Here is a 121,896-nt window from a genome sequence, read left to right on the forward strand (position 1 = left end):
CAATTTAACATGGACTCTTTTCAGAGAAATGCATCTTCTGAGCTGATGCTTTTTCCTAGGCATGGAGACTCAGTTGGTGTCTCTCTCCACTACTTTGTTGACTTCCTCTCTTTCCTGATCCCCACCAAGTGACTCTTGTGCCAGACTCCCAATGACTTCAATAGGGATAACACTATGCTTGAGAGGCTGAAAAGGAAACCCAGAGTCAGTGGACAAGATGTAGGGTTGATTGAAGGGATTTACACACAGGGTGGTCTAGTGTGGGTAGGCTAGAGAGGAGAACTGCAGCCACTTGTAAAAAGCATGCAATTGATATAGCATTTTTACTCATCACCCTTCCTTTATCAGCCTCCTCCTGGCAACCTTCATTCAATGCAAAACAAAAGGCCTCCATCTCCAGTACAGCCCCTGTTCCACAGAATGGGCCAGGGATTCAAATGTTCCTCATAGATAAGACATGAGGGTCCTTACCTCAGACCATAGGGTCATTCTCAGGGTATGCTTAAGTTATTGCTGTCAGATGTGTCTATCACATAGTGACTAATCTGATTGATAAGTCTTTGGAGAAAAATCTGGGCATGCCCACCTCAGCTTCCCTATTTCATAGTTTCCCTTGTAGGAGCTAGCTTCTTATCAGGAGAGGGCATTCTCTGCTGTTTCTCTGGGAACAAGCATTTCTGTGCCTTATGGAGCAATCTGCTTCAGTCCAGCATTGCCTGCGACTGGAAGATACATTTTTGAATTCTTTTTTTCTTTTTTTGAGATGGAGTTTCACTCTTATCACCCAGGCTGGAGTGCAGTAGTGTGATCTCAGCTCACTCCAACCTCCACCTCATGGGTTCAAGCAATTCTCCTGCCTCAGCCTCCGGAGTAGCTGGGATTACAGGCACCTGCCACCACACCTGGCTATCTTTTTTGTATCTTTAGTAGAGACAGGGTTTTACCATGTTGGCCAGGCTGGTCTTGAACTCTTGACCTCAGGTGATCTGCCCGCCTTGGCCTTCCAAAGTGCTGGAATTACAGATACAAACCACCATGCCCGGCCTTCCCAATTTTTATATAGTAAATGTAAGAGTCAGTTGGATGGTATTCTTTACCCTAGCATCTATTAGTGGTAATGGTGAAACTTTGATTCTCATCTTCTTATTTGCCTTTTTTCTGTGGGAGTATTGAGGTGTTATTTATTTGGCTCCCTCAGAACATCACCGTTTTGTTACGTTGGCCAGGATCACTGAGAAATATGTTATAAAGAACAAAACCCCATGTGGAGTGATTAAAGCCTGGACTTCAGGCTTAGACTTTCATGTGAGCAGGGCATGTTGACCTGGCGCTGGGGCTACTTAATCTATAGTCGCAGTAGACGTAATGCCTAAGGCCCATGACACTTTCGGCGGCCCACAAAAATCTTTTCATTTCTTTAAATTCTGAAGAAAAGAAATACACATAATCCAGCTTGGATGTGTTATTTATACCAATGCTGTTGTAAAATGTAACTTTTCATATTTTTTAATAGCACCTCAGAATTTTTCATGAAAGGAGCTTTGAAAGGCAAAAGTGCACAGACCCACGAATGTCATAATTGCATCCCTGCTTGGTCTGGGGAGGCTTTTATTCTTCTGGTCAGCCATTTACCGTGGTGCAGTTGGCTTTTCACTGCTCTGACCTCAGTAAAGTAGTTCACGTGGATGTTGGTCTGATGGACGCATGCACCTTATGGTCACTCTGTTCTGTCCACGGGTGAGTAGTCGCTGCTAATGAAGGCTGAATTACAAACGTGAGAAGCTCCTAGCAAACAGCACATGTACAGCATCGCTCTGAAGCAGAGCCAAAGGACATCAGCAAGGGTGCAGTCTCAGGGCACAGGTTGCTACAGCTTTCCCTTAGGGCACACTTGGCAAACATTTCCAGAGCCAAGGGCCTCAATAGGTGCTAGTGTGACATGAGATGGAAAGAAGATTCTTTACAGGGGAAGTTCTTTCTGCATAGAGACCTTTTAGATGTCAGGACACAATGTATCTGCTGCTTTTACAGGACAGGATAGCTGACAGCTTTGTTCCTACCAAACACTAATATGATTCCACATTTGAAATTGGGATGTCCCAAATTCTACGCTGAGGTGCAAGAGGCACTGTGGAACAATAACCTTGAATTCATGTGGCTGATCTGTGGGATCAAATATGAAAATACCGGAAGAACCAATAGATAAACTGCAAAGTGACATATGGGAATGAAGAGTAGAGCCAAGCTGCTGGTCAAACTTGCACCACCCTGATTGAGGGAACATCCTTGAAACAATTACAGAATTCAAAGTGGTAAAAAGATAGTAGCTGGAGAAATCTACATAGGCTCTCCAGGCCTCTCAGGGAGGAGGCATTAACATTCCTCAATGCAATTTCAGTTCAGGATTTTGTTGAGGGTCATTTTCTAGGTGAAACAAAGGTGGGGAACTTGGTGAACACTTTCTCTCAATTCTAGTTTCTTAAACCTAAGCAGTTCCATAAAAAAAGACAGAGAAGGAACTTCTGAAGCACAGGACTAAAAATGATTGGTTACCAGATACTCAGGAGGCCGTAATACCTTGTAGAGCTCACACATAAAGCTTTAGTCTCAGAAATATGAGGCTCAAAAGGCGAATAGAAATTATGATGTTTTACTGGTTTGAAAGTAAAATATTTAGACAGGCACAGGGCTCATGCCTGTAATCCTAACACGGGGAGGATTGCTTGAACCCAGGAGTCCAAGACCAGCCTGGGCAACATAGGGAGGCCTCATCTTTACCAAAAATACAAAAATTAGCCAGGCATGGTGGTGCATGCTGTATGTAGTTGTAGCTATTCAGGAGACTGAATTGGGAGGATTGCTTTAGTCCAGGAGGTCTAGGCTACAGTGACCTGTGTTCTTGCCACTGCCACTCCAGCCTGGGTGACACAGCAAGACCTTAACTCAAAAGAAGAAAGAAAATAAAAGGAAAGAAAGAAGAAGAAGGGAGGGAGAGAGGTAGGGAAGAAGGAAAAAAGGAAAGGAGGGAGAAAGAGGATGGAGGGAGGGAAGGACAGAGAGAGAGAAAAGAAGAGAAAAAAGAAAGAAGAAAGGAAGGAAGGGAGAAAGAAGAAGGGAGGGAGAGAGAAAAGAGAAAGAGAAAGAAGGAAGGAAGGAGGGAAGGAAGGAAAGGAAGGAGGGAAGGAAGGAAGGAAGAAAGGAAGGAAGAAAGAAAGGATAGGTCTTAAACAAGACTTGTGACTGGAACTGTCAACATTGCATTCAAATCTCTGCAAAAAGACTTAAGTTGGCCGGGCACGGTGGCTCATGCTTGTAATCCCAGCACTTTGGGAGGCTGAGGTGGGCAGATCACCTGAGGTCAGCAGTTCGTCAGCAGTTCGAAACCAACCTGGCCAACATGGTGAAACCCCTTCTCTAAAATAAAAAAAAAAAAGACTTTAGTCACAAACTCTCTCCCTCTGAAAGGGAGAAAATATGTATAGGTGGGCTTTCTTTTCCAGATATGGCAAATTTATAGTACCCAAATTAAGCTCTTGCTGAGAAATTTCTTCTCTTCACGCTCACAATTGTAGATACTGTACAATTTGGCATCTTTTGACAGACAATTTGGTGAAGATAAAACCCAGATATGTGTATATATATTTTCTGTATCCACCATCCTACACTTGATACTACTGAGTTTCTTCTGCCTTGGCTTTTGGCAATACTAATACAGGGTGGTAGGAATGTAACTTTTCCTGGAATAATTGCCATCAGCAGAGGATTGGCTTGTTTTCTGCATTTGTTGGGCATGGAGCCAGGGCTGCTGATAATCTTATATGTCCTGTATCTCCTTGGACACTTCGATAAATGAGGAGCACAAGAGACCTGTCATTGACCTAATGCAGCTTTTCATGCCCTAATGGTATTACAGTCATTCAAATGAGAACAAGTCTGGGAAGGTTGCAGGAATTCCAACTCTTTCAATTTCTGGAGAATCCTTCTGACTGAACCTGAGCAGAATAAGAAATTAGGAAAATCATATTTGGATCGTAATTTAACTTAAGATTTATTTGACTCTGGTAACTCACAAGATCAAGTGAATTTGATTTTAGACTCTAACTCGTTTATATCTTAATACACTAAGGGATCTATCCCCTCTAAGAAATTTTGAAACTTAACAATATATTGAAAAATGCACAAAACAAGTATATATCTTAGGAAATTATTATAAAGTGATCATTTGAGTTTAAGAAATAGAGCATGGCCCCCTCCTTGTCATGCCTCTTGCCCCACAAAGATAACCACTAACCCAGTAAACACTTGAATGGTTTTTAGCACTGAAATATGTATCCCTAAACACAATGGTTCACTTTTACCTTTATATGAACTTTATAAATGAAATTATACAGTATTATTTTTAGGTATGGGGAAATCATTTTCTCAACATGATGTTTGTAAAAGTCGTATCTGTGTAGCTCTAGTTTATTTTCACCATCAGCTAAGTCCCTGGTCCTGGTTCACTGACAGTTTGGCTAAGCACAAACCAGATGGTGTCTCTTGGGCTGCTTGGGCTGTTCAGCCTTAGTGCCAATGGTGCAGAACAGAAAATGAACGTGGTTGTCTCACTTAAAAAGGGTTCCTGGAGATTTAAACTTAAGCCACATGGGTTAATTTTGGGGGGGATCAGCATGTTCATAGATCATGAGGAATCCTATAGTTTGGGCTTTTGTCCCCTCCAAACCTCATGTTGAAATTGACCCCCAGTGTTGGAGGTGGAGCATAACTGGAGGTGTTTTGGTCCTGGGGCAGATTCCTTTTGAAGGGATTAATGCCTTCCCAGTGTGGTGAGGGAAGGGGGGAATGTGTGAGTGAGTTTTCAATCTAATAGTTCCCAGGAAAGCTGATTGTTAAAAGCAGCCTGGCATCTCACACACCTTCTTGCCTGCTCTTCTCTGCCATGAGTGGAGGCAGTCTGAGGTCCTCAGCAGAAGCAGATGCTCATGCCAGCTTCTTATAGAGCCTGCAGAAGGATGAGCCAAATACATTTCTTTTCTTTATAAATTACCTTGGTATTCCATTATAGAAACACAATCAGACTATGACAAGAATAATGACAATTCGTTGTGAACACTGCTTGCCAAGTCTCACTACATTGGCACACAGAGGCTAAACTTGAAGATATAATGGGTCTCTCTGTTTTATAAAAATTACTTTCTCTCTATTGCATCTGACCCTTCTGGACAAAAGGTCTGAGTGTATGTAGAGGATAATTTGGAAACAGGTAAAGATTTAGCTATAGGAATAGCTGCAACCCGAAAACATGAAGCGTTTTTACTCAGTTTATGCATAATCTGAGACCCTGGGAGGTATAGGAAGAGAGAGACGTTAAAGATCTTTCCCCTTTAGATCTGCCCCTAGTGCCTTCCTTATGAAGGAAAGGTCTATTGGAGAAGAAAATGGCCTGTTGCAGACATTTCAAACCATAGCAGGCAGCTTTCATTTTAATAGGTCTGGCATTTCCAGCCTAAGCGCTCTAACCACAATTTGACCACCATTCTCCCTAACCATATTGAGAAGTCTGTTGGAAACAGCAGGAGATGGCTCAGTTCCTGCCTCCTTGTCAATGCCTCCAGATGTCTTCTGTACTCCCCACACTGAAGCAGTTTTTCCGTGGAGTGGGTAAATGCTATCAGCTGTGGTATGGATAACCTGGACAAATTTCACTGACTTCTCTCAGGCAGTGCCTTCCAAACTAAGGACTAGATTCAATTATAAAATTAAACTGGAAAGCCTAAGATTTACAAGCCAATGGGAAGCCACATTAGAGACACTGTCAACCTGTGTCCCTCCATCCCCATATAATGTACCTATCACTTGGAGTAGCCCAACAGTTTGAACAATACTTTCTTTCAGAGGACACCATGAGAATTCATGGGATTGCACAGTTTGTGTGGAAGCCATGCATAACCTTGCCTTCCTCCTGAAAGCCAAGTGGGTTGCACCTAAAGAATGATTTAGAAAAATGTCACCAATAGATCATGTATTCCTCAGATGACTGCAAAGATCCCTTCACAATGAAGCTACTCTTGACTACTTGAAACTACTCCCCAGAGCAATTTATGCATACACTGAGGGTAATTTTTACTCAGTTTATGCATAATCTGAGGGTAACTATTTCTACAATGAGAGTCCTCCAATTTGAAAGGGTGATGCAAAATTTGCCCTTAAATTTAGCTAAAGTGATCAATGAAACTTCCTCAGCACTGGAAGGCAGGTGCTGATAGTTTGTGGGAATTGTTCAACTGATTGTGTACAGAAATCTGGGAGGAATGGTTGAAATCAATACTGCAGGCTGTTCTCATCCTATTGCTTGGAGTCCTGTTAACGGTAGACTTCATTATATTCTGTAGGAAACAAATTGAATATATTTGGTCCTAGCCTCTGTTGATCAGATTAGTCACAAAGGTTGATAGATCAGTAGACATAATGGGAAAATTTATTACCATCCAAGACGTTGTAAAAATGAGGAGTGAATAAGATTGGCAGTTTTCCATGGGTCTCTTATGCCTGTGTTTTTGTTTTTGTTTTTTGCAAAAAGAGGGTCTTGCTGCCTTTTTTTTATATAGACTTATCCTTTCAGGGATATTTGTATAGCAAATAGCTTGGAAGATGGAAATGTTTTTGGATCAGAGGATGGGCTTGTTTACTATTCAGCAAAATAAGCATAGTGATCTTCCTCCAGGCTAAAGTGAAGGTAAGCTTACTGCCCAGTGTAAAAGATCTGGGTTCCTAAAGCTTGGAGTTCCTCAGCCATGACATGAAACTACTGCATGTGCAGCACATACATTAGTTTCATCCCTTCAATGCTGCCCGGTGGGCAAGAGGAACTGATGTAAACACTATACTCTTGCTGCTTGCTGTGCCATGAATAATAAAGTCCTGTGACTTGAAATAAAGTGGCTGACCTGGGAGGCTAATGGGTTTTGTTAACACCACAAAACAATGGCAGCCTAAATTACTAGATTACAAGCAGTGTAAAATCTCACATTCTTCACAGTTCTTGACAGGGAAGATTTTTATTTTTTATTTTTATTGTCTTTTTAAATTTTTTTATTTCTTCTTTAAAAATTGGGATACATGTACAGAACAGGCAGGTTTGTCACAAAGGTTTACGTGTGCCATGGTAATTTGCTGCACCTATAGACTCGTCCTCTAAGTTCCCTCCCCTCACCCCCATCCCCCAACAGACCCTGGTATGTGTTGTTGCCCTCTCTGTGTCCATGTGTTCTCAATGTTCAACTCCCACTTATGAGTGACAACATGCGGTGTTCGGTTTTCTGTTCCTGTGTTAGTTTGCTGAGGTTGATGACTTCCAGCTTCATCCATGTCCCTGCAAAGGACATGATCTCATTCCTTTTTATAAATGCATAGTATTCCTTGTGTATAAGTACCACATTTTCTTTATCCAGTCTATCATTGATAGGCATTTGGGTTGGTTTCATGTCTTTGCTATTGTAAATAGTGCTGCAATAAACACACATGTGCATGTGTCTTTATAGTAGAATGATTTATATTTCTTTTGGTATATACCAGTAATGGGAATGCTGGGTCAAATAGTATTTCTGGTTCTAGATCCTTGAGAAATCACCACACTGTCTTCCACTGTAGTTGAACTAATTTACATTTCCACCAACAGTATAGAAGTATTCATATTTCTCCACAGCCTCACCAGCATCTATTATTTCCTGACATTTTAATAATCATCATTCTGACTGGAATGAGATTATATCTCATTGTGGTTTTGATTTGCATTTCTCTGATGATCACTGATGTTGAGTCTTTTTTCATATATTTGTTGGTTGTGTAAATGCCTTCTTTTGAAAAGTGTCTGTTCATATCCTTTGCCCACTTTTTGATGGGGTCGTTTGTTTTTTTCTTATAAATACGTTTAAATTCCTTGTAAATTCTAGATATTAAACCTTTGTCACATGGGTAGATTGCAAAAATTTTCTGCTGTTCTGTAGATTGTCTGTTCACTCTGATGATAATTTCTTTTGCTAAGCAAAAGCTCTTTAGTTTAATTAGATCCCATTTGTCAATTTTGGCTTTTGTTGCCATTGGTTTTGGTGTTTTAGTCATGAAGTCTTTCCCTATGCCTATGTCCTGAATGGTATTGTCTAGGTTTTCTTCTAGGATGTTTTTGGTTTTGGGTTTTACATTTAAGTCTTAAATCCATCTTGAGTTAATTTTTGTATAAGGTATAAGGTATAAGGTATAAGGAAGGAGTCCAGTTTCTGTTTTTTTGTTTTTTTTTTGCGTATGGCTAGCCAGTTTTCCCAGCACCATTTACTGAATAAGAGATCCTTTCCCCATTGTTTTTTTTTTGTCAGGTTTGTTGAAGATCAGATGGCTGTAGATGTGTGATGTTATTTCTGAGGTCTCTGTTCTGCTCCATTTTTCAATATGTCTGTTTTGGTACCAATACCATGCTGTTTTGGTTACTGTAGCCTTGTAGTTTGAAGTCAGGTAGCATGATACCTCCAGCTTTTTTTTTTTTCTTTTTTTTTTTTTGCTTAGGATTGTCTTGGCTATACAGGGTCTTCTTTGATTCCATATAAAATTTAAAAGTTTTACACTGTTGGTGGGAGTGTAAACTAGTTCAACCACTGTGGAAAACAGTGTGGCAATTCCTCAAGGACCTAGAAATAGAAATTCCATTTGACCCAGCAATCCCATTACTGGGCATATATCCAAAGGATTATAAATCTTTCTACTATAAGGACACATGCACACGAATGTTCATTGCAGCACTGTTTACAATAGCAAAGACCTGGAACCAACCCAAATGCCCATCGACGATAGACTGGACAGGAAAAATGTGGCACATCTACACCATGGAATATTATGCAGCCATTAAAAACGAGGAGTTCGCATCCTTTGTAGGGACATGGATGAACCTGGAAACCATCATTCTCAGCAAACTGACACAAGAACACAAAATCAAACACCACATGTTCTCACTCATAGGCGGGTGTTGAACAAGGAGAACACATGGACACAGGGAGGGGAGCACTATACACGGGGGTCTGTTGGGGGGGAGGGGGGGACAGCAGAGGGGTGGGGAGTTGGGCAGGGATAGCATGGGGAGAAATGCCAGATATAGGTGAAGGGGAGGGAGGCAGCAAATCACACTGCCACGTATGCACCTATGCAACAACCTTGCATGTTTTTCACATGTACCCCAAAACCTAAAATGCAATAAAAAATTTAAAAAAAATTAAAAAAAAAAATTTAAAAGTTTTTTTCTAATTCTGTGAAGAATGTCAATGGTAGTTTGATGGGAATAGCATTGAATCTATAAATTACTTTGGGCAGTATGGCCATTTTTATGATATTGATTCTTCCTATCCATGAGGATGGAATGTTTTTCCTCTTGTTTGTGTCTTCTCTTATTTCCTTGAGCAGTGATATGTAGTTCTCCTTGAAGAGGTCCTTCACATCCCTTGTTAGCTGTATTCTTAGATATTTAATTCTTTTGTAGCAATTCTGAATGGGAACTCATTCATGATTTGGCTCTCTGCTTGCCTATTGGTGTAAAGGAATGCTTGTGATTTTTGCACTTTGATTTTGTATCCTGAGACTGTTGAAGTTGCTTATCAGTTCAAGTTTTTGGGCTGAAATTATGGGGTTCTCTAAATCTAAAATCACGTTATCTGCAAACAGAGAAAACTTGATTTTCTTCCTATTTGAATATCCTTTATTTCTTTCCCTTACTTAATTGCCCTGGCCAGAACTTACAATACTATGTTGAATAGGAGTGGTGATAGAGGGTATCCTTATCTTGTGCTGGTTTTCAAAGGGAATGCTGACAGCATTTGCCCATTCAATATGATATTGGCTGTGGGTTTGTCGTAAATAGCTCTTATTATTTTGAGATATGTTCTATCAATACCTAGTTTATTGAGAATTTTTAACATGAAGGGATATTGAATTTTATCAAAGGGCTTTTCTGCATCTATTGAGGTAATAATGTGGTTTTTGTAATTGGTTCTGTTTATGTAATGGATTACATTTATTGATTCGTGTATGTTGAACCAGTCTTGCATTCCACAGATGAAGCCGACGTGATGTGGTAGATAAGTTTTTTGATGTGCTGCTGTATTCAGTTCACCAATATTGAGGATTTTCACATCAATGTTCATCAGGGACATTGGCCTGAAGTTTTCTTTTTTTGTTGTGTGTTTTTTCCCCAGTTTTGATATTAGGATGATGCTGACTTCATAAAATGAATTAGAGAGGAGTCCCTCCTTTTAAATTGTTTGGAATAGTTTCAGATGGAATGGTACCAGTTCCTTTTTGTATTTCTAGTAGAATTCAGCTGTCAATCTGTCTGGTCCTGTGCTTTTTTTTTTTTTTTTTTTTTTTTTTTTGGTTGGTAGCCCAACCAAATTACTGCCTCAATTTCAGAGGTTGTTATTGGTCTATTCAGAGATTCAGCTTCTTCCTGGTTTAGTCTTGGTAGGGTGTATGCATCTAGGAATTTATCCATTTCTTCTGGATTTTCTAGTGTATTTGCCTAGAGGTGTTTATAGTATTCTCTGATGATAGTTTGTATTTCTGTGGGATCAGTGGTGCTATCCCTTTTATCATTTTTTATTGTGTCTATTTGATTCTTCTCTCTCTTCTTCTTTATTAGTCTAGCTAGCGAGTGGTCTATCAATGTTGTTAATTTTTTCAAAAAACCAGCTTCTGGATTCGTTGATATTTTTTTCGAGGGATTTTTGTGTCTCTCTTTCAATTCTTTTTGGATCTTAGTTATTTCTTGTCTTCTGCTTGCTTTTGGATTAGTTTACTCTTGCCTCTCTAGATCTTTTAATTGTGATGTTAGGGTGTTGATTTGAGATCTTTCTAGCTTTCTGACATGGGCATTTAGTGCTGTAAACTTCCCTCTTAACACTGCTTTAGCTATATCCCAGAGATTCTGGTACATTGTCTCTTTGTTCTCATTGGTGTCAAAGAACTTGATTTATGCTTTAATTTCATTATTTATCCAGGAGTCATTAAGGAGCAGGTTGTTCAATTTTCATCAAATTGTGTGGTTTTGAATGAGTTTCTTAATCATGAGTTCTAATTTCATTGCACTGTCGTTTGAGAGACTGTTATGATTTCAGTTCTTTTGCATTTGCTAAGGAGTGTTTTACTTCCAATTATGTGGTTGATTTTAGAATAAGTGCCATGTGGCACTGAGAAGAATGTATATTCTGCTGATTTGGGGTAGAGAGGTCTATAGATGTGTACTAGGTCCTCTTGATCGAGAGCTGAGTTCAAGTCCTGAATATCCTTGTTACTTTTCTGTCTCGTTGTCCTGTCTAATACTGACAGTGGGATGTTAAAGTCTCCCAGTATTATTGTGTGGTAGTCTAAATCTCTTCGTAGGTCTCAAGAACGTGTTTTATGGATCTGGGTGCTCCTGTATTGAATACATATATATTTAGAATAGTTAGCTCTTCTTGTTGAATTGTTCCCTTTGTTCCCTTTACCATTATGTAATGCCCTTCTTTGTCTTTTTTGATCTTTGTTGGTTTAAAGTCTGTTTTGTCAAAGACTAAGATTGCAGCCCCAACTTTCTTTCTTTCTTTTTCTTTTTTCTTTCTTTCTTTCTTTCTTTTTCTTTTTTTTTTTTTTTTTTGCTTTCCATTTGCTTGGTAAGTTTTTCTCCATCCCTTTATTTTGAGCCTTTGTGTGTATTTGCAGATAAGATGGGTCACCTGAATACAGCACACTGATGGGTCTCAACTCTTTATCAAATCTGCCAGTCTGTGTCTTTTGATTGGGGCATTTAGCCCATTTACATTTTAGTATTGTTATGTGTGAATTTGATCCTGTCATCATGATGCTATTTGGTTATTGTGAACACTAGTTGATGCAGTTTCCTCCTAGTGTCATTGGTCTTTATATTTTGGTGTGTTTTTGCATTGGCTGATACTGTTTTTTCCTTTCTGTATTTAGTGCTTCTTTCAGGAGCTCTTGTAAGGCAGGCCTAGTGGTAATGAAATCCTTCAGCATTTGCTTGTCTGGAAAGAATTTTATTTCTCCTTCACTTATGAAACTTAGTTTTGCTAGATATGAAATTCTGGGTTGAAAATTATTTTCTTTAAGAATGTTTAATATTGGTCCCCAATCTCTTCTGGCTTGTAGAGTTTCTGCTGAAAGGTCTGCTGTTAGTCTGATGGGCTTCCCTTTGTAGGTTACCTGGCCTTTGTCCCTGGCTGCCTTTAACAGTTTCTCCTTCATTTCGACCTTGTGGAATCTGATGATTATATGTCTTGGGGTTGATCTTCTCATGGAATGTCTTAATGGTGTTTTCTGTGTTTCCTGAATTTGCATGTTGGCCTGTCTTGCTAGGCTGGTGCACTTCTCCTGGATGATATCCTGAAGTGTGTTTTCCAGCTTGTTTCCATTCTCCCCGTCTCCTTCTGGTACTCCAATCAATCATAGGTTCTGTCTTTTTATGAAGTTCCATATTTCTTGGGGACTTTGTCCCCATTCCTTTTCATTCTTTTTACTGTATTCTTGTCTGTATGTCTTGTTTCAGTAAGATGGTCTTCAGACTCTGATATCCATTCTTCCACTTGGCCAATTCAGCTGTTGATACTTGTGTACGCTTCACAAAGTTCTTGTGCTATGTTTTTCAGCTCCATCAGTTTGTTTATGTTCCTCTCTAAACTGGTTACTCAAGTTAGCAATTCCTCTAACCTATTTTCAGGGTTCTTAGATTCTTTGTATTGGGTTAGAACATGCCTCTTTAGCTCATCGTAGTGTTTTTGTTTGTTTTTCCCCCATCTTCTGAAGCCTACTTCTGTCAATTCATTCATCTGATCCTCTGTCCAGTTCTGCACCCTGGATGGAGGGACATTGCAGTCATTTGGAGAAGAGGCACTCTGGCCTTTGGTTTTTCAGCATTTTTTTCACTGATTCTTTCTCATCTTCATGAATTTGTCTAGTCTTAGTCTTTGAGGTTGCTGACCCTTGGATGGGATTTTTGTGGGGGCCTTTTATCTGTTGTTGTTATTGACACTGTTGTTGTCACTTTCTGTTGTCACTTTTTGTTGGTTTTTTTTTTCAATAGTCAGGTCCTTCTTCTGTAGGGCGGCTGCAGTTTGCTGGGGATTCACTTCAGGCTCTTTCCTATCTGATTCACTCCTGTGCCTGAGGATGTCACTCAAGGAGGTTGGAGAGCATCAAAGATGGGTGCCTGCTCCTTCTTCTGGGACCTCTGACTTGGAGAGGCACCAACCCGAAGCCAGTAGGATCACTCCTGTATAGGGTGTCTGACAACTCCTTGTTGGAGGGTCTCACCCAGTTGGGTGGCATGGGGAGCAGGACCCATTTAATGAGGCACTTTGTCCCTTGGTGGAGACGGTGTGTTTTGCTGTTGGGAATTCCACTCCTCTGGGCTGCCCGGATTCCTCAGAACTACCAGGAGGAGAGGCTAAGTCTGCTAGTCTGCAGAGACTGCAGCCACCCCTCCTCCCAGCGGCTCAGGCCTAGGGAGATCTGGAATTCTGTCCCTGAGCCTTTGGCTTGAGTTATTGGAGATCCTGCAGGGAAGCCCTGCCACTGAGGAAGGATGGGTCAGGGTTAGACCTGAAGACGTACTCTGGCTGCAGACTGCCACAGCTGGTGTGTTGGGCTGTGGGGACAAGTCTTGGGAACAAGCCATCCAACCTCCCTGGCTTCAGCAGTGGAAAACAGCAGCCTGGAGCTATGAAAATGGGTGCTGCCCTTCCCTGGCCCAGAGAGTTTAGCGTGTTAGGTGGTTGCTAGTCCCAGTGCTGGCTGCTGCCCCTCCCCCAAGGAGCTCAAATGTCTTAGGCAGCTGGTGCTGGTCGACCCTCCCTTTGGGAGTTTGCTAGGCTTAAGCAGATTCCAGCTGAGAGGCTGCGGAGAGTCTGTGTGCTGCTCCTGGGTTGGGACACTAGGCCCTGGTAGCATGGGTTTTCGAGTGGGATCTTCCAATCTGTGGGTTGCACAGTTCTGTGGAAAAAGCAGTTTCCCTGGCTGGATAGTGCACTCACTGTCTCCTTGGCTGGGGGAAGGGGTTCCCCATCCCTGTGTGGCTCTCAAGTGGGCCGCCACACCACACTGCTCTCCCTTCTCTCCGTGGGTCACGCCAGCCTTCTAGTCAATTTTGATGAGAGAACCTGGATACCTTGGTTGCCGCTGAAGGCTTTACATGCTTATTATGGCCTTTCTATTCCTCCAGGAGCCTCCAAATGCCTCTGCTTCTATTTGGCCATCTTGACCCTGCCTCCTCAACATATACCAGGTTTTTATTTTTAATTAGCTTGCTTGGGAGTCATTGGGCTTCTTCAATGTTTGGATTGATATCCTTCATTAGATTTGCAAAATTCTCAGCTATTACATTAGCAAATTTTGCTGCTGGCCATTTATTTAATCTATGACCTCTGTTAAATATATTAGGTTTTCAAATTATATCCTCAATTCCTCTTGTCATTGCTTCTGTCTCTTTCATCCTGGACAGTTTCTCCTGACATCTTCAGAGGTGCTAACTATGAGTTACATCTATCTGCTGATACAACACTGAGTTACTAATTTTACATACTATGTTTTTCAGTTCTAGGTTTTTTCTTTTCATTTTTTTCTTTTGCTTTAAATCTGTGATGTTCTTTTTAAAGAGTCCAGTTTTCTGCTGAAATGTTAAATTTTGACTTCAATCTTTATGAGCTTAACAAAATACTTGATACATTTATTTTCAGAAATGTCACTATCTGAAATACCTATGGGTCTATATCTGTTGTTTGTATTGGTTCTCATTCATATTGATAGGTCTTTCTGTGTTTCCTTATTATTTTTGAATGAGTCCTAAACTTGTTTGAAAAATATGTATAGAAAAATTTAGGGCCTAGAACATTACCTTCCTCCAGAGAGCATTGTTTCTTTCTGTTAGGTGCCTATGGGCACTAGCAGTCTTGAATCACCTTAATCCAATTTCAGGGATTAAAATCGTCTTGTCCATGTAGAGGGAAGACATTGAAGGGGCTCACGTATTTTTGGCTTACTCGTTCTTACTGCTAGATTTCAGCTTTCCTGGATATCAAGTCTAAGTGTGCAGCACTCTATTTTACCATGGTCCTCAATCTTGGTAGGCCTGTTTCTTCAACTTTTATTTCCCCTTTCCTGAAGAAACTGTTTGAGGATTGCTTTCTCTCTCTGCCATCTCTTCCTCATAGTAAATGTTGCTGGAGCAAAAGTGGTCCCAGCAAAAACAAGCAATGGGAAAATGATTCCCTATTTAATAAATGGTGTTAGGAAAACTGGCTAGCCATATGCAGAAAACTGAAACTGGACCCCTTCCTTATACATTATACAAAAATTAACTCAAGATGGATTAAAGACTTACATATACAGCCGCAAATCATAAAAACTCTATAATAAAACCTAGACAATACCATTCAGGGCATAGGCATGGGCAAAGACTTCATGATAAAAACGCCAAAAGCAATTGCAACAAAAGCCAAAATTGACAAATGGGATCTAATTAGACTAAAGGATTTCTGCACCTCAAAAAAAACTCTCCTCAGAGTGAACAGGCAACCTGCAGAATGGGAGGAAATTTTTGCAATCTATCCATCTGATAAAGGTCTAATATCCAGAATTTACAAGGAACTTAAACATATTTACAAGGAAAAAAAACCCATCAAAAGTGGGCAAAGGATATGAACAGATATTTCTCAAAAGAAGACATTTATATGGCCAAGAAACATATGAAAAAAGTTCAACATCACTGATCATTAGAGAAATGCAAATCAAAACCACAATGATATTCCATCTCATTCCAGTCAGAATGGTGATTATTATAAAGTCAAGAAATAACAGATGCTGGTGAGGCTGTGGAGAAACAGGAACACCTTTACACTGTTGGTGGGAATGTAAATTAGTTGAACCATTGTGGAAGACAGTGTAGTGATTACTCAAGGATCTAGACCTGGAAATACCATTTGACCCGGCATTCCCATTACTGGGTATATACCCAAATGAATATAAATCATTCTACTATAAAGAAACATGCACATGTATGTTTATTGCAGCACTATTTACAGTAGCAAAGACATGGAACCAATCCAAATGCCCATCAATGATAGACTGAATAAAGAAAATGTGGTACATATACACCATGGAATACTATGCATTTATAAAAAGGAATGAGATCATGTTCTTTGCAGGGACATGGATGAAGCTGGAAGTCATCATCCTTAGCAAACTAACACAGGAAAAGAAAACCAAACACCTCATGTTCTCGCTCATAAGTGGGAATTAAACAATGTGAACACATGGACACAGGGAGGGAACCAACACACACAGGGCCATTGGGGGTGGGGGGCAAGTGGAAGGAGAGCATTAGGACAAATAGCTAATGCATGTGGGGCTTAAAACCTAGATTACATGTTGATAGGTGCAGCAAAACACCATGGCACACATATACCTGTGTAACAAACCTACACGTTCTGCACTTGTATCCCATAACTTAAAATAATAATAATAAAATTTAAAAAGTAAAACAAAAAGACAACTGAAAAAAAGAATGTGATCTCAGAGTCCATGCTCTCCTCTCCGGATTTTCATTTTGTCCTGAATTCTTGGTTCGTTGTTTTCTCACTTTCTTTATAGCTTGTAGATGCAACTAGAAACATGGTTTAATGTTTCATCTAGAAATCATTGTCTCCAATGGGAGATTTGTTCTGAATTAACTAGTCTGCCATTACCAGAACTGAAGATGTATTTATCTTTGCAGTATAGTTTTTATTTTATTGCAGTATAATTTACATAGAGTAGAACACATACATCTTAAACGAACATTATATGAGTTTTTTTTCCCCCAAATGTGTATTCGCATGTTACCATCACTGAAAGACAGATGATGTTTCAGTCTTCCTGGAAAGTTACTACATTTCCCCTCTAGTCAAACCTCCTACTTCATTCCACCCCCCAGCAATGTCCTTTAATTTCAATAATCATATTTTTTTTTTTTTTTTTTTTTTTTGAGACAGAGTTTCGCTCTTGTTACCCAGACTGGAGTGCAATGGCACGATCTCGGCTCACCGCAACCTCCGCCTCCTGGGTTCAGGCAATTCTCCTGCCTCAGCCTCCTGAGTAGCTGAGACTACAGGCACGCGCCACCGTGCCCAGCTAATTTTTTGTATTTTTAGTAGAGACGGTGTTTCACCATGTTGACCGGGATGGTCTCGATCTATTGACCTCGTGATCCACCCGCCTCGGCATCCCAAAGTGCTGGGATTACAGACTTGAGCCACCGCACCTGGCCCAATATGTTGCTGACTTTAAACTTCATATAAAAGAAAGCATATACTCTTGCTCAAAGTAAGTTTTTGAGATTCATCTACATTTTGCACATATCTGTAACTTATTCCTTTTATTGCTCTACTGTATTATGTTATATAAATATACTGTAGTTAATTTCCTCTTGATGAAAATTTGAGTTGTTTTCAGTCTTGGTTAATATGAATATGTCTTTTATGAACATGCCCAGGATTCCTTTGAATTTTAATTTCTTGTGGGTAATGAGAGGACATTCATATTTAAATTTAGGATATAGTTGTGTTATTGGAGTTTCTTATACCAAGCTACACACCAGGCTTCATCTTCCAACTTGGTCTTCATTTGTCATATATTTTGTTATTTCAAAATGTATTTATTTACCAAATTTTTATAAAGCACTTAGTATGTACTAGACACTATTCCAAATACTTTTAAGTACTGACTTATGTAATCATTCTGACAGCCTATTGAGATAGTTATTATATTGTTAACATATTACAAATTAAGAAATGGAGGCAAAGAAAGGTTAATTAACTTTCTGAGGTCACAATAGGAGAAGTAGGAGAGTTAAGATTCAAACCAAGGGGCTCTTACTCCAAAGGCAATGCTGCCTCTCTAGAGATGTTCATATGTGTGCAGGGATGCCTTCAACATAATCTCATATAACCCTAGAATAAATAACCAGGCCCCTTTAACATGATGCAAATGGTCTTTGTAGTAAACCACTGGACAAGAATTAGGTACATATAAAATGTGCTCATTTGAGTAGCAAGGTTGGTAAACTGAAGAGACTCTCCACAAGTCAAACACGGGCAAAGCGTGCTTACCTATTGACCCCATTAGGTTCCTCACGAATGTTTCCTCACTTGTTCAGGGGGAGAGCGTTCATTCTCTCCATGTATGAGTTGCCAAATTTATGTGATAAATATGCAAGAGGATGAAGAGTGCAGTCCCTTCAGTGTTCTTGTGCAGTCTGCCTTCCCTTGCCATACACAAGAAAAGTCTGATCTTGGTTTCATGGACCTCACTGTAATGCATATTCATCTTCGTTGGTCTTTGCAAAACACTGCCAAAGCCCACTACTGCTTTTTGTGATATTACAGAGAGAGGCCAGGTGGGGGAGCTCCTCAAAGCACTCTACATAGAAAGTGTGACCAAGCCAAGCTGGGAGGCAGTTACCAAAAAAAAAAAAAAACACCACATGTTCTCACTCATAGGCGGGTGTTGAACAAGGAGAACACATGGACACAGGGAGGGGAGCACTATACATGGGGGTCTGTTGTGGGGGAGTGGGGGGGGACAGCGGGGGGGTGGGGAATTGGGGAGGGATAGCATGGGGAGAAATGCCAGATATGGGTGAAGGGGAGGAAGGCAGCAAATCACACTGCCACGTATGCACCTAAGCATCAACCTTGCATGTTTTTCACATGTACCCCAAAACCTAAAATGCAATAAAAAAAAAAAAAAAAAATTGAAGCCAGAATGTAACTGGAAGGAAAAATAGAGGCTTGAGAATTGTTCGTTGTTCATGGACCAAGTGAGAAAGACAAGGAGAGAATATAAACACTAAACTAATGCTGAAGTTGGTGGACAAATAAAGGCTTCACTCGACTTTTTATTGATTTGACATTCTGGCATGTAGATAAAGGAAAGAGCAGAACCAAGTTCAGAATCGAGAGAAAATCGATTGCTTGAAAAACCGGGTATTTTCCTTGCTCTGAGTCCCGGCTAATGAGTTTAACACAATGACAGCACAGTCCTCGCCTGCCTGCTAACTGCTGTAATCCCCACACCGCTGTGTGTCCTTTAGCACCTGGCACACGGGAAGTGCTCAAGAGATGTGTGTAAATGAAGGAGTCATATCTTGACTTGCAACGCAGAGCAGTAAGCTGCAGTTATAGCGGTAAGCTGGTGTTTGAAAAACTGTGGGGTGGGCTTGCTTATTTTAGAAAAGGGGATAAAATCAGGGGATCATAAGTTCAGGGGTTGCCTTTAAAAGGAAATTAAACAAAATGCAGAGCATATTCTCATACACCCTTCCAATGGGTCTATAATATAACTATTATCCTGTTTTCATAGTTGAGAAAACAGGCTCAGAGGGATTAAGAAGCTTGCCCAAATTCACACGGCTCATAACTAGAGCAACTGGTTCTTCTAAAGACCTTGCCCTGCCTGCCTACAACTTTCTCCCAACTGGTCCTGATTATCCTGGGACATACAGCATGTCAGCTGCTAGATGCTCATCAATGCAAATGCCGAGGCTTTAAGGTGGCCATATAGTTTTCATTATCTTCATTTCCCTACTGGTAAAACGTCAATTAATTCATGGGTTGGATTAGGGTTGCAGTAATATACAACAAAATATATTTGCTGTTACTATTCTTCTTATCATTGCAGCAATCACATCTTCAGGTAAGATTTCACAGCTCCAGAGGCTTGATTTCTTAAATCAGGAGCCATGGATGCCAGTGTGGGATACGTTTTATTTCTAAAACCCAAAATATCTGCTGTCTTCCCAGGATATATCAAATTGTTGAGTAACTTTGTTATAAAGCCTGGGGGGATAAAATTACTCAGAATATTTGTGATGAATAAATTTCTTAAGAAGTTACAGCTATCTTTCATACCATGGAGCAAAAAGTACATCATTTGTTTTATATTTAACATTGGCCATGAATTCTGATTGTAGAAATGGACATATTTCCTAACACGAGAAGGGGACTGATGGATTTCCTTTATATAGCTACATGTCTACAGTAGGCAGTCAGTATAGTACTATTGGAAGCTGGACATTTCACTAGACAAGTACACAGTAAAATTTCAGTGCCTAGCATGCAACAGATTCTAATTTAAATAAGTTAAATAACAAAGTAATAGTAATCATTACAACGTAACTAATATTTGCTGAGCTCTTACGGTGCAGGCAAATGGAGTGCTTCATATGAAGTATTGCATTTAAACCTCCCAACATGTGAAGTCGATACTTTTATCATGGAAACTTTACAGATAAGGAAGTGGAGGTGCAGGGAGGTTACCAGATCATCCAAGGTTACACATCTGTGGTAGAGGCAATGTTTGAACTTAGTTTATGTTTTACCACACTGGATAAGATATTTGAAATTAAAGCAAGGTTGAATATGTAGTATCCTTTTCACATATTATTTTATCCTATGAAGCTTAACAAGGAAAATATGAAGCCCAGCTCATTTACTGTCTTCTATACACAGTTGGAAGAATAAATTCTGCCGCCTGCTCACCTGGCTGCAGCAGGAATGAGGGGGAGGGGACTCAGTCAGACGCTGAATTACCCAGACAGCCGACAGGTTCACACTTTCCAGGTTTCTATTATTGCCTGCAAGTATGAAGACATGAATAGATACCAGCCAGTGCATGACTAGTGCTTATCTTGCTTCCTCCAGGATAGAAGCAGCAGAGCTAGCTGGGACTAGCCAGAGGCTGAGTGGCGTACCGGTCACCAGAGTGACTCCTGCAGCCCCAGCAGACATGTGCTGAGGCTCCCTTTGCTCATACTCTGTGGGATCAGAGGGAACTGGGAAATGGAGGCATGAAGAGTACTAAGTTGATTGGGTAAATTGCTGGAGAAAGGTGAACTATATATTAGTATTGCTCATGTTATATATAAAATATTAAATTTATAAGTCTAACAAGAACATATTTAAAATACAACTTTTTCCCCTAAAATTTATAATTGGAATTAAAAGTAGATTTTAAATGCATGTGCATAAGGCAGTACTTATGTTATTAAAGAAACTATAATCTCAGAATCCTAAACAGCGTCCTCATAGACCCCAATTATATTAACCAATTGGCCACATTCCAGGGTAAATGATACATTTTACCTCTTAGAAGAAATGATCATTATTAATTCGTACACATGTGTAAGAATGCTGATCAATTGCTATGCTGGGCCTGATGCAGTGGCTCACAGCCTGTAATCCCAGCACTTTGGGAGGCTGAGCTGGGGGGATCACCTTGGGTCAAGAGTTTGAGACTAGTCTGGCCAACATGGTGAAACCCCATCTCTACTAAAAAATACAAAAATTAGCCAGGCATGGTGGCACGCCTCTGTAATCCCAGCTACTCGGGAGGCTAAGGCAGAAGAATCACTTGAACCCAGGAGGCAGAGGTTGCAGTGAGCCAAGATGCACCACTGTACTCCAGCCTGGGTGACAGAATGAGACTCCATCTCAAAAAAAAAAAAAAAAAAAATTGCTATTGCTGGAAGTACCAGAAAGATTATTGTGGCATCATCATTTCACTTCTAATGTGGTCCCATGCTTTGGATCTTCAAAATGATGTCACTGGAGGGTTTCTCTTTCAATAGTCTTTTAAATGTGTGATTAGTTAAATGAAATAGTTAGAACAAATCCTTCATCATCAAGATTTGGGTGAGACACATCAGCTTTGGCCCAGTGACATACTCAACTATTTATAACCCACACAGCACACAAATGTATGCTGTAGATCACAGGGTGTGGCTACATCAGGACAGTGGTTAAACTATGCAATTATCAATGTTTCAACTCTAACATCTGAATAATAGCCTGAGAGGCACTGCAGGGCCAAAAACCTGGGTCGGAATCTCAGTACTTCCACTACAAGATGTATAATCTTGCGGAAATTCCTTACCTTCTTTAATTCTCTTTCTTCATCTGTTGTACAAAAGGGATAATGATACCCACTTCATAATTTCTCTCTTTCTTTTATATGTATATTTTATTGCACTTTAGGTTCTGGGGTACATGCAGAACATGCAGGATTGTTGCATAGGTACATACATGGCAATGTGGTACTGTAACTGGGATTTTTCTTGAGTGCTGGTGAAGCAAAAAGCTCCCCTGAGGGAATGCTGTGGGTTCTTGGTCTCCAATCTCTTAAAGAATAAACAATGGGACCACTGCAAGTGTGCCATACGCTCATAAAAGTAAATATTGGACACAAGAAGTGTTGCAGAAAGGTGATTTTATTTAGGTAGAGAAAAAAGAAGAAGAGGAGAAGAAGAGGAAAGACTTCCATGAAGAGTGTGAAAGGAGATTCCAGAGGGGAAATCCAGCCAGGTGTGTGGATATGGACTTTTATCCTGGGAGGACCCCCCACCTTCTCCAAGACCCTGGGCCAGTGAAAGGAATTCCTTAGAACTTCCACTAGAGTGATTGACTTTCAGTTTCTTCCCATGACCACGAAAACATAAACTGTTAAATCTTCTGGATGGAGACCGATGGGAGTGGGGCATGGCAATGGGACAGATGGGAAATTCTTGCCCTTAAAACTATGCCCCCTCATGGACCTAGAAAGAGAACACATTCCCTCAGTTTGCTGCCTCCATCCCCCCATCACCTATATCCGGCATTTCTCCCCATGTTATCCCTCCCCAACCTCCCTACCCCATGCTGTCCCTCCCCATTCCCCCCCAACAGACCACAGTGTGTGATGCTCTCTTTCCTGTGTCCACGCGTTCTCATTGTTCAACACTTGCCTAGGAGTGAGAACATGTGTTTGATTTTCTGTTCTTGTGTCAGTTTGCTGAGAATGATGGTTTCCAGATTTATCCATGTCCCTACAAAGGACATGAACTCATTGCTTTTTATGGCTGCATAGTATTCCATGCCACATTTTCCTTGTTGAGTCTATCATTGATGGGCTTTTGGATTGGTTCCAGGTCTTTGCTCTTGTAAACAGTGCTGCAGTGAGCATACGTGTGCATGTGTCTTTATAATAGAATGATTTATAATCCTTTGGATATACCCAGTAATGAGATTGCTGGGTCAAATGGAATTTCTATTTCTAGGTCCTTGAGGAATGGCCACACTGTCTTCCACAATGGTTGAACTAGTTTACACTCCCACCAACAGTGTAAAAGTGTTCCTATTTCTCCACATGCTCTCCAGCATCTGTTGTCTCCAGATTTTTTAATGATTGTCATTCTAACTGGCATGAGATGGTATCTCAATGTGGTTTTGATTTGCATTTCTCTAATGACTAGTGATGATGAACATTTTTTCATATGTTTATTGGTATCATAAATAACTCCTTTTGAGAAATATCTGTTTATGCTTCCCCCATTTTGAATGGGTTGGTTGGTTTGTTTCTTGTAAATCTGTTTTAGTTCATTGTAGATTCTGTATATTAGCCCTTTGTCAGATGGGTAGATTGCAAAAGTTTTTTCCCATTCTGTTGGTTGCCAATTCACTCTAATGATTGTTTGTTTTGCTGTACAGAAGCTCTGGAGTTTAATTAGATCCCATTTGTCTATTTTGGCTTTTGTTGCCGATGCTTTTGGTGTTTTAGCCATGAAGTCCTTGCCTATGCCTATGTCTTGAATGGTTTTGCCTAGGTTTCTTCTAGGATTTTTATGGTGTTAGGTCTTAGATTTAAGTCTTTAATCCATCTGGAGTTAATTTTAGTGTAAGGTGTCAGGAAGGGATCCAGTTTCTGCTTTCTGCACATGGCTAGCCAGTTTTCTGAACACCATTTATTAAACAGGGAATCCTTTCCCCATTGCTTGTTTTGGTCATATTTGTCAAAAATAAGATGGTTGCAGATGTGTGGCAGCACACATCTGTTCTGTTCCATTGGTGTATGTCTCTGTTTTGGTACCAGTACCATGCTGTTTTGATTACTGTAGCCTTGTAGTATAGTTTGAAGTTGGGCAGCATGATGCCTCTAGCTTTGTTCTTTTTGCTTAGAATTGTCTTGGCTATAAGGGCTCTCTTTTAGTTCCATATGAAGTTTAAGGTGTTTTTTTTTTCCAGTTCTGTGAAGAGGGTCATAGGTAGCTTGATGGGAATAGTGTTGAATCTATAAACTAATTTGGGCAGTACGGCCATTTTCACAATATTGATTCTTTCTAACCATGAGCATGGAATGTTTTTCCATCTGTTTGTGTCCTCTCTTATTTTGTTGAGCAGTGTTTTGTAGTTCTCCTTGAAGAGGTCCTTTACATACTTTGTTAGTTGTATTCCTCAGTATTTTATTCTCTTTGTAGCAATTGTGAATGGCAGTTTGTTCTTTATTTGGCTCTCGTTAAGTCTGTTATTGGTGTATAGGAATGCTTGTGATTTCTGCACATTGATTTTGTATCCTGAGATTTTGCTGAAGTTGCTTATCAGTTTAAGGAGACTTTGGGCTGAGATGATGGGGTCTTCTAGATATATAATCATGTCGTCTGCAAATAGAGACAATTTGCCTTCCTCCTTTCCTATTTCAATACCCTTTATTTCTTTTTCTTGCCTGAGTGGTCTGGCTACAACTTCCAAGACTATATTGAATAGGAGTGGTAAGAGAGGGCATCCTTGTCTAGTGCCAGATTTCAAACGGAATGCTTTCAGTTTTTGCCCATTCAGTATGATATTGGCTGTGGGTTTGTCATACATAGCTTTCGTTATTTTGTGATACGTTTTGTCGATACCTAATTTATTGAGAGTTTTTGGCATAAAGGGCTGTTGAATTTTGTCGAAGGCCTTCTCTGCATCTAGTGAGATAATCATGTGTTTTTTGTCTTTGGTTCTGTTTATGTGATGGATTACGTTTATAGACTTGCCTATGTTGAACCAGCCTTGCATCCCTGGGATGAAGCCTACTTGATCGTGATGGATAAGCTTTTTGATGTGCTGTTGCAATTGGTTTGCCAGGATTTTATTGAAGATTTTTGCAGCTGTGTTCATCATGGATACTGACCTGAAATTTTCTTTTTTTGTTGAGTCTCTGCCAGGTTTTGGTTGCAGGATGATGTTGGTCTCAAAAAATGGTTTGGCAAGGATTCCCTCTTTTTGGATTATTTGGAATAGTTTCAGAAGGAGTGGTACCAGCTCCTCTTTGTAGGTCTGGTAGGATTCGGCTGTGAACCCATCTGGACCTGGACTTTTTTTGGGTGATAGCCTATTAATTGCTGCTTCAACTTCAGTGCTTGTTATTGGTCTATTCAGGATTTCGATTTCTTCCTGGTTTAGGCTTCGGAAAGTACAAGTGTCCAGGAATTTGTCCATTGCTTCCAGGTTTACTGGTTTATGTGCATAGAGTTGTTTATAGTAATCTCTGCTGGTAGTTTGTATTTCTGTGGAATTGGTGGAGATTTCCCCTTTATCATTTTTTATTGCATCTATTTGATTCTTCTCTCTTTTCTTTTTTATTAACTTGGCTAGTGGTCTGTCTATTTTGTTGATCTTTTGAAAAAAACAGCTCCTGGATTTCTTGATATTTTGAAGGGTTTTTTTGTGTCTCTGTCTCTTTCAGTTCTGCTCTGATCTTAGTTATTTCCTGTCTTCTGCTAGCTTTTGAGTTTTTTTTTGATCTTGCTCCTCTAGCTCTTTCAATTTTGATGATAGGGTGTCAATTTTAGATCTTTCCTTGCTTCTCATATGGGCATTTATTGCTATAAGTTTTCCTCTAGACACTGCTTTAAATGTGTCCCAGAGATTCTGGTATGTTGTATATTTGTTCTCATTGGTTTTGAAGAACATCTTTATTTCTGACTTCATTTCATTGTTTATCCAGTCAACATTCAAGAACCAGTTGTTCAGTTTCCATGAAGTTGTGGAGTTCTGAGTTAGTTTCCTCATCCTGAATTCTAATTTGATTGCATTGTGGTCTGAGAGACTGTTTGTTATGGTCTGAGAGACTGTTTGTTATGATTTCCATTCTTTTGCATTTGCTGAGGAGTGACTTCCAATTATGTGGTCAATTTTAGAGTAGGTGTGATGTGGTGCTGAGAATGTATCATCTGTGGATTTTGGGTAGAGACTTCTGTAGATGTCTACTAGGTTTACTTGGTCCAGATCTGAGTTCAAGTCCTGGATATCCTTGTTAAATTTCTGTCTTTTTGATCTGTCTAATATTGACAGTGGAGTGTTAAAGTCTCCCACCATTATTGTGTGGGAGTCTAAGTCTCTTTGTAGGTCGTTAAGAACTTGCTTTATGTATCTGGGTGCTCCTGTATTGGGTGCATATATATTTAGGATCTTTAGCTCCTCTTGCTGCATTGATCCTCTAACCATTATGTAATGCCCTTCTTTGTCTCTTTTGATCTTTGTTGGTTTAAAGTCTATTTTATCAGAGACTAGGATTGCAGCTCCTGATTGATTGATTTATTTATTTACTTATTTATTTATTTATTTATTTTTCTCTCCATTTGCTTGGTAAATCCTCCTCCATCCCTTTATTTTGAGCCTATGTGTGTCCTTGCATGTGAGATGGGTTTCCTGGATACAGCACACCAATAGGTTTTGACTTTTTATCCAATTTGCCAGTCTGTGTCTTTTAATTGGGGCATTTGGCCCATTTACATTTCAGGTTAATATTGTTATGTGTGAATTTAGTCCTACCATTTTGATGCTAGCTGGCTGTTTAGCCCATTAGTTGACTCAGTTTCTTCTTTGTGTGATGGTCTTTACTATTTGGTACATTTTTGGAGTGGCTGGTGCTAGTTGCTCCTTTCTGTGTTTAGTGCTTCTTTCTAGAGCTCTTGTAAGGCAGGGCTGGTGGTGACAAAATCTCTCATTAATTGCTTGTTCATAAAGGATTTTATTTCTCCTTTGCTTATGAAGCTTAGTTTGTCTGGATATGAAATTCTAGGTTGAAAATTCTTTTCTTTAAGGATGTTAAATATTAGCCCCCTCTCTCTTCTGGCTTGTAGGGTTTCTGCCAAGAGACCTGCTGTAAGTCTGATGGGCTTCCCTTTGAGGGTAACCCAACCTTTCTCCCTGGCTGCCCTTATGATTTTTTCCTTCACTTCAACCCTGGTGAATCTGAGGATTATGTGCCTTGGGGTTACTCTTCTTGAGGAATGTCTTTGTGGTGTTCTCTGTATTTCCTGGACTTGAACATTGGCCTGCGTTGTTAGGTTGGGGAAGTTCTCCTGGATAATATCCTGAAAGAGTGTTTTCCAGCTTGGATTCATTCTCTCTGTCACATTCAGGTATACTTATCTAATGTAGATTAGGTCTTTTCATATAATCCCATATTTCTTGGAGGCTTTGTTCATTTCTTTTCACTTTTTTCTCTAATCTGGCCTTCTCATTTTATTTCATTGAGTTGATCATCAATCTCTGATATCCTTTCTTCTGCTTGGTATATTTGGCTATTGAAACTTAAGCATGCTTTGTGACGTTCTCATGTTGTGTTTTTCAGCTCCATCAGGTCATTTTTATTCTCTAAGCTGTTTATTCTTGTTGGCATCTCATGTAACCTTTTTTCAATGTTCTTAGTTTCATTGCATTGGGTTAGGACATGTTCTTTTAGCTGAGAGAAGTTTGTTATTACTCACCTTCTGAAACCTGTTTCTGTCAGTTCATCAGACTCATTCTCCAACCATGTTCATTCCCTTGCTGGTGAGGAGTTGTGATCGCTTGGAGGAGGGGAGACATTCTGGTTTTGGTTGTTTTCATCCTTTCTGTGCTGGTTTCTTCCCATCTTTGTGGATTTATCTACCTGCGGTCTTTGTAGTTGGTGACTTTCAGATGGGGTCTCTGAGTGAATGTCCTTTTTATTGATGATGAAGTTATTTCTTTCCATTTTTTCATTTTCCTTCTACCAGTCAGGCCCCTCTGCTGTAGGACTGCTGAGGTCCACTCCAGACCCTGCATGCCTGGGTATCTCCTGCAGCAGCTGCAGAACAGCAAGGGTTGCTGCCAGTTTCTTCTTTTGTTATCTTCATTCCAGAAGGATACTCACCAGATGTCAGCCTGAGCTCTCTTTTAGGAGGTGTCTCTGGGGATATATCGAGGTCAGGGAGCTGCTTGAGGAGACAGTCTGTCCCTTAGAGGAGCTCAAGTCCTGAGCTGTAAGCTCCATTGTTTCATTCAGCGCTGCTGGGCAGGTACGTTTAAGTCTGCTGCAGCAGAACTCATAAGTGTCTTTTTTCCCAGGTGCTCTGTCCTGGGAAGGTGGGGCTTTATTTATAAGTTCCTGACATGCTGCTGCCTTTTGTCAGAGATGCCCTGCCCAGCAAGGAGGCAGTCTAGTCACAGTCTGACAGCAGAGGTGTTGCTGAGCTGCCATGGGCTCTGCCCAGCTGCTGTGTGAACTTCCTTTTGGTTTTGTTCATAGAGGTATAGTTAGGACTGCCTCGGTAATGGCAGTCTGCCTCAGTAATGGTGGACTGCCTTGGTAATGTCAGTCTGCTTCAGTAATTGTGGACTGCCTTGGTAATGGCGGACTGCCTCGGTAGTGGTGGACTGCCTCAGTAATGGTGGATGCCCTTCCCCCACAACAGAGCTGGACCATCCTGGGTCCAGCTGAGCTTGCTGTGAAACTCTCAATCAGAGCGTTTCAGGTTGCTGGACTTTGTGGGGGTGGGACCCACAGAGCCGGGTTATCTGGCTCCCTGTTTCAGCCACCTTTTTTTTCAGTTGAATGGGTGGCTCTGTCTCTCAGGTGTTCCAGGCACCACTTGAAACGGCTGCCCAGATTTGTGTGAGTTTTTGTGCAGAGACCTATTGTGCCAGCTGAAACTGCCATGTTGGAAACTCGTGGCACTTTTCAAAGTAGGAATCTCCTGGTCTATGGGCAGTAATAACTTGTTTGGAAATGTGGTGATCACTCACCCTCTGCGTTGTTCTCACTGAGGACTGCACTCCAGAGCTGTTCCTATTTGGTCATCCCATAATTTCTCTTTATAAGTACTCCAGAAAATATAAATATATCAGGATGTTTTTTCTGTACAAGTGAGAGAAACCCTGAATTCAAATTGATTTGATTAATAACAGCAAAAATGACTTTATTACTTCTTATTACTGTCAAATCTATATTATTGTCAGATCAACTACTTCAGGTGCAACTAAATAGATCCAGGTGCTCAAATGAAGATACTGTGATGCTGCCTTTCCAAATCTTGGCTGTGCTTTCATTTTTATTGGCTTAATTCCTAGGCGAGCTATTTCTCTACTGTCAATTATACCTCCTAGCATCTTTAAACTTAGATCTTGCAATCAGCCTCTCCTGCAGAGGATGAGTACCTTTTCCAAAACTCCAGCAGAAGTCCTGGAAATATCTTTCTTGGCTAGTTTTGGTCAAGTGTCCTTCTCTGGAGCCAGGAGATCAAGTATATGGACTGAAGCTGGGCAAGATATGATCCTTTAAAGAAATGCTGGGTTTACAAGGAAACAAAAAACCAAATTCCTAACATTTCATTCTAATAAACTATATAGAAAATTGCTTGGCATATAATAAGAATTTAATACATTAATATTAATAATTTTAAGAAATCTATTTTTTAAACTCTTATATATGCAGAACTACCAGCTTTCAGCTAAGTTTTCCTTGGCTGAAAGGAATATATGAATAGAAGTGGTTTAACTTAAAGCAATCTCTAGTTAGGGCAGATCTCAATATGTGATGTTTGATATAAGTCAGTTTTTAGGATAAATGCTGTTCTGTGTTTTGGAGAAAGCTAGTGATATTCTCCAAAGAGCCTGGATGCAATCTAAGTTAATGGCCCTTTTTGTGGCTAAATACCTTTTTTATGGATTATCATAATGCCAGCAGAAATTACTTTTTTGTTCCATGATACTGGAAGTATGGCTAGAGACAAAACACAGGGATTTCCCCCCACGTAGGATAGTCCAACAAAACAGACTAGCTCTCACCCAGGCTTTCCCCAGCCAACACTATAAATAATAATTATTATGATAATTATAATATCTAAGAGAGCTTATCGTTTGTCAATAATTATGGACGCCTCATAGAAACCTGAGACATCACTGCCAATAGTTCTGCTGTGAATATATTAATCGTCTGTGATGGAAGCATTATGTCATAATATCTAAGTCTGCATCAGGAGTTATGAAAATGTGTTTTGCCTTTATAAAATATCTATTTCCATTAGTGCAACTTTGGAGTAAGTGAAAATAAACAGAATCTACTGAATGGGGATAAGGCTAAATTTAGTTTTTCATTCCCTTTAAGGAATTCAACTTGAAGTATAAACATTGATGTTTTCATTTCAGATTATATGTATTTTGAACATCTAAGAGCTTCATTTGCCTTTATTTTTTTTCTCATGAGATTTCACAAAACAGAAAAAATGAGGATTATGTTTTCAGTAGTGTTTTAAATGCAGTAGTGAATATATTACCAGTGATAACTTGCATAATTTTAACTCTTTCTTTTTATCAGCTATTATTGGCCTTCAAATTTATGGGTAAATGACACTTCTGAGTTTGTATTTACTATATACAAATAATCCTCAACAACCCTGTTCCAGGGCTAGGAACATGTGTGCCATTATGTTGAACATTAGCAATGTTGCTGTTGGAAATGTGTTACTGAGGTTTTGTTTTTGGAAATATTAAGAATAAAAACAATCAATTAGAGCCTTTAGATGTCTACCAGAGAATTAAAAATTACATTTTTTTTTTTTAAAGGGCTGGGCACAATGGCTCACACCTATAGTCCCAGCTACTCCAGAGGCTGAGGTGGGAGGATTCCTTGAGCCTGGGAGGTAGAGGCTGCAGTGAGCTGTGATCATGACACTGCACTTCAGCCTGGGTGGCAGAGCAAGACCCAGTCTCAAGAAAACAAAACAAACAAACAAACAAAAAATGAAAAAAGATCATTGCAGGTGGGTCACCATATTTCCCTTCTGTTACAATTTAGCAACTGGAAAGCACTAGAAACAGGCAATTTTTATTATATTCTATTGATATTTTCAGTCTAATAGCTTGGATCAATGCTGTAGCTAAGTCAAAACAGTTTAGCCCCATATTCTCTAGAAGTGAAATTCCCTCTTTTATGAGAGGGAATTTATGGCTAATCTGGGTTATATTTGAAAGTCATTTTCCTATTCAACTTTTGAGTGACATGAAACTAAGTCCCTAAAACACAGCAACAATTCATGTAGTATCCTGGGACACTGAAGGAGAAGAGTGAGCAAGAGACTCAAAAGGAGGAATGTTGGGAGCCCCAGGGTTCGGCCGTACAGTCACTCCTCTGATACCTGCATAAGGGTGAGAAAAAGAGACAGTGTCTAGAAAAGTGACAGCAGGAGGAAGCCAGGGAGCCTTTGTTCTTCAGAAGTTTCTGTAAGGATCATCCCCCTAACACTGATGTCCTGATTCCCACTCCATTATTTTATTACATACAGAGTTGAAGGTCATCAGTGAACTTCTTCTGGCCAGACTCAATATCGTTTTCTTTATCCTCATCTTTTATTAGATTGGTGAAAAACTAATTACGATTTTTGCCGTTAAAAGCAATGGCAAAAACCACAATTAATTTTACACCAACTTAATAGTTATTAATAATTTGACCCTACCTTGAACACTCAGTGTTTTGTAATGTACTAATTCTCAACTACCCTACTTGGCTCTCTGTTGTTTATTTGTTTGTTTGTTTTTGGAGATGGAGTCTTGCTGTGTCACCCAGGCTGGAGTGCAGTGATGCAATCTCAGCTCCCTGCAACCTCTATCTCCCAAGTTCAAGCAATGCTCTTGCCTCAGCCACCCAAGTAGCTGGGATTACAGGTGTGCACCACCTCAGCTAATTTTTGTATTTTTAGTAGAGACAAGGTTTCACCATGTTGGTCAGGCTGGTCTCCAACGCTTGACCTCGTGATCCGCCTACCTTGGCCTCCCGAAGTGCTGGGATTGCAGGTGTGAGCCACAGCACCCGACCAGCTTTCTTTCTGTTGTTTTTGTGGAAGCTGCTCAAGCTTTGAGGAATCCAACAGTATTCGCCCCTCTTTCTTTTTTTTCTTTTTCTTTTCTTTTCTTTTCTTTTTTTGAGACAGAGTCTCACTCTGTTGCCAGGTGCCAGGCTGGAGTGCAGTGGCATGATCTTGGCTCACTGCAACCTCTGCCTCCTGGGTTCAAGCAATTCTCCTGCCTCAGCCTCTCGAGTAGCTGGGACTACAGGTGCAGGCCGCCACACCCAGCTAATTTTTGTATTTTTAGTAGAGACGGGGTTTCACCATGTTGGCCAGGATGGTCTCCATCTCTTGACCTCATGATCTGCCCACCTGGGCCTCCCAAAATGCTGGAATTACAGGTGTGAGCCACCGCGCCCGGCCTGTGTTAGCCCCTTTCTATATTCCCACTTAGTGAGTGCACACAAAGTGCCATCTCATTTCATCGTCATACCATGTATGCAGCTTACCCCAGTAATTTAGGTTTCTGATTACATATAATCTTGTATGATCTCTTCGGTGTGGGGGGAGGGGTATGTGTATGTGTCTGTGAATCTGTGTGACTCTGTCTTAATCTCTGTATGTATGAGTTGTATTTGCTCAGATTGTAAGTGCTTAAAAATAGAAAATTCTAGAGGCAACTTGAGCATGTATTTTAGTGAGAACTATGTTCAAATAGTGCTGTTCTTCATAATTAACTTTTACAGGTCTCTAAAGTTCTCTGAGACCCACTTTCCTCATCTTTAAAATATGAATAATAATACTCACCCCTCAAGATGAAATAAATTCATAAATAAATATATGCATATAGCATACAGTATACCTTCAATAAATGATTTTTCTTGTTTTAACTTTTCTCACATCACCCATTCTAGTAATACAACGTTAAGTTCAGTTTTAACATTCTGATAATACAATGTTAAGTTCAGTTTCAACACTGATTGACTAAAACTAACAAGATTAGGAAAGTTGAGATGTACTGAGCTAGTCAACTACATCTGGCTACCACAGTCTCTCAACATGGCATATTATAAAAACATTTATCTGAATAAGTCACTTCAATGACTAATCAATATTTTATTTTCCTAAGGAAATGAAAATGCCAGGAAAATAGATGCACAATACTTTTAGTGTCATTATGTGTCTTTTAAATATTAACAGAATTGTTCATAGTATTATTTGGAAGGGTTTATAATATGAAAAATACAGCATCTAATTTCCACTTGACAAATTCATATGCTATGAGTTATTTTATTTGGGCTTAATTTTTATTTAGTAATTAACAGACTCAGAGATGGTAAAATTTACTGAGGGAAAGTGTACCAACAGAACATACAAATGGGAATCAAGTAATTCATAAAAATAAAACCTGATGTCTTGACATAAAATCCTAAACATCATACTGTAGTTTTTTTGTACTAGTAAAGCTAGAAAGATTTAAACTTAATGCACCAATGATTACAGCCTTAGTGAAATGAAACTGTTTCTTAACCCCGAAGAATCCAGGCTCCCGATTAGCTCATGAGAAGACAATTATTTATAATAGCACTTACTGGTAGAGAGAAAGGAGTGAAACCTTAGATGGGCACTTAGACGTGACTAAGGCAGTTTTTATTTCTGATCCCGAAGCACTGAAGTGGAAGTCTGCAGTGACTCAGAGCACTGTGATGGCCCAGCTGTCCAGGGGCATACCTCTCTAGTGTGGAGTCAGGCATCACCGGAGGGAGGACTCACCGCAGAAGAATCGGCACATGTATTGACTCACCTGACACCGTCTTACCAGTAGTGAAAAAGAGGAACATTTCGTTAATCTTCTACTTGAAGTTAATTTTCACTGATTCCCAAAGCACATATGAAATAGCACACTGGGCCTAATTAATGCCTGCCTAGCTAATACTCTGCCTCTGGAAATGATAACCAGGGGCCATTTTCGTAAGAAGCTTGGTAATTCCTTTCTAATATATTGATCTAGTTATTATTATTTTTTCTGAAAGCCCTTCATTCACTGGTGAAAGAAGCAGCCTGCTTTATTTGACATATTTATTTTACAGCCTTATCTTCTTGTGTTGGAATATGTCAGGTGAATCTGTCCAAAATCATTTAAGATACTCGGCATAAAATGGATACACCGAGGGAGAGAACACTTACTAGTATGACCAGTCATGGGTGTGCTCCTTATTCCAAGAACGGCCACTTCTATTTTCTTATGTTTGTTATTTTTTGTTAATTTGGAACTCAGATGAGTTAGGAAGCAATATCACTGTCGAGAGGCCCCAAACCCAGTCGTAGAAATATGTAACGAAGCTCCCTATATAACATGATATTTTGTATTTTGGCATAACATTTTTGGCTTAAATGCCAAAATATTGCTGCTCTATGTTATTTTCTTAATAATTTATTCTATTTCTCTTTTAAAATGTAACTTGCCTAAGGATATCTATATACAGATACATTTCATCCATGAATAAAACAGATCGGAGTCAACAAAGATTATAGGCCTAAAAGTATATTGTTTTGCTTGGTTTTGGACAGTGTTGATGAAATGCACATGTTCACTTGATAATTCTTCTGGATTTGTCTTTTCTGAGTCTTCCCTCCCAGGATTACATGCTTTCTCTTTGTGCTCCCGTAATACCTGTTTTTACCTGCTTCATATCTACCTATTTCTGTCCCTTCCTCTGCTAGACTTTGAGTTCCTTGTGGCCAGGACCATTCTACTTGTCTTTATCTCTTCAAAATCTAGCATAGCATTTGACACATACCAAGTTATTAAAAAGTGTTCATTCGATGAGGGAACAGTGTCAGATTATTAATCTATGATGTTTCAGTGTGATGACTTGTAAGAAAAATGTTTTTTTTCCCCTAAAACAGTAAAAACAACGCAGTTGGCTAATCTGATGTGTAGTCATTAAGGTATAAGTTATGGACTGTTTGCTGATTTAGCTCATGGTCTACAAATAGTATAGTGCCATTTTAAAACTTTAAATGATAGACAACTTTACTCAATTTATGAGTATCATTTATGTTAACAATGGGAACCCCATACACTGTCTTCAAATTGTTCTTGATAATTACATATATCAAATGGAAAGAATATGCATATATATTTCAATATCTGAATTTTGAAATTTGGAACATAGAGGTGGAGTGTCATTTTATATTGAGAATGGAAAGTCAGGAGCCTTGCGACACATGATGCAATTGCTTCCATGGAATATTTTCAGACCAATAGGAGTTTGTGAAGAACTTTTATGGACTGTATAAATATTTTGAGCTGTAGGCATCATTACCAGCTGATATTTTCTTTCCTCAGGACCAGCTGTTCAGGAGCACCACGGACGAGAGCCAGGCACATTTGAGACTTGGATCTAACTAAAGACCGCCGCAGATTCTTCTACAGCAATGTCGGTGTTAGAAGAAAATCGGCCATTTGCTCAACAATTATCCAATGTCTACTTTACAATACTTTCGCTGTTCTGTTTTAAACTTTTTGTGAAAATCAGCCTGGCCATCCTCAGTCATTTCTACATCGTGAAAGGCAACCGCAAGGAAGCGGCAAGGATAGCAGCTGAATTTTATGGAGTATCCCAAGGACAAGGTATGTTTATGATAATCCTCTCTTGTTTCAAGTGGAGTTTAACTCTCATTTGATCCACAATTACATGTTTCCTTTTTAGACTGCTTCAAGGTAAATATTTTATAAACTTTTATTAAGAAAAATACTCGTAACTCACTTCATGGCTTATAAAAAGGAAAATTACTTTCTTATGTAAATGTTCATTTAAAATCAAGGTATCATTGCAAAAGAGATTAAGGGAGACATACTATATATATAATAGGAATAATAGGAATATATATATATTCTTCTTAAGAAACAATTTAAAAAGTTAAACATTTTATTTGCCAAGTCATAGTATTAGAGATTAGTTTTAGAAGTAAGTGATCGCACTTCAATCATCCTTTAATGTATACCTGGATTGCATAATTTTAAAACAAGTATTTAGTTATATGTAAAATAATCGCTATTAAACAGAGGGGTTTCAAGATTTTGTTTCTCACAACTTTAATAAGATAACCATTTGACTCTAAAGTAAAGCACACAAATAAGAAGTTTCACAGCATGTGTTTTTCTGATGGAATTGTTATTGCTCAACTCAGTTTGTGGAAAATTGATTATAAAAGGATGGAAACATAATTAGTAAATTTTATATGTGTGCAGCCAAGTGCATTCATGTTCCTTAGAAGAAATTGTGGTATGAGACCAAATGAGAAACAATATTACCCATAGACTTCAAAAGGTTGTAAAACCATTTAGGTTCTATTGGATCAATCTTCTAAAAAATAAAAATGATTCATATGGTGGGCTTTAAAGTGTAATTTTTAATTCTCATAGTTTTCAGATTCATTTCTGATTTGAAAATCAACAGGCATGCATGAACATTTATAGCCCAAATACCCACAAAACAACTTAAATTGTCAGAATCAAAATTTGCTTTCCACACAATTTAAACATGTAAACTTGAAAGAAAAATCACTTAGAGTAGAAAGCTTGCCTTCTTAAATTCCATTTTCCTACATTTTTCAATGTGGGATGTGACTCATTTTAAAATCTAGGTTACTCTATTGGTACATGGAAAGTTAAGTGAAGGCGGAAATTTTTTTTTAATGTGTGAGGTAGATAATGAGTACATTTTTCCTGAGGAAGATTGCAATTTTGCAACATGAGGGATTGATGTTCTCACTCAAAATGAGGAAAATATAAATGCTCGTAAGAATCTCTCATAGGGAAGATAAAATCTCAATTAAATAGGCAGCATTTAATCTTTTACCTACCACCTCTGCCTTAGAACAGAGACAACTATATTTTATGCATTTATTTATTTTCCTGGAGTCTGGGGCTCACACTGTTGCCCCAGCTGGAGTGTAGTGGCTCAATCATGGCTCGCTACAACCTTGAACCCCTGGGCTCCAGGGATCATCCTGCTTTAGCCTCCTAAGTGGCTAGGACTACAGGTGCATGCAACCGTGCCTGGCTAATTTTATTCTTTGTAGAGACGGAGTCTCAGCATTGTCAGCTTACAGTGGTCTCAAACTTCTGGACTCAAGTGATCCTCCTGCCTCAGCCTCCCAAAGCTCTGGAATTACAGTTCGGAGCCTTCATGCCGGGCCTGAACTGTTACAAAATGTGACATATACACTATGTGATTCATCTGTACATAAAAAAATTTAGTTGCCCATATTCGTAGATATATGACTAAATGGCTTACATGATCATAAGATGGTAACATTTACCCTCATAGACAGCCTGTGGCACATTACTTCATAATCAAATCTTGTCTATGTATTATGGGAAATGCTGTACATTCTTCTAAACAGAAGAAACTTTTTTGTGGGTCGACAAGGGTTTTAGAGGAGGCCATGGAAGCTCCTTTTTGTACATATTTTCCAGTAAAAAGAAACACTCATCCCCTCATTAGACTGATCTTAGTGTGCTTATGTTGGGAAATCATGAAAATATATGAAATAGTTTCCATGTTCCCATAGACTTTTAGGATTCTATTTTAAAATAAATTAGAACTCTAGGACTTTTTGTCTCAAGAAGGAAAGAAAAAAGGAAATTAGTATCCATTAATAGGAAACACTTTTCCTGGAAATATAAGATGGAAGCAAAGTTTTTAAAAATTTTGTTTTGTGTAACTTTTAATGTTAGATCTATTTAATGAAATTTCCCCTCTAATGTCATGTATTAATCTGTATATGAAACAATAGAATATAGTAGTATAATTTTTATTCGATGTAAGCATAATTTGTTTCCAATTTTATTTTAACATTAAGAGAACAAATTAGGTACCTTATAAAACTCTTTCTTAATCTACTTCTAAGCGTTCATTCTTTCTTGCCCAGGAAAATGATTACTTTCTCCATTTTAACATAGCTTTTTCTTTTATTTACTATAAGTCAACTATTTTTTTATTTTGTGTATATCTTTATAATTCACTAATTAGGCTTAATTATCTCTGTTTAATCCAATGATTTCCTCTTTCCTGGGAGAGATTATCACCTTCATTCCACTTTGAATTGTGTTTCCATTCCTACTTTCAAGGCTTAGCCAGACAGCTCCCCAACATTTCTGATATGGAGTTGCCAAATTCCATGAAATAAGAGATGGTGTGTATATTTTCATGTCTTTCATAATCACAGAAGACCCTGTTGACAACATTCTGGATGCCCTCCCCATAAGCAGTAGTACTTTGGTATGAAATAAAAGGAACTGTTAATTTTTTAGATACTATTGTAAATCAGCTGATTGTATTAGACAAATGTATGGTGTTTTTCTGTTTGTTTGTTTGTTTTTAAAGCTCTTTCCTGTCAGGCTTGAGACCAAGCTATGATTACCCATGAAAATGCTGAAAATCTAAATGGTATCTAAAATAGCTTAGGATATTTCCCTCTTGATTCTTTTGCTATTTCATTAAACTTTACAAATCTATCTTTTCATCTCTAAGACTTTTATCACCCTCATCATTGTACTTCAGGGGCCTATTCTTTGCTTTGCTTTTTTGTATAACTACCTCCTGTATCGTTCTTGCTGCTAAGTGTCCTAATTACAATCTTTATATATCAGAGGCCTAGTCTAATCTCGAAGCTAACTCTAGATTTTGAAACTGACAGGGAGACTACCAGGCCTTGAAGGCCCTACTGAAATATTAACAGTGTACAAAGAGAATGAGGTTGTGGAGAAATGGATTAATTTGGTGAAATCATACCAAAGGCCTAGAAGAAGCCATGAACTGCTTTACTCCCAAAGAAACTTCAAGAGGCAGCTCTTCTCTTCTGTTAAGGACAATACTTTTCAAGTTCTATCTTAGGCTCTGAAGAAGTTTAGCAGTTTTTGTTACAAATAGGACAAGTTCTAAGCATTGGTTTTCTGAGCACCCTTGATATCAAGACACTGAGGATACAGTATACATAAAAGGCAAAATGTGTGGTTCTCATCCTTAAGTTTATGTTCTAATTGAGGAGATAGGATATCTACAGATGTCACTTTCCAGAACACTCACTGTCAAATGACTCTAAAAAATGAATGGGTCATTTTCCAATTTGTACTTTTAGAAATATCTTCAAAGAGAAGGCAGGTCTTGAGATGATTCCAGGAAATGAGAGAGGCATGGATTTATGGGTACACACTGATAATTGGAAGACAGTAGATTTGGCTGGAGTGGAGAGTTCATGCAGTAGAAAAATAAGTTGGGCTTAGATATGAAAGAATTTGAATTTCATGCTAAACAATTCAGACTTAACTTTGAAGGTAATGGGCGTCATTGAAAGTTTTTGTTATGAAAGAAGGTGGGAAAATAAAAAAGTTACGTATTAAACCATAATTTAAAGTAGATTTATATAGTAATATTCTTTGGAGTTGGACAAGACAGATTTGAAATAAATTGATCAGTTAGGACCTTGCCATGAGGAGATGAGGACTTAGTTTTCTCCTGGTAGTATGGACAGAAAACAAAGAATGACAACAAAGAAAAGGAAAAGAAGAAAGAAAGAACTGATGATACCTGTAAATAGCATTCAAATAGCCTTTAAATTGACAGAAAGAGCAAATATTACCTTAGAGTAACATTTTAACATATTACTTTCTTCATTTTAACATAGCTTTTTCTCCCACAGTTAGATATTAACATGTCTATCAGAAGATTCATTAGCCACACAGGTCAAGTGTGCAGCCTCCAGCCAAGGCCACTCCTTGAAAGTATGACTCTTAGAGCTTGATGAGTCTGGTAGGTTACATTCCTATCTCTACTGGGAAATATCAATGTAGATCAGGAAGTAATAGAATTGGAATCTGAATTTTAGTCTTGCATTTGATTTATTTAATGTATTCTTTTTGTTCAAATGTATATTTTTAAGCACCAAGCCTTCCAGTTATGACTTAGCTCCCATCTTGATCTGCCCACAGAAAGAAAATGTGCCAGCTTGCCCTCAGGACTGTTTTAGTCCATCCGACATTTATAGGTCTTGTTGCAAATTAACATATTTGCATCTTGATATCAATCATCAGTATTTTGTGTTTGTTGAATTGTAAGGCCACTTCTGAGATGTAAATTTGCTCCAGCTCTGCTGACAGATTTCTGAGCCTGAAAGACCATGGACAAAATTTTGGATTGTGGAAAGTTTATCAAGATAATATGTCTCTGTGAGGCTGCTTGAGAAACAATCTGATGACACTCAAGCTCTTCAGTTGTACCTTTCACGGTTGAGATTACATGTAGAATACAGAATGTATGTAGAATCATCGTATAGAATATTTATGCTTGTGATTTCATATTACATGTAGAATACAGAATGTATGTAGAATCATCGTATAGAATGTTTATGCTTGTGATTTCACAAGTTTTGTTTCAGGGTTGCCATTAAACATGCAATTATTTTTTGTCCAATTTATGGTAGACACTTGGACATAGGACATAGTATAAATGTGTGACCTAAAGCTGAATGGCAGGAGAACTTGGCATTTTGGAGACTAGTGTATGTAATCTGGATAGGAAAAGCAGCTAGAATTTGATGTAATATCTTTTTATTTTTTCTCCATTAATAAAGTCCATCCTAGGTTTAAAACCAACTTCAGGAATTTAGCTTTACAGCCAATGCTAGCAGTACAAGCGGTAGTATTCTTTATTCCTGTTTCCGAGGAGCAACTTGTTTCATGTGACCTTTGGTGTTGCTGGTTACCTGTGCATGAAATTAGTTATCTTAGGGGCATTCTGAGAATCTCAGCAAAGAATCTGTAGCAAATCTGTAGGATGACTTCTTTAATATCTTGATTATATGAAGGTAAATATTCTGACTATGTAGAAGTTTTTTTTTTTGAAAAAAAAAAGGAAGAAAGAAAGAGAGAAAGAAAAAAAAGAATGGAGAGGAAGAAAAAGGAAGAGAAAGAGGGAGAGAGAACGGATGTATTGCTTTATTGCCCAGGCTAGAATGCAGTCTAAAAATAGGTATTGAAAACCTCTTTTATGCCAGTAATTGTGCTTAACAATGGAGACAGGAAGGAATAAGGGAAGAAAATAACAAACAAGCAGTCAACCAATATTTCATTTAAACCTATGAAATGCTATGCAATTACTGAGGAGTGATTTACTTCCAATTATGTAGTCACTTTTGGAATAGGTGTGATGTGGTACTGATAAGAATGTATGTTTTGTGTATTTGAAGTGGAGAGTTCTATAAATGTTTATTAAGTTTACTTGTTCCAGGTCTGAGTTCAAGTCCTGGATATCCTTGTTAATTTTCTATCTATCTCCTTGATCTGTCTAATATTGACAATGTGATGTTACAGTCTCCCACTATTATTGTGTGGGAGTCTAAGCCTCTTTATAAGTCATTGAGAACTTGTCTTATGTATCTGGGTGCTCCTGTATTGGGTGCATATATATTTAGGATCGTTAGCTCTTCTTGTTGAATTGATCCTTTTACCATTATGTAATGTCCTTCTTTGCCTCTTTTGATCTTTGTTGCTTTCAAGTCTATTTTATCGGAGGTGAGAATTGCGACTCCTGCTTTTTATTTATTTATTTATTTTTGCTCTCCATTTGGTTGGTAAATCTTCCTCCATCCCTTTGTTTTGAATCTTTGTGTATCGTTGCATGTGAGATGAGTCTAGATGCAGCATACCGATGGGTTTTGGCTTTTTATCCAGTTTATGTAGACGTTTTTTGACATTTTTCTATATGTAGGTGGAAGAACTCCACAGAAGAAAACTGGAATTGATAGAACTGCTCTTGTCTGACAAAAGACATGACATTATACTCAAAAGTGCTACTAATTTTTTTTTTCAAAGAGGTTTTAATTTTGTCCAAGTTCTACTTTTTCAGAAATGCCTAACACTTTTGTGGAAGAAACCATTATAATCCTATGAAATCTGGGAACAAAGTTCCAAGTTTAGAAAAGACTGTCAAATTGTAACGTATTAATACATTTCCTCTCCCTGTGTTTCTTATTCATTTTGTGTTGCTATAAAGGAATAGCTGAGGCTGGGGAAAGAAGACAAGTTTATTTAGCTCATGATTCTGGTGGCTGCTGAGAGCCTCAGGCTGTTTCTACTCATGACTAAAGGGAAGGGGAGCCAGCATGTGCAGAGATCACATGTGTGTGCTTTTCAACAATGAGAACTCTCAGAAACTAATAAGAGTGAGAACTCACTCAGCACCAAGGGGAGGAGGGCAAGCATTAATCTATCCATGAGGGATCCCACCCATGAACCAAACATCTTTCATTAGATTATATACCTCCAACACTGAGGATCAAATTTCCACATGAGGTTTGGAAGGGATAAATATCCAAACCATAGTATTTTATAACTTTATATTTGGAGAACTGCATAAATTATTGAAGTTAAAAAACTTGATGTAGCTGGTGATAGTTTAGGAGGGATCAGTTTTCCTAGTAATATTCTTACATCTTTTGTTCATCTCTTCCTTCCTTTAATCATTCAGTTACTTGCTCATTTATTACTTACAACATAATGTACTTGCCCAACATGGATCTATCAGGTCAAAGGCATTGTCCTAGGCACAAAGGATGAAATATAGAAACTATCCACTGTTTTTCCCAACAGTGTACATAGTCGAGTGGAAGAAAGATAGATAAGCTAGTAATTTTAAAACATGAAAAATGCTATTTTACAAGATTAAAGAAGGTGCTATGGGAAGGTGCTATACAGAGAAATGTATATAGAGTTAAGAATAGTTCTGCCTAGAATTTGCCAGTTACGCAGAAGCTGTACTAACAATATACACATTCTCTCACAACTAAGCATGGATCCTTATTCACAATGCTCAGAAACTTCCCAATTCCCCACCTTCACTTCCTACCAACTTTTTTACTTCCCAACTTGTTATTTCTGACTCATATATCTTTTATCTTGGGCTCAGAGTTTTGTTGTTAAAAGAATTTATTTTTAGGAAGGAGGCAAGCATGCTATTTGAAAAATGAAAAGTATTTTGATGAAAAAATTTCAAAATTGATTTTGTGTACTTTGATAGGGTACATTGATATTGTCAACTTAAATTTTTGTTTTTTACATAGTAAATATAGTAAAAGAACACAACTAGGTTGTAACTTTCTGCTTCTCAATTTACTATCTCTTTTAGAAGATGGTGAATTATTAAAATAAACTATTTTTCTTATTCATTGCCATAACTGCTGTAGGTTTGAATGTAACTCAGTTGAATAAATACTGGGATATCTACTCTCTTCCTGGCACAATGTTGTGTACTACATGCACATATACAAACATACGTATACTGTATATAGTATGTAATAAGTTTAATAGGTAATACATAACTAATATATAATAAATATTAAATGCATACTATAGGACCAGGCGCAGTGGCTCATGCTTGTAATCTCAGCACTTTAGGAGGCTGAGGTGGGGGATCACAAGGTCAAGAGATCGAGACCATCCTAGCCAACACGGTGAAACCCTGTCTCTGCTAAAAATACAAAAATTAGCTGGCGGTGGTGGTGCACGCTTGTAATCCCAGCTATTCAGGAGGCTAAGACAGGACAATCACTTGAACCCAGGAGGCAGAGGTTGCAGTGAGCCAAGATTGTGCCACTGCATTCCAGCCTGGCAACAGAGCAAGACTCTGTCTCAAAATAAAATAAAATAAAATAAAAATGCATACTATATGATGTATATAATTTGTCTATTATATATATGTATATGTTTACTATGTGTGATATATGAGTAAAAGCAGAAGACTTGGATGAGCAGAGCCAAATGTTGCAGAAGTTAGACAACCTAAACAGCAAGCAGGTAGAAAATCAGATAGTGCTTAAAAAAAAAAAAAAGTCAAGTTTTGCAATTGATGTTCTCTTCTAAGTCAGAAAGGGAAGAGATTGAGGTCAGCTGACACTGTAAGGCACTTCATAAATAAAGCAGAACTTAAGGCAGAAATTCAAAGACAGAACATATTTGGTTATGTAGATGTGGAGATGAAACCAAGCTAAATATAAAGAAAAAAAAAGAGGCAAAGTTTAGAATTTGGAACCGAACAAGCCTGTTTCATCTGGAGCAAAGGTGGAAGTATAAATGGTAGGGATGAGGAAACATAGTTGAGTGGTTGATGCCAATGGGAAAAATGAAGACACATCTAGAATCATACATCTTCAAGTCAAAAGTTCTATTAAGAACTTTCTAATGCCTTTACAGGATTCAGCATATGAAAAAGAGTCGCTAGTTAATGATGGGGATAATTACCACCATAAGTATTTTACAAAATCCTTGGTATAATTATTTAATATGTCATTATGTGTGTTTCATGAAGTACATCTCAGAGAAGATGGAAAAGCTCCCCAACACTGACTCAGCACTGCACATCCTCAGAGTGGCTCCATGGTAATTCTGCAGATCTGGGCAACAATTTTAGCAATTAAGCCCATTTTTTAAACCACAGAGAAGAGAAGAACAATTATCCCCAGTGACAGATAAACCATGTCGTTAAAAGCAGGTGAAGTATTTGGAACACCTCTTCCTCCAAAGCCACCCTCAAATAATTTTTTAAAAAAAGAAAAAGAAAGAAAGCGTTTGCTTATGAGTGATGTAGAACTTTTAGCATTTCTTTATTACCAGTGGCATAGGGAACAAGTCATTTATTCTTTCCAGCTCCCTCAGCAATGCTACAAAGCAGACCATTGGCTTTTTAGACTGGAAATGTCCAGATATCATGGCAGGGAGGGAGAGGCTTAAGGCATATCATAAATTGTTAAATTAATACTGAAGGATTCTTTCAGGTGGTCTGTGTTTAAACAAGTCCACTCTGTGAAATTTAGGTTAAGGGTGAACATATATTAGATGAGTATTTTCTCCATCCTCATTCTACAATTCCTCATTTGTTACCATGGAAGAGGATTTAAAAAATCTGTCTTATAGATTTAAGACAGATTAATATCCTATATTTAAGGCAGATTTAAGATTTTTCTAGAAGGCCCTCAGGGGCTGGGAAGCTAGGATGGTGTGAGGGGACAAGGTTCCCATGGGTTCCCTTCCCCTTTTTGAACAGAACAACTCTACTTTCATAAATCTTCATAAGTTGGACTTTAAAATAATAATAATTTTTTTCTTCAAAGAAAGGGATAAAATAATATTTAAAACTAGACTGTCCCAGTTTATGGAAAACACTATTTGTTGCACATATCTTTACAGAACCTAACCATCTGATAATATGAGTCATAACTGAATATCATTTCAAAATTCTTTCCTAGGGATTAGATGAGAAGCAAACATCTGGGGCCTGTCAGGCATGTGCATAACTATGTGAAATGGCAGGAAGTCATCCTCTCTCTATCAAGGCAGCTAAAATTTCCATGCCACCATTACCCACTGAGTAAAATAGAAACCTTTAGAAATACATATACTCTTTCCAGAAGGCTTATGGTCTTAAACTACGGGTAGAGTACAAACAAACTGAAATTTAACACCAAAATGCCATTCATGTTTTTAAATAGAAGCACTGGCTTACCTCAACTGTCCAGTGTGCAGCGTGATTTAAATGAAAGCTGACAATGATAAAATTTAAGTTAAGACTCATCCACTGGAAATCTGCTCTTCACCGTGGTAACACTGAAAAGTCCCTTGTTAGTGAATTCAATCAGGTAAAGCTGCCAAAGTGAGAAAGGAAGCCATCCTTCTTCTAAAGTGGTCTCAATGCACTACAAGAGCAGTTAAATAATGACCACTGAAGCAATGGTGACTCTGGTAGTGACTTGACTCCTCAGTAACAACCAAACACATATTTGATTAACCACTAAGGAGATTTATGTGCACCTAATTCTTTTCCAAATTCTACTTCATTTTCCAAATTCCACTTCATTCAGTAGAGAAATGATGTTTCTATTATCCATCAAGCGAAAGTAATAGTTCATTTTTAGAATGAAATGATGTACCTAATAAAATCTTGAATTTGGAAGTTTTGTGTCTTACTTCCATCTTGACCTGTGATCCAGAATCATGAATTTGGAAAAGGAAAACGTGCTAGTTCTTTAGAGCTCAAATACACAGGTTACAGATCTGTTGCATCTGGGAAAGAATACATACTTCATGGTAACTCCAAGAACTAAAAGAAAAGGAGCTAAGTGAAAATGTGAGCATCTCTCTCCTCTCTCTCCCACCACCCATAGTTATGATGAAAATGTTCAAGTCATTTAGGAAAGGAATTAAGTTTTCTGGCTACTTAACGATTACTCAAATAAACCAACAAAACAAGACTGGCTCTGGTTGGAGAAAAAAAAAATCTTTACTGAACATTGAGTCCCAAAACAATAGTTGCATATCTAATTGATGTGACATTCTAAGAATGTGAAAATAAATCTGTTTAAGTAAGCTTAGTATTTGGAGTTTCCTGAAACTGATAATAGTTTTTTGGAAAAGAATTTTTATTTATGAAACTAATTGAATTCAGTGATTGAGATTTTGTAAGTTTAAAGCTCCATTTTAGAAAGGACATACAAAACAACTAAAAACATGGTTCCATAGCATCATAATGAATATTTTATTACTTTTGAAAGATAATGTTTTTAAGTAGAAGAAATAAAAGTATGTAGTTTATAATTTACCTAAAGCTCATGAGACAAACGTGATTCTTGCCAAATACTTGACTAGAGACTGAATTTTAACGGGATTACAAAGAAAGTAGATCGGTTAAAACTGCTTTTATTATGGAGAAAAAAATTACAACTTACTAGACAAAAGTCACGTGGTCCTTGAAATAACTCAATGGCATACAGGAAAAACGCTGCCTTGGATATTGAAGAAAGTCACTAAGTGACTGTAGAATGAATAAAAGACTTTAGAAAAAAAGAGAGAAAATGGTGGTTAAAAACCCATTGCATATAGCACCATGTTTGACCCAGACATAGATTGTTCTATTGTGGTTGTAGCACTTTCTAGCTGTGTGATCTCAGGAAAGTTGCTCAACGTCTATAGATGTCAGTTTAATGGAGGTATTGAGACTACTTGAGAGGATTAGTGGCAATCTTATAGGAGTTATAATTTATTATCTTAATCACTTCCGCAGTGATTAATCACTTCCGCAGTGATTAATCACTTTTCTGGGATTAAAGTCAACACTCTATAGATGTTAGCATACTTTTTAAAAAATCCAAAAACAGGATAGAATCACCCATAATTTAGTAACACAGAACACCATCAATAAGAAAAGACAGTAATACACCATTCTAATAAATTAACTGTGTTTGCCAAACGATTGTTACAAGCACATAATATAATGCCAAGACCTGTCTACTAAGCAGGTGTTCTACCCCAGAATCATATAAGCTCTTTAGGTAGATTGTTTCAGAGGTCGGCTTTATATGTCAATATAACAACTAATGGAAGCTCTAAAGAGCTTAGTAAGAGGTCAGTTTTTTCACGTAGTAACTGGAAGAAGCAGATTCCAACCCAGATTCCTCTTCCATCCCATGGTCTTTCTCACTGAGTAAACACAGGGTGAGTGAAAAAATCAAAGCCTCCTGTGTGTGAGGTCTTTGTGCCATTCATAGGCCTTGTTGACTGGCCCTTTCTATACAAAAGGAAAGAGACTGGAGAATCATAACTATTTAAAAAGATACAAACTACAAAGTTGCCAAAAGTAAGCCATTTATTTTATGCCTTTAAGACTCAAGGCATGCTTTATGCAGATATTCCTTCTGATACAAAGGAAAGCAAGACATTCTGAGCTGCTCCATAGGATTGGAGCAAAGCAATGCAGAGTTTGGCTCGTGTGACCAGGACCTAGGCAGAATGTTAAGGCTGGGAAAGCTAGTTCAGAGCTGGCAGTTTTAAAATCACTTGTAGAAGTTTCTTCTACAATCTTATTCCATCCAAGAATCTTTTCTTGACAGAAGTTCTTTAGATAGAAATGTGTTCCTGGGCGCATTTGGTGGAATACCTGGTCATGGCTGTCCTGTGGGAAACCCTGGCTTGCTCAGAAAGAACTCTGTGATGCGTTACATAACAGCATGTAGCAATAGCAAATTCTTGGTTCTCCCTTATAGTCAGTGCCACAGAAAGAGTCAAAGCTGCTTAACCTCCAGCACAGAACAAAGCACCAGAGAGTCGTCCTCTGCCAAACCATCCTTCTTAAAAGCCTCTTGTCCTTTTATTTTCTTTTCTCATAATCCCCAGCAGCTGAAAGGGAAAGACAAAATATAATGACAACATTGACAACAAAAAACTGAGTCAGCTAGTTCAGGGATTTGGCTTTCTTCCTTTGTTTTCTCTGCTTCTTTCTGCCAGCTAGTCTCTTCAGGTAGTGACCAAAACATAGTTTTTCTTTTCTTTTTTTCTTGGAGTGCAGTGGTGTGATCTTGGCTCACTGCAACCTCTGCCTCATGGACTCAAGCAATCCTCCCGCCTCAGCCTCCTATGTAGCTGGGACTACAGGTGCAAGTCACCAGGTCCAGTTAATTTTTGTAGAGACGAGGTTTCACCATGTTTCCCAGGCTGGTCTCAAACTCCTGAGGTCAAGCAGTCCACCTGCTTCAGCCTCCCTAAGTGCTAGGATTACAGGCATGAGCCACCATGCCTGGCAAAAGATAGTTTTTCATTAGATGTATCAAATAAAGATGTAGATTTATCTCATAGAATCATTAAAAGACCTCAAACTTGAATTCATACTTTTGATTATCGGGAGCCTTATGCACAAGTTTACAAAGGCCATCCAAGAACTGAGCCTTCCAGGAACACTTACTCCTTTACCAGGCCACTGCAAAGCCTGTCTGAAGGTAACTAAGCCTCCAATGAGAACACAATAAAACACAAATAATGACTTTTGTATTGTTCTTCACTATGAGACCATTATACCATAAATGTTAGCAATAGGAAACAAAATTATAATCAAAACAATGGGAAGATTAATGCTCTCAGTTGCAAAATCTGAGATGCTAGCTTTCTCCTACGTTATGTATGGGCAGGTGTGACTCTAAACCTCAAGTCAAAAATGAGGTTTTACTACACAAAGTTTGGCAGGAGTATGATGAAGGACAAAGAACTTTCTCAAAATGGAATATCTTATGGTGAACTACAAACTTGAAAGTAGCATTTTTGACTAACACAGCCATATATGACAGCTCCTAAAATGTTTAGGACATGGCTCAGTCTTGCTAGTCTCTGATAGACTCTTAAGGAATAATGCTGATAATACAATACCGACCATTTGTTCTCTGAGATTATAGAAATCCTATTCTGTGTGATAATACCAGAATAGTTGTATTCTAACAGAATTGCTATTTTTCTTTCTTTTTGAAAATAATTTCAACCTTTATTTTAGATTCAGGGGATACAGTTTTGTTACCTGGGTATGTTGTATGATGCTGAGGTTTGGGCTACAATTGATCTCATCACCCAGGTACTGAGCATAGTACCCAGTACTTAGTTTTTCAACCCTTACCCCCATCTCTGCCTCCCTCTCTAGTAGTCCCCAGTGTCTACTGGTGCCATCTTTATGTCCATGAGTATCCATTGTTTTGCTCCCACTAATAAGTGACAGCATGCAGTATTTAGTTTTCTGTTGCTGCATTATGTTGCTTAGGATAATGGCTTGCAGCTGCATCCATGTTGCTGCAAAGGACATGATTTTGTTCTTTTTTACGGCTGTGTAGTATTCCATGGTGTGTATACACCATATACTCTTTATCCAGTCCACTGTTGATGGGCATCTAGGTTGAATCCACATATTTACTCTTGTGAATAGTGCTGTGATGAATATACAAGTGCATGTGACTTTTTGGTAGAACAATTTCTTTTGGGTATATACCCAGTAATGGGATTGCTAGGTCGAATGGCAGTTCAACTCTTAATTCTCTGAGAAATCTCCAAACTGCTTTCCACAGAAGCTGGATTAATTTACATTCCCACCAACATTGTATGAGCATTCCCTTTTCTCCACAGCTTCCCCAGCATCTGTTGTTTATTTGGCTTTTTTTTTTTTTGAGATAGAGTCTCATTCTGTTGCCCAGGCTGGAGTGCAGTGCCATGATCTTGACTTACTGAAACCTTCCCCTCCCAGATTCAAGCAATTCTCCTGCCTCAGCCTTCTGAGTAGCTGGGAGTATAGGCATGCACCACTATGGCTGGCTAATTTTTGTATTTTTGGTAGAGATGGGGGTTTCACCATGTTAGTCAGGCTGGTCTGGAACTCCTGACCTTGTGATCCACTTGCCTTGGCCTCCCAGAGTTCTGGGATTACTCGCCCAACTCTCATTGTGGTTTTGATTTGCGTTTCTCTGATGTTTAGTGATGTGAAGCCTTTTATCATATGTTTGTTGGTCACTTGTATGTCTTCTTTTGAGAAGTGTCTGTTCCTGTCTTTTGCCTGTTTTCTAATGGGGTTGTTTTTTGTTTGTTTAATTAAGCTCCTTATAGATTCTGGACATTAGACCTTTTTGTTAGATGAAAAGTTTTGAATATCTTCTTCCATTATGTAGGTCATCTGTTTGCTCTGTTGATAGTTTCTTTTGCTGTGCAAAACTTTAATTAGGTTCCATTTTTCAATTTTTTTTTTTTTTGCAATTGCTTTTGAGGGCCCAGTCATAAATTCTTTCAAAAGGCTGATGTCCAGAATGGTGTTTCCCTGGTTTTATTCTACGATTCTTATAGTTTGAGGATCTACATTTAAATCTTCAATCTATTTTGAATTAATTTTTGTATGTGGTATAAGGAAGGGGTCCAGTTTCATTTTTCTGCATATAGCTAGGCAGCTATCCCATAACCATTTTTTGAATAGGGAGTAATTGCTTATTTTTGTCAACTTTGTTGAAGATCAGAGGGCCATAGGTCTGCAGCATTATTTCTGCACTCTATTCTGTTCCGTTGGCCTATGTATTTGTTTTTGCACCAGTATCATCCTGTTTTGGTTGCTGTAGCCTTAGAGTATAGTTTAAGTCTGGTAATGTGATGCTTCTGTCTTTGTTCTTTTTGCTTAGGATTGCTGTGGCTATTCAGGATCTTTTCTGATTCCATAGTTCCATATGACCTTTATAGTAAGTTGTTCTAGTTCTGTGAAAAATGATGTTGCCAGATTGGTAGAAATAACACTGAATCTGTAAACTTCTTTGGGCAGTATGGTCATTTTAATAGTATTGATTTTTCCAATCCATGAGCATGGGGTTTTTCTGTTTGGATCATCTATGATGACTTTCAGCAGTATTTTGTAGTTCTCCTTATGGAGATCTTTCACCTCCTTGGTTAGATACATTCCTAGGTATTTTGTTGTTGTTGCAGCTATTGTAAATGGGATTGTGTTCTTGATTGGGCTCTCAGCTTGACTGTTACTGGTGTATAGAAATGCTACTGATTTTTGTACATTATTTTTATGTGCTGAAACTTTACTGAAGCTGTTTTATCAGTTCCAGGAGACTTTTGGTAGAGTTTTTAGGATTTTCTAAGTAAAGAAGCACATCATCAGCAAACTATCTCTCTTTAGAGACAGTTCAATGACTTCTACTTGGATGCCTTTTTCTTTCTCTTGCCTGATTGCTCTGGCAAGGACTTTCAATATTATAGGAATGGGAGTAATGAGAGTGGGCATCATTGTCTTGTTCCAGTTCTTAATGGGAATGCTTCCAGTTTTTGCCTGTTCAGTATGAACTATTTTTCAAAATAGCTAAATCCTATGTTCTTTAAAAGCTATGTTTAAAACTTGGTAAACTACCACTCAAAAGTATACCAGAATGTGTGCACAGTTGTGCTTTATAAATTGTGTATAAAAGATCTTTTAGTAGATCACTGAATTTTGTCCTTTGGAAATAAACAGTCTATTCATTTTATAAATGTACTTATTTTATAGACTACATTTTTTAAAAATTGAGGTACATCTGTGAGTTGTTTTTTTCAGCATATATTATGTGGTTAATATTGAAGACAGGAGATAATGAGAAATGGGAAAAAAATAAACATCTTCTTCAATATAAGGCAAATCTCATGTTTCTCAAAGTTTTGTAATTGGACTCAATACAAGTGGATAGCCAGTCTCTTTTGACGTTTTCTTATCCTAGGCTTTGACCTGAACATGACCTACCTCACACTTTAATGTAATGATAATACATTATATTTTTGTTGTAATTCACAAACTTTTCACACATTCCATAATCCCCATAACTGTGCTCTGCATAAGGTACTATGTTATGCTTCCTTTGTAGAGAAGGAGAAAAAGCTTTAAACTGCAGTGGCGTTTGCTCAAAGTTACTGATCTTAGAGAAAATGTAAAAATGTGAGCCCTGGTCTTCTGACATTGCTTCTGACATCATGCGTTCTTACCATTTGTGAGATTTTGTTTCTTTATATTATGAAACAAGCGGTGTCCTTTGTCCAGAGCTAATCTCTGTAATGGGTTGCAGTCTGTCTTTCAGGATCTTTGTACCAACCCCAGCAAGACATGGAATATCTTAATGTCTTCTGTACAGCTTTTCCTCCTCTTCATGACAGCCTAAACAAACTCAGTACTGACCATCTCATCAAGCCAATATCATTACTAGCTTGTATGCTATATGAAGATGGCTTCATTTCATCTTCAGAATTTAGAAAAATGTCAGCACATGGCAGGTTCTTAATGAATATTCATAGAAGGAAGAAAAAAAACGAAGAAAGAAAAGAGGAAGGGAGAAAGTGAGGGGATTCAAACTTAAGTGAATAGAATTTGTTACCATTTTCAGTGCAGGGCAGTACCTGTTCTAATTGTCCCTAGTTGAATGTTGGGGTGCATGTGCACTGAATAAGCGTTAATGGATATTGATTCTAGGAGTTAATTCTCAAAGAACAAGTGAAGACAGAAAATCAATAGTGTCCAAAGTTGAATCTATAAGTAATGCCTTTCATTCCTTCTTCTTAATCAGATGTACTTTCCCTTTCCCCAATTTCTTTTAACCTCATAAAATTGGCATTAGAATACCACCCCTGCATGTTCTGCCAAATAAAAATATTTTATATATTTCTCTTTTTGAGACAAGGTCTTGCTCTGTCATGCAGGCTGGAGTGCAGTGTTGTGATCATAGCCCACTGTAGCCTCAAGCTCCTGGGCTCAATTGATCTTCCTGCCTCAGCCTCCTGAGTAGCTTTTTTTACTTTTTATTTTTTGAGACAGAGTTTTGGTGTGTCGCCCAGGCTGCAGTGCAGTGGCACAGGTGTGTACCACCATGCCCGGCTAATTTCTGTATTTTTTGTGGAGATGGGGTCTAGCCAGGTTGCTTGCCCAGGGTGATCTCGAACTTCTAGGTTTAAGTGATCCTTCCGCCTCCACCTCCCAAAATGCTGAGATTACAGGCATGAGTGAGCATGCCAGTCCTATGTATTTCTTTTTAACTAGAATCAGTTAATAGCTGTTAATGTATTAAACTATCTTTTTTATGTCTTATTAACTCGAAGATCCTGTTCCTTTAAGTAAAGAACACTGCTTGTTCAACTTTTGAGTCTCCATTTTTAATTGAATACATTTTGTCTTAATATTTTAAACTTTCTGAGTCAATCTTCAAACAATTTATTTTTATTTTTATTTTTATTTTTAATGAGACAGACTCTCACTGTGTCTCCCAGGCTGGAGTGCAGTGGCATGATCTCCGCTCACTGCAACCTTCACCTCCTGGGTTCAAGCGATTCTCCTGCCTCAGCCTCTTGAGTAGCTGGGATTACAGGCACATGCCACCACACCTGGCTAATTTTTGTATTTTTAGTAGAGATAGGGTTTCATCATGTTGGCCAGGCTGGGCTCGATCTCCTGACCTCAAGTGACCCGCCAGCGCCGGCCTCCCAAAGTTCTGGGATTACAGGCGTGAGCCACCACACCCGGTCCAAACATGATTACACATTGTTTCTTTGTATATTTAAGACTGAATGCTCAATATGTGTGTGGCAAACAGAAAACACCACAGACACCAGAGACAGGAACGATAACTGACAAAATTACGCTCTTTTTACTCTCAAGAAAACCAGAAAATTATCAAGTGTTAGATGGTGTCACAGGAAGGGCTATGGCTGATATAAAACTGAGAGTCAATACCTGCTGAAAACAGCTACTCTGGATTTTAGATCTTCACCCATCCAGATACTCTGCATTTATGCCTGTGTCCTAAATCCTTTAGTATCTGTTTTAGTTCACATAGGTAAGAATGATTAAACAAACAAAAAATAGGCCGGGCGTGGCGGCTCACGCATGTACTCTCAGCACTTGGGGAGGCCAAGGAGGGCAGATAACGAGGTCAGGAGTTCAAGACCAGCCTGGCCAACATGATGAAACCCCGTCTTTACCAAAAATACAAAAATTTGCTGGGCATGGTGGTGCGTGCCTGTAAGCCCAACTACTCGGGAGGCTGAGGCAGGAGAATTGCTTGAACCTGGGAGGCAGAGGTTGCAGTGAGCCAAGTTTCCGCCACTGCACTGCAGCCTGGGCAACAGACTGAGTCTCGATCTTAAAAAGAAAGAAAGAAAGAAACCTTGCTTTTGCACGCGTGCACGCAGCTGGCTTATTCATTCGTAGGTTGTTAGAGGATTCTGAAGGGACGGATGATCTGCCTCCAGCGATGGGAAATCTATTTTCCTGCAGTCACTGTAAAGCAAGGAAAAGAGAAGGAAGAAGTCCCCATAGTGAGTGAGGCCTCCTGTTTGGAGATAGTTGGACAAAAGCGGAGTATCTGCAGGACACCCACTGTGCTGCCAGCATGGACAGGATGCCACATTGGCATGTGAAACTGGAGTTGAGGTCAGCACATCTGGGAGTCCTGACTTTCTGTGCTTTCTGCTCTTAAGACATACGTCTGCAAATATGTTCTATTTTCATTAAAAGTATTAACATAAAACACCCTAACTGCTGTCAGAGTCTAAACCTCCCAGGAGCACATGGTTACTGGTGATAAAACTCTCTGTGGCTAGAGCCAAGGGGAGGAGAAGGATTATGTGTAAAACGGTTCTTACATTCAGTCCTTGTCACGGTGCAGATCAGTTGTTCTCGGCAGCTGTTGTCCTCAGACTGGAGAACACAGATTGTTGATTTCATTCCTTGTATGGATTTGTGATCCTTTTAAAATTTCAAGCTGGCAGTAGGTAGATAAAACAGTGTGTGAACAAAGCAGGTAAGGAGGATGAAAGGACCAGAAAAGTGGCATTTTATCATAGTAAATGCCCAGTTCTTACGTACATGCCAGGAGCTGTTCTAAACAAGTACCATTATAGACTCATTTAATCTTTACAAAAACCTTATGATGTAGGTGCTGGTGATGAGAGATCTGTTTTTGTCTCCCTTATTTTATATTCACTGCTTTAGATTTGTTCGCATGTGGTGTTAACTAGCAATCGAGTACATTGGAACGAGTCCAAGTTCGAAGCAGACAATCTCGGTTCCTCTTGTTTTGCTGAGAGCCCTGTGAGCCGCTTTGAGAATGCCACCTCCCCTCTCTCAACCTGTTTCTTTATGTGCAAAATGAAGGAGTTAGACAGGATCGCTTGTTTCTGAATCTTTTCTAAAGCCATTGGCCCTTTCTTTTGTGGTGATCTGGAAGGTCATTTTGTAAAACTGGGAGTGGAAGCTACCCTATGGGAGACAGAGCACACATTTTGCCAGCACGCTCCGAGGTAGCTTTATTGAACTCCTCAGGCTCTTTGAGGCCATTTGTAAATGACTAAAGAATATGATTTCTACGTCCACTTTTAGCTCTGAATGCTAAATAATGCTCTGTGCATTTATTTTGACTTTTAGTGAATCATTTTCTTGCCAGAGAAGCTTTTAGCACAGAGCCCAAGTTACCTTTTGTGAATTTATCGTGCCCATGACCTCAGCCACCCTATTCCAGAACATGAAGAATGTACTCAACTGAACTCAGAACAACTGCACTGAGTCACCAAATAATGTGTAATGATCATTATTTTAGAACACTCCCTGTAGCCTTGCAGCCCATATTTCACTTACTCACTTTCATATATATATACATACATATATATAAATTGCACTTTAGGTTCTGGGTACATGTGCAGAACATGCAGGATTGTTGCATAGGTACCTACATGGCAACGTGGTTTGCTGCCTCCATCTCCCTATCACCTATATCTGGCATTTTTCCCTATGTTATCCCTCCCCAACCTCCCTACCCTCCACTGTCCCTCCCCTAGTTCCCCCGCACAGACCCCAGTGTGTGATGCTTCCCTCCCTGTGTCCATGAGTTCTCATTGTTCAACGCCCATCTGTAAGTGAGAACATGTGGTATTTGATTTTCTGTTCTTGTGTCAGTTTGCTGAGAATGATGGTTTTCAGATTCATCTATGTCCCTACAGAGGACAAGAACTCATCGTTTTTTATGGCTGGTAGTATTCCATGGTGTATATATGCCACATTTTCCTTGTCTAGTCTATCATTGACGGGCATTTGGGTTGGTTCCAGGTCTTTGCTATTGTAAACAGTGCCGCTATGAATATACATGTGCATGTGTCTTTATAATAGAACGATTTATAATCCTTTGGATATATACCTAGCAATGGGATTGCTGGGTCAAATGGAATTTCTATTTCTAGGTCCTTGAGGAATCCCCACACTGTCTTCCACAATGGTTGAACTAATTTACACTCCCACCAACAGTGTAAAAGTGTTCCTATTTCTCCACATCCTCTTCAGCATCTGTTGTCTCCAGATTTTTTAATGATCACCATTCTAACTGGCATGGTTCACTTTCTTTTAAGGATTGCCTAAGGTCACTTAAAGAGTGTTCTTGGCAATTTTGCTTCCCCAGCACTCTGGAGCACTCTGCCATCTGCGTATTTTCTCATCCTTTTCACCAAGCACACTTCCATATGAAAGTTTCTAGGTCATCTTGGATGCTCTGTTACTCCTCAGCACCAATGGGGGAAGAACTAAAGTCTCTTATTTCCCTCAGTGGTAAAGCAGACATTCAGCAGATCTGCCCAGTCAGGGAGAGCAGAGTCCCAGTAAGACTGCAAGTTGGAATAAAGAACATCAGGGTAAGAAGGGCCAAGTGCTTTCTCTTCTCTTTTCATATTGGGAGTGTCACATTTTCTGTTAACCGCTTCTTCTATTTAAAATTTTTTTACCTGGGTTCTTTTTGTTAATCAGTATTTTCTTGATCATAAAATATGCTACAACTGGGAAAAATGGACAGAAGTTCTTTTACAAAATTTAATACAAGATTTTAAAACATAAACCTGTACAGGCTGGATGCAATGGCTCATGCCTGTAATCCCAACACTTTGGGAGGCCGAGGCAGGCGGATCACTTGAGGTCAGGAGTTCAAGACCAGCCTGGCCAACATAGCGAAACCCTGTCTCTACTAACAATACAAAAATTAGTCAGGTGTGGTGGCACATGCCGGTAATCCCAGCTACTCAGGAGGCTGAGGCAGGAGAATCACTGGAACCTGGGAAGTGGATGTTGCAGAGAGCTGAGATCGCGCCGTTGCACTCCAGCCTGGGTGACAGAGACCGACGCCATCTCAAAAACAAACAAACAAACAAACAAACAAACAAACGTAAACCTGTATAACCACCATTCAAGTCATGAAATAGAACCCCAGAAGCCTTCATGTATCCCTTTTCAATCACAATACCTTCTCTTTGTCCCATAAAGACAGGGTGACTAGTTTTTATAGTAATCATTTTCTTGCCTTTCTGTAGTTTCAGCTCCTATGAATATATCTTGTATTGATATGGTTTAACCTGTTTTTGAGCCCTATATTAATTGAATCATTCTCTAAAAATTCTTTTGTTATTTACTTTTACAATGAACAGTATGATAGGATTATCTCTATATATCTAGGTTCACTCATTTTCAATAATGTAAATTCCATTATCAATTTGGGGCAATTGTGAATAGTATTTCTATATACATCTAGTACAAATAAGTTTTTATAGAAGTGAAATTTCCTGGTCATAGGGCCTGTATATCTCCAGTTTCTAAGATAGTGTTGCCTTGTTTTCCAATGTGGCTGTATCTGCAGTGAAACCAGCAGGTTATGAGAATTGACTTATTGTCAGTACTCTCAATATTTGCCAATCTGGGCTGGGTACAATGGCTCACACCTATAATCCCAGAACTTTGGGAGGCTGAGGCGGGTGGATCTCTTGAGCTCAGGCAACCAGCTTGGGCAACATGGCGAAACCCCATCTATACAAAAAAATAAGTTAGCCGGGCATGGTGGTGTGCACCTGTGGTCCCAGCTACTTGAGAGACTGAGGAGGGAAGATAAACAGAGCCTGGGGAGGGTGAGGCTGCAGTGAGCCGTGATCACGCCACTGCACTCCAGCCTGTGTGACAGAGTGACTCAATCTCAAAAAAAATTTAAAAATTAAATTAAATTAAAAATTGCCAATATGGTGAGCTTGTGGAAGTATCTTATGGTTTAATTTTCATTTCCCTGACTAATAATGCCATTGTGATTTTTGTTTACCATTTGTACTTCTTCTTTTGTGATGTGCCTGACAAATATTTTGCCTTCTATGCTATTAGGCCATGCCTTCCCCCCTTTTTAAATTGAGTTAGAAGTTATTTTGTATCCTAAAATTGTAAGAAAATGAAAACATTGAGAAGAACTATTTACAAATATCTTCTGTGACTTGACTTTTCATTTTTTTATTGGTGTTTCTATTGGTGAACAGAAACTCTTAATTTAAAGATAGTCAAATTTACAAATCTTTTCCATTTTGTTTATACTTTTTGTGGAATTCATCTTAAAAATTCTTTGGTAGTTCAAGGTCATGGAAATTTTTTTCTGTATTCTTAAATCATTCCTTTGAAATTCATCCCCTTGGGATTAATTTTTTGTATGGTTTAAGTCCATTTTTCACCAAATGCATAGTCAATTATATTCACACCATTTATTGGAAAGTGGGTTCTATATTTCATAATCTGTAGTCACTAAAGTGCCCAGTTTGTGTAAGTCTAGTGTTTATTCCTATATGAGTCTATTTGTGGGCTCTTATCAATTACATTTCTCTGGACCCATGCTACACTGAACTGATTTCTGTAGCTTTAGAATAGGTCTTCATACCTGATAGAACAAGCTGTCTCACATTCTTCTATTTTTGCAGTAGTTTTGGCTATTCTTGGCAATTTGAAATTCCATGCATCAATTTTAGAAATAACTTCTCTGGTTTGCAAAATACTTGCTGCATTTTTGTTGGAATTCATTGAACCTATAAATCATTTATTTGATGGAGAATGTACAACTTTGCAATACTGGCTTTTCAATCAATAAATGTAATATAGTTTCTCATGTATATAGGTTTTCTTGAATGTCTCCCAATAATGTTTTATTATCATCCCCTGGAGAGATCTTATATATATATGTTGAATTTATTCATAGGTAACAAATTGTTTTATGCTACCATGAATAGTATCTTAATAAATTTTTACATTTTCAACCTGTTTGTCAAGGGCAGAGAAAAAGACATCAATTTTTGTATATTAACTTCATACCAAAAAACTTTTGTAAGCTCTCTTATTAATTCTAAGAAGAATCTATGGATTCTATAGGGAATTTTTATGTGGAAAGTAATATTATTTGTGAATAATGAGAGTTTTGTTTCCTTTCTAAATGTTATACTATTTTTATTTCTTCTCCTTTATCCTATGGATTAAAACCACCTGTATGATGTTGAATAGACTGGTGGTAGGGAGTGTTCATTTTTGTTTTTCAATTGAGAAGGAAAGTCTTCAGCATTCTGCCATTAACCATCATGTCTTCTGAAGGTTTTCTGTTTTGTTTTTGCATACCCTTTACCATTCTTTTTTTTTTTTTTTTTTTTTTTGAGACAGAGTCTCCCTTCATTGCCAGGTGCCAGGCTGGAATGCAGTGGCGCGATCTTGGCTCACTGCAACCTCCTCCTCCTGGGTGCAAGCAATTCTCCTGCCTCAGCCTCCCGAGTAGCTGGGACTACAGGCGCATGTCACCACACCCAACTAATTTTTGTATTTTTAGTAGAGACGGGGTTTCACCATGTTGGCCAGGATGGTCTTAATCTCTTGACCTCGTGATCCACCCGCCTCGGCCTCCCAAAGTGCTGGAATTACAGCCTTTACCATTCTTAAGGAAGTTTCTCACTTTTAGCTGTGCACACATCTGGACTTTCAGTATACTGAGGAGAGTTTGCTTCTGCAAATGCATTTTTTAAAAAGCATTCCTCTCATTATTGGTGTAGTTTGTGTTTCAGCTTTAATATCTGGAGAAACAGTTCTTAGCACCTGAACTCACTAAATAAGCAACTGCTCTGCGGTGTGAACTGTCTCTGTGGTCATGGCTAGTGCTGTGATACTAGTTTAAATGAAATGATCTTTCAAAGCTCATTACTTACATCTTGAACACGTGTACTGCACATATCTGATAGATGGTCTGAAAGGTTATTTTTCTTAAGATGAGATTAAAAAAAATCTTTTTAGAAGATTGTCTCAAAAAAACTCTCATTTAATAGCATCATTCTTCCTTTCGCCCTATTATCTCTTGACCCACAAATTGTCTTATAGTAGCTATAAAAGCCTTTCTCCTTGTGGTTAAAATTAAATACAGTAAACATTTTTCCCCACTTCTTCCAATTCTGATATTTTAGCAGCAACACAGCAAGTTCTCACTAGCCTAAGTTAAATAACCATTACTAATTTTACACCAAGATCAATATGGGGATTTCTTTGTGTTTCATTATGTTTGCATAGCTTCAAAATGTATCTCACCACTTCCTGGTAATGAATAATTAAGTTTATCTAGAAATTGCTGAAGAGCTAGGTTTAGGGGACAGATTATAAATAGCATGGTGGCTGAGGTGAAGCCTAGGTCATCTTTTTTGTCATTGTTGCTGTTGTCATTGAGATAGGGTTTCACTCTGTTGCCCAGGTGGGAGTGAAGTGGTGCAATCATAGCTCATTGCAGCCTTGAACTTCTGGACTCAGGGGATCCTCCCCACTTGAGCCTGTAGTGTGCCTGTAGTCCCACCTACTCAGGACGAGTCCTGGAATTCTGAGTGTCTGTGGTTATGGGCACATGTCACCAGGCCCAGCTAATTTTTAAATTATTTTTTCGTAGAGATGCAGCCTTGCTATGTTGCCCAGGCTGATCTAGAACTACTGGCCCCAAGCAATCCTCCCATCTCCTCGGTCTCCAGTAGTGTTAGGATTACAGGTGTGAACCACCAGGCCCAGCCCCTGGGTCATCTTAACTCAAGTGATTGTTACAGTTTGGTTATTTTCACTTGGTTGTAGGATAAAATTGAGATTTATCAAAGAGATAGCAACTGTTAGAGGAACAGTCAGTGCCTCTCTGTACTAGATGTGAGGTCATGTTTCTAAACGGCTGCTCCAGATTTAAATCATACATAGCAATTGAAGTAGTAATTGACCTATTAAAAACTGTAATATTTTTTATTCAGTGCTGTAGTATGTAGCTGTGGATGTAAATGCAGTTTATGTTATACATCCCATACATCAATGAATTTGTGCTTTGGTGTATGAAGCATGTATCACTCCAAACTTATACTTGAAAGATGTCACTTCTGTAGGCAAGATTATGGCTATGATTTTATTCTAGCTCTCCTTAATGCTTGAGTCTGAATAAAATTTTAGGCACAGTATTTTAAAAATTATAAATATATATCATTCAGAGTAGAAGTGGGAAGAATGAAAGAAAGTAAGCAAAGAAACAGAAATGATGAGTCAAACACAAAGCACCAAAGTAATGTAGGAAAAATAAATCCAAATACATCAGTGATTAAATGGCCATATATTGAATGTTTTTTCCAGTTAAAACATTGCAATGTTCAGATTGAATTGTTGTAATATCCAGCAATATATTTTTGGAAATGACCTGTCAAAAACATAAGGGTTCACATAGGTTGAAAATAAAAGGATCAAGAAAGATGTGCCCAAGAGAAATACTAACTAAAAGTGCTTTTGCTGTATTATTATGAGAAAAGTAAGACTTTAAGGAAAAAATGGGCTGTGCGGTGGCTTATGCCTATAATCCCAGCATTTTGGGAGGCTGAGGCAGGCAGATTGCTTGAGCTCAGGAGTTCCAGATCAGCGTGGGCAACATGGTGAAACCCCATCTCTACCAAAAATACCAAAAATTAGCCAGGCATGATGGCGCATGCCTATAATACTAGCTACTCCGGAGGCTGAGCTGGGAGGATCATTTGGACCTGGGAGACAGAGATTGCAGTGAGCCAAGATTGTTCCACTGTACTCCAGCCTCGGCAACAGAGTGAGACTTGTTTCAAAAAAAAAAAAAAAAACTACCAGATGCCACTGTGTAATGATAAGAGGTTGCATTTAGTAAAAAGCTGTAAAAATTCTTATTCACATAATAAAATTGCTTTAAAATACAAAATTCAAAAATTGACCTAATTTTTAAGGAGAAAAATTTTAATCGAATTATCTTAGTAGTTGATTGGTTAAGCAGACAAACATGCAGATTATATAAACGTGTAGGAGAACTTTAAAAGGTAGACCTAATTGATATATGGAACTTCATATCCACAGTCCTTTCATGAACATTTTAAACATTTATAAAAGTTAAGTATACACAGGACCATAAAGCATGTCTCAGTAAATTTTAAGTGACTAATATTATAAAGTCCAGAGGTTGGCAAACTTTTCCTGTAAAAGATTAAAGAATAAATATTTTAGTCTTGTGGGTTAACTTTGTGGGACTAGTTGAGTATAGTTTCAACTTTGCAGATGTTATGTAAAAGAAAATATAGATGATATATAAACAATTGAGTTTAGTTGTGTTACAATAAAACTTTATTTACAAAAACAGGTTATAGGCTAAATTTGGCCCATGAGCTGTAGTTTGCTGACCTCTGATACAGAACATATAACTAGTCTCAGTAATTTTAATGGAGAAATTATTACCAAAATGTAATTAGAAAAAAAATTGTTTGGAAGTTAAGAAAAAAATATTTTAAAGTAACTCATGGGTCAAGAAATCAAAATTATGTAAAGAACAAAACAATCACCTTTCACAAATTATGAAGAAAATAAGAAAACTGCAAACAGAAATTTATTAAAGTGAACAATGAAGACAGGAAGAATCAACAAAGCCTAAAGACTGTTCTTTGAAAGAAGAGTATGATTAGTAAACCTCTGTCCAAACTTGTGATTATAAAAGAGGTGCAAATAAACAGCTGGAATGAGTAAGAGAATATAACAGCAGATGTCGCTGAGATTTTTACAATTAGTGGTTATTACATGACAATATAATGCCAATAATTTTGACTATTTGGACAAATGGACAATTTTCTAAATAACACAACCAATCTAAGCTGAGTTTAGAAGGGAGAACCTAAATAGTTGTAACTTCAAATATGTGTATGTATAATATAAGTAGATTTTAAAATTTCTCAAAAGAAATCCAAGAGCACATTAGTTTACTAGTGACTTTTACCAAGCATTTCAGTATGTGAGCCACAAAAATAGAAAAATACAAGAGACTGGTCCCCAACTCCTGTGATGAAGTCAAGTGTAAGTAATCCTGTCATCTGTGGTGGCTCCACGTTGTGTCAGCTTGGTTATGTTGTAACTGCTTCCCTTTTTTGTGTTGTTCCCAGTGAGACTGGCTGGAAGAAAATGTAATATAAGAGATGGATGGCGGTGTGAGGAAGCTGCCACTGGGATTCTGAATTTTGGTGTAGGGTACCAGGTGCTGTGGGTGCTTGCACATGTCACTGGTCATTTAGCAACATGCAGAGGTAAAGCTGGTCCTCGTCCCACCAGATCTTCCCCTTTGACCCTTCCAGATCCCAGGCCAACTGTATGTGCAGTTTTGTGGTGAAGGCCACCATTTTCTCCTTAGGTCATCTACATCATTGAGGACAAAGATGGTGATAGACACATTTGTGATTTTTTTCCCCATAGGTTCCAGATCATCTTTGCTCTTCCCAGACCATTTCTCAGTCAGCTCTATTACTGACTGCCAGAGAGGCAGCCTATATTGACTTCAAGCACAGCATCATATACAAAGACAGCAGTCTCACAGGAACTTATTAATCAGCTTCTGCAAATGTAGAAGATACAATTGGTACAATAAATCTCTTGTTCTATAACATCCAGAGTGATCAAACCTTAACTGATACCTTACGAGAATATGAAAGGTCACTATGTGAAAGGAAGATTATAGGTCAATTTCACTCATGAATATAGCTGCAAAATCTTAAATAAAATATCAGCAAATCAAATCCAACATGAAGAATCAGCTTTCTAAGAAATCTATTGTGCATCCTGTTTGAAATAATATCCTGTCCCATTAGTTGAGCAGAAAAAGAATACTATATTAGGAGCTACAAACTTGTTTTGTAGAACACAATCAAACCTGTAAAAGTTACCTGGGGATTATTTTGAAGCAAATCTCAGATATATCACCTAATGAATAAAGAAATAATGGATCAGATGAAAGCCACAATGAATGTGAGGAGAAAAGTTAGTGAGCTTTATAGTACGTCTGGCAACTTGGCTTAGGCCTTTGATTCAAGTATGATGGTACTGGAAATAAATGAATATAGGCATAGTCAGGGAAAATCTGAAGAGACATTGACATGATGAAGTAATGGATTAAATTATACACATTTTCACATCAACATCTGAAAACCTTGGGGTAATGACAATTTAATTTATCAAGGCATTTTCAGCATAAGACATGATAGTACATTATTATACATTTAAGAACTGTATTGATTGAGCATGGTGGCCCACACTTGTAATCCCAGCACTTTGGGAGGCCAAGGTGGGCGGATCATGAGGTCAGGAGTTCGAGACCAGCCTGACCAACATGGTGAAACCCTGTCTCGACTGAAAATACAAAAATTAGCCGGGCATGGTGGCGGGTGCCTGTGATCCCAGCTACTCAGGAGGCTGAGGCAGGAGAATCCCTTGAACCCAGGAGGTGGAGGTTATAGTGAGCCATGATGTGCCACTGTACTCCAGCCTGGGCGACAGAGCGAGACTCCATGTCAAAAAACAAAAAAGCAAAGAAAAGAAATAAAAGAAATGTACTAAGTACTTTGTCTATTAATCTGGAATTAATCTAGGGGAAAACTCAAGTAAAAGTGTTCCATTCAACCCAACAACCCAGGAAACTTGTGCCTAGGGACTATCATCTGGCTTCACTATCATTGGCAACACCTTTGAGAACCCAGGGACTATTGATAAGGATATTCCAGAAACTTCTGTGCTTCCAGGGTACTGCTGCTTTAAACTATTTCAAAATATGTGGCTTCTTCCAGATCCTTTATTTTTTAATTTTCTTATTTCTACTGTTTTAAGTACTTTCCCTCTCTAAATTTCTTGACTGTTACATGAAAATGGCTGGTCTGTTATACTATATGATGTTAACGAGCGTTTATTTCTTTGCTACTGGTAGACACACCCATGATGTAAGTTTGATGTATTTTGAGTCCACAGTTCTCACAAGTTGTGGGGTTTTTTGGTGGTTGTTTCATTTTCATGAGCCGCTGTTTGCTTGCTTTTGTTTGTTTGGTTTCTTCTTTATTTTATTTTGCTTAGAAAGGGGCAAACTTACTCTAGTATGCCAAGATCCTGTTTTGTGTACACCATAGGCACCAAGCGACAATGAACCATGAAAATCTGTGGGGTTTACCAATAACTTAAGTGCTTTAGAGTTGCAAGTTTTCAATTTGTGCTGTGGGATTTACCAATAACTTAAATGCTTCAGAGCTGTAACTTTTTAACTTTATCCATCAGTAGAAAGACAAACTTAGATGAAGAAAGCATGAATGGTGCATTTATAGCTACATTATATCACTAATAAGAATAATGCCATAAGCTAACATTAATTGAGGACTAACTGTATACCAGGCAGTATTCTGATGAGTGTACTAATTCTGCAGAGTTATATATTAATCAGAAATTTTCTGAGGTAGGTGCTATTGTTAACCCTATTTTCCAGATAATGAAATTAAAGCACAAACAAATTAAGTAATTTTTTCAAGGTAACAAATTTAATATTTGGCTGAGCTGGGATATGGACCCAACTTTGGCAGTTTAATTGCAGGGATGAGGCTCCTAACAACTACACCGTATGAGAATGAGTAGTTCTATTTATAGCTCTACTGTAAAGTCATTTGTTATATCAAATGTAGTTAAATTGCTGATGCAAGTGCAATTTATAAGAAATGGTGACATCAATGAGAGTTACTTTTATTTCTATATATTTTGGCTACAAATAAAATTGGCTATGTATTTTGGTTACAAATAAAATTGGCATTTTAAAGAAGTATATGTTTTCTTCCTAATATTATATGTTCAGCAGAGATCTGCAGATATGTCAAGTCCTGTTTTCAAAAATAGAATCAATATTTTGGGTTAGATTTTCCTTGTTTATTTTTTTTTCTTTGCAATGGCATCTTTCTTTTTAATATTTTTCATATCAAAGACATGAAACAATTTTGTGTTTTGTTTTGTGTGTGTGTGTGTGTGTGTATCTGTGTGTGTGTTTGTTTTTGTTTTTGAGACAGATTCTCCCTCTGCCTTTCAGGCTAAAGTGCAGTAGCACGATCTCAGCTTACTGCAACCTCTGCCTCCTGGTTCAAGAGATTCTCATGTCTCAGCCTCCTGAGTAGCTGAGATGACAGGCGCATACCACTGTGTCTGGCTACTTTTTGTATTTTTAGTAGAGATGGGGTTTTACCATGTTGATCAGGCCGGTCTTGAACTCTTGACCTCAGGTGATCTGCCTGCCTCAGCCTCCCAAAATGCTGAGATTACAGGTCTGAGCCACCACATGCAGCCAAAATTTGATAATTTCACAGTCTACATGCCAGCCAAAGACTTTCAAGGATACCATATTAAGAATAACAATACCAAAAATAGTTTTTGCCTTTCTTTTCAACAGTATTCTTTTGTGCATCATAAAAATCTTAGTATGAAAATGTACTGTCTATAATAATGTAATGTTCTCTGTTTTGGGACTCACTGTTTTAGGGTGCTACTTAAAATTTATTTACCATCAGTTATATGTAAATCAAGTATTTTGTGTACAATGTTCACAGTTAAGGGGCCATCCCTACAACCTAACTATGGGGATTTGCTGAGTTTGTCATGACTCTGAGAACCTTTGACTCTCAGGCTTACAAAAATGGCTTCCAGTGACAAAGGTTCATAACAATTCTAAAAAGTCTTCCTAGAGCTTAAGGTTTTACTGGGCAGCAACTCTCTTTTCACCTTTGTGTCCCCAGGACGTAACACATGGTAGATACTTGATACATATTGAACGAATGGATAAATGAATGACTGATATTTCACCTCATTCATTCATTAAACAAATAAAAATTAATGTACTTTGGTACAGTTTATGATGGTCCCTCATGATTTAAGGATTTACATATTTTGAATTAAAATGGCACTTTATTATTTCTTTCCACATGAAGGAATTATTTGTGCCTTTAACAAAATCATCAGTGTTATTCAGTGTAGTTTAAAATAATTCCAAAGCAGAATACCTTTTCTAACATTATACAAGATATTTTAACATTTTGAGAACTTTTAGCTCTCAATATTAACAAACATTTGAGTAGGATAGCAGTCATCTTTAAGTAACAGCTAAAGAAGTACTCTTTATTTTGGTTCAGTTTCCTGGACATTGGGGATAGATATATTTTCCTCAACAGAAGCCCTTTTTCATTTTGTTTTAGGATCTATAATAAAAATGTGTTTTGTGAAACCATATGACATTATTATTTTAATATTTAATCTTTTACTTATTTGTTAATCATTTACTTATCAAGATAAACTATTTCTTAGCCCACATATTCATGTGTCATAGTTCAGGAACCTGAGTCAGTGACAAACTTCTAGGTAATTCAACCCGAAGAAATTCTTTATATTTCAAGATCACTTTATACTACTAAAGATACCAGCCTTCTTCATCTGCTCAAAATCCATGGATTTTATACTATGCTTATAGTGTTTTTACTTTTACCAAAGTTGGTAAAGTTGAAAACATTTATTCTCAAAGCCTTGCACACACATACTAATAAAATATCATTCACCATAGTATTTAGGCCCTGATGGTATATGTGGGTTTTGTAATGATCTCAATCACATTTTCTCCAATTGTGATTTTTCAGAGCATTGTATCTTTTCCTAACCATTCAATTCCAACCACCGAGTTCCAACCATATTTTCTCTAATTGTGACTTTTTTCAGACCCTTGTAGCCTTTCCTAAACACTCCATTCTCTCCTATAGGAGAGTAGAGTTCACACACCACAAGATTGACATCTGTAGGTTTCCCAGCAACCTTTATATAAGAAGTGAATGACCCTTGAAACAAAGGTTAACTATCGAATAACAACTGCTCAAGTTTTCCCCAAGATGCTTATGTTAGGCTAACCCTCAGACCTCATCCGCCCTCACTCACTACCATTAGGCCAACAGATTTAGGTACTCATATTTAAGTAAAGTAGAATAAAAAATAAAATGGAGCAAGAACAGGGCTCAGACATGACTCCTAAAGGCTGTGTGAGTGCATGGCCTTGTAAAGAAACCCAAAGCAACGCAGCCTCTGAGAACTGAATCATGACCTGTTCCAGATGCGTCTTTGCAAGGGTGGAAATTTGGCACTAACAGGTAAAGAGAATCTTAGGATTTTTTGTGATGATTTAGGAGAAGATTTTATCATTTACTTAGTGAGCCCTTAATAGTAATTTTGGAGTAAACATTCATTTTTTCTAAGGATGGAAATCTTACACTTTTTAAAAAGACATTCAGAAATGAATAGATGATCGCAGACTTTTGCCCCGAGAAAAAGGATTTAAAAGTTGTATCAATTTAAGTATCATTAATGAAGGCAGTTTGTGAACTGAGCTGCTCTTCAAAAAATAAAAATTATCAATCTGTATTTGTTAATATTGTGGCATTGCTGTTTTTGTGATTATGATATTGCAGTTACAAAGAATATTCATCTTTTCAAGATATGTACTAAAATATTTATGGATGAAATGATATACTGAGATTTGCTTCAAAATAATCCTAGGAGTGTTTGTGGGGAAGTGAGTGGGTTATAGATGAAATAAGACTAGCTGTAAGTTGATAGTTGTTGACCCTGTGTATGGATGTGCATATATGTTTGAAATTTTTGTAGTAAAAAAATGGGGAAAACTGCCAACCCAAATCCAAGCAGTAATATATTTATCCTGATGTTCCTTTTCTGACAATGGAGCAACAATTACTTTTAAGCCGCCAAACTCAGGAATATACCCTCAAACATCCACATCTGTGGATCACTCGTTTCTTAATTTATCTAAATACCACTTCTTGGAAGCAATGAGTGCTCTAAGTTTGTGATTGGTTGTGTAGGCCAAATTTAGCTTTAAAAATTGTCAGAAGGTGATCTTGCTTTGTAGCTTTTCAGAATTTCTTGAAAATGCTTATTCACTCTTAAATATGCCTTCCATAGTTATGTAGCTTTCTGTCACAAAGCCTCTTCGATTTCAACTTTCCAGTTTGAAACATCTAAAAGTATTAAGATTTCTCTGCTGCAGAAGTATCTTCATGTCTTTGATGATTTCCAGTGGCCTTCTTTGAAACTTTTCCAGCTTCAATATCACTTTCCCTCTGAGGATTAGTGACCAAACCAGACATAGGTCGCCATATTTACAGGGACATTAGCAATGGTTAAAATGGAAATACAATATAGTCCCTGGAGAGAGAATTGCCTTTGTTTCATATCCTACAAGGTTCAACATTTTATTTTCATCCTTGTCGATAGTAACATTAGGCCATCTCTCATCTATGGTATATCTTAGATGCTTTTTCTGAGCCATAATAATTCAGAGCTCATTATCTTCTATGGAATATAATTTTTGTTATTTTTTCTAGTGTTTTATCTGATGCTGGTTCCTTTAAAACTTCTGCCTGCTCACATGGCTTAATATTCTTCTATATATCTTGAGATTTCACGGCGTTCTCTTATTTGTACAGTCATAGATACCTGGCATTTAAACAATTCTGTCCCTAACACGTTCACTCACTGTGCGTTTCTTTTTATAAAACCATACAACTGAGCACACGGAATGTACACTGAACACACTCTATCTATTCACTCCTCTGTTCCTTATTATTTTCTAGTGAATTAACCATACCATTTTTCCCCTATTCCATGGAGTCATTTTTAAAAATTACTTTTACTTTTGATTCATTTTAAATTTTTAAAGAATTTAAAAAATGCGAGGTTCTCTTCATTCTACCTTCCGTCCAGCACATACCCCAGTTCAGTAAGTGTGAGTTATAGTCAAATCCAATGACTTATTTTTTTCCCATTGTCCTGGAAATTTGTTTACTACCATCAAGGACTACAGAAAGCCTTCTTAAAGCATTCTAGTAAATTCTATATTCAAATTACTCTTTAACAACCTTTTTAGTGCCCACGGCTTAAGAGGTACAGTGCTTAGCTCTGTGCAGTAACAGTTGTGTAGACTCAGTCCCTGTGATCAGAGTGCACAACCCAGTGGGGCAGACAGACATAGAAACGGATCGTTATAATACACAGTGTCTAAAATTGTTTTTAGAACAAAAGTTGCTACAATACTTACGATAAAATTTTCTATATTTATTCTATAACAACAAAAGCATAAAGCTTCTGTTATATAATAAGCATATGCTTAAAATGGAAACTTATTTTAATGAATTTAATTTTAAACAAAAATTTAAATGTACTTTACTGTATGGTTTGGGTAGATTATGGCACTCCCCTTATGAGTACAAACCAGGCGACAAAGAGCCAGTCGTTAATGACAATTGCTTCATGTCAATATACTGGACTGAACAGGCCCCTTCAGTCTTTCCTAACTTCACCGAGGGATGTGCCACCCATCCAAATAGCCTAGGCCGAGCTGGCTCTGACTTTCAGTTTCATTGGGACTATCTAGCCTCTTCTGTGGTAATATAATATGTCTACAGCCCACCACTCTCTTTCCCTTTGTGTGTTAGTCATAGAATCTGGTCACATCCAAGCTCCTCATTTTATAGACAAGGAAACTATGTTGTCACTAAGCTACTTGCCCCAGGTCACACAAACAGCTGGTAGGATTAGAACTTAATTCAAGATAAGGAAAAGATATGCCTGGTATTCATTAGTGAAAACTTGAGGTAAACATTGGCAATGTAATATGGCAGCAAATGTTAATAGGGTAGTGCATAGGAAAGAATTATAGTCATAAAAATGTTTTTTCTTTTACTTGACTTGTTACATGAAGACAATAGCCCCAGTATCTTTTTTCCTTCCATGTACTAGCAGAAAGTAGAACCTTAAAAATACGGATGAAAAAAGATAGAAAACAGGATCTGTCACCATTTTTCAGCAAGACAGATCTCAGTATGTTAATACTCTGTAACGTGATCACCAGCTCACTTAATCCTTGGAGTCCTATCATAGTTCAGTCACAGTCTTGATCATAGACTGTGTGCCTTTTTCAACTTTACAGGCCAGCAAAAAATACCAGGCACATGTTTGGTTTTTCCTTTCATCTTGCCAACTACCCTTTCCTCTGCCTTTTAGGGTGAAAAATCTCAGCTGTACTTAAATTGACCGCTGACGTCTTTTGATTTAGAAATGACCTCTAGAAAAATCACAATAGTGAGCTGTGCCTATATAAATAAGAGGACTGTGATTTTGTGCTGAAGCCAATTCTAAACTTAGAGCCTTGCAAAATGAAAACATGAGCTGGCTACCAGCTGACCCTAATGCACATTTTTTTTTTTTTTTTTTTGAGATGGAGTCTTCCTCTATTGCCCAGGCTGGAATTCAATGGCACGATCTTGGCTCACTGCAACCCCCACCTCCTGGGTTCAAGTGATTCTCCTGCCTCAGCCTCCTGAGTAGTTGGGACTATAGGCGCCCACCACCAAGTGCAGCTAATTTTTGTATTTTTAGTAGAGATGGGGTTTCACAATGTTGGACAGCCTGGTCTCTAAACCCTGACCTCAGGTGATCTACCTGCCTCGACCTCCCAAAGTGCTGGGATCACAGGTGTGAGCCACCATGCCCAGCCCTAATGCACATCTAATACTTATTCCTGAGGATGAAGGAGAAAAGCTGACCTAGTCACTGATCACTACTGAGCTTTCTGGCTGCAATATTCTGTCTGCAGTCATTATCAACAGGCAATTTTACATTTGATTGATTTGTAGGTTATGTAAATAGGCTTTCATCTTTCACGATAGAGCTCATTTCTATTCTGTATCGACTAGGAAAAGCAATTATACCCATTTTGTACTTTCTATATCACACAAATAGTTAAAGACTTCCGGCTGCAGTATGTCTCTGATTTAAAAATAGAAAATGCTCCAGCATTTCTGGCCCATTCCCCACATGGCACCTACCAGCCCTGCTCCAAGTGTTTCTGAATCAAGTTCAATGTTGAAGACATTCTCCAGTTAGCACACAGGAATCCTACTGAAAGTCTGAAGGGCGGGAGCACATAGTTAGAAATCCAGACGCTGATATTCCTTCTTGCTAGAGCACTTGCACTTATGACACCTGGTTGTCACAGACAAAAACGTCAACCAAACTATGTCCACAGATATTGCTGTTGAAAGGAACTGCATTAAGCAGGTCCTCCCGAAAAGAAGGCTAGTGAGTATAGAGGAATGTTCTTCTAAACGAAAAGCTAGCTGGGGTATTCTGACCAGTCAAGGTTAGTAGAGCAGCCATTTCAAATCTGTTGGTGTCCTGAAATAAACCATATTGCCTTGTTTTTTGCAAATACTAACTTTAAACTGTGGGATGCTTTCCAGAATGCGGATTGAAATGCACATGTATGGCATGGCAAAGGAGTGCTCTGTATTCTCGCCTTTTCGTGTATGGAAACTGCATCCGCTGCCTCATTCTTGTGACTGTATATTAAACATGACGGCAAACTCTTAGACTCTGGCTTGTTTATCTTTCTGTTTCAGCAGGTGTTTCTAAGTTGGTATGGAAACAAGGAAAGAGGCTATTAAGCAGGGAATGACTGTTTACAGGCAATATGGAAATTTTAAATCATGTAAATTACACATCAAGTAGGAGGATCATTTAGGCAAGGAAATGAATAGAGCAACTTCCTTAAAGTGTTCTGACATGAAGTCATTAATTATAATAATAGAAAAATATGACAGCTATAAAGGAGAATGAGCACAGTACCAAAGAGGAGGAATTATTTTTAAAAAAGAATATCCATACATTAGCATAAGTTTGAGTAGAACACCAGTATGGTAGATGATAGACTTAAGGGTTGAAAATGCAGATTCAGAGATAAAATGATCCCTGACTCCCAAGATTGTAAGAGTTATATTTACTATGTAATAGCTGGAGCTTGAAGAATATTATTTATAAATGATTCTTTTTCAAACATACAAAGTCTACTTTCAGATAAAGTATTTTATAATACTTTAATTTCTTTCAAAAATTGAGAAAGCAACTGGATCCCTACTCCCCACCCCAATATGTGTTTCCTTTTTATTACTTTTTAACAACATAATTAACAACAAAATTGAGACATATACTAGCAAGGAAAAAAGTGGTTGACTACAAAGAAGACAATTCAGAAATTCAACAAATGCCCATTCCAGTGCTGACTGTGTGCTAGGCACTGTGCTAGAGCTGGGGAGCAGCAATAAATAGTCTCATCACTTCATGATCCTTAAAGTCCAGAAGGAATGCAATATTATAGAAATAAAGACAATCCTGTCATTTCTTAAAGGAAGGGTAGATTACTAACTGTGCACTAAACCACAGGCATTAGCAACATAATAGAACCGTGGCAATGGCAAAAATTTTTTTGAAAAATAAGTAAACTAATTCACCTGGATGAATCTCACATATCTTCAATGCAGATAGAGACTCTAAAGGAATTGAAAATAAGCGATCCTTTTATGTTAAAATCTAATTTTGTGTACAGTCTTCATTGGCATGGCTTAAATATACTGAAAATACAGAGCTGGGCCCAGTGGCACATACCTGTTATTCCAGTGACTCAGGAGGCTGAGGCCAGAGGATTGCTTGAGCCTGATTTGGAGGTGGCAGTGAGCTATGATCGCATCACTGACCTCCACCCTGGATGACAGAGCAAGATTCTGTCTCTTAAAAGAAGAAGAAAAAAAATGTAAGAAAAAAGAAATACCCCCATGCGTTGATTTAAAAGAAAAAAAAAGAGAAGTCTTAGCAAATTTTCACTTGATTTAGCTTTACATTTCCCAGTGCTGTTAATGAGAATGTAAATAGGATCAGTCTTACTGGAGGTAATTTGATGATGTGTGTCAAAATTTTAGGAATTTACCCCAAGCAGATAATTATTCACAAAGAGAAGTAATAATGTTTGATTTCCTAAAACTAAAAGCCACCTAAACATCATTTGGTAGATGATTAAATAAATAAATACATAATGCTATAGCTATACAATTAAATACATATCAGTATATCATAATCACTTGTGGTAGAACTATATTTTTTCACATAGAACAATGACCATGAGATATCTTAAATGAAAACAAATAGGTTAAAAACATCATGAAAAGTATGATTGTATCTTGATTAAAAATGTGTGTTTAGAAAAAAGTTGGGAAGATACACCCTAAAATGTTTGTAATGGTTATATTTAGAAATAAGCCTTATGATTTCTTGTGTATTTAAATTTTTTCATTTAATGTACAACTTTTATAATCAATAAGGCACTTCAGCTAATAATACTGTATTGCTGTGATTTGCTACTATTTCAAATATACATATTCTTATATCAAAATGTAGAAAACGCAATTCCACAGCTCTTTCTTTTGTTGAACTAACTCTTCACTTGTCTAGTCTGGTAGTTACATTTACTATGGACTCCTTATAGATTAACAGTCCACTAAGTGCCCTATGAGTTCTAGGTTTGAAAAAAGAATATTGTACCCTAAAATTTCAACTGGACACTCAAAAGAAACGAGTTTGCTTCCCGGCTTTGTCAGTTATTGTTGTAACTTGAGGCAAGTCATTTAATTCCCCTAAGTCCTAATGCCATGGAAATAATAACAGTGGCTTTATTAAAGACACAATTTGTGTTAGACACGTCTTATACCTTACAACAACTAGAACATGTAAGTATGATTGTCCCCATTTTATAGATGAGGAAACTGAAACTTAGCAATTTAAAGAGATGGAGTTAGCAAATATGTGATAGATTCAGGAGTCCAATTTGGATATGCCTTTCACAGCCCTTGATTTTAAGCTCCACACAGCCACTCAGACAAGGTTCTAATGAAGTTAGGTGTGATTCTTAATGAGAAATTAGAAAATGCCCACTGTGGAACAAAAGTGAGTGAGACTCTGATCCAAGAGTCTACAGACTCTATACCTGCAACCCAGGAAGGCCACATGTGGTAAGTGCTCACATATCAAGTAGCTTAGGATTACAGAAAAAGGAGGGAGCATGTTATTTGGAACTATCAGAGGCTTTCTTGGAGAGGGAGCTTTTGCACTGAGCTTTTGCACTATGCTTTGCAATATGGGCAGGGCAGAGATGAGAGAGAAAACATTCTAGTCAAGTGGGAAAAAAATCTTACTCCATAAGTTGACATGGTCAAAAGTTGACAGACTTGTTTAACATCCAATTTCAATCTGGCATCAAGCTCTCATTCCCACCAGGCTCCCTGGGAATTCCATCTTTTCAACAGTATTTCCTGTCATCCTCTCCCTTGGAGCTTGTGCAAGAGTTGGAGCTGAATCTTGGTTCAGCTGGTGCTTGGTTCCTGATGTATTCAGGAGCACAACTGCTCTTCATTCCATGGGCTTCCTGCTGATAAACCTGCTGACTAAGCCCATTTTATCCTTTGCCAAACAGTCCAGCAAATCTGTTGCCTTCACGCCAAATTTAAGAGATGTAACTCTGTCCTGAATGCAAGAACACAGGAACCTCAGACCCATCTGGTTCCTCGAGTTCTTATCACTTCTCAGAGCCATGGCCATAGCAAAGAACTACTAGGTTCCTGCTATTATTCGGGACTTGTATGAAAAACATCTATCTCTCTCTCTCTCACCCCTTTCTCTCTCAATCTTTCCTTCCCACTTATTTATTCTTCTTACTCTTCTCCCCTCTTTCTTTCTCACTCTGCTGATATACTTTCCCCCTACCAGAAACTTACCTCTTGATTAAGGAAAACAGTCTTCCAGCCATTTCTGCTGCTTAGATTTCGTAAGCTTCAGTAAGCAGAGCAGGGAAGACAGGGAGGACAAGAACACGGATATGCCTCAATAAATTACTATGCAACATGCGAAAGAGAATTGAACAGAGAAGATGGTATAGAAAAAAGACAGAAAAAAGTTGTTTTGGGGAATCTGTCAAACACCCTAGATTAGCTTAAGCAGAGGGTATATATGGATACTAAGTAGTAGAACATAAAACAAAAAAGGAAGATCTGATCCATATTGTAGATAATCTCTAATTCCAGGGTGAGATCGCTAGACTCTATTGAGTGGGGAGTCATTTAGATTCTTCAGCCTGAAAGTAATGAGTTCCCAGAGGTGCGTTCAGGGCAGCCATGTGCACCCAGGTGTGTGCACCAACCATGGAGCTTGTCTGTCAAAAGAAAGGAGCTCTTTTTTTTTCTAATTTCCTGAATGCCACTCAATGGGCTAGCTGGGACTCTGGGTGCTTGTGGAAGTTTAATTCAATGGTAATATACAGGCAAGAATGGTGAGATGGAGGCTGGTGTCAGGAAAATTATTTAGGAAGTTATTGATCAAACTGAATTGAAATGAAAGCAGACTATACCCTAATTCAACTTTGTATATCTCCAGCATCTAGAAGGGCAAACATGGCCCAGTAGATCGTCACAGATATTTAATAAATGAATAAAATGGTGGATGGATGTGAGCTGTAAGATTATTGCTTAAGGAAATATTCTCAGGACTCCTTAATGGGGGATGTAAGAGACTTGGCACAATTTAAGAACCAATTAATTGAGAAGTCTGAACACCCATGCTCTAAAGTCCTTCTGCAACTCATGTGACTTTGGGCACTCATTCATGCAACAAACATTCATTGATGTGCTAGGTATTGGGGATATGGTAATGAATGAAATAAACTGAGTCTCGCGTTCTAAGGTATTACATTCTTGTGATAAGTGCTGAGAAGAAGAGTAGAGCAGGGAAGGGACACAAATAATGAATACTGGGGAAGGGACAGGGAGGACTTTTTAATAGAAGGTTGTCACAGAGGCCTCTCTAATAAGGTGATATTTCAGGGAGCACTGAAGTGGAGAACAAGTGATGTGTGTCTCAGAAAGAAGTACTTCAGGCAGAGCAAACAGAAGGTTGTGTAAGGAAAAGCAAGGAGACCAGTATGGCTGGATGAGGATAATGGGCATAGGAAAAAGTGGGTAGAACCTGAGATCAGAGCCTGGAGAGCTCACAGGTCATGGCAAAGACTTTGGATTTTACTCCAGGTGAGAAGGGAAGCCATTAGATTCTTTCTAACTTCCAAAGGATTGCTTAGTCTCCCATATTTCGGAGAGACTACAGGAAGGGCGTGGGCAGAAACGCACCGACTAGTTAGGAGACTTTTGCAATAGATCAGAGGAGAATAATGGTGGCTTGGACTAGGGTATAGTGGTGGAGGTTGAGATACAATCAAAGTTTTGTTACATTTAAATGATAGAGGCAAAATGACTTCCTGGTGTGGGCCTGGCAGGCATGAAAAAATAGAGAGAAACTAAGGATTATGCGAAGGGTTTTGGCCTTGAAGCACCTGCATGAGCGGAGTTGCCATTTGCGGATTGGGAGAAGTTAGGAGTATTGAAATCAAGGGTTCAGTTTGGGACATGCTAAGTTGAATTACCTATCTAGATATTCAAGTGGAGAAGTTGAATAGCCAAACGTAAAATTGGGTTAATCAACACGTGGATACTATTTATGCTCTTGGCACTTGAAGGGAGCTCCTCAAGAGTTATTGCTGATAGATGCAAAGACTGAGCTTGGGTGGTGAGGACTCAAGGTGGGAAAGAAACTACAACAACGAAAACACTGGACCAAAACTAACTAACTCCTTTAAAAGACGCACATAAAACACTCAATATATACAGTCTCCTTGAAAATTATTGTGCTTAAATTTGAGACCATATTATTATTACAAGGCAACGGAGGGAAATGGTAACACTGTTTAAGCCAGTAGAGAAATGAAAAAGGAAGAGTTGACTTAAGAGAAAGATGTTGGCTTTTAGAAATGTATTGAGGTGCCAGACATTATTTCTCTCCTTATCAACCATGTTTCAAGGATTTCTGAGGCTCTGTGGTTGTCTGAAAGTATATAATAAAGGCTGGTAAATGCCTGGTGATTTTTGATTTGCTTATAAACTTGTGAGTTGCCTGGGCGTGGTGACTCACACCTGTAATCTCAGCACTTTGGGAGGCCACGGTGGGCGGATCTCCTGAGGTCAGGCGTTTAAGATCAGCTTGGCCAACATAGTGAAATCACGTCTCTACTAAAAAGAAAAAAATCAGCCTAGTGTGGTGGCATGTGCCTGTAGTCCCAGCTACTTGGGAGGCTGAGGCAGGAAAATTGCTTGAACCCAGGAGGCAGAGGTTGCAGTGAGCTGAGATAGTGCCACTGCACTCCAGCCTGGGCAACAGAGTCAGACTCTGTCAAAATAAATAAATAAATATATAAATAAAAATTAAAAATTAAAAAAAAAACTTATGAGTAAAGATGGGCTAGATGTGGTCAAGTCTGAAGCTTATACTATATACACTTAAGGGGCTTCTTTAAGAAAAGTAACATGAAATTGGGGACAGAGTCTTAGACCGGGATTCTTGTGCAGGTTAGGGTTTCTGCACTTCTGTGTCATTGGCTTCATGGTAAATCCACCTCCATTGTGAGGACAATTGTTGGTTTAATATATTTTTTAAAATTATACTCTAAGTTCTGGGGTACATGTGCAGATTGTTTATTATTTTATGGGGGCCATGCGTGGTGGCTCACACCTGACCTTGGGAGGCAGCGGCTGGTGGATTCGGAGGTCAGGAGTTCGAGACCAGCCTGACTAACATGGTGAAACTCCGTCTCTTACTAAAAATACAAAAATTAGACAGGTGTGGTGGTACATGCCTGTAATTCTAGCTACTTGGGTGGCTGAGGCAGGAGAATCACCTGAACTTGGGAGGTGGAGGTTGCAGTGAGCCAAAATAGCACCACTGCACTCCAGCCTGGGTAATGCGAAACTCTGTCTCAAAAAATAAATAAATAAATAAATAAATAAATAAATAAATAAATGTATGTATGTATATCATAGGTAAGAGATCTATAAAAGGCACTGCCATTTTTACTGAAATGAAAACATTATGTGAAAATGTCATTGCTTGTTACCTCGCCTTATAATTAGTTTTCTAATTTTCCTATTTTGAGAACACTGAGGAAGAGTAGGTATGGCTAAACTCTGCACCATTACTAAGCTAGCTCTCTACTGAGTCCACATCCTGCTTCTGCCGATGGTATGTTCTAAATTGGGAGCGGGTAAAGACTTTTTTGTTTATTTGTTTTGTTTTCTTTTGAGACAGCATCTCACTCTGCTGCCCAAGCTGGAGTGCAGTATTGGGAACATAGCTCACTGCAGCCTCAAACTCGGGCTCTAGCAATCCTCCCATCTTAGGACCTCCCCAGTAGCTGGGACTTACGGGGACATGCCACCATGCCCAGCTAATTTTATTTTATTTTTTTAATTTTTTTTTTTGAAATGGAGTCTTGCCCTGTTGCCCAGACTGGAGCACAATGGCGCAATCTCAGCTCACTGCAACCTCCAGCTTCCGGGTTCAAGTGATTCTCCTGCCTCAACCTCCCAAGTAGCTGGGATTACAGGCATGCGCCACCATGCCAAGCTAATTTTTTGTATCTTTAGTAGAGACAGGGTTTCACCATGTTGGCCAGGCTGGTCTTGAACTTCTGACCTCATCATCCACCTGCCTCAGCCTCCCAAGGTACTGGGATTATAGGCGTGAGCCATGATGCCAGCCCTAATTTTTTTTATTTACTTTTTTTTTTTTTTTTTTTTTTTTTTAACAAAGACAGGGTCTCACTATGTTGCCCAGGCTGATCTCAAATCTGGGCTCAAGTGATCCTTCAGCCTCAGCCTCCAGAGCAGCTGGGATTACAGGCATAAGCCACTGGTCCCCAGCCACAAAGACATTTTAAATAATAAAATGGTTTTTCTATGGCCATGGACAGAGGTCTAATTGTAGTGCTTTTATTTCAATTCAGGGCACATACCTTAAAGAGAAAAAAATAACTTAAGACCAGCAATTTCTCAAGTAAAGAGGAGTGATCGATAAGAAAAGGCAACTTTGAAAATAAATCACATTTTCAAAAGCTGTTTTTCTTTGTGGAGGTCACTGGTCATATTACAAGGAGCTTGGAGCTCCTTAAAATGGCCGAACAGAACTAGTAAATGACAAGTGATTTTTTCTTCTCTTGCTGATTAAAAAAAAAAGAGTATGAGTCGGATTTACCTCGACAGTGGCTGGTGTGAAGTGCCGTGGGGAGATGGTGATTTAGGTATGGTATCAAACCTTACAAAATCGGATAGATATAAGAACGTGAGTGTTTTTCTCTAGCAATGTGGTGTTTACAAAACAGGGCAGACTCTCCCTGTAAATTATATACCAGATGTCTGGGAACAAGAGTTGCCTCTAAATATAGTCGGAACCACCTCCTGTGTAGCTACAGAGAGAGAATAACTAGGAATTTGGTTAGCATGATGAAAGTTACAGACACTTTGTAAAACAATTTCACACTGAATAATTTATCCTAAAGAGTTAAATTACACAATTTTTAAAGTAAGGGTTGCATTGCTTTTATTTTAGACACTTAATGAAAGTCTAACACAATTATAAAATTACTAAGTAGTTGTACATAAAGCTATTTATATCTTGTTTGGTCTTGAGCTCATAAATCTCAGATATAAAGCATGTTGATATTGAAAGGTAGGATATTTAATATTGACCATGTTTGAATAGAAATCTGTAATTGCTAAATGTTGGATTTTGAACGGGAAAAATGAGGAGTGAAAACTGAGTTCATACAGAAACTGAAATGTGATGTATAGTAGTATCCTTTGATTCTCATATGTTATTAGATTAATTATATAAATTCTTCTAAGGAATTACAGGAAAATAAATTACAGAGAAATAAATACAGAGTTCAAAACAAAAAGATTCTTTTTCACTGAGTGGTATACATGTTCTAGAAATTACTTCTTTAATAGATTGATATAGCTTTATTTCTTATTTCTTACTTCAGAAAGAAAAAATATAACAGCAATTGTTGGTTGTTGGCTTATAAATATTTATAAATCACTCAATTGTTTCATACCATTTAATCAAGCTGACAGTGCAGAAAAATATTTTAGTAAATGATGTTATTTATTACTTGAGTTTCCCTATCTTGGGGGAAAAGATTGTTCCTAAAACTCATGTTAAAATCTCCCCCATTTACCAGCTTATGTTTAGCCAATAATACTAGTTATTATTTATTGTGCATTTAGAGAGCAGGCACTTAACATGCTCATTTCTAATCCTCCCTCTGTCCTGCTTCATGGATCGTGCTTTTCGTTTGATGAGGTTAGATGACTTTATAAAGGCCACTGTCCTAAGCTACGGTGCCATTCCAGGCCTGCGCGGTGCCTCAGCTTTTTTCCTGAGCTTCTGTGCCCTACACTCGATCTCATTTCTCACTTCCTCCTGCCCTCTATTTCCTTCTCCTCCTTCTGCTCTCTACTCCCATCCCCCTTCTTCAAGGAATAGTGAGAGATCACAGGGTGCTTTGCAGGCAAGCGGAGCTCAGTTCATTAAATGATGGCATGTGCTTTGCCCTGCAAGATGGGCCAAGGGCTCCCTCATCCAACTTTCAAAACCAGTTTCTGAGGGTTATGATGACACTAAACTTTTTTATGCCAAAGGAGGCCCTATTAATAGAAATAATAGCAAGTGCACATACACAAAATCTGGCTTCAGGTTTTTTTTTTTTTTTTTTTTCCTCTCCTCATCTTGATGGACTTGAGTTTGGATTATAAAGAAAATGGCAGTGGAGACAGAAAACTAAGTGACATCATGGGAGAAGAACTGGGAGATGGGATTTGGATACCTATGTTTATTGAGTCCCTTATGTGGCCTGCTTTCTAAATAATCCTTTCCTTCTCTTTCTCTCTCAAACCCAGCAATTAATGCTGAAATTGTTCAGAAGACTAATGCAATCATTTTGATGAACAAACACATTAGTATGCAAAGGAGAAGAGCTGGCTGGAAGGAATATCAAGTCCCCTTCACCTACAGATATTGTTAGCTTTACGGCCCCTTAAAGGGCATCATAATATACTAGAAAGGAATGAGTCCAGAATGAATCCCAAAGGCCTTTAACATTCCCAACAACATCTGGTTAGTTGTCCTGTTAGCTAGTGACAATGGAAATATAGGCAGGGACAATGAGTCAGCATCACATAATTTGGCACCTGTATTTAAGAGATAAATTAAGGATAATGAAATATACTATTATACAAGAGGGAAACTGATCATTATAAATATTATAAGTGATTATTTAAATGTAAACACATTAGGCATTGATTACTTAAACTGTTATGAATTTATTATTGCTTTGCTGATTAAACTGAACAAAGTGGCTTCACATATGCAATCTATTTGCAAAGTTATATTGTAATTTTTATAAATATTTAAGTATTCATAAAAAATTGATACATATTCTAAAGTTCTGCAGAATTTCACTATGCAATCATGTTGTTTAGTGATAATGCAAACAGATACTTACGATTTTTAAAGCATCAGATTTCATCTTAGAAGCTGGAACTGGCAAAATGCTTTCCCCAAAGAAATCTTATTTGTGATGATAAGCTTGCATTTTACCTAATGAGAACATAATATTCCAATTTCCTATAAAGTATTACTTTGCCAGCAAATTTTGTCCTAACAAAAAATATTTATTGGTGTGCATTATTGCAATTCCACCTTGAATATATAATAGAACAGTCACACAGTAGAAAGAAGTAATACACAAAAGCTAATCACAGTAACTTGTTGCAAATGAATGTCTGGCTTACTAATTTTTCTAGATAAGCAAGAAATAACCCTAGATGGAAACTTATATCTATCTATTGAGAAAGGATACATTATTCTTTTGGGAGTTGTAGTGTCTTTAATTGTAAACCTCAACTATCATTATTCTGTAATTTAAGATAAACACCAGTGCAAGACACTGGCTGGGAGTTGTATCATTTTTGGAACATACTCAAGGAATTGCTTTTCTTCTTATAAATACATGATAAGACTTATGATTGTCTTTTTCTCTTAAAATCAGGGAGCAGAAGAAATTTGCTGAAACGGAATCAGAATGAAACAGACTATATTTTAAAATAGTAAGAGATGATTAATAAAGACTGTGTACCAATAGAAATTCCCTAGCTAAGAAACAGAACCCAATATAAGAAAAGTACTTTTAATTTTCATCCCACTAAATTAACAAAATCTTGCTGAAACTTAGAATCAGAGTTAGCCTTTGCCTTCCTAATTTGGGTTATTTACTTACAATTTAGCATGGATTCCAACTTTCCTACACGATTGCTATAGTATCTTGTTGCAGTAAACTTTATCTTGTCAAGTAACAGCCTACCTTTGCTAAGAATAAAATGAAATAAAACTTCTGTTTATACTGAAGGGTTTTATTTCAGAGGGGTGTTAGAAGGCAACATAGTAATGAAATCACTGACAGATAGGATTACTATCTCTTAACAAGTGAATAGTATTGTCACTGCAGGTAGGAGGCTGCAGTTTGAATTTTATGTCGACCCCTTTCTAGCTGTGTGACCTTAGGCAAGTTATTTAATTTCTGCGTGCCTCAGTTTCCTTACCTGGAAAACAGAGATAATAATAGTGATCAGTCTGAGGATTAAAGCAAGTAAATTTATGCCCAGCAATCAGGGCAGGACCTGGCATATGGTGAGGACTGTGTAAGCGCTTTCTGTTTTTATTTAGGTAATCAGGTTATCATTAAATAAGTTGGTTTTTCTCAATCTTAAGATTGTTACTGGTGCAGAGGGCAGAAGTCATTTACCAATCATCAATCCTGTTGTATCTAGTAATATTTCAGAATTTTCTCAGAAATACAAATCCTAAGGGAAAACAGGCAGAGTGTCTCTTCTCTCTGTTGATTTACAAGTAATGGTAATAACAGCTAATGTTGAATAGTGTTTACTATGTGCATATACTAGTCTAAGCACAATGTATATCATCTAATTTAGTTTATCATATCTCCTTGAGGTATATGCAATTATTATTTCCATCTTCAAGTAGAGGAAATGAAATCTAGAAGAAATATAATGATTGGCTGGGCATGGTGGCTCACACCTGTAATCCCAGCACTTTGGGAGGCCAAGGCGGGCGGATAACCTGAGGTCAGGAGTTTGAGACCAGCCTAACCAACATGGAGAAACCTGTCTACTAAAAATACAAAATTAGTTGGGCATGGCGGCACATGCCTGTAATCCCAGCTACATGGGAGGCTGAGGCAGGAGTATCGCTTGAACCCAGGAGGCAGAGGTTGCGGTCAGTCGAGATCTTGTCATTGCACTCTAGTCTGGGTGACAAGAACGAAACTCTGTCTCAAAAAAAAAAAAAAAGTAATGAGTTAGAGAGTCATGGGGTCTAACTCTAGAGCTAATGCTCCTAGCCCTGACTGCCATGACCATGCATTGCCTTCTTTGCTTTGGCTTTTGGTTCATGCAGAGTGATTTTACTGCAGGGAAGATACTTAGTAGCCTCAGAGGTCTTTCCTTATCACAATGGTGATACCCATTTTATAGCAATGGGCAATAGAATGCTTAACCACTAGGACGCCATTGACAGTCACTTCAGGAGAGTTTCAGTGCAGAAGTAGTGCCCACTTCTCACTTCAGACACAGGGCTCAGCTACTTGCCCTGCTTGGCAACATGTTGCAACCCCTACACCTCAGAGTCCGGGCAAGCTTGGGTGGGGGACCACAGGAAATAGCAGAAGGAGCTGGGAGTGTGGAGAGGTGGACATTCAAGCTGATATTCCTGCTAAAAGGACAGAAAAAAATTGAGAGGAGGGGTTCAAGGTGAAAAACCATGAAACAAAACTTTTTGTGGCTGATCTGGTGACTGTAATTCCCCTCTTATCTGGTAGTTGTATTAGTCAGGATTCTCCAGAGAGACAGAACCAATAGGTAAGAAATAGAAAGATAGATAGTTACCTAGATACATAGACAGACAGAGAAAGACATAGACATATGAGAGGTGATGTATTAGGGGAATTGGCTCACATGATTATGGAGGCAGTGAAGTCCTGCGACAGGCTGTCTGAAAGCTGGAGACCCTGGGATGTGGCAGCGTGGCTCAGTCCAAGTACAAAAGCCTCAGAACCAGGAAAGCCGATGTCATTCTCAGTCAGAGGCCACAGGCCTGAGAACCCAGAGAGCCACTGAAGTCCTGGAGTCTCAAGGTCAGAAACAGCCTGGAGTTCTGAGGTCCAAGGGCAGGAGGAGGAGAGTGTCCCAACTCCAGGAGAGTCGTTTTGTTCTCTCCAGGCCCTCAGCCATATGATGGTGCCTAACCTTACTGCAGCAGCTCTTCTCCACTCAGCCACCTACTCACAAGACAGCCTGCTCTGGAAACACCCTCACAGACACACTCATAAGCAATGCTTTACCCGTTCTCTAGGTGTTCTTTAATTCAGTCAAGTTGACACCTGAAATTTACCATCACTAATCCACCCCTTGTCAATGTGGCACCTATATGCATCTCCTTAAGCCATACTTAATCTCCAAAATTAATGCAACAACGGGCTGGGCACAGTGGCTCATGCCTATAATTCCAGCACTTTGGGAGGCCAAGACTCGGGGATCACCTTAGGTCGGAAATTCAAGACTAGCCTGACCAACATGGAGAAACCCCATCTCTACTAAAAATACAAAATTAACCGGGTATGGCGGTGCATGCCTGTAATCCCAGCTACTCAGGAGGCCGAGGCAGGAGAATCACTTGAACCTTGGGAAGCAGAGGTTGCAGTGAGCCGAGATTGCGCAATTTCACTCCAGCCTCGGCAAGAGCAAGACTCCATCTCAAAAAATAAAAAATAAAAATAAACAAATGCAACAACAAGGTAATGGTTCTGCCAGATGTAATATTATTATCCTGCCAATAACAGAAAATGCACTAATCCCTTCTCCAAAAGAAGAGGTAAAGATCTTGGATGATGTTTACGCTTTTCCTGATATCTCATTATTTAAAAAGTCAGTGTATCTTACATTACCTATAAAAGAATAAGAAGGGAATGAAAATGAAGATAAATTTCCTTAATATATGTATATATGCCCACATATTCTTAACAAAATAGAAAGTACTCATGACAATTATAAGTTCTGCCACTGGTCACGTGATCATAGCTGGTGTCTATAACTACCTTCTTCTACTACCCATTATGTAACTAACCCCTTTGCCTCCAGCAAGCACCTCAACTGGTCATTGTTCTTTACCTGGCAAGATGACCCAAACCTTCATTCCTGCTGCGCCATTCATAGTCCTGCCTGGATTGGGTGTTGTGGTTTTCCTTTGATCTTACTCACAGGGCATGATAATATACTAAGAGATTCTCTAAAGAATGTCCTGTACTCTGGACATACTCTTCCTTAGCTCCATTGTGGGGCAGGAGTCCAGTTTCCCCATGGTAGTCTTGCTCTGTCATGCCAGTCAGCACTGTAACTCCCTTCTTAGCCTGTTGACTCAGAGGCAGGAGGAGCTCATTCTCACCTTCCATGGCAATGGAATCGTTGTCATGTCTCTGAGTGGAAGCTCTTTCCTCCCTCTGGAACTAAGACCTCTATGCCAGCCAAGCATAAAGTCAGGAAGAAGAATGTTGTGAGTGGGTCACTAGGGGTAATAGTGAGTGCAGGTAATTCAAAAGGCACAGTAAGCTGGGTATGGTGGCTCACGTCTCTAATCCCAGCACTTTGGAGGCCAAGGCAGGTGGATCACTTGAGGTCAGGAGTTCAAGACCAGCCTGGCCAACATGGTGAAACCCTGTCTCTACCAAAATTACAAAAATTATCCAGGCATAGTGGTGTGTGCCTGTGGTCCCAGCTACTTGCGAGGCTGAGGCAGGATAATTGCTTGACCTGGGAGACCAAGGTTGTAGTGAGCTGAGATTGCACCACTGCACCCCAGCCTGGGCAACAGAGTGAGACTGAATCTCAAAAAAAATAAAAAATAAAAATGGCATAGTAAGTCTGGGATGGGTAAATCCCAGAGCATGTATCGTGGCTCATGTTGGGAACTGCCTATCTGGTTCTTGCAATAAGAGTCAAATTTCCTAATATACAGTATAGGTATCTGGGTCACCCTGTTGAACACTGAGTGTGAAAAATTTGTGTGACCCAGGAATTGATTATTTCTACTAGCATTCACTTTGATGCATAGATTTTTGTTTTCTCCTTTTTTTTGACAGGTTCCTGGGCAGATCGATCACCCCTGCATGAAGCGGCAAGTCAAGGTCGCCTTCTTGCTTTGAGAACATTATTATCACAGGTAATATATTACACATAGTTTAAAATATGCCCCCTTTCCATGTGCATAGAACATGGTCAAAACAAATCAATCCAAATATAATAAAATTAAATTTTACTTCCACCCTTTTAACTCATGTCGGAGAAGGCAATAGATTCTCATTGTCTTTGAAACTTCTTTTATAAATATTTTGATATAATTGTATGTCTTAGTATTTCAGATTTCTCAGAGAGCATATTGTTCATAGATAGACATTTAAGGAAGTAATGATTGGGTTTATGTATCATCGATTAAGCTTTCTAAATATGCTTAACTCTGTACAATATGTGCAGCTAATTACAGACTTAGTTCAGTAATAAAATATCCAAAAAGAAGTCATCAGAGCAGATGCCAAAGCAATCTTTTTTTACATTATGGTGATCTGTAATATGCTCCGGGAAATTGCCTAACAAGGCTACAGGATAATCATTTCTATACTTGCCTGCTCATCAGATTCACCAGAGGAAAAATGAAAAACAGAAATCCTTATTGAAACAGAAAGCTTGGACTTTTTTTTTAAGCTTCTGATGTAATTCAAATGCACATCCAGGCTGGGTGTGGTGGGTCATGCCTGTAATCCCAGCACTTCGGGAGGCCAAGGCAGGCAGATCACCTGAGGTCAGGAGTTCGAGACCAGCCTGGCCAACATGGTGAAACCTCGTCTCTACTAAAAATGCAAAAATTAGCCAGGCATGGTGGCTCACGCCTATAGTTCCAGCTACTCAGGAGTCTGAGGCAGGAGAATCAGTTGAACCCAAGAGTTGCAGTGAGCCAAGTTCACACCACTGCATTCCAGCCTGGGCGACAGAGCAAGACTCTATCTCAAAAAAATAAAAATAAAAATAAAATGCACACCCAGATCTGGAAGTCATGCGCTAGTGTTTCCCAGTCTCAAGGAGAAATATTCTCAGATGGCTACGAAGAAAGGAAAGGTTGTGTTGCCCTGTTTAAACAGCACTGCCTGGGTCTCAAGACCTGGATCTTACACTGGCACTTGAGGTGAACCACAACCTACCTGAGCTTCCTATTCTCATGTGTAGAATGGAGATGTAGGATGACACACTTTTTTAGGGACTTCCAGTTCTGTGATAACCGTGTGACTCTTTTGTTTTGTTAATCACTCGACGGGAGGAAAATAAACACTGAAAAGGGGTCAACAATTTCTAAAGGACAATTCCTCAGACAGGGCCATGTAGTTCTTTGAAGAAGAGCAGTCTTAGGATATGTTTCAGTGTGTGTCCCTAATCCACTGACAGTTCAGCCAAGAATCACGTGAGGCTGTCCCCAGAGCCTGATGTGAAAGGGCATGTCGGCCTTCTCAGGTGCTTCCATCATCTGGTCCCCTCGAGTGTGTGGCAGTGTGGGATTAGCTCCCCATGTCTGACTGCTGGCTGGCCAACTTGAAAGTGTCTGAAAGGATTATCTGTTTTTCTTGCCTTCATTTAAAAATTCTTCATGTCTATATTGGTATTACAGATTTTGGTGATCTGTAATATGTTATGAGGATTTGGCTTTGAAGTTCTTCCTATTACAGTGCTTAGTATGATTGTCAATAGACAAGGAAATACAAAAGATATCCAGAAGGTAATCAATCTCATATCCTAATAATATGTAGTTATTTTAGTGTGATATTTTGAGTTGAATTGGAATACAGTGAAAAAGTGTTTACTTAGTTTTGATTAAATAATTACAAAAAATAATGTTTTCATATGCTGGGCATTGTAATAATAATAGCTTTACATGGATCATCTCATTTAATTTCCTTTTTTTTTTGTTTTCCTTTTTCTTTTTTTGAGATGGAGTTTCGCTCTTGTTGCCCAGGCTGGAGTGCAATGGCACGATCTCAGCTCACTGCAACCTCTGCCTCCTGGGTTTAAGCGATTCTCCTGCCTCAGCCTCCTGTGTAGCTGGGATTACAGGCATGCACCACCATGCCTGGCAAATTTTGTGTTTTTAGTAGAGACAAGGTTTCTCCATGTTGATCAGGCTGGTCTCAAACTCCTGACCTCAGGTGACCTGCCCATCCTGGCCTCCCCAAGTGCTGGGATTTCAGGTGTGCACCACCGTGCCCAGCCCTCATTTAGTTTTCATGATCGTCTTAAAATTTAGAGGCAAAGGTATTTTTCCAAATTAAAACTATTCATGATGGAGCCATGCTTCAAACCCAAGTCTAATTGATTTTATAGTCAGAGTTCTTAACCACCAGCATACAACTTTATCTTACCTATTTAGTGACAAAAATTCACAAAACTGTTTACTATAGTATAGAGTATTTTTCTCCAAATCTTGGCTGACCTGTAATTTTATAGCCTCAATCAAAACAAGTCTTTATTTCTATAAAACAAAAAAAAAGAGTGTTTAGTTCTACAAAGCAAAGTATAAAATGACAAAAAATATTAAGAAAGCAACATTTAAAGAAAACGTGCCAGAATCTATTGAATATAATATTTAAGGCATTATTAGGTTTAGACATGATGGTGCCACAATAATAGGGCTAAGGAGTCTGGACAACAGATTGACCCTATGGCATTTGAACGGCCTATCCTACTAAACTGGAAACCGGTTTGCCTAAGAGTCTTTGATCTCTAAATATATCACTCTCTAATGACATCAATAGAGATGATGTTTTAAATATGTAACTCTTTGCTCACCTTTCAAAATTATGTCATATTTAGGGTTATAATGTAAATGCAGTAACCTTAGACCATGTCACCCCATTGCACGAAGCCTGCCTTGGAGATCACGTGGCATGTGCCAGAACTCTGCTGGAAGCAGGAGCTAATGTAAGTACCCTTTCAGAACATTAACAATTTACCATCTACTGATGGAGAGAATCTGACAAAGTTCTCATTTTACTTTTCTTTCCTTGATTCTCAGTAGTTTTCAAAAATAGCAGAATAAAAATAAAGCTCTTGAATTCCTTCGCCTTCGTATTGCACTCCAAAACGGATTTCCAATCATTGCATAAATGGGTAGCATGCTGCGTAATAATATAGACTATTCTTTAGGTTATTTTCTGCTCTCATGACTCTAAAATAGCAATCGATGAACATCTTTAGGTCTGTAATGTTTGCCCATCTTTTGGATGATTTTCCTTAAATAAAGTCTCAGAAATAGAATTACCAATTTTACCACTTTAAGCTAGCAATGTGGCTTCATTACAACTTTATCATCATTCCACTTCTTTCTTCATTTTTATTCTTACTGAAAAGTATCTAATCATTGAACTAGATCTTATTTGCTATTTGAGCATGCGTTTTTTTCATGATTTCCACTAGTCGTATGCCCATTCCAATGAATTATGTGCCACATCACATTTCTGTTTTACAGCTTTTCTTATTAATGCGTAAGAGCAGAATATACTTTGTCATATTTACTGTGCACATTTTCCCAAGTATTTCTGCTAGCAGATCACATACCTTTTGAAAATGCAGAACTAAATCGGTTAATCATGTATGACTTATGAGTCTCGTTTCTGGATATTTTGGTTTGGTTTAGGTAAATGCAATCACAATAGATGGCGTGACTCCATTATTCAACGCATGCTCCCAAGGCAGTCCGAGCTGTGCAGAGCTGCTTCTGGAGTATGGCGCCAAAGCCCAGCTGGAGTCATGTCTTCCGTCCCCCACGCATGAGGCTGCCAGTAAAGGTAACTTAGCCCTGGGATTAAGTGACAAGGGGAGAAAGTTTCTTTAGCAACCTGCAGTGCTGTTTATCTTTCAATGAGTGACAGCACAGGGGAAGCCTGGGGTGAGGTGTGTGGGGTGGATGGGCATTAAGTTAAACTCCTCTCCTTCGTGTTGGCAGGTCACCATGAATGTCTTGACATCCTGATATCCTGGGGCATAGATGTTGACCAAGACATTCCTCATTTGGGAACTCCTCTCTATGTAGCTTGTATGTCACAGCAATTCCATTGCATCTGGAAGCTTCTCTATGCTGGTATTTTCCTTTAAAACATCTTTTGTTCTGTCCATACACACAAGCAGTTATTTATTTCTCTAACTGAGCTTCTTTCAAATTAAATCTCATTGCTAAAAAAAAGTTCTTATTGTAAGCATTTTCACACATGATTAGACAACCAATAAAAAAGAACGTCATTCTTGATTAAGTTGCCTTCCTAGCTCACAGATACTATATTCTGCATGCACTGCATTAGCAGACATTTGGGTATGTAATGGAGTCTGAAAACTCTACTTTTAGGTCACAAAATTAGGATCCTCAAGACTGAATATGATGTTGCCAAGAATGTATATATCTTGGAACAAATCCATCAAAAGAAATTTTCAGGATAGTAACTGCTTGGACAACCTCATCTTCTGCTAACTTTAAAAACTCATGCACTTTTCTAGACTTTGTACTTTCTGTCCTGCTTACTTGAAAAGATTCACTGCCCTTTTCCACTTACTCGAAACAAATCAATTCCTCAAGGTTTGTTTCAAGTAAGTTAGCTTTAGTCCCCTGAAAAACATTTTTTTTCTTTTTTGAGATGGAGTCTCACTCTGTCACCCAGGCTGGAATGCAGTGGTGCGATCTTGGCTCACTGCAACCTTCACACCTCCCAGGATCAAGTGATTCCCCTGCCTTAGGCTCCTGAGTAGTTGGGACTACAGACATGCACCACCTCGCCTGGCTAATTTTTTTTTTGTATTTTTAGTAAAGACAGGGTTTCACCATTGGTCAGGCTGGTCTTAAACTCCTGACCTTGTGATCCTACCCACCCCAGCCTCCCAAAGTAGTGGGATTACAGGTGTGAGCCACCACACCCAGACCCTGAAAAATATTTCTAACCTATTGAGACCATAGCGGTCCCACTCACCACAAGACTGGGAGTCCCTTTAGGATTTGCATTATCACCTCTTTTCTCTGGCATGATTCTTCTCTCTTATCCTCTCATGTGACATATGTTTAGAAGATACATAAAATGAGTAAATGAAGTTCTATGCTATTTATTGTTTATGAGAGTCATTTGATCCCTGATATATACTGATCTTTATTTTTAGTAAACCCTTTATGCACTACTCACATTATCTTAGCTAACAGAGAAACTTCTTGCAAGCAGGGTCTACATCTATTATTTCATTCTCATTACACCTAGTCAGTCTTAGACATGAGTTCTGTTACTAGTCATTGACAGATTGTTATTTTCTGGCTATGTTCTCCTGTAATTTTTCTTATGACCAATAGAATTTATGTTCTATAGCAAGCTTGTCCAACCCACGGCACATGGACCACATGCAGCCCAGAATGTCTTTGAATGCCTCCCAATACAAACTCATAAACTGTGTCTTAAAATATTATAAGGTCTTTTTTGGATCTTATTTTTTTAGCTCATCAGCTATCATGAGTGTTAGTGTATCATATGTGTGGCCCAAGACAATTCTTCTTCTTCCATTCTGGCTGAGGGAAGCCAAAAGATTGAACGCCGCTGCTTTAGAGTGTTTCTTTGGTTTGCTAGGAATATGATTCTTTCCACCAAATGTTTTGTACTGGGCTTTAAAAACTATGGGCCTGTAATCCCAGCACTTTGGAAGGTCAAGGCAAGTGCATCACCTGAGGTCAGGAGTTTGAGACCAGCTTGGCCAACACAGTGAAACCCTGTCTCTACTAAAAATACAAAAATTAGCTGGGCGTGGTGGCAGGCACCTGTAGTCTCAGCTACTTGGGAGGCTGAGGCAGGAGAATCACTTAAACCTGAGAGGCAGAGGTGACAGTGAGCCAAGAGTGTGGCACTGCTATCCATCCTGGGTGGCACAGTGAGAGTCCATCTTAAAATAAACAAATAAATAAATATGGAAAAGAACTGTTAGTAATTGTCGATTGATTGTTATTTACAGGCCCTTTTCTTCCATAAAATTGACATAACCAACAATGTTTGTGCTTTCTCTATGGAAATTTTGCTATAGAATATAATTTTTTCCTAAACATTTTATATTTGTTTAAAAAATATTGAAAATTATTACATTTATTGAAATTTGAAAGGAGCAGAAGGGCCATAAAGGGACACTGAAAGTATACTGTCTCTTAAAGACATCATTAGTTTTACAGATAGTATCGGAAAACAGAGTTGAAAAGAACTTACACATTTTTATTGGTAGACATTTCTGGTATTATAACTGTTTATGTACCAGAAGATGGGATGGTTATTTTTAACAGTACTAAACAGCATTTATTTATTGCAAACACATTGAATAACCACCATGTGCCAGGCTTTGCACTGGGATAAAGTAATATGCAATAGGTAATTTAACATGTAGCCTGTATTTTAATGTAAGCATTTTTTTAAAGTTTCATTTCATGCAGATGTCATCAATATTCCTTTAGATTTAGGAGGCTCAATATATTTATATACTTACTGACTTAAGCTACATGAGTGAAAGGTGACAGGAAAATCTCTATATATTTTACCTAAATAGCTCACACATTTATGAGTTTTCCAAGAAAACCAAAGAGCTTTGTTGCCTTAAATAAATGAAAAGAATAATGGCAATAAGCTCTTGAATAATTCTAAAAGCTATCACCCATGATGAAGATAAATATGAAATGAACTTAATTGCGTTTTCTTTATAATATTAGTTAATATGATTACTTTTGGGATCATTTAAAAGAAAAAGAATTGAGAGAGATCCAAGATGGCTGATCACTAGCAGCTTGGGCTCGTAGTTCCCAGTGAAAGCGCAGAGAATGAGAGGACGCCACACTTTCAGATGAATATTTGTTGCTCACGGACCAGGAGATTCCCAGCAGAGGAGCCCCACATGTCGCCAGGGTGACTTTTGTGGCCGGCGCGGCAATTTTGCTGGTGCCTTAGCACGCCAGTTTTTGGTGCAGAGTCTGGAGACTCCCGGGCAGAAAAGCACCATCAATCTTAACACCGCTGTTTTGGCCGGCGCAGTGGATTGCTCAGATTTCTGCGCTGGGAATCAACAAGTTGGACGTCTGCTCAGAGACCTAGTTAGAAAGTCGGTAAATACAAAGACAACAGACGGACAAATATATAATGAAGGGAAGAAATCAGCGTAAAAAGGCAGAGAATACTCAAAATCAGAATGCCTCTCCCTCTACAGGGGATCGCAATTCCTCATCAGTAACGGAACAAGGCTTAATGGAGAACGAGTGTGTTCCAATAACAGAAGCAGGTTTCAAAACGTGGGTGATAAGAAACTTCTGTGAATTAAAAGAACTTGTTCTAACCCAATGCAAAGAAACTAAGAACCTTGAAAAAAGGTTTGACGAAATGTTAACGAGAATGGACAATTTAGAGAGGAATATAAGTGAATTGATGGAGCTGAAAAACACAACACGAGAACTTCGCGAAGCATGCACAAGTTTAAACAGTCAAATTGATCAAGTAGAAGAAAGGATATCAGATGTCGAGGACCAGCTCAGTGAAATGAAACGAGAAGACAAGATTGGAGAAAAAAGGATGAAAAGGAATGAGCAAAGTCTCCAGGAAATATGGGACTATGTGAAAAGACCTAATTGACGTTTGATAGGTGTACCTGAATGTGATGAAGAGAATGAATCCAAGTTGGAAAATACTCTTCAGGATATCATTCAGGAAAACTTTCCCAACCTGGCAAGGCAGGGTAATATTCAACTCCAGGTAATAGAGAGAACACCACAAAGATATTCTTTAAGAAGACCAACCCCAAGGCACATAATTGCCAGATTTATTAGGGTTGAAATGAAGGAGAAAATACTAAGGGCAGCCAGAGAGAAAGGTCAAGTTACCCATAAAGGGAAACCTATCAGACTTACAGCAGATCTCTCAGCAGAAACCCTACAAGCCAGAAAAGAGTGGGGAACAATATTTAACATCCTTAAAGAAAAGAACTTTCAACCCAGAATTTCCTATCCAGCCAAACTAAGCTTTATAATTGAAGGAAAAATTAAACCTTTTGCGAACAAACAAGTACTTAGAGAGTTCACCACCACCAGGCCTGCTTTACAAGAGCTTCTGAAAGAAGCACTATACATATAAAGGAACAACCAATATCAGCCTTTCCAAAAATATATCAAAAAGAAAAGAACATTAACATAACAAAAAATTTACACTAACTAATGGGCAAAACAGCCAGCTAGCATCAAATGCCAGTATTAAAGTTATATATATTCTAATCGGATAAAAAGCCAAAACCCATTGGTATGCTGCATCCAGACCCATCTCACATGCAATGATACACAAAGACTCAAAACAAAGAGAAGGAGGAAGATTTATCAACCAATCAGAGAGTAAAAATAAACAAATAAATAAAAAGCAGGAAATGCAATTCTCGCCTCTGATAAAGTAGACTTTAAAGCAACAAAGAGCAAAAGAGGCAAAGAAGGACATTACATTATGGCAAAAGGATCAATGTAACAAGAAGAGCTAACGATTTTATAGATCAATGACACAGAAAATTAACAAGGACATCCAGGACTTGAACTCAGACCCGAAACAAGTAAACTTAATAAACATTTATAGAACTCTCCACTTCAAATACATAAAACATACATTACCACCTCACACCTACTCCATAAGTGACTGCATAATTGGAAGTAAATCACTCCTCAGTAATCGCATAGCATTTCATAGGTTTAAATGAAATATTGGTTGGCTGCTCGTTTGTTATTTTCTTCCCTTATTCCTTCCTGTTTACATCAAGTATAATTATCGGTATAAAAGAGGTTTTCAATACCCATTACTAAACTGCATTCTAGCCTGGGCAAGAAAGCAATACTCCCATTCTCTCTCTCTCTTTCTCTTCCTTTTTCCTCCTCTTCTTTATTCTTTTTCTTTCTTTCTTTCTTCCTTTCTTTCAAAAAAAAAAAGAAAAAGAATTTTATTATGATAGTTCAAGCATACAGAAAGGTATCAGAAAGTAACATAACAAATGTATGCATGTCTCCTATTCATATGTACCCAGTTTAAATATATGTATATGTAACTATGAGGCATATGTGTGTATGTGGATACTGTGTGTGTATATGTATATATATATACACATATATATATATATAATTTATATAAAGAAATAACTCATAACAAATAGAGTTGAAGTCCCCTTGGTCACCTTCCTCTATTGCCTTTCCTTTTCTACCCCCACTGAGGCAACTGACTTATTTAATAATTTTTATTTGTATTTATCTTCGCTCTCTATCACATGTAGGTGCTGATGTACAGAAAGGCAAGTATTGGGATACTCCATTACATGCTGCTGCTCAGCAATCCAGTACAGAAATTGTAAACTTACTGCTAGAATTTGGAGCAGATATCAATGCCAAAAATACAGAGCTTCTGCGACCTGTAGATGTAGCCACGTCTAGCAGTATGGTGGAAAGAATACTGCTTCAACATGAAGGTAAGAAAAATATATGTGGAAACTTACAAAAACAAAAATATATTTGCCTAAGATGAAAGTGAGAGACTTTTTGTTGCCATGGAAAGTAACAATGGCATAAAATGTCGAACATTATTTGTGAAAGCAGACAATTTTTTAATAAAAAAAGATATGATGATTTTAATTTTCTCTTTTTATCTTACCTAAACTATGATATTCCTTTGGTTAAATACATTCTATTTGTTTTGGTAATACATTATATGTAGTTCTAGTATAATAGCTGCTGATTTATATTTGGAACATGCCCCATTTTATAAGGGTGTGAACATCCTATAACATATTATAGAAATGAAATGAGGAAACATTTTGACATTTAAGACTTTTGTCCTAAAATAGGACTTCTTAAACTTGGTCCAGGGACTATAATATTTCTTTAAGTGTAAATATTAAACCTAATTTTAAAATTTCTTCTTTTAATATGTAACACTTCTCAGGACTTTTGATTTATATCTCCTTCAAAAAGCAGACTGTTTCTGAGGCTTTAAATGCAACAATTATTTCTTAAGCCTGAAGATTATAATGCTTTAAAGAATGTATATGGAATATATCTCAATTATAATAAGATCTCATGAATAAAAGCAATATAACTGCTTACATAAATTTCCCTAGTATAGTGGTCATAACACAAAACATTGTAGTTTTTATGATTTTGTTTTATATATCTTGCAACATAAAAAATTAATTTCTATTTTAATTAACACGTACTTTCACATCTTCCTGTAGCCACCCCAAGCTCTCTTTGCCAACTCTGCCGACTCTGTATCAGACACTACATAGGAAGTCCAAGATTGCACCTTATCCCACAGCTCCAGCTGCCAACATTACTGAAGAATTTCTTACAGTATCGATAAAACAGTAAAATAATTCTAAATCCTTGAAAATCAAAATTTTTATTTCTTTTGCTTAAGGAATATTTCATATTAAAATATGCTAAAGACAGGGTAAAAGTGAATATGAGATCACCCAGGGAAGCAGTAAAATATGAATTTTAATTTTAAGTGTATTAGTTAGTACTATTGTATTATAATGTATACTGTCTTTGGATTATAGCATATTTATAATATCTATTTTTTGTTATTTCAATATATCTTCTTGTTGACTTAGAAAAAAAAGTATCATGTTTTCTTTCAGATTGGAAAGAAAACTCTTAGTAAAGTTATTCATATTATATTTTAAAAGGGCTATATTCTTCAACTAATGGGTTAACATTTTAATTTTTCCTATTATAATTGGCTAACTTGTTATTGATATTGACATAAAATATGAGTATGGCTTAGCAAAGAGCATCTAATATGCTTTCTGAAACCAAGATGATGCTCATTCAGGAAATCCACTATGTTGAATGATGTCCACTGGTCATTAAAACAACCGCTTCATAAATTGCCTATGCCCTTACCCTCCTCAAAGGACTCACAAGTCACTTCTTTTCTCCATAGTACATGGACCTGTTACAGAAAAGTGATAAAATGAAAGGTCAATACTGCCCTCTCACCCTGAGACATTTAGAACATTACACACCTGTAATGTTACCAGTAAGGCTATTTTAAGACCTCCTCCTTTTTAGGAGTAGCTCCTGATCATCTCTTATCAGTGCTTTTACATACATATTACTCCAGCCTTCTTCCATTTCAGAAATTGTCAATAGCTAGTGATACTTGGACTTAGGAAAATGAACTATATATCTAATTGACGAAGAGGCCCTGGATCATATTCTGAGGATCATGAAATCATTCTGCAGATATTAAAATAATGCAAGATAAAAAACTCAAATTGTGGAGCTTTTTTCATGGGGGTAATTTTCTTTTTTTAAATTATACTTTAAGTTCTGGGGTACATGTGCAGAATGTGCAGGTTTGTTACCTTGGTATACACATGCCATGGTGGTTTGCTGCATCCATCACCCCATCATGTACATTAGGTATTTCTCATAATGCTATCCCTCCCCTAGTCCCCTACCCCCTGCTATTCCTCCCCTAGCCCCCCACAATAGCAAAGACTTGGAACCAACCCAAATGCCTATCAATGATAGATGATAAATTGTGGAGCTTTTAAAGAGTGGGTGCCATTTAATACATTTGGAGATCTTAAAAAATGTATATAGTGAACTTAATTGCACTGTTTCCAATTCTTTTTACACAAAACAAGGGTTTACAGTATACTGTACTTGCAAGTAGTAGCAACAGACAGTATTGTATAAAAGAAGACACTACTGAGCTAGTCCTCTGCAAGGGTAAATACTACGTTTATTCTCTTCAGTTTTAACTATACTTGAGTGCAATAGAAAACATAATAAAATGTTATGCCTTTTTTGTAATTCAGGGCCTACTATGATTTTACAAATAAGATAATTAACATACAACTCTGCATAAAACAAAAACAGCTTTTGGTGAGTTATATAGATTTATTAAATTTCAATGAAGTAAATATTTGGACCACTATTTTCAACAGCCCTGGGCTTATTTTCTTGTGACTTCTTGGCTAACTTCTAGAGATTGTTTATGAGCCCAGATCACTAAGCTTGCATTTTGGCAGACAAATAAAAAATCAGGTGAGATTTAAAACGTTTTTTGAGATTTTCAAGCATAGAAATAAAGCTGTAGCGTATGCATTAAACAATGTTTTCTATGTGGATATGGCCCTTTAAATGTCTGTTGTATAGACTATCTCAGTCTAACACATTCGTAATGGATAATATACATTAAAATGGAGTTCTTATTACAGAATAACCTGGTTAAACAGATACTAAAGCTGCTTTTTGATAAAACAGGTTTCCACCAGTATTTTCCCTGAGCTAGAGGTGAAGTCTTAGACTCTAAGAGTAATACAACACATCTATCTTATTGGTCTTGTTCCAGTAAGAGAAGTAAATATCAAACATGAAAATGGACACTTTACAATATCAGTATATCTGTACCTTGTATCTTAGCTTGAGTATGATTGTCTTATCAAAGTAGTGTTCTAACTTAAATATATCGTATGTTTGTTATATTAAAGTGTGATTATTATTCACTGTAATAAAATGCTTTGTGTTTGTCTCATTATATTTTATAATGAAAGGTCATGGAGAATATGACTCAATTGCACTAATTTTTTTCACCACCAGTTTCCAAATCACTGAATTATGAGCATTAAGATAGAGTAGCACAGATTAAAAAATAGATACCTCAAAGGCCTTCTAATCCAAAACATATTTTATATATATATATATGTGACATATAATACATATAATATGTGCTATTTTGACATATAATACATATAATATGTGATATTAAATATATGTGATATTTAATACATATATTATACATATATACATATTTTATACATACATATATATAAATACACATATATATACACACACACACACTAAAGTTCAAGGACAAAATTTCACAAAGTAAAAAACAAAAAAAAAATAGTTACTATGTGACATAAGATTTAAGAAGTATAGTAAAACAGTTACTGTAGATAGACACTGTTGAAACAATTTTTTGGATTAAAAAGGTAACTTCTGTTATTCTTATAATCACAGCATATATTTGGTGTTTCTGAGAAAGTAAATAGATACGTAGTAGAAAGGAAAGGCCTCCAGAGCAGAAAGCTTTCATTGTTCCATCACAGAACTGAGCTCGACTGGTGATCCAGCTATAAAACAACTTAAAAATTTTCCTTTCCCTTGGATTATTCCCACTTTTTAACTTCAGTTTCCCTATTATTATTATTACTATCATTTATAATTTAGGTTTTTTTAAGATTAGCCCTTTCTCTTAAAAACCTAAGTGAACTTTCTCACATGTTCAAGATTGATGGAAAAATACAAAAATTATCCAGGTGTAGTCGCACACACCTGTGGTCCCAGCTGCTCAGGAGGCTGAGGCAGGAGAATTGCTTGAACCTGGAAGGTGGAGGTTGCAGTGAGCCGAGATCATGCCACTGCACTCCAGCAGCCTGGGTGACAGAGTGAGACTCTGTCTAAAAAAAAAGACACTTCAAATGGAAAAGTAGCTGTAATTGGAGTTACCTCCTGATTAAGTTTATAGTAATCCACACTCACTCATGAACAGGACGAAGGAAGTTCCTTAGATACCTTAGAAAGATGCAGGTGAGCTAGTGGTAGAGGAAAACCTCACTCCAGGTACCAAGCAATATGATATTCAGCATCCAATCATGAAAACAGAAGTAATTCCATGCATTCAACAGATTCAACAGCAAGAACTTTAACAGCTGATCCTTGAACAACATGAATATTAGGGGCACCAACGTCCTGCATGGTAGAAAACCCAAGCACAACTGTTGACTCCCTGAAAACATAATTATTAATAGCCTACTGTTGACTGGAAGTCTTACCAATAACATAAATATCAACATATATTTTGTGTGATATGTATTATCTACTGTATTCTTACAATAAAATAAGCTAGAGAAAAGAAAATGTTATTAAGAAAATCATAAAATATATTAACCATTAAGTGGAAGTGGATCATTAGAAAGGTCTACGTCCTCGTCTTCACACTGAGTAGGCTGAGGAGAAGGAGGAGAAGGAGGAAAAGGAGGGATTGGTCCTGCTGTCTCGGGGTTGGCAGAGGCGGAAGAAAATCCACATATCAGTGGACCTGTGCAGTTCCAAACCCTGTTGCTCAAACCCGCATCAACTGTGTAAGGAACTGGTTGTATTGAAAAGCCGAAAAACTAAAATAGGCCCATCAAATTAAGAGATAGACTCTTCAAGAAGCAATTACCACCCCTAGGGAAGAAGTTGAGGCTGTAAGAACTTAAGAGTTGGAGGCTTAAGGCCTCAAGACTTAGACTTCTGGGGAGGGGACGTACACAGCTGGTGCCAATACTTCAGGAGCTCAGATGAGTGGTCCAAGAGTAAAATTGGATCTCACAGGAGGGCCACTTCTTGGTGGTTGCTAAAAACTCGGAGACAGTATGATGAAACTTGCTCCGGGAGTGTTAAACAAACAACTGGCGACTGGAACCAACTGCCCCTGCCAGGTGAAGCTTTGTTGCCATGGTAACACAGGGGCTTGAACAGCAAGCAGAGAAACGGCAAATCCCTGCTCCCCACCTCCTGGCTGCTCTCTTGTTCCCTCTATTGGCAGAATTTACCATACACCCAGCAAAGGAGAAACTGAAGCAGTGTTCCAACTCCAGTGTCATGGAACTGGGAACACAGAAGGGAGTGTTTCTAAAAGGGATGTATTTGCTTAACAATTGCCACATTGATTGCAGGAAGATTTCTAGCTCCTTAGCAAAACTGTTTACAATTAAGTCCCAATCTAGCCGGGCATGGTGGCTCACGGCTGTAATTGCTGCACTTTGGAAGGCTGAGGCTGGAAGATTGCTTGAGCCCACAAGTTTGAGACCTGTCTCTACAAAAAATTTAAAAATTAGCTAATCATGTGGCTTGCACCTGTAGTCCCAGTTACTTGGGAGGCTGAGGTGAGAGGCTGAGGTGGGAGGTTCACTTGAGTCCAGGAGGTCAAGGCCGCAGTGAGCCCTGAGCATGCCACTGTACTCCCGCCTGGGAATGGGCAACAGCATGACTGTCTCAAAAATGAAAACAAATAAACCCTAATCTACAGCCCTAACCTACTTCTCTAGTCATTATCATCCAAATCTTTGGTTGAGAATGTCTCTTCGGTTGATAATGCCTGAACACTTTCTCTAACCCTACTGGGTTCTGTTGTTTCGTAAAACTCATTAAAAAAAAACCTCTCACATTTCTATGCACTTGCTTCCATTGGTTATTCTGTGTGAGACTGCCCCTTTATCATCCAAATACATTTCCAAGATCACCTTTCAAGCAATCATCTATGCTTACTGAGCACTTTGTGCTGCACATTGTTTTAGGCTCTTTACATATTTCACTTATTTAATCTCCACAACTCTGTGGTGTATCCTATTTATTTCCATATTTTATAAATAAAAATGTTAAACAACTTACCCAAAGTCACATAGCTAATAAAAGGTAGTGTGAACCCAGAAGCTCTGAGACAGGTCTAAGTTAATTTAGAAGGTTTATTTTGACAAGGTTGAGGATGAGCACCCATGACAGCCTCAGGAGGTCCTGACCTATGCCCAAGGTAGTCAGAGCAGTTTGGTTTTATACATTTTAGGGATGCATGAGACATCAATCCACACATGTAAGATGAACATTGGTTTGGTCCAGGGAAAAAAAGGGATACCTTGAAGCAGGGAGGGGGCTTCCAGCTCATAGGTAGATAAGAGACAAATGGTTCCATTCTTTTGAGTTTTTGATTAGCCTTTCCAAAGGAAGCAATCAGATATGCATTTATCTCAGTGAGCAGAGGGGTGACTCTGAATAGAATAAGAGGCAGGTTTGCCCTAAGCAGTTCCCAGCTTGACTTTTCCCTTTAGCTTAGTTATTTGGAGAGGCCCAAAATTTATTTCCCTTTCATATTCCCCCCTCTTTCTTTAAAAAATCTTTGGAGAAAGTATTTTAGAAGAAAATGGGTCTCAGGTCTCAGGTTTCATCTGGTCTCTCATGGCTAGGATGGTTTATTCCTAGACTGGTAGGTCCCAAGCTATTAGGAAAGCTCATTTTAGCAGGTTGTAAAGTGTCACATCCTATGAAGTAAAAATAGGAGGAGAAAGAGAGAAAAACAAGAACAAACAAAAGAGCAATCCTGGAAAACTGATATAGCCACATTACTCTGAAGTCCATAAATCACTAGGCAGGTATGAAAGTGGCTTATGTATGTAAATAGGTTGCTGTTATTTTTCTCCTGAAGTTTAAATAGTCTAGCTTCAATTCACGGGGCTTTACAAAAGCATAGCTTGCTTTTCAGTGACTTCAAATTAGGAAAAATGGGGGGAAAAGAAAGGGAAAAAAACTGAAAAAATGATTTCGAAGATTTGTAGCCAAGAAAAATTAGAATTCAATCCAAACCATAGAAAATAATAAAAATTGAACAACATTAGGCAAGACTAGAATCTAAAAACAGGTGTACTATTGTTTTTTGAAACAAATTTTTTCTCTCTCCAGTTTCCCATTTTTACTAAAGACAAATCATTAGTAATTTGTCTTTGCTTGATTATACTTGGCCTGATTATTTGCATAACATGCAGCAAGAATAATTTCTTTTTACATAGGCTTTTAAATTGGCTTTGATAGAACTTTGTTCCATAGAAGGAATCTCAGATAAGACTTTTAAAAAGCTGAGCCCAGCCATGGATTTCTACCATCAAATGCTTATGAGTTGTATGAATTCCTCACCTCTTGAGGTTCCAAAATAAACTTGAGACTCCTGGGACTGTCAGAAAGTGACATTCTTTACTTATCACAGGTCAGGAACCTGCACAGGGACTGTGTAGACAAGGTATGAGGCCAATTTTCCCAGGGGGCTTTTATTGGCTCTATTAGTCGTTTGATTCCTTAAAGGAAAGCACACCATTCCAGTCAAAGCCTTGGTAAAGTAACCAGTTTTTCCAGTCGTGTCCTGTTACAAATGAAAACAGATCTTATTGCGCTTATGCAAATAACTGTATTGCTATTAAGTTAAGAACACTCATAAATAGTTTCCAAATTCTGGAGAAATCAGGTAGAGAGAAACAAATATGCTCCAAATTTTGTTCACAGGAGTATACTAACTTGTTAAAAGATGTCAATAGCACAAAAGAAATGTTTCCTTGATTCTGAAAAAAAAAAAAAAAAAAACCAGCAACGTTTTAAGAAAAAAGTCAAAAAGATTACTTCAGTCTTCTATTAGTTCAGTCCATGCAATTCCTGTTCTGCTTGATATTCCTGAACATTTCAGCTCTCCATGAGTCCTGAAAGTTTTTTTTCTATTCTGATGTCACAATCTCCAAAATTATCAGAAACCTGCATTCAACAGTGAAACAGTGGAGGGTCACTGGTCTTGTTGTCTAAGGTGTTATTTAAGCTCATCATCTCACGACCAAGAGAATTAAGGAGCATGGACACAAAGGGTGAGGATGGAGTGAAGTTTAATAAGTGAAAGAAGAAAGCTCTCTGTAGTAGAGAGGGATCCTGGATGGGTTGCTGTTTTACAGTTGAATGCAAAAGCTTTTATAGGAAACTCCTTTCATCTCTGTAGCTGTCTGTATAACTTCCCCATCTATCCAGCTGCAGGATGTCTCCAGGTAAGTGTAAAACATAGCTTTTCTTGTTTGTATAATTGTCGGTTTGTTTTAGGTAAGCCCCCCCTGCCCTCCCCATGCAAGCTCCCACAGAGCCCACCAAGTACATGTGAAAAGGGGAGGAAACTTTTTCCTGAGAGCCCACTAATCACATGAAGAACAAAAAGCTGTATGCAGGACCTTGTCTGCCTTGCCTGGTGCAGTCTGAGTTTTCCCTGGGCTGCTCTATTTTACCTATAGCTATGATTTTTCAGGTAGGCTGCTTTTCAGAGGACTAGCCTTAATTGTCTATCCAACTGATTTTTCCCTTGTGTTCTCTCTTAAGAGCACCTGTTAGAGTTTTATAGCTGATTATAAAACCATCTTCTAAAGGGGACCAAAAAAAGACAACAATTGTTTGTGGATGACAAAAATTTTGGAGAAGCCATAGACAAAGACAATTAACAAAGAAATTTGTTACCTCTGTGGCACACAATAATTTACTATAACAATTATAATTATTACTGATAATGTACACTAAGTCATATCAGAATTATAGGAGTTTACCATAATTTTGTAATATATACGAATAACAGATTTGTACAAAAAACCCTGAGGAAAGCAAACACCATTTCATATTCGACAATGCTTTCCTTATAATTTTATACCAAATAAGCCAAATTATGTCATTTTTGAACTTTAGGGAAACTAATATCTTAAAGGATTAATAATGTCAGAAAAATACATAATTTATAATTTGATTTTGGAAAGTTTGTCAAATATCAAGGCTTAAAACACTTGATATCCCAGGTCATTGTAAAATAAGTCATTAATTTTACCAAAGTGATAACTCAAGAATTTCAAAAGAAGACAAAACCCTTCATTCTTTAAGAGAGGAGACTTAATTTTCTAAACAATAAGCTCTAATAAAGCAACATGAAGCCAATTAATTTTTTTCAAAATTTTATAAACAATCTATAAAATTTTAATCTTGACCGTAAGGTATAACTTCTATAAGCCTTTGATAACCTTCATAAGCTTTGTTAAGGAGTAGGTTACTGCTTCAAGAAAACCATCTTAATCTGACACAAGGGCCTATATGCTGGTCTTGCATCAGCGTCTCTTTGACATTAGTGATTAATTTGTAGAAAAACTGAAAGTATTTTATCCCTTAAAATTGGCCCTTAAAATCTCTCACACTCACCTCTTGTACGATACTCCTTGGGCCTTAAAGAGTTGAATAGCTTTTATTTCTGGCCCTGTGTCTCAGGAATGTAGTTTGATTGGCATCTTCTACTGGGCCTGAAGAAGAGGCTTTAATTGCTGTCACTGTTTAAGAATTAACAGGACTTCATGTCCCTTTTAGACCCAGGAGCCAAAGTCCTGTAACTCAATGTCACAAGTACTTTAAAAGTGCATATAGAAAGATACACCGATGTAATAACCTTAATAATTTTTTTTTAGATGGAGTCTTGCTCGGTCACCAGGCTGGAGTGCAGTGGCACAATCTTGGCTCACTGCAGCCTCTGACTCCCTGGTTCAAGTGATTCTCCTGCCTCGGACTTCCAAATAGCTGGGACTACAGGTGCCAGCCATCACTCCCAGCTAATTTTTGTATTTTTAGTAGAGACGGGGTTTCACCATGTTAGCCACGATGGTCTCTATCTCTTGACCTTGTGATTCGCCTTCCTTGGCCTCCCAAAGTGTTGGGATTACAGACGTGAGCCACCACACCAGGCCTAAAATTTTTTTTAATCTGTTTTTTTTCTAAGCAAACCAAAACTGAAGTAGGCAACCAGGTACGCATTTGTCTCAGTGAGCAGAGGGATGACTTTGAATAGAATAGGAAACTGCTTAGGTTTGCCCTAAGCAGTTCCCAGCTTGACTTTTCCCTGTAGCTTAGTGATTTGGGTCGGGGTCGGGGGGGGGGGGGGGGGGGGGGGGGGTCCCAAGATTTAATTTCCTTTCACAGTAGAACCAGCTATTCAAAGCTTTCATGTTAACCAGCTTAAAATACCACCTTATAAGATCCAAATTAATGATCATCTCTTTTGAGAGGACTTCTTACACTCCGCCAGGCCAAAATGTTTGCTTCTTTTCTGGTGCTAATGTATTGTTACCATGACAGAGCTTTTCAGCATATGTAATCTTTTCACTGATATTTATATCTCTGTATCTCTTATAAATGATCTGGTGTACAACACTGTTCAATAGAAATTCCTGCCGTGATGGAAAAGTGCTGTGTCTGTGCTATCCAACATGGCAGCCACTAACCACATATGCTATTGAGCAGGTGAAATGTAGCCAGTGGAACTGAATTTATTTAAGTTTAAATGGCCACATGTGGCTAGTGGCTACCATATTGGATAATGAAGATCTAGCACATACCCCAGGATAGTTCCTCAAAAGAAGTTTACAGAATTTTAATGATTCATTCATTCTGTAAACTTTTTTTGGCTAACAGAAAACATGAATATACTTTCAGTTTTGGTTTTCTTTCTTAACCATATACAGAACACATTGGTTTACTTTATTAATAAATGTATATACGAATAAACATTAAAAATATTATATAGTCATTATCAAGATCCATCCCATATTCTACCATGTGTATGCATCCACAGGGCTTCACTTTGTCACCTGGCTCTCTGCAGCCTCAAGCTCCAGAGCTCAAGTGATCCTCCCATTTCAGCTTCTGGGGTGCTTGGGACTACAGGTATGCACCACCACACCCAGTTATTTATATTTTTTATTTTTTTGTAGCAAGAGTCTCCACCTTGTGTTGCCCAGTCTGGTCTTGAACTCCTGAGCTCAAGCAATCCTCCGGCCTCCACCACCCAAAGTGGTGGGATTACAGGCATGTAAATCTCAAGTCAGGCCAAGCCAAAAAAAAAAAAAAAAAAAAAAAAAAAAAGGTTATAAAATGTTTAAAGGATTTTAAGAATTTTGTTTACATAAATATTTATAATTGCCTATGCCAACTTTGCAGTCGTTTTCATTGTATTCACTGATAGATCCCAAGTGACTAGATGGGTGCCTGGCACATAATACAGACTCAATACGTATTTGTTGCATTAATGAATTATGCCTACTAGAGCATTTTGGTTCAGGGTGAAAATCTAACCTACAAACCGTTTTCAAATATTAATGTTTACAAATAATGCAGTAATTAAGGAAATAGTTATGTTAAATTTTGTGGACATTCATTTCCATTTTAAAGATTATTTTCCCCCTATCTCTTCCAATTCCCAAAAACTATCGTTGGCCTCTGGATTTTTCTCAAACCATTGCTCAAACTGGAGGATTGAAAACAGGCCTTTGGGCAGAAACCAACAATATTTAAAATACAAAATTTATGAACGATGACATCAAAGAAAAATAAGCTCTAAATCGGTTAATAGTGAGGCCAACTAAATCCGAGATTGAAAGCTCCACTGAGGGTTTAGATTCCCCAGATCGCTGCCATACCGCTAAGGGCCACAGCTTCGCGTTCCTCAATGCAGAACTCCGCGCTCCAAAATCCGAGTCAAGTGGAAGCCCGGGCGGCGGCAGCGCTTACGCCGGCGCTGAGGTCTCGCCCCATAAGACTCCGCCCTGCGCCTCGAGGCCGCCCAGCGCGCTCGAAGGCCCCGCCCCGCGTTCTGCTGTTGCCTAGCAACCCAGAAAGCGCCATGGCTGCCTGCGGCCAGGGAAAAGGGTATTTGACACCGCAGGCGGCAGTTCTAGCCAAGTCAACGTCACTTTCACCTCAGCTAGCAGCTCCCACCCGAGGGAGTCCTAAGAAGTGTCTGGTCTATCCGCTTACCCCAAAGAGCTCCCACCTGTCTCCTTCCGTTCTGCGCTGGCTCCAGGGTCTGGATCTCAGCTTCTTCCCCAGGAACATCAACAGGTGCTGAAGCCAGGCCTAGGCCCCCTCAGTGGGCGCCCGGCCTTCTTTCTACCGCCTGCCAGGCCTCAGGTTGCCTACCCTGGCCAGGCTTATGTTTCAAATCCAGATCCCCCACCCACGCATACACACAAAAACACTATTAGGGAGTAAGACTTTAACAAAATATCACGAAGCATTTTGTTTATTCAATTAATCAAGTAATCATTAAACTGTATTATAGAATGCTTTGATGACTACACAAATATTAAGATAGTCAAAGCTTTTTCTTTAGTGACATTGGGCATTAATACTGGTGCTGATGACTGGGCGCAGTTACTCACGCCTGTAATCCCAGCACTTGAGGAGGCCGAAGCAGGTGGATCACCTGAAGTCAGGAGTTCAATACCAGCCTGGTGAACGGGGTGAAAGCCTGTCTCTACTAAAAATACAAAAATTAGCAGGCGGTGGTGGTGGGTACCTATAATCCCAGCTACGCAGGAGGCTGATGCAGGAGAATCACTTGAACCCAGGAGGTGGAGGTTGCAGTGAGCACAGATTGTGCTGCTGCACTCCGGCCTGGGTGGCAGAACAAGACTCTGTCTCAAAATAAATAAATAAATAAATAAATAAATAAAATAGTAAGGATCATTGTATTCCTTACAAAGATGCCTCTGAAATTTTAATGTGCATATGAATCACCTGGGGATCTTGTTGAAATGCAGATTCAATACAAAAACACTTTGGGTTCATCAAAAGAACACCAAAGCCTTTGATATGTACATAATCTTAGCAAAATTGCATAGCAGGTCCTCCTCAGAGCAATAATCCAACACCACTGCTTTTACAGGATACTTTTAGGATGGAATAGTAGACTGGTGTTAATTATAAAATAATACAAACTGCATAATTAATTATACTTTATTTCATTTCCTAATTGCCGTGGATCAGAGACTTTTCAAATGGCTTCCTAATTGCAGAAATATTCTGTATATATTACCCCTGGGAACTTAAACTATCATCCTTTGAAAATGGGACCTCTTTAAAAGTCAAGTTGGATAACTGGGCACAGTTGGAGAAGGTATGTTAGCAATCATTTACACTTTTAATTGTTAAGATGTTTGTTTTAAAGTGTGCCATCCTAATTTCCTGGGTCTCTACATGTATGTATGTGACTGCGTGATACTGAGTTGGCAGCTTGCTCCTGTGTATCACAAAGTTTATTAAATTCCAACTGTTTATGTCATGAGTCACCTATGAAACTGAGCATAATCTCTTCCGTTAGCATGATATATGCTGATTGGTTTTCCTGCTGAATATCATCTTTTAATAAGCAAAGTGTTAAACACAGAAAATTAGTTGATAGGTAAATAAAAGGGCGATTAAAGTAGATTCATAGTACTTGGAGATTTTTATAGAATTGCTTATGATAAAAATATTTTCTTTCTACTATTAAAGTTCCTGGCAAGAAAAAAATTTAAATTACCAAAAGAACTAATCTATGGAGCAATTCACTGTAAAGTGGGAGTACCTGAAATACTGATACAAGAGGTTTACACTTTATTAACACATCGAGAGTAAGTTCTTTGAAATATCCTAGTAATGCAATTTAATGTGAAACTTTTGATAATGTAAATCTCATTACTAAAATGCTGCTTGTCAACAGTATTTTTTTATTTCCAGAATTAAAAGTATCCAGGATGACTTTGTGAATTTCACAGACTATAGTTACCAGATGCGTTTACCCTGGTTTCCAGGTCTACACTTTCAAAGTCTATTAAAGATAACATTAGATTATCAGAATTACTAAGCAATCCCAACATGCTGAGCAACGAACTTAAAGTAGAGTTCCTCACCCTTTTACACGTGTTACAAAGAAAATTAAGCAGAAAATTGAATCCAGGTAAGTTTTCCTTGGAAATAGCTGAGTTCTTCCAAGTTCTGTCAGGCTAATCTTGAGCACAGATGAAAGAAATGTCTTCTGTAATTGGTTTAAAGGGAAATTACTTCTTTAATGCTAGCAGTGGAATGATTTATTAGCATTGGAGTGGTTTATAATTCAATCTTTTTGATGAAGGCATAAGTTAACATAGTATACAGACACTTCTTTTTAGAAAAAAGTATATGTGTATGAAAAACTCATGTAAACTTTCACAGGAAATAAGTTCACATGTCAAGTAACTAAGGAGTTTGAGAGTTAATCAGGACACTCATCCCTTGGGAAAAGCCTGGATTACCAGGATTCACTGGATGCTGTCTGTGGTGTGGAGAATGTTAACCTTTCCATAGTGGGCTTGTTGGGATGTAGATGGTAGAGTAGATTGGGTCAACTTCCCAGAGGTATCACTGAAATCATCCTGTAAGTACCCAAACAAAGCATTTGCCATCTGCATTTGCCAGAATCACTGGCAGGTGGCAAAGTAATTGAACTTTCACTCTATCTTTTTTTGTTTTTCTAGCAGTTACTCAGGATACCACTAATGTATTGAAATCTTAGGTAAGATTTGATTGTCTGGACTCAAGAGACCACATCATTTCTGTGGCACCCAAACATTCAGGAAAAGCAGCAGATGTAGGTCATTAGGATTTCTCTCCCCTGTGAACTTTGTCTGAAGAAAACCATTTTCTGTCTGGTGTCTAGCAAGAGAGGAGAGCACCAATTTTAACATCTCCTAAAATTGTGAGATGAATATGTTAGATTTTTGTCCTCCCTTACTCCATCCATCCTTCCATCTCTTATATTTTGTTTTCTCTTTCTTGATTTTTCTCATCTCTGGCTCTACTCACGAATTCATGAATAAAGATATAATTCAGGTTATTAATAAGGAGAGTTTTATAATGAAACATTTTGCATGTTTTCAAACATTAAAATTTTGCTGTGATATTTATCACACATGCGTGTATATAATATACAATTTAAAGAAGACTAATAATGATGAAAACACATTTGTATATCCCTATGCAGGTTAAGAAATAGAGCATCACTAAAGCCTTTACTTTCTCTTTGTGTCCTCAGACTGCATTCGCCACATTCCCCTGCAAGAGTAACTACCGTCCTGCTGCCTTTGTTTATAATTTCCTTGATTTAAAAATCTATACATACTGTCTATATATTATTCTTTATTTCATTTACCTATACATACTATTTATATATTATTTTTTATTTCATATATATTTTTAACTTTAGTTGATTTTATGAAACGTTTTAGTAGGCAGAATGAGTCCCCATGCTATCCATTTTCTAATCCCTGAAACCTGGGAATATGTTACTTTACATGGCAAAACAGACTTTGCAGATGTAATTAAAATTATAGACCTTAAGATAGGGACTGCATGCTGGCTTATTCAGGCAGACCTGACCTAATCACACAAATCTTTGGAAGCAGAGATCTTTCTTCAACTGGAATCAGACAGATGTAGCAGAAGAAGTAAGAGGTCTGGAGTGTGATAGGGTCTCAACCTGCTATTGCTGCAGGGGATGACATGGAAAGCATGAGAAGGTACCTGGTGCAGCTTCCAGGAGCAAAGAATGACCCTGGGCTGACAGCCAGGCAAAAAACAGGGCCCTCAGGCCTGCAAACATAAGAAATTGCATTCTGCCAACAAGCTGAGTGAGCCTGGAAGATTCATCCCCAGAACTTGCAGAGAGGAATGCAGCCCTGCCAATACCTTGCTTTCAGCCTTGTGAGACTCTAAATACAGGACCCAGACTTCTATACTGTGAGATAAAAATGGCTGTTTTAAGTCATGATATTTGTGGTAATTTGTTATGGCAGGAATGAAAATTGAATACAAGCTTCACAGTTAACACTGTTCCCATAATGAGATTATAAATGTATCCTCCTATGTTTAAATTGATTAAAGTGAAACCTTTTAAGGTTTAAATTGATTAAAGTGAAAACATTTAAGCTCTTACTTCATCTGCAATCCATATGAAGAACCAATTGTCTCAGCTCCATATATATATACATATATATATATATATTTTGCTTTTTAAAAATTATTATACTTTAAGTTCTGGGGTACATGTGGAGAACATGCAAGTTTGTTACATAGGTATACATGTGCCATGGTGATTTGCTGCATCCATCACCCTGTCATCTACATTAGGTATTTCTCCTAATGCGATTCCTCCCCTGTCCCTCCGCCCCCTGACAGGCCCTGGTGTATGATGTTCCCCTCCCTGTGTCCATGTGTTCTCATTGTTCAACTTCCACTTATGAGTAAGAACATGTGGTGTTTGATTTTCAGTTTTTGTGTCAGTTTGCTGAGAATGATGGTTTCCAGCTTCAACCATGTCCCTGCAAAGGACACGAACTCATCCTTTTTTATGTCAGCTCCATATTTTCAGTAGTCTATTCTTTCCCTACTTATCTGTGATGCCCTCTCATGTTTCAGTATTTGTGTATGTATGGGTCTGTTTCTGAGCCTTCTATTCAACTTTGTCTACATGTGTATCACTTCAGCATCTTGTCTTAATGATTTGTTATTTTATTTATCTTTTTGAGATGGGGTCTTGCACTGTCACCTAGGCTGGAGTGTAGTGGTGTGACCTCGGCTTACTGCAACCTCCACCTCCTGGGTTCACACGATTCTCCTGCCTCAGCCTCCCGAGTAGCCAGGAACACATCACCACACCTGGCTAATTTTTTGTATTTTTAGTAGAGGTGATATTTTACTATGTTGGCCAGACTGGTCTTGAACTACTGACCTTGTGATCTACCAGCCTCAGCCTCCCAAAGTGCTGGAATTACAGGCGTTAGCCATAGTGTCCAGCCCTTGTCTTGATTATTATTGCTTTTTAATAGTTGATCCTTTGTAAAGTCCTAAAATTTGTTCTTCTGTGAAGTTTTCTGTTGCTGTTTCATTTACAGCAAGTTTTATTATGAATGTATTAATACTGCCCATTGTTATATATGTATTCATACCTAACATACTATTTTGAGGGCTTTTTTCTTTTTCTGTTTCTTGTTTTCATCTTACCTATCTTTTCTTCTTTTGGACTAAATAATTTTTTATCACTAATTTTGAACATTTTAAATCTCTACTCTTTTTAGTGCTAATCTATAAATTTTAGCATGCTATTTATCTCAGTCTAAAATTAATATCTTTACTCTCTTCCTGAAGCTACAAGGACCTTAGAACACGGTGACACTGATCCCTCCCTGCCATCCTTCACCTCCCTTCAGTTGTTTTCTTGACTAGCATTTTAGTTCTGCCCAGTTATATTTTAACACCACAAATCAGACATCATTATCTTCACTTTTCTGTTTAAAAGTCTATCTTTGCAGAAAACTAACCTGTATCTCTGTTGTCTTTTGAACACATTTTCTCCTTAGCCACAGGTCATCTCAACTCTTCCAGTTCTTGAATATAGTATTCTTTCCCCAGTCTTGATTCCTGAGACTGCTGATTTTAAATGTTTCTCATTTGTGGCCAAAGTAATTAATTGTGATAATTATACTTCTGGGAATGTTTCTGACCAGAGCTGTGTTTAGTGTTGATAGAGCATGACTGGTGAGTAGGAATTACCTTAGAAACTTCTTCAAGCCTCAGTGAAGGATGAGCTGCAGAGGAGGAAGTCATCTTTAGAAGCATAAAGAAATTGCCCAAGTATTTCAGTTTACAGGATTAGTTAAAAAGAAATATGAGAAACATGGAAATAATTTTAATTCACAATTTTTATAGTATAAAATGTTTACAAAATGAAATAGATACTCTATGCTTTTATCAAACATAAAAACAGGTAAAACCTATGATGACAGAAGTCAGAATAGCGTTTTCCTTTTAGGATACAGTCTTGGAAAGACACGATGGGGCTTTGGGGTACTGGTAATAATCATTTCTTGATCTGGATGATGGTACCCTAGGTGTATTCACTCCAAAAATTCACTGGAGTGAATTACACTTGTTTGTTTACCTTTTTGTATATACGTTATAAATGAATAAAAACTTACCAAAGACTAATGGGAACATAAACATATTACCTTTAAAGCAACTATTTTGTGTATTAAATGTATTGTGAGCAATGTGGGGAAGGATTATTAACCTACGTTTTCACACTAAGGAATATAATAAACAGATATTTAAATAATTTACCTAATTTAAAAATTATGGCATCTGGTTTTGACAATGGCCATTATGGCTTTTTAAAAAATAACTTTTGTGTTCATATTTTATAGAATGGTTTGATGTGAAACCAACAGTGGGAGAAGCGACTCTCAATCACCTTCCTGCCCAAGCCTCTGGGCACAGATATCATTCAAAGGTTTCAAAGGGAAGAGTTGCCCCTGTTTTACGTAAGTTTTAACTCTTGGCTTCTTAAAATGGATTTTTTTTTTTTTTTGCTTGACTTTGTTCAATTTAAGTTTTTAAAAAAAACAAATAGTTAAAATGTTGGTGTCAACATTCAGTCCTACATTCTCAATGACATTGGTATGCAGTTATGTTTGGTAAATGAAGGGAACATGTGGTCTACTAAGCCTCTGATCCCTCCCTAACCTGCTGCTATTAGATCCATTTGAGTTCTGATTTATGCTTAAATAGGTGGGTCTGAAACATGTTAGGCTCATTCGAGTTCAAAGCTCAGTTCTTCAGTAGCTGGAAGATGAGTCAGTCAGCCCTGAGACAGATATAGATACTTGCATACCTAGACTTCTCAATCAGTTGTATTACAAAAAGTCACTTGATTAAACCCTGTTAATTTAGAAAGCATTTATATTACAAAAAACTGTAGCCAACGGTCCAAATTCAGCCTGTTGCCTGTTTTTGTATAGTCCACAAGTTAAAAGTAGTTTTTACATATTTTTTTGAGACAGAGTCTTGCTCTGTTGCCCAGGCTGGAGTGCAGTGTAGTGATCTCGGCTCACTGCAACCACCACTTCCCAGGTTCAAGCGATTCTCCTGCCTCAGTCTCCCGAGTAGCTGGGACTACAGGAGCATGCTGGCATGCTTGGTTACCTTTTTGTATTTTAGTAGAGATGGGGTTTCACTGTGTCGCCCAGGCTGGTCTCAAACTCCTGAGCTCAGGCAATCTGCCCACCTTGACCTCCCAAAGTGCTAGGATTTAATGGTTAAAAAAATATATATCAACCGGGTACAGTGGCTCACGACTGTAATCGCAGCACTTCAGGAGGCCGAGATGGGTGGATCACCTGAGGTCAGGAGTTCGAGACCAGCCTGGCCAACATGGTGAAACCCCACCTCTACTAAAAATACAAAAAATTAGCCGGGTGTGATGATAGGAGCCTATAATCCCAGCTACTCGAGAGGCTGAGGCAGGAGAATCGCTTGAACCTGGGAGGTGGATGTTGCAGTGAGCCGAGATCGGGCCATTGTACTCCAGCCTGGGAAACACGAGTGAAACTCCCTCTCAAATAAATAAATAAATAAAAATAAAAATAGTAATTCCTGACCAAAAAATGCTATGAAATTCAAGTTCCCGTACTCATAAATGACAGGGAACACAGCCACTCCTGCTCATTATATCCCTTGCTTCCGGCTGCTTTGACCCTACAACAGCAGGGGTAACTAGTTGCCAAAGAGACTGTAAAGCCTAGAAAGCTGAGTTGTCAGATTTAGCAAATAAAAACACAGGGCAATGCAACAAATACCTTTGAGGACATATTTAGGACACATTTTTACTAAAAATTATTCATTATTCATCTGAAATTCAAATTTAACTAGGTGTCCTACATTTTATCTGGCAACCCTACCACAAAGCCTAAAATATTTACTCTCCAGCCCTTTACAGAAAATGTTTGTGGACCTCTGCTATAGATTATGTTTCTTGAAGTGTTGAGGGATTTCACTGGTGATAAAATTCTTTGTTTACATGGAGTCTTGAGAGCAGTGCCAATGTTTCTTTTTTTAAAAAAAAAACAAACTTATGATTTCTCAGAACCTTTAATATGCTAATATGCATTGTAAATACTAACAGGAGAGGAGCAGAATGAAGTGTTTTCCAAACTGTTTGATCGCACATCACTGTTTAGTTTTGCTTTGCTTAATGGCCTTGTAGAACTTGTATGTTCCTTACAGCATACTTTTAAAATGTCCAAACATCAGGCCAGCCCATCAAAATCCCTTTAACTCTTCATCTACCTGAGGTATAGTAAGCACAATAGAATCCAACGGAAGAGGACAGCAATGTTTCAATGAGTAAAATACATCCATAGTTTCACCTTTTGATTCTAGGAATACATCCTCTCCTTCAACTTGTCTCAACCTTCTGTTGGTGACATTTGCGGTGAAAGTTCCAGCAGGGAGGGAGGTGAAGCCAGGGCGGTGGGCTGAGGATGGGAGGAGGGGATCAGGAGGCATGGAAAGGAAACTGCAGGTGAATTTTGCTTTTGTAATAATTCACCATGATGAGTAGAGTTAAGAGTTCTTTCTCACAATTTTGTAGGAACAATGAATCTACTTTTTAATATGTTTTCCTTATTAGAAACATATGCTTGCCTCGTTCCCCTTATGATTAATTGAATTTCACCGGGGAAGGGAAAGAGCATGCCCACCTGCTTTGGGACCTGTAATGAAAAGGTAGAAAGGAGTAGTCATGAGTCACAGCATGGCTTCCTTCCTGTGTAAGAAGGAGATGCAAATAGGCCAGAGACAAAAACTGATGCCTGTTGATATTTGAATTGCTAAAGAGTATTTCCCATTTCTGTTATCGTTTTTGAAAATCTTCAAAGTTCACATATGAGTTTTTAGAAAAACTGCAAGCTATCATTGCTTCAGATCAGGAATCCAAGTAAAATGAATTTCTGCTTTTACAATTTTAATAATGTATAAACTGCCATAAATAACCAATCCCATTTTATTCTCTACTGCTCTTTTTTATGATTCTCTGGATACACTTTTATGACTTGCTTTCACCTCAATGTCTTACTCTCCTTGGAAAAGGAGATAGGTTTATGGAAGCCTTCACTGGACAAGGTAGATCAGGATGGGAAAGTGAACATACATTTATTTTTTTACTTGTCTCAGTCCTATTCCAGATATGACTTGAATTCTCTTAATCTAGGCACACAGTAAATTAACGAATTATGTGAATTCAGCTTTAGTAATTATATGGATGAGAACTGTTAAATAATTTTTTCTAAATTTGTTCAAAGGACGTCATTTCAGTTTCTGATAAGAGGGTAGTAGAGTGAATAGTTTAGGTCAGCTACCATAGTTTGATTGTCAATGGAAGGAGGAGATGCAAAAACACTAGACTGTAGGAACTTAACTCTATTTTACCATTTAAGATTGCATATAATGAACCTGAAATCACAGGCTGTTCACCTGAAAATCTTCTAATTATCAAACAGGGTGGCCAAGATTAATTGTAATGTAGGTTGTTACCTTTGCTTTTTTCTTTTGATAACACTCAAGTTCTCTACTTGTTTACCCAAATTTAGAATCTAGAAAAATTATGGGCCACCGGGAATATAGATGTCCTAGTTGCCACTGGCCCCTCCCATTAGAACTGAGTGACCTAAAGAGTCTGGGTGGCTAGCTGGAATGCCTCTGTGTAATCAGAGTTCCATAAACTGTGTTATGAATCATGGACATTTGTCAAATCTAAATACAAAATTGTGCCACTGTTGCCTCAGCTGCTTTCTGAAGCAATATCTAAGAATAGTTGAGTCATATTCAGTATCAGATGCACCAAAATAATTCCTGGATATTTTTAGGCACAGCTGATGACTTTTGGAAGTGGCTGACATTCAGATATTTTTTTATCCATGAGTACTATAATGCATGATTTAAATATTCTTGTTTACCAGGCATTTAGATTAACTGTGCTTGACCCGTTGCCAATGATTCTGCATATATTTGATATATTAGGTACGCTGATACTTGTATAAATATTTAATAACCATGAATTGATTTTAATTTTATTTAAATGTCCCAGAAAATATAGGTAATGGTGGGAATTCACATAAAGAAATCCACGTGAAGCAAGCTCCTTCTCATGACCGTTATGAAACGTATCAGAAACATGGAAAAGAAACCTTGAAAAGCACCTGTCAAATGGCTTTGAAGAAGTGACGCCACCATCTCTCACCATACTAAAGAAACAGAAGCACCTAGTCTTGGGTGTATTTCAATAATAAATAAATTGGAGTGGTGCCTTTTCCATAATTGTGTTAAAGAACATTTCTTTTCCATTCAATTTGTTTATTCAACATCTATGTCAGGCACTGTTGAAAATACAAAATCAAATAAATTAATACAGAATGAGCAAATAAAATTTAAAAGGTATAAACACAATTCACCATGATGAGTAAGAGTTCTTTCTCCTAATTTTGTAGGAATGGTGAATCTACTTTTTAATATGTTTTCCTTGCTAGAAATTAAAAGCTACTGCTTTGCCTATTATATATTTACACGTAATATTTATTAAATTTTATTCTGAATGATTATTATACTTTGGCCCATAGAACATCTTGATCATCTCCAAGAACAGCCTGAACTTAAACCATTAAAAAAAATAGGCGTCCCTCCTATTAATAACAAGTTGTGGGGAAATAAAATCATACTTTTCTTGGAATTTGGTTCTGGTATTTAGCAATACATTTAGTTCAATTCAAAAGTTCCCACTGGTTGCTGCTATGCCCCATGTTTTACCTGAATGGAAACAAAAGCAGACTGATATCCTGAAAAACTAATAATCTTTTATATATTCATGGTAATTTTATATTTTATATGTGGAAAATTTTTAACTGGTATTATTCATGTTTCGATACTAGCTCATTAACAGTCTCATTTGACTTCCAAGATGAGTATTACTAACATCAATTGCCAGCTAAACGTACCAGTTTTTCTGCATTTTTGAAAGTTCAGACTGTTTTATTAGCACTTCTACCTCCAGAGAGACTTCCTTATTAAATTTTACATTTTTAGACAGATAATATTTAAGAAGACTAAGAAAGCCCTGATGATACAGATAACTTATTGAGAATGTGTTCAAAATTCAGTTTTATCTGAGGTAAGAGATCTAGGTCAAATGCATCTCTTAACCAGCTGTAAGTAACCTATCTGTTGTCTTACATTCTCATGGGACAATCCAAAGCATAAAATTACGAGAATAATTTTTTAATCTTTATAGTTTCTTTGGAAAGGGTTTGAGAAACAAGTCTCTTGAAGCTCAGCCATGAAAAAGATCCAGAAAAGAGGATTAGTTTTGGGTAAAGAATCAAATAATAAGTTTCTTTGTCCCCTTGGTCCTGTGTTCAATGTCCTGTAAAAGCTAATGACTCATGGCCTGACTATGGTAAATGCCCAGGAATCCTGTGGAACCTATAGAGACTGTAAAAAATATGAAATAGTCTGTGGGCTTCATTACATAGTGATTATGTAAATGAAGATAGCAATGATGGTCAAAGTAGTCAAGAGCTTCTCGAGGATGAGTTGTGTATAGAAGCCAACACTATGGGCATATCTTCAAAAAACCATTTACTTCAAAAAGAATCTTTGACTGAAGGAAGCGATGACATTTTCTAGGAGCTATAGTGGCTGCTATATGAATTAACCTTTTCAATAGAAAGAATGCTTATGGGAATAAAAGCTACTATGATATAGCATTTGTATTAGTAAGCATTTTCCCTATTTTATACTAATTTTGGGGTATATTGTAGTGAGTGTTTCTAAAGTGAAGAATCAGCCTCTGGAACAATTCAATGAAGTGATTTTCCTAGGTTACTGTGTAGGGTAACAACTCAGACAGCTTAGCCCTTTCACACCTCTGATGACTCTGATCCAAGCATTTATGGAGAAACACTCGTCTTTCAATGGTGTTTTGGGAAAACAGATGACTGCTCATCTTAGCAAGTAACTATGTCATATCGAAATGTAACAGTAATATTTATTAAAATTTAAAGGACCTGAAATACATACATACATATAAATCTAGATAAAGACATGCCAAATTATAGCACAGACAGGATATATAATTTTAGCATGAAAGTACATATTTCATTTAGGTACAGATATCTCAAAGATTTGGTACAATAAACATTTATTAAGAGTTGACTATAAAGATGTCTTCTATATTACTGATATACTAAATATGAATCACTTAATTTTACAAATAATTTGTGAGGCTTTATATTCAGAATACCTTTTGACTTAAAATCAAAAGGGTATAAATGTTATAAGGACAACAAAATACAGTCATTGCTCTAATACAATCATGTTCCTGAACATCTGGACAATTTCATAGAAATATATATCTATATACACACACACACATACACATAGTTTATATATATATACATGTGCATATATATACATATATATATTTCATTTGTCTTAATTGACATTAAAATCATATATTTTCATAAGATGTAACTATTTTGATGTTGTAATTTTGTAAACCACCTGGTAACTGCTAACTTTTACAGGCAAAATATTTTCCCAGTGCTTTAAAAATCACTGTCTAATGAGACTCTTCCTTTGTAGAGTCATATTTAAACCTGCAAAGTAATTTGTCCGCATTCTTGGTAATATGAACATTTTCAAATATTAAAATAAATTCATATTATTTGCTTGGGTTTCATGCATATGAAATCTAATAAAAAATTTGTTTTTCATATTAAGGCACAATATATACAGATTGACAGAGTCAAATGACGTAATTCTATGAAAAACCAATAGTTATAATTCATAAGATATAGACATTGTAGAAATCAAAGATAGTAAAATGATGGTCAAATCAACCCAATTTAGATTTTGGACAGAAATTGGGTTGCTCTTCTATTGTATTTATGTGTTTAAAGACTTGCAAATTTTTTCATCTTTTATACATAAAAATATTATATTCCTACATTCATTAAAAATACAGAAGAAAGTAATGATTGTTTATATACTTAATGATATCCTTTGAAGTATTTAAGCACAAAAAAGATAGGCTTATTTATTTATTTTAAAATAAAATTAAAAGAATGACAGTAGGAT

The 121,896-nt window shown here is 38.0% G+C and overlaps 2 protein-coding genes and 1 long non-coding RNA gene across 5 annotated transcripts; 2 read left to right on the top strand and 1 right to left on the bottom strand.

Moving 5' to 3' along the window:
• The first annotated feature begins 18,823 nt into the window (after positions 1–18,823).
• ASB5 (ankyrin repeat and SOCS box containing 5) lies at positions 18,824–100,024 on the top strand. 3 transcript variants are annotated; one of them, XM_012468581.2, is made up of 8 exons: positions 18,824–19,246; positions 35,295–35,579; positions 87,506–87,585; positions 90,279–90,386; positions 91,102–91,252; positions 91,411–91,545; positions 96,756–96,947; positions 97,710–100,024. In XM_012468581.2, the coding sequence occupies exons 2-8, from the start codon at positions 35,384–35,386 to the stop codon at positions 97,835–97,837; spliced, it is 990 nt and encodes a 329-aa protein (XP_012324004.1). In that variant the 5' UTR covers positions 18,824–19,246; positions 35,295–35,383; the 3' UTR covers positions 97,838–100,024. The 3 variants fall into 3 exon arrangements, with proteins under 3 accessions (XP_012324004.1, XP_012324005.1, XP_064227110.1); XM_012468582.3 differs by lacking the exons at positions 18,824–19,246; positions 35,295–35,579 and adding an exon at positions 72,533–72,673; XM_064371040.1 differs by lacking the exons at positions 18,824–19,246; positions 35,295–35,579 and adding an exon at positions 80,211–80,533.
• On the bottom strand, positions 47,637–77,562 carry LOC105728267 (uncharacterized). Its single transcript, XR_002478425.2, has 5 exons — positions 73,975–77,562; positions 72,360–72,440; positions 54,951–55,069; positions 54,473–54,585; positions 47,637–48,176 (listed from the first exon to the last, which is right to left on the bottom strand). It is a non-coding gene; the product is annotated as an uncharacterized LOC105728267 (long non-coding RNA).
• Positions 100,025–108,757: 8,733 nt separating the features above from the next.
• On the top strand, positions 108,758–118,957 carry SPATA4 (spermatogenesis associated 4). Its single transcript, XM_021670106.2, is given in 8 exon segments — positions 108,758–108,975; positions 109,903–110,032; positions 110,410–110,528; positions 110,635–110,696; positions 110,699–110,854; positions 115,134–115,250; positions 118,853–118,913; positions 118,915–118,957. Coding segments are annotated over 8 exon segments (906 nt in total).
• Positions 118,958–121,896: the final 2,939 nt, after the last annotated feature.

The sequence above is a fragment of the Aotus nancymaae genome, unplaced genomic scaffold (assembly GCF_030222135.1).
Source record: "Aotus nancymaae isolate 86718 unplaced genomic scaffold, 86718_ANA_hifiasm-v0.15.2.pri h1tg000115l, whole genome shotgun sequence".
Lineage (NCBI taxonomy): Eukaryota > Metazoa > Chordata > Mammalia > Primates > Aotidae > Aotus > Aotus nancymaae.

Coding starts and splice junctions, on each gene's coding strand:
- ASB5 (XM_012468581.2), top strand. CDS start 35,384: ATGTCGGTGTTAGAAGAAAATCGGCCATTTGCTCAACAATTATCCAAT. Junction 87,586..90,278: donor TGAGAACATTATTATCACAG/GTAATATATTAC, acceptor TGTCATATTTAG/GGTTATAATGTAAATGCAGT. Junction 91,253..91,410: donor GCATGAGGCTGCCAGTAAAG/GTAACTTAGCCC, acceptor TCGTGTTGGCAG/GTCACCATGAATGTCTTGAC.